Genomic DNA, 135,541 nt, shown 5'->3' on the forward strand with positions numbered 1-135,541 from the left:
TCAGCATACATACAATAGTAATTAGATAATGTGAAGTCAACAAAACAAGGCCAAAGACATATTTTCTGAATTATAACATTTATTTTTTTTGTTCCTTTTGCGAGCGAGTAACAGGCCTGCTTGTTGTCTCTTGAATTTTCCTTTTTCTTTTGCCACCAACTTTAGGCACAGCAGAGCCACTTTGAGTGGCCTCTGGCACTTCACGGGCAGGGCTTGTGGGCAGTGACTCACCTACAGGGCTTTTGGGCAGTGACTGTTCACCTACGGGGCTTGTGGCCAGTGATTCACCTACAGGGCTTTTGGCCAGTGATTCACCTACAGGGCTTTTGGGCAGTGATTCACCTACAGGGCTTTTGGGCAGTGATTCACCTACAGGGCTTTTGGGCAGTGATTCACCTACAGGGCTTTTGGGTAGTGACTGTTCACGGACAGGGCTTGTGCCCACTGACACATGTGAGCAAGTTGGTAGACACTGCACAAGTGATGGTTGGTCTGTTTCATGTGTGTCTTGTTTTGTTTTTGTCGCCTCCTTTGTAGGTGTCTGCTGCTGAATTTGTACAGATGGCAGCGGTAGGATGTCATCAGGAAACTGCACAGCAATGTCTGCTACTTGACCGGTAACATTTGGGCCTGGTGAATGAATATCAGATGAATGTGGTGAAAACTGACCTGCATGAACAGATCCTGCCTGTGAGGTGTTGAATCGTGGTACATTAGTCATTCTCCAGTAATTAGCTTGTGTTTGCTGAACAACTAATGCTTCGAATGAGGTGTTGATTTTTTGCAACTGTTTAGGCACTTCAATGAAGACTCTGTGGAGATGTGCCAATTGTGAAACTGTTTCTTCCTGCAGTGCAATCATCCTTTCCAGCACTGTCATCAGGTCAGAATGGCGACGATTTTCTGCTTCCACAATTTTTCCCTCAGAAGCTACAATTGCATCATATGTGGTATTTGCTGGACGTTTTGGCGGTAAAACAGTTTCAATTGGAACCTCTTCATGGTCACTTGCTTGTATTTGTGTGTCTATGGCGGCGGCGGCGGCATCATCATCATCATCATCATCATCATCATCATCATCATCAAAATCCTCTTCATCATGTTCTACAAATAAATGTACAAATTATTAAATGTCATGTTAATCTCTGCTGTGTTACTATGTAATTGTACTGTGTCATAAGTAACAACTAACATGTTTCCATACGTTTTATAACCTCACATTAAAAACTACCTTGACTTAAGAATAATGTTTGGACTCAGTATGAAATATGAGTGAATGAAAACTTGCTGTAAACTCACAACTCCTACATGATAGTTAACATCACTAACACAATACAAGTTGCCTTACACTTCATTTTCACTGACACTAAGTAATCCTATTTAAAGAAGATGTGCAAAACAAATAATGAACATGACAACATAACATATAGAAGAGCACATATTATATGGCCACCAACTGATACACTCACCTTCTAGGTGTGTTGAGCTGGCTGACCCAGGTGAAGACACTTGTTCAGTCTCAGGTGACACATGTCCTTCAGGGGCAACTATATATAACAATAACATAAGTTTTACATTTACATGTGTAAATATTGAACAAACAGTTATTGTATGTTCTGTATTTATGAGTATCTAACAGCATCATTTCCTTAACCCAAAATGTGTGTGTGAAAGTGAACATAAATAGTTGTAATAACAATGTACATGCCTGTGTACTTAGAAGTTTTGAGTTCCCTAACATACAACATACTATGGTTCTGCAGTAATGCGTGAGGAAAAATACATTAAATTTGTACATAAAAATCATATGTTGTGTAGTGATATCAGTATCATAATGTACATAACTATCATGAGATGACCATTCACAATGGTTATCATGAAGGTGGTCATATTGCAAAAAGTGTTGTTTTTGGTAGAGGATATGTGTGGTATATTAATATAAGATGTGGCACACCTGAATGTGGCTGTGACTAAACAAGACAACACATGCAGTGTGTGATAAGGTGTCGTTGATAGTAGTTCAACTATAGATATGAGTGAACTAATGTGTGACGTACGGTTTGATAAGTAATGAGTTGTTGGGGCATTTAGTAGCTAAAGTGAAGCTTTCCAATGAGTGTGATTAACTTCAGTTGTGCTAGTGAGGTTGTAAGAACGGTTTTCCCTTCCCCAAAAAGCCTAATCAGCCACACCTTTCAATTACTTGAAACAGGTGAAAATGGTGTGAACTAAGTTGCCCCTAAAATGAGGCTGTAATTAGTGTGTGTGCTGAACCCCACCCCCTCTGTTGAAGTGTATGCTGTGATGAGATATTAATTGCAGCTGCTTTAACACAATGGTAGATGAGCTAAATAGTCGTGTGCAGTTTTTAAGTTATGAAAACAATGACATAAAATATGATACGTGTGCCTCATTATGCTGTCTGTATATGACTTAAATCAAAAATGGACCTTTTCATTAACAACTATAGATGTGTTAGTGCAAGTGATGTTTGTAGGCCGTTGCATGCAATATATTTGATGCATGCTTAAAATAGGCAGTAATGTCATGTTTGTCGGAGTAAAATAAATAAAATACACAATAATATTCTACATATTTCTGTTCTGTACCTGTAGCTAGTAATAATTTCTGATTAACATGTGTTACACATGTGTACTACCCTGTTGTTCCCCATCTTCGCCCACCATCAATTGCTTCCACTGCAGCAATGCATTTTGGGAATTCACATGTAAATGAGCACGCAATGGCACGTGCTATATTAGTTACTGCTTTTAGTAGGACTACAACATATATGTCTATTTTGAGATATATATGTATACAGAATCAGACATATACATATATAGATGCAGGTATGCTTATATTGTGAAGACAGTATAAAAAGCAGTGTAACTATGCAAAATAACTGTAAGCAACGACACGCCTAGTACAGTAATATTTCTCACCTGGTGGAAATTGTGAGGGGTAAATTCCTATATCACGGTCACCAGGTAAGCCTTCCACGACGACGGGAAGTAATTTTGCCCGAAGCAGCTCCTCCAATGGACTTAATATGAGACGTTGTGGTGTGGGCCCACCTCCAGTGCCAGTAGCATGCACGCGTTGGTGTTGTATTTTCTTTTTCAATTTGGACCTAATATCATCAAATCTCTTGTGACAATTCCGCTTGTCCCTCACATGATTCCCACACGCATTGACACCAATGACTATTGTGTCCCACATTTCTTTTCTGCTTGCTGAACTTGTCCGCCCTTGAAAAACATATCAAATATATGAGGTAAATGAATAATAATATAAGCACCAGTTTCCTACACTGCTAGCTGTTCCAAGAGATAGCAAACATGCTGTTTTATGTGTAATATGTGAAGCACATGAGCATTCACTACTAAACCTATACATGTAAGCAAGGTTGCATTCATATTGTATGCAGTTATGGCAAATTGACTCCTGTGTTTAGTTGTCCTTGTAAGGCATGCTAAAAAGCTGTGTTTCCAGACTAATTAACATAGAAAGATATTGTGAAGCCATATTTGCATATGAACAAAACTCAGATGACCTAGGATCACATGTATTTGAATAATAAATGTAAATGTACACTTACCTAGTAAATGTCCATATATACTGTCATAGTGCTCCAGAATGCCAGTGACAAGAGCTGTATTTTCCTGGTCATTGAAGCGAGGATTACGTGGCTTCTCCACACGTTTCTTCCGAGCAGGTTTAGGGTCAGAGCTTGGCTGGTGCTGACTGGACTCTCCGTCTTCCAATGGAAGAGCCTCCAAAAGCTGCCCACCAGCAAGCACGCCACCACCATCCACCCCATCAGCAACTGCGCCACCAGCAGCACTCCCAGCACCAGCACTCCCACTCCTAGCACCAGCACTCACACTCCTAGCACCAGCACTCACACTCCTAGCACCAGCACTCACACTCCTAGCACCAGAACTCCCAGCACCAGCACTCCCACTCCCAGCAACAGCACTCCCACTCCCAGCACCAGCACTCCCACTCCCAGCAACAGCACTCCCACTCCCAGCAACACCACTCTCACTCTCAGCAACATCACTCCCCTGAACAGTACGTTCACTCCGACGCGTACTCGCACGAGTAGCACTCCCACTCCCACCAGCATCACTCTTCCCACGCTTTGCGGGCATACTTCCAGCACTCACAAAAAACAGACAAGAAATGTACAGGCAATCACACGAAACACTTCCACATATAAAACAAGACAAAGATGTAAACAAAACAACAATGGACAAAGCTCACCCAATACACAACAAGTCTCTCAGTCAATATGCAAATGTTCAAACAGCCAGCTCTGTGCGTCTCTCTCTCTCTCACTCCCAACAACACAGAGAATGAATAGCAGTACACGTTGCCTTTAAATATGGCGCGCAATCCAAAACATGCTTGTTTCGCCTGATTCAGCAAGATTTGTGATTGGGCAACCTAACAGCACCCCGCCACGCACGCCGATACACCTGTGTGTGATCGGCTAATCATCGTGAGAGTGGGCGGATTTGTTTTCGGGTTGATTTTGAATGTATTCGGCACTTACTGCATACGGAGAGGAAAAAACGCCAATAACATGACTAATCGGTAAGATTGCCGATTTCACATAATCGACGCTTACTGCATGAGGCCCTAGGTCTGTTTCTTTTCTTACTTTATTTTGGAGAAAGCAGGGAAAAACAGTATCTTGTGTAGAGGTGTAGGTCTAAATATCTCTGTGTGTGCTTAGTAGTAAAGGGAGGTGAAAAGATAATCTTGCAGTACCATTACAGGGGTTACAGCAAGGTACTCACGAGTCCAGAGGAATGGTGGAAAGGAAATGGCAATGTATGCTGGGTAGTAAGATAGTCTGGGGACAGACCATCTGTGGGCCCAGCAGAGGGGGAGAGAGCAGACTAGCCCATTTGAGAGAAAGGTTGGGGCTGCTATGGCAACTCACAGGAGTGTCTGGGGGAGCTACAACATGTAGCAATAATGTTGCATCTCTAATACAGCAAGCTGCTGGGAGAGGGGAAATGGCACTGTATTTATCACACAAGCACTGTGTTTCTGTGCAGAACCAACACATACAGCTGGCACTAATAAGCTGGCAAGCAGGGCTGCAAGGAAAGGGGGGGGGGGAACAGAAGTGCAGACAGGGGTATTCCTGTTCCATGACATGATCCTTTATATCAGGGGTGGCCAACTCCAGTCCTCAAGGGCCACCAACATGACAGCTATTAGGGATATCCCTGGTTCTGCACAGGTGGCTCAATCAGTGGCTCCGTCATTCTGACGGAGCCACTGATTGAGCCACCTCTGCTAAAGCAGGGATATCTTTAAAACCTGACCTGTTGGTGACCCATGAGGGCCTGAGATGGCCACCCCTGCATTATAAACTGCAATTTTCACAAAAATCAGCCCAAATGTGCAAACATTTTGAGCACTCTTTGTGAATCACGTGACCTCGGCTTACCCCTGTGTAAAAAACAGCCTCTCGTTCTACATCTGTAGTTACCCTAGATATACACTACGCACACAAATTGCTTCTCAGTGTACTATAAGTGCTTGTGTGGTTGTCACAAAGAAATCACGAGAAAAGATTACATGCACACATTAGCATTTTTGTGTTTAATTTAAGACTATTTCAGTTTGCTGAGTAGAGAAATCAAGGTAACATCAAAGGAAATGTGTTGGCATGGCTTCAGATACTATCCCTTATGTTTTGCAATGCTGTTTGCATACATCTGCACACTTTTCATCTCACAATGTTGAGTCATTAGAAGAATGATTACTGTAGGAGACTTTTAGCTATAGTTTAACTGGACAGAGAGGCTATGAAACACAGTAAAACCACCCCACAGTTCACCTCCAAGCCAAGAACGCCCAGAAAATCTGTTTTCAATTTCTCTTAAAATCTGAATAGTTTGCCAAAGTTTTAAAGTATGTAGCAAATTCTGTAGGGTATTTGGATGAAGACTGAAGCAACAGGCAGCTTTGTTCTCTTTAGCAGTTCTCACTGACTCAGGAAACAACTTCCAAGGAATAACTTTTATATTTTGCATTCTACAAAATGAAGGTCAGTATGCCCTTTCAAAACTGGCTCAAATATATGCTTCTTGAGCTGAAAAACTGTGTTTCGTAATGTTTTTTAAATGTATTTTTGTATTGTGACTGCTGTTCAAGAATAACTAATGTAAGAATCTAACTCATCACCACTTTTAACCTTTGCATAGTTATGTAGAACAGTATATAAATTATCTACAATTATATGAAACTCATTTAGTGAAAATGTCTCTATTACTAGAAATAACACTTATTTCCTCTATTTTTGGCAGACTCCACTAAAAATATTGCTTGGAGCTGCTGCAGTCCTAATTATAACTGTACTAGTGACTACTATAGTATTCATGTCATCAGGTAAGCTGAAATATCATAGAACTCAGTCATTTGTTATTCAAATGTCGTGACTTTAAAAAGTAACATTACAGTAGGGTCCCGCTTCTCGGCGATCCGCCAATACGGCGGTACTGTGAAGGGGGGGCGCCGACTCTGCGCATACGCAGAAGGGGGGCCGCCGAGTCCGCACATGCACAGAAGGGGGCACTCTGGGACAGCGTAGGAGGTAGGAAAGACAGGAAATCGCCGGTGGAAATAGCAAATGCTATGTTCCACTTTTCGTCGATTTCCGCTTTCCGACGGCGGCCTTGAACGGAACCCGCCGTATGAGTGGGGCCCTACTGTGCTATGTCTTAGAATGGGCTTTTTGGTTTATTGAGATATTGATTTAACAATATTCTTTTGTCGATCAGGCTTTTGGGTATTGGTAAAGCAGATGCCTGTTCAACACTTTAATTGGGCTCACCCAATGTATGATATCATTGGAATTAGTATGAGATGCTAGTGGTAAAAATAGATAGTCCCTCCCATATTGGGTGGGTGTCCTACTGCCATTAACTGCAAATTCAAATATTCAAGGTTAAGTTTAAACAAAAAATTATTAGTTGTCAATATATTTTGTTTTAAAGTACTTTTCTACCAAACTTTTTAAAGATTTCAGATCTGAGGTTCTTTAAATATGAATGATTTATTTCACTTAAAAGCTGCAGACCAAGCAATATTGTACACGTGTGCTTTTTTTATTTTTTAAACAAATTAGTTCTGTACTATCAGAGAATACTTGTAGCATTTAAAAACAAACAAAAAAACAACATCTATGTATGAATTTTTTTATGTATTATAATGTAACAAGCATTTTTTGTTTCTATAGCAACCATTTAAAAACTCACATCCCCTTCCTCTTCTAAAACAGGCTTTGGCACACCCCTTTTGAGCCTTGCCCTCTCTCTAGCAGTGCACCAATTGTGTCTAGGTACTGCTTGGGCACATGTTCGTCCCCACAGAACTTTACATCTTTTGTCCTCTTCTGCTGCACGCATAGCCATTTAGTGAACCCCCGAGTCGAATCTTAGCTGATCGATCAAAGAAGAATGGATCGATCGTCAACATAGTAAATTACTTATCATTGTGAGGATTATATTGATGCACAAGCTATATTAAAGGGGAGAGAAAAAAACGGCAGTTTGGACTGCTGCTTTAATGGTTACAAAAAAAGTAAAAACAATACTAACTCCTGGAGCTCTGGTTTTGTCAGCTCGTAAGAATGTTGGATTCCACCCAGTGCACATTGAAGATAACGTTGAAAATCAGGGGGGTAAAAAAAAAAACTTTCTATGAGATTCTGATGTAAGTGGGAAAAAAGCATTAGCTTAGGTTTGTGTGGGAAAGTTTAGTCATGTAAAAAAATATTTCTATACTGACACATACTTAACCCCAACATATAATTGTCAACGCTTGTTTTAATCTGTGAAGAAATCATTCAGTTTTAGGAAATGTTATTGCAATCATTCTTAAAGCTGTTTGTAATACACATTTTTTAGATTTTGTGTCACCTTTCCTATAAAGAGTCATTAGCAGAGATGTACACATGTCTTCAAATGTGCTGTGCAAATATCCATTAAATGTAGTGTTTTCAAGAAATGCTTGCAAAGGGTCCTACAAATCCGTGAACGGATTGTATCCAGTGGCGTTTTTTTGCTGAATCCTCGCGGATTAAAACCGTCCAAATCCGACCGCGGATTTTACGCTGCGAAATGGATTTTGGGGGTAAAATGCGAGAAAATCCGGGAAAAGGATTTGGGAGGATTCGTCCATCTCTAATGCTGAGTTCATTATTACCTCAAGTATATACATAGCAAGGAGATAGATTACAAGCATCCCGTTTTCCACTGTATTGAACCACACAAGCATTCAATATGCATGGATGAGAAATGTAAAATGCTTTTATCTGCCTTCCTGGAGCAGCTTTAGATGATGCAACAGGCTTCTTCTCCAGAGTGGTTATTAGTTACTCTACAATACACACGTCAGGTCTACTGTTGACACTGGTCATTGTTTGCAGTAATGCAGAAGGAAGCTGTCAGGTAGATTAAGTGTGAATGACCAACTTGTAAATACATATCCATTTGAGAGCAAATATTTACTTTGGTGACATACAGAACATGTTCCTAAAAGTTCAGAAAACTGTTGCAGATTGTTTTTCCTGATCTGTTAAAGGAAATAATAAATCCTAATGTAAACGAGATAAAGTAAATGTTGGTACACAATATGTTTTCTTTATTCTTCTGTGTACACAATTGTACATGTTCTATGTGCAGTGGGTTCCCTTGCAGTTGATGCTTACAGAGCCCCTGTCACAGATTACAGATGGCCAGGGTGTATGTTTGATGCTGTCACAACCATATATATTTTTAATAGACCCTAATATTTAAGACAGTAAGAAGATTGGTCTTTTCGCCACCTTTGCTGATGGACAGTAAATGAAATAGAGCAATATGGAACACTCAATTCCTTGCCACTAATAGGAACATTGAATGCAAGCCAGATATAAAATTATTTTTTTGTGTTACTCCAATATAGGATCTGATAATGAATCCCTGCTACTGCACCTTTGTTTGTACAAATGTTCAACAGTGAAGTATTCAGATATTTACAGTGATGCGCTTGCGGAAGAGGTTGAGTAAGTGTGGGCAATGTGTTTTTGTTGTTTTTTTAGTTTGCAACAAAGTTGTACTTTTGGTAAGTTGAGATGTGCAACTCTCCCACAAACTTGCTTTAGTATTGTGTGGGCTGTATTCTCTTAATATTTGTGAATTTCTCAACATTTTTGGGAAAGTTTACAGCACTCGGGAAAGCGCAAAAGTACAGTATAGGGAATTTTGTTAATTTCGCTAGATTTTAGCAAAAGTAACAGTTTTAAAGGGACATTTGACCTTAATATAGGTTTGTGTGACCTGCACATTGACTTTCAATGCTTGGTGATTTTTGTTGCTGTTGCAAAGTTTTCCTTGCAAACTTCAACAAAAAATTTGCACATCTCCATTAGTTAGAAATACTTTGGGGTCTATTCTATAAGGCTCGATAAGCCACTTATCGAGGCCTTTTCGGCCAAAATGCCTACTGCTATTTAGTAAGCCTCGATAAGTGGGTGATAAAGGCATGAATCGCCATTTTTTTCTGCCGTCTAAAACACATCGCCGGGTGAGCTGTGATAAGCCACTTATCAGCAGGTTCTGAAACTTGTGCAATTCTAGTAGCCTCGATTAGTTTATCGAGGCTAATCGCTGCTCTAGAATGGCAAGTTTCTCCCATGATCCTCATGCCAGAAAAAGTTGGCGTGAGGCTGGGGAGAAGCTGCTGAAAAGAGGGCGACAGAGGACTTCGAAAAAAAAAGCCTTTTTTCCTGCATCAGATTAATGCCGGGAGTCTCCAGAGCGGATATCCATTAATATCAGCACCGGAGCCCCCTGGCATGAATCCCATGCAATAAAAATGCATTTACAGGCAACTTCCTTACCTTAGCGACTAACTACTAAGGCAATGAAGGGGTTAACTACCAGTGCCATGTTTATTGTGGGTAGCGGGGTTGGGTGAGTGTGGTATTTGGCCGTTGGTGGGTGTTTAGGCCATGCAGGATGGGGGAGGGGAATACAACAAAATGTGGGTAACTGTTGCATCAGAATATATGAGTCCCAATACTGAATAATAATTCTTCTGTTGGGAACACTCCAATATGATGGTGAGCAATAATAACATACCCTAATAGGGCAAGGGACTAGTACCTAGTGCTAACCAGCACAATGAACAGTACAGAAATTGTCCCAACCATAATAACATAATTATAGTATGTAAGAGAAAACTCGCTTTTGGTTCCAATTCCGTCAGAGGAGCAGTCCCATCAGGTATTCTGAGAAGCGTGCAATCCACCAAGCAGGACAAGTAGAAAATGGGTGAAGAAAGGCAGTGCATTGCCTACAAATGGTGGAGGAGGCTATTGGTAGCAAAAAAATCCTTTTATTAAATGAAGGGATCAAACATCACCCCTGGATCATCTAGAAAACGCTCACCTACGCGTTTCGGGCCGTGCGCCCTTTATCAAGGTGTAGGTAAAGGGGCACGGCCCGAAACGCGTAGGTGAGCGTTTTCTGGGTGGTCCAGGGGTGATGTTTGATCCCTTCATTTAATAAAAGGATTTTTTTGCTACCAATAGCCTCCCCCACCATTTGTAGGCAGTGCACTGCCTTTGTTCACCTATTTTCCACATGCAGGTGGAGTTAACCCCTTCATTACCTTTGCGATTCATTTTTATAAAGGCTTATAGAATAGGTCCTTTTATGTTTCAATTATATGTATTGAAAATTATTCCATATGTACCAGTTTTCTAATGGCTATAACTTGTTAAGTTCACCTCAGAACTTTTTTGATATGAGACCACACAAGCCTCCCCAAAGAAAGCGCCCTAAAGAGGGTCTCCCCACCATGCTTTCCCCTCACTGCTTCTGTCTACAAAGGGTGGGCAGGATAATTTCATCAATACAACTTGAAAAAAATGGAGATAGTCATCTTCCCCCCTCACCCCTCCACCGCCCTCGCATTTTTGTTGGGAGGGTCTTTTTGCTTCCAGCTGCTATCCCTTCACTACAGGACTATGAGATCATTTGAGCCTTCCCAAAGGCTGACATTCAGTAAGTTATAGAAATGCTCTGTTACAATTCCCATGATCATTTATTATCTCTAACTGTCCCTGAAATGTCTGTACTTATGAATGTATAACTTCTGTTCATTTAATGTACCCCCCCCCTGTACCTTATGTTTCCACTCACCCTTCCTTATAGAATGTAAGCTCCATTGGGCAGGGCCCTCCTTCCCTACAGATAACAATGTAAGTTTACATTTTGTTATTTTATTGTTTTCGTCCTCCAGCCCGATTGTACAGTGCTATAAAATATATTGGCACGCTCTAATAATAATAATAATAATAATTCTGGCTTTGCCTGTCTGTCTCATGTGACACAAAATAATTGTATTTAATTGTAGCTGTTCTCCAACTGACTGTAAAGTATTGCGATGCCCCCTTCAGTAGAGGACGGTATTTACTTTTTTTTAAATGATGATGATGATGATGATGATGATGATGATGATGATGATGATGATAATAATTTTACCTAATTATTCTGTTGCAATTAATTTGAAATGTTGGTAGATGTATGGGTTTTCCCTACAGATTATTATTTATTCTTATTTGATGCCAACCATGTATGCAACACAATAAAGCAGATTATATATATTATCAAATATTTATTAGTGTGCTAATACATACAATACTGTTGTAGAACTATTCTCCCCCCCCCCCACCCCACCCAATGGGAGATACACAGATTCTGCTACTGTACCTTGTGTGTGGTGCAAGTACCTGTTGGTCCAAGAGAGCTGAGTCTGATCTGCGATGGTGGGTGATCAGGACAGGCTTAGGGTCTTTTCTCTGAGCTCTGCTCAGGGTGCTTAGCGCCTCCATCAGTAGTGGGCTGCAGGGTGTTCGGAGTTCAGCCTCCGCTTTTGCACTCTTTCTCTCTCTGGTCAAGGACTGATACTCAGACAGAGGTATATTATGATCTTCCTCACACCGGTGCAGGGTCTCAGAGGCTCCAGGCCTGGGTGATGCTTACCCCAGCTCTTATAGGGCATATTGGTGTTATGATCAGATGTTCCTTCAACCCCAGGGGTTGGAAGTGGGCACGCTCATCCTGCGATGGGAGAGACTCATAGCCCTACTGCTCTGTTCCACATCCGGAGCAGGACTGAGACTAAATTTGGCACTCCCCTAATTAGGAAGAACAAGGGACGGGCTCCTGGTCTATACCTATCACTGATAGGCTTACACGGCCATGAGTTACCACCTTACTTCTGTCCATCATGGAGGAGCAAGGGTGGGGGTCACAAGCCCTTAGAATTAACCCCTTACAGCCTGCAGCTAGCATGACGTACATAACAGGGTGGGGAAAGATAGGCAGAAAAGACATACCCTGTTACACTGTATCTATTTATTTCTTGGGATATAATTACACTGATATCATGATAAACAAATGCTATAGAAATTACATACAGATAACCACAAAACAATCAGCCATTTGGATACTGGCATGAAAAAGAGCATATAGATGTAGCTAATTATCAGTAACATAGAGGTGCATTCATTATTTGAACCTTAACAAAAGAATATAGGAGATTTTGGATGGAATCACTAAAGTGTAAGGTCTGGGTTCACTAAATGTTGATATTGAGACAGTAAAAAGTTGCATAAAGAAAATGGGTTTAAAGTGATCTTTTTCTAATATGGCCGGTGATATTCATCTCATTTGTTTACACCCAAAGAGTAGTAACTAAGCGGTTAATAAAGCTAGCAATACGAATAAGCGTTAACACATAGAAATATGTGTTACTTAGCACTAGAGATGCAATTACAGTATGTGGGGGCGGGGGAGAAATATTGCACTTTTCTACCATTGGAGTATGTAAAAGGATTTCTTATATAAACCCATGGCAGAAAAATATTTAACAGACCAAGAGTCCCAAACCCATTGACCAAGAGCCCCAAGCATTCCTTTATACAAGACATGGATAAATACATGTGAACACACCTGAGATACTTAGGAAATAACCTACAGTAATTTGAATATGCAAAGTATTTTCTAAATATTCAAATTAACCTATTTCCCACGTGTTATATAAAGGAGGTTTTGGGGGATGTATATACAGTAAGTAAATGGGGAGAAAGAAGTCCTAAATAGTTGACTACCTATTGACTTACTGTATACAGGCATACCCCGCTTTAAGTACACTCACTTTAAGTACACTCGCGAGTAAGTACACATCGCCCAATAGGCAAATGGCAGCTCACGCATGCGCCTGTCAGCACGTCCTGAACAGCAATACCGGCTCCCTATCTGTACCGAAGCTGTGCGCAAGCGGGGAGACTATACAAATGCGTTATTTACATCAGTCATGCACGTATATAACGATTGCAGTACAGTACATGCATCCATAAGTGGGAAAAAGGTAGTGCTTCACTTTAAGTACATTTTCGCTTTACATACATGCTCCGGTCCCATTGCGTACGTTAATGCGGGGTATGCCTGTATACATACCAAAACACTGATCTATACAACACATGGAGAGATATTGTACTTGTGATACTTGGGTACAGTTTGTTCACAGTTTGCTTTCTTAACAAATAGTTGATTGATATTATTAATAGAATGTGAAAATGCCATCCAAAGCAATTGGACAAGAAGAAGAGAATAAAGCTTTCTTATAATATCTATCTCTTTTCTGTAGAGAGAAACAAAGATGTTCGTAGAGCATATTCATTTGAGGATGCTTTCAGTCAAAACTTTTACTACAGGCAATATTATCCTCTGTGGATTTCAGGTAATAAAGATTATTTACTAGTTTTTGAGGGACAAGGATACTGTATGTATGAAAAACAGACATATTTTTAATGAAGAGCATTGGATCAAAAATGCAAAATGATCTGTAATGATTGGAGCAAAACAGGAATAATTTGAGCATTGGTTAATAATGGGAAAAACATTTAGCTTATTTATTGTAAAAATATCTTAGAATAACTGTCATGTTCAATTTAACAAACAAATTATTTTTGAATTAGATGCACACACCCCAATGAATGTATGTTCAGCACTAACTATAAACTTTACAGCCAGTTTTCTAAATAAATACATAGATTTTAGGGCAGATTCCACTTTGCAAATGCATCTGGCTAGAAATCAGTGTGAATATTTCCATCTGTTCTTTATCTGATAGATAAATATTGAACTGCGCCCATACTATAAAGTGTTTAAATGCTAATGTGAGCCTTCTGGGATGTTAAGCACATTGCCTCCTGTCCTTCTGGAACAGTCTGCTTCATATCTCGATATACTGTAACGTGTATAAACTTCTCAAGAAGTAAAAACAGATGATGAGAATTTCTGTAAAAGAATGTTGTAGCTACATTTAAAACTTACTGACAGAATGTTTAAGTTATATTGAGATGGCTAAAATTACAGCATTCAAAAATATTTCCAATATTTGGAGAATGAAAGCAGAGAAATGTGTTTGATACTTGAATTAGTCATGATGATGTGGCTACAGACTTATATGCTTTGGCCAAACAGATTAACTAAATGACACATACTGTAAGTATTTAACTATATACTTGGTCATTTGGATGTTGCACTGGGACTTTTTTTTTGGTATACTGTACAGTACATTTGGTATCACCCAATAGCACTCCTTTTGAAATATATATAGTAAAAGAAGTCCGCAGCAATCTCCAGGAATCAGGTAGATAGAGATGAAGAAGCGCTCAAATGCTAGGTATAATAACCAATAATAGCCAAAGCCAAAGCCCAAGGATAATCCAGAAACAATAATCAGCAATAATACATTTATTTAATACATAAGGCAAACAAATGTATCCAGAGCAAGGTTTCGGACCGCACTCGCTCCTTTCTCAAGCTCGAGCTCTGGATACATTGGTTTGCCTTATGTATATAATACTGTACATCTACAGTATTATTGCTGATTCCTGGAGAGTGCTGCAGACTTCTTTTAACTTATGACAAAGGTGAAAAGGAAGTGCGCAACTATTAAACAATATCACACACGTGAAGTGATAATACAGTGATAATAAAGGTATAATACGTGACCTATTAATCAGATTGGAGCGTCTGCAGCTGTGGTACCGGGGATGGCTCAGAGCACCCCCTAGAACGTCAGACAAATACACAAAAAACACAGCGCACAACGCTCATAGTGCATTAAAAGTATATTAAGACAGTAAATCAATAAGGTAATTATTGTGCGTACATCAATAAAATTCAAATAAGCATTTTGGGGTAAGTTACCCATCCACCAACACTGTGATCCGGATCAGATGTCATCAGCAGGGACCATGCACTAACACTGTGGACCGGATCAGTTGTCATCTACTGGGACTGGAGCTGGTACGTGAATCCCAGGTTCCGAATGGGTAAGTAGGGAGTCCTTTAACTTTGCCCGGTAAAAGTGAGCAGTGTCCAGCCACTTGCGGCTCACGGGGGAACGGCCGTGTCCCGCTGATCTTCGCGACGGCTGGTTTCTCTCCTTCTGTCCACCGCTCCAGCACTTCCGGGTAGTGATGTCACTACAGCTCACGTCACGTCACAGTCCTTCTCCGGTGGCCGGATCAGTATAAATAACGGGGCAGAGAGTCAAATAGCACACTTCCAATGCGTTTCGAAACCGTAAAGGTTTCTTCATCAGGGAATTAAGAATGGTGCAATAACTAACATTAAAATACCCCACGCTAGCAGCCCATTGGTCCGTCGCACGGACGTCCTATCCAATGGGATAGCGGCAAGGGGGAGTGAATCCTTACAGAAAAAAACTTATCAACAACAACTTTATTATTCATAGACAACACACAATTATAAAGAAAACGATTCTAAAACAAAAGAAAAGAGTATTAATGCATCATAATATTTCAAACAGTTACAATCTAAAAATAAGTGCACACTAGCAATCAGAAACAAATGGAGTATGGACATTGAATGGAAATTAGAAGCTTTTAAAGAAGAAGTATGAGCTAAAAAATGAACCCTGGCAAAGGGACATAATTTAACGGAGCCATCATATAAAATCCCATAGTTTGTTAAAAATTATTTTCCATATCAAAAATATATATAAATATAATTTATAATATTATTTCATATATATACTTAAAAAATAAATAAACTAAATGGATATTTAAAAAAAAAAATATATATATATATATATACTATAAAAGATCAGAGGAATGAAATAAAAAAAGCTGTGTGTGCTGTGCACGCACATAGTAAGTGAAACTTCTTTGACTTTTGTCACAGAAATTGTATTTGTATTGGTGATGTTTTAATTAAAAATCAAAATACAATTTCAGTGACAAAACGCAAATAAATTTGACTTATAATGCGCGTGCTCGGCACACATCCCCTGTATTAGCTATTTGCACTAAGTGTGAATTCCTTGTGTGTATGTGTCTCAGTGTGTGTGTGTGTGTGTGTGTGTGTGTGTGTGTGTGTCAGTGTGTGTATGTGTGTCAGTCAGTGTGTGTGTGTGTGTGTGTCAGTCAGTGTGTGTGTGTGTGTGTGTCAGTCAGTGTGTGTATGTGTATCTGTGTCTGTCAGTGTATGTATGTGTATCTGTGTCAGTCAGTGTGTGTTTGTGTGTGTGTGTGTGTGTATGTGTGTCAGTCAGTGTGTGTGTGTATGTGTGTCAGTCAGTGTGTGTGTGTATGTGTGTCAGTCAGTGTGTCACACAGTGTGTGTGTATGTGTGTGTATGTGTGTCAGTCAGTGCGTGTGTGTGTGTGTCAGTCAGTGCGTGTGTGTGTGTGTGTGTCAGTCAGGGTGGGTCAGTGTGTGTGTCAGTCAGGGTGGGTCAGTGTGTGTGTATGTGAGTCAGTGTGTGTTTGTGTGTGGGGGGTGTGGGGGTGTGTGTGTGGGGTGTGTGTGGGGTGTGTTTGTGGGGGGGTGTGGGTGGGTCAGTCTGTGTGGGGGGGTGTGGGTGGGTCAGTCAGTGTGTGTGGGGGTGGGTCAGTCAGTGTGTGGGGGTGTGTGGGTGGGTCAGTCAGTGTGCGGGGGGGTGTGGGTGGGTCAGTCAGTATGCGGGGGGGTGTGGGTGGGTCAGTCAGTGTGCGGGGGGTGTGGGTGGGTCAGTCAGTGTGCGGGGGGGTGTGGGTGGGTCAGTCAGTGTGCGGGGGTGTGTGGGTGGGTCAGTCAGTGTGCGGGGGGGGTGTGGGGGGGTCAGTCAGTGTGCGGGGGGGGTGTGGGTGGGTCAGTCAGTGTGCAGGGGGGGGGTCAGTCAGTGTGCGGGGGGGGGGTCAGTCAGTGTGCGGGGGGGTGGGTCAGTCAGTGTGCGGGGGGGTGTGGGTGGGTCAGTCAGTGTGCGGGGAGGTGTGGGTGGGTCAGTCAGTATGCGGGGAGGTGTGGGTGGGTCAGTCAGTGTGCGGGGGGGTGTGGGGGGGTCAGTCAGTGTGTGGGGGTGTGTGGGTGGGTCAGTCAGTGTGTGTGTGGGGGTGGGTCAGTCAGTGTGCGGGGGTGTGTGGGTGGGTCAGTCAGTGTGCGGGGGTGTGTGGGTGGGTCAGTCAGTGTGCGGGTGGGTCAGTCAGTGTGTGGGTGGGTCAGTCAGTGTGTATGTGTCCAGCTGCAGCCAGGGGCGGGGTGTAACATTGCGCACCACCTCTCCCCCCCCTTATGCAAATTCTGAGCGCGCGCACACACACAGACACACACTGAGACACACAGACACACACACACAGAGAGAGACACACACACCCCGCACACAATCTGCACACACACCCCGCACGCAATCTGCGCACACACCTCCCGCGGGGTACATGCGCCCGGCACGGGCATGAGTGACTGAGGCCCTGTGCCGCGCGGGTTGCGCCCGGGTTTGCGCCGTGTGCCACCGCTTCCTGCGGGCGCAAGGGGCCCGCGAACGCCCGCGGAAGTGGAAGGCTGAATGGCGCCGTGAGGAGCGTGTGGGTGTGACGATGCCGCTGCCAGCCACTTCTGCGCATGTGTGGCGTCCGTCAGCGGCGCCATCACAACTGCGCATGCGCAGCATGGCAGCGGTCGTGGAACAGTTAAGCTGTTAGGAGCGGCGGCGCACCGCATATGTCAGTAGCCGGGTATGTGGGGGGGTGTGTGTGGGGGTGTGGGTGTGGGGGGGTGCGGCGGCGATTAGGAGTGGCGCCGGTGGCTGTCGCTGCCGCCGCCGCATGTGACAGGGGACAGGGGACGTGTGAGCGGAGCGGCGTCCATTAGGTGACGTCACTTCCGTTTCACATTTCGCCCCCCATCTATCCAGTTTTGCTCTATCAGGACTAGGTGCCACGAAAGAAGTTTCACTTCAAAAATGACCAATATAGATAATACAATTACTCAATAGAGGGACCAGATATCAATATCCTCATTTAAACCCCCTGGATGTAGTGTGTTCAATTTATGTATCCAGAAGGTTTCTTGTTTTGACAGTTCTTTAACCCTATCCCCTCCCCTTCTATTTCTCTGTATATGCTTAATACCTTTAAACAGAATAGAGGAGGGGTCCCTATTGTGGTGTAGTGCATAATGCTTAGATAAGCTATGTTGCATATAACCTATTTTTATATTTCGCAAATGTTCTTGAATCCTTACTTTTAATGGATGCTTCATGCGTCCCACATATTGCAAGGAGCACGGGCATTCTATTACATAAACTATATGGTCTGAATTGCATAGAATAAAATCTGTAATCTCGTGTTCTTCTCCAGTGGAATTACATGTAAATGATTTCCTGACAGGATGCATGTGTTTACACACCAAGCACTTTCCACATTTAAAGTTTCCTACAGGTTTTGTGTTCAGCCACCGTTTTTCCCCAGTCAAAATTTCTTTTATTTTAATGTCACTGGGTGATAGTACATTTTTTAGGTTTTTGGCTTTCCTGTATATAAATTTAGGGTGCTTTGAAATGTGGGCACCTAATATCGGGTCATTAGAGAGAATAGCCCAGTGTTTTTTCACAATCTGTTCTATTTGCACTGTCATTGAATTAAAACTGGTGATAAATGCCACATTACATTTATCCTCATCTACCCTTCTCTGTTCTCTTTCTTTTTCCTTCGGAATTAGCATTGTACTTCTATCCAGTTTCCTTACTTTATCCAAATCATTAATTAGTTTATCCAAAGGGTTGCCCCTTTCTAGAAACCTGGATGTCAATTTTTTAGCCTGTTCTTTGAAATCTTTATCCAAACTGCAGTTTTTCCTTAGTCTGTAAAACTGGCCACTAGGTATGTTTCTAATCCACGTTTTCTTGTGGTTACTCGTGGCCAGTAGCAGATTGTTAGAGTCCACATCTTTAAAATGTGTTTTTGTTGTAAGTTTCCCTTCCTCTGAAACCATCAGGCTCAGGTCTAGGAAGCTTACTTCCCTTACACTATCCTCAAATGTAAACGTCAAGTTCTTATTATTATTGTTTATATAGTGTAGGAAGTAACCCACAGAACACTGGTACCCATCCCATACACATAGGATATCGTCTATAAAACGACGCCAAATGATAATATTATTCTTAAAGGGATTGTTATTATTAAAAATGAATTCATTTTCCCATCCTCCCATGTACAGATTTGCGAAACTGGGGGCAAATCTCGTGCCCATCGCAGTTCCGCAAACCTGTAGAAAAAACTCATCCAAAAACATAATGTAATTGTGCTTTAGTATAAATTTAATAGAGTCCAATATAATTTTTTTATTTAAGGGATGTAATTCCAGATCGCCTGATAAAAAAAAATCAATGGCTGCCACACCTTCCATATGAGGTATATTCGTATAGAGGGCCTGTACATCACAGGTTACCCACCTATACGACTCCTTCCATTCCAGTCCTTCTAATAGGTTTAACACTGAAGTAGAATCCCTAAGATGGGAGGGGAGTTTTACCACATAGGGCTGGAGAAAAAATTCAACATATTGGGAAAGGTTTGCGGTTAGGCTCTGGATTCCCGAAACAATTGGTCTACCGGGTGGATTTTTTAATGCTTTATGTATTTTGGGTAGATGGTAGAATATGGGCATCTTTGGCCAGTCTGAATAAAGAAAATCGTACTCATTTTTAGAAATAACACAGGTCATAAGGGCTTCATTAAAGAGGCTTTTGAGTTCAATCAAGAACCCTTTAGTGGTATCTTTCTTTAATCTCATATATGATGAAGTGTCGTTCAAGAGTCTAAGTGCCTCTCCTTCATAATCTTTTCGATCCTGCAACACGACACCTCCCCCTTTATCTGCCTGTCTGATAATCAAATTTTTATTTTCTTTCAAAAAATTTAATGCTAATGTTTCACTTTTACTGAGGTTATGTTTTATATCACCAGTTTTACTACCACTAGTTAGAGAATTAAATTCGTTGTTAACCATATTGAAAAAGGTCTCTAAATGGTGACCTTTTGAATGCGCAGGATAAAACCTAGACTTTCCTCTAAATTGGGTATGTCTGCATGTTAAATCATTATCCATATTCTCAATTGGAGTGGATGTGGTTGTGGGAGAAATCTTTATTGTCTCCCCCTCCTCCTCCTTACCTTCTAGGTCAGTTTTAATAAAGTGTCTTTTCAAAGTAAGGTTGCGTATAAACTTATGTAGGTCTGTGTACAATTGAAATGAACTTGGACCACAAGTGCGGGAAAAAGTAAGGCCTCTATTTAAAACCTTTTTCTGGTCATTTGTCAACTTATATCTACTTGACTTGCTGGTGATCCCTGTCCCTCTGCCTGCACCCCACCACCTGTTCAGTATTTTTTCATTTGATTTTTGCTGATTGTGCTTTTAGTGTGCACCTGGCACCTGTTACCTATAGATATTGGTAAATTTTTCTATCACCTACTCTGTGCTGGCGTTAGCCCTATGCTGCCTATGTACAATATATAAAGACAAATATATTATAGGCAAAATAATCTAAACCAACATGCAATAGGTGAGGAAATATGAAGCCCCTTAGTAGTTCAAGTGGTCAGCTAGTCATGAGTTTCCATGACTAGGTGACCACTAAGAAGGGGTTAATATTAAACTACACTACTTACTCCCCTTGGCTCAATGGCTAGTAAAGCATTGCATTGCAATGCTTTAATAACTGATAGGGCAAACACTAGGTTAACCCCTAACCACCCTCCCTGGGACAGCTATAGTACCCTCATCACCCAACCCCCACAAACCTTACCCCCCCCTCTAGACTAATGGACAATAGCCCTATTAGCCAAATGGCTTTTTGTTATAAAGAGAAAAAAAAACATATATAAAAAAAATTGCAAATAATTAAAATATACATTACATAATAAAAATACATTTAAAACAATGAGACTAAGAGCAGCAAGTAAATGCTAACATAAGGCAATAGTAACAACATGAGTTTGATCCAGAGGGGCGTTATTCCTTAGAATACGATGATGCCAAATGGAGCACTATTACACGGAAAGGTCCATTGAAGTAACTTGGAGTTTCTGTTTTCTTGTACACATTCGATGCCGGAGTTTAGCAGGGATTATCACAGGTACTCAGTAGGCTTGCTGGATTTGGTTGAATGTAGGGGTAATCTATTGAAGATCATTTGGGCTCTATTATAATAAAATACCTGAGTCCCTATCCAATAATCTGTCTTCCAACTAGAAATGTGCAAAGTTTACAATCTAATTTTGATGCCTGAGGCAGATGAAGTGACTTGCCCAAGGTCAAAAGGAGCTGACTGCCGGATTTGAAGTAGTCTCTAAATGCTTCAAAGCCAGTATTCAGAGCCAGTGCCTTTACTCACCAAGTATAAGAGATCTGTCTGTGTACCAAGATGGCTGCCGGACAAGGTCATATCATTCCCCACCTAAGATAGCTGCTGACAGGAAGTCCGCCTCTCACTGGTCCTCTATTGCCAGTGACTGCTCCTGGCCTTTAAATAGCAGGTAGTTGCTCCCTGTCTTTGCTCATGCAAAGTACCCAGTACCTTGTTCCTGCCTTTGTGCCTGTGTTTGGATTCCTGCTTGGACCTTACTACCCTTGCCTGCTGCGTGCTTCGACCCCAGAACTGGACTTGACTACCCCTGCATCCCAGGCCTCAGATCCCAGACCAAGGTCGGTATATCACTCCCTACCTCTGCCCTGCGGGTACATATCCTGGCTGCAGTCAGCAACGTTACACCAAGCAACTCATTCAGCCTGCTTTTGAGGAGGATGGAGCATAGATATCTAGCTACTGTTCTATGTGAACTGAACTCTAATTCATAATAAAGCCTCGCTTGCTGGACTGCACATACCAAATATATTGCAGTTTTACCAGCTGTGTTTTGCTATGCACCAATAAAACTGATATGATGTACAGTCTTTATACCTGGAGGTGAAAGGCACCTGTACATTTTTTTTTCTTTACTAAAAATATGAATATTTATATATTTAGTATATTGTATAACCTAAATGTGCCCCCAATGTTTCTTTTGACACAGAGAATGAATATTTACACAAATCCACAGAAAGCAATGTTATCCTTTATAATGTTGAAACTCAGGAAACATCTACCATTTTGAGAAATGCTTCTTTTGTAAGTATACTGAGAAAAATGTTACAAATATATCAAATAGATACTCATCATGATGAAAGTTTACAAATGTTTTAAATCGCTCTACAGAATCACTTATATTTTAACTTTTTTTTTGTGTCCCATTACAGGACAATGTGAATGCTACAAATTTTCAACTTTCACCGGATCGAAAATTTATATACCTCGAGAGCAATTACAAAAAAGTAATTTTGTGCAATATATTGCAACCTCCATTAATGATGCATTTATATCAGAATATCAAAATTTGTGTTTAAAACATATGTATAGATATATAACATAGTCTCTTGGGCCCTCCTTGAAAGTAAGAAAAAGTATTTGGTAGTAACAACAGGTGTAAACGTCTTAACTTGTTACATAGTAGATGAAGTTGAAAAAAGACATATGTCCATCAAGTTCAACCTATGCTAAATTTAGATAATAGATACTTATCCTATATTTAAACTTACAGTATTTTGATACTAGTTATTCATGAAGTGAATGTGTGCAGTAATTAAGGGAATAGCAATAAAAGTTTAGTTGTAAATTAAGGTTTACATTAGTTGAGTAATACCCCAGCGGCTTTTGTTTATCCAGAAAATACTTAAATGCAAACATATTATAGTTCATTTATGATTTTCCTTTTGCCACTGTTATGTTAGCAAGTATTTCTTGCTATGCAGCAATGATTTTTGGGAGGATACAAAAAAAAAACAGTGCCATGTTTGCTACGATGTGCTACTCCAAAAGACGCATTCCATGTTGGAAGATGTGCAAAACTTTCCAGAAATGCATTTGCAAACTTTTTCCCCAGGTTCTTCACCAAAATCGATTCCTGGTGAAGATTTTTGCTGAATTTTTAAGGGGTAAACGTTTTTCACAAATGACACATTTGCACCATGACTTAGCTGTTTCAACAATGAATCGTAGCTTACAGATGTAGCAGCCATTATTTTAACAAATCACCCAGTGTACACCTCGGAATATCCATGTCATGGCGCGGGATTGCTTCCAACCATACCGTCTTAAGACGCAAGTGCATAAAATGGCATTTTAGTGCTGTGGCTTTTAAACACCTGAAATTGACACAGTAGCACATTAGCACAGTACACATTACACATTACACATTACAATTCATTCATTTTCATTGCGCACAATCCATGAAATTCAAACAAAGCAACCACGATAAACACGTGTGCCTGGGGCGATTGGCTGCATTCATGCCGCGTGGTGTACAGCAGCGCACACAAAAATCGTGCCGTGATTTCGTAAAATAATGGCCGCTGCATCTGTAGTATCACTTCAGGTTACAGAGCTGATATAAAAAGCGTCCTTAGAGCAAGGCGACTGCTTGGGCCCCGCTCCTTGGGGGCCCGCGCTCCCTCCTCCCCCTCCTGCCAGGATCCAACCTCCACATGACCAGAGTGGGGAGCTGGAGGAGGGAATGTGGGCCTCCTCCCCCACCCTTCTCCAGCTCACCCCTCTGGTCGGAAAGGATCCCAGCACCGCCCTGACAGAGAGAAGTAGGTGTGGGGGGAGGGGGTGGTGTGTGTGTGTGCTCTGTGAGAGGGTTCTTACCTGTTCTGGAATGGGCCGCCTCCTGTAACGTCGCGTTGCCATGGCGTTGCAAGGCGTCATTTTCTTGCCTTTCCTAAAAAGTTGTTTACTATAGTAAGGAAACATGTTTATTGCTGTGTGAACCACAATCATTCCACTGATCTTTTCAAAAACAGGTTTAATCTCTCATGTAAATTTAAATTGAAAAGTTATGCCACATCAATATAAACTTAGCCAAATGGCTAGCTTGTTTTAAGGTGGCAGTCCACGGGGCATTTAAAAAAAACAAATGTTTTAATATATGCCGTCTTTGATTACCTTTATTGAAAACTAATTACCATGACAAGCAAAGACCCTGCTTCCCAGGGTTCACTAAATGGGCTGCCTTATGGTTTCAATCAATCCTACAGTCATCTATTGTTACAGTTTGCAGCTCAAACTGCTGGGAATATTGGCAACAAATGATCACAAACAGGAAAGTGTTGCAAATATCTTGCACTGGTGGCTGCTGGCGACGTGTGCTAAAACCTGCTATAGAAATCAAAGAATGCTCAGTATTTTAAAAGTAATTAAAAATGGCATTAAGAGTTGAATAAAAATAATAATGTAGTAATTACAGTAGTAAGTATTAGCTAGAACTACAAAACTGATTTTATAAAAAAAAAAAAAAAAAACACATGTAGGATATTGTATCAATTTTTCCTTTAAGTATAGCGATATATTTTGTCATAACTACAGCATAATTAAAAAGCTAAGCCTAGATTTACCAAAGGGTGCAAACGCTTTAATGTGTGCAATTTCTGAAAGGCACAGTTAGCGTTATTACACTTTCCCATACCAGGCAGGCATGCAATGCATTGCAGAACAAAACACAAAACAGCGCACAACGCTCATGGTGAAGTCAGAATGAACAGTTTATATTTTAAAATAATTCAAGGGTCTGCGTACATCAGAAAAAGGTATAACAGGGAAGAACCTTGAATTATTTTTAAATATAAACTGTTCATTCTTACTTCACCATGAGCATTGTGCGCTGTTTTGTGTTTTGTTTTGTCTAGATTCAGGGTCTTGGACCACCCTATCGTAGCAGCAGACGCTCCTTATTGGTAACATTGTTACTTATACTCGGGTATTTAGTGGATATTTCACTTAACTTATTGTTCACATTGTTTATTCATTTTAGTTGCGCACTTCTACTGTTTTTTTCTGTTCCAATGCATTGCAGAGCCTCTTAGGTAGTGAAACAGTGAATACACTTGAAAGAATAATTAAGATAGTTGCCCAAATTAGCAACTATGGAGTAAATTAAACATTCCATGTAAACATGGAACATAAAAATAGAGGTAACCACAGCATGTTTACTTAACGTGTATATTCCAAAATAAAAATAATGTAAAAACAAATTTAAAAGAGATTTCATTTATTTGTGTAGGGTTATATTTACTAAATGGTGGCTAATCCATAGGACACTGTCTGGTGCCGGAAGACACCTAATGACCTATTCCCTTCAATTAATCTCATGGAGTATGATCGTTACTAGAAATGGTCCATTATCCTTAAAGCCACTAAACCACCAATATGAATCACTTTCAACACTAAAGAGACTTTTCTTCAAAATTGAAGACCTGTTGAATTTAGGTCTGGAGGTACCAGCAATGAAGTTAGAGGCAGTTCCATGCACTGAACAATTCCAATGGAAAGTTGCTAAATATGATAATTTATCAAATGCCAATTAATCTATGTTTTAAGTTTGCTCCCAAAGCTTTTCCAAGCATTTCATGAATATTTAACAACTATAGATAACCTAGTATTGCTAATGTATTAATGTGGTAGCCAACTGTGATCCAAATTAGATTCTTTATTAAAGCTTTACCACTGCAAAACTGGTGTAAAAATATGAAAAGATTCCATTAATTCAGTTTTTTGTTCCAGTTTTGGAGATTGTAATAATTTACTCACAATGATAGCATAAAGGTGATAACTATTATTTATTCTGCAAGTATACATTTTGTGCCATATATTAACTTTTTCTCTTGCTTATATTATCTTTACAGCAATGGAGATACTCTTACACGGCATCATACCACATTTATGATATAGAGAATGGGTCAGCATTGATATCTATATCTTTAAAACCTATTGCATTTTGTGTTTGTATTTAATTCCCAATAATACATATACCTACTCTTTTTTTGTAGTGATTTTGTAACAACAAGTGAACTTCCGTCCAACATTCAATACATATCATGGTCACCTGTTGGTCATAAGTTGGTGAGTAACTATTTTAAATAAGTGTCATAATTACATATTCAAATCTGTACTTTAATGTATACTGCATACAAAGCATGCTTCTGTTAGGTAAGATGGGCCATCTTAATATTTTACATATTTTTTTGTATCTGTATAGTCAATTTAGAAGATTAGAACACCTTAGATGTAACAATATTTGTGATTCAACTCATTTGGTGCAATTGAAAAAATACAAATACGATGGGGGTTATGCACTAAGCAGTGATAAGTGGGTTTTCTGGGTGCTATGCACAAAGCAATGATAAGTGCTTTTAAGTGAGATACATGCCTTTATAGCGTGATACTACCTGTTGTGAGATTCATAAAGCAGTGATAACAGTGCAGTTTCGTGCTATAATGGCTTTTTATCCCACTTAAAAGCACTTATCACTGCTTTGTGAATCTCACAGCAGGCAAGATAACGCTATAATGGCTTTTTATCTCACTTAAAAGCACTCATCACTGCTTAGTGCATAACACCCTATATATCTCAACCATTAGTAGAAGAAAGGGAAAGATCAGTTCTTAGCAATGTAAAATAATCACATTCTTTACAGAATTGCATATTAAACATTGATCTAAATTTACTTGATTAAATTAACCTTGAATTAAGTTATTTAGATAAATGATTGATCCATACATTTCATTTTAGGTATATGTTTTGGACAATAACATTTATTTAAAGTATACGCCTGATGGAAAAGCAATTGCATTAACAAGCAGTGGCAAAGAAAATCAAATTTACAATGGAATTCCTGATTGGGTCAATGAAGGTAGGTACGATAAACATAACGTATGTTACCAATCCAGAGCTGGAGGTGACCCACATACTGCATTACAGTACTTGAATGAAGATTGTGGCCCATGCTTACTAAGCAGTCTTTTGCCATAAGACATCATCTGGTGCTGGACACTCCTTACAGCCTATTGACATCAATTGGCTTTAAGGTGTATTCTAGCACCAGAGGCTGCTTAGTAAATATGGCCTCATGTTTATTCCACTTGAAAAGCATTATCATCAAGAAGAAACCACTGCTATAATGTTTCAGTAGGGACATTTTAGTGTATCTACTCTTTCACATGGCAATGAACATTCGTTTGATGTAGAGGTACTACAAATGTTACAAGAAAATCACCTGTCCCTAACCAGGCCCACTGGGGCAGGAGGAATGGCACTCCCCTGTCTCCTCTCATACTATAGGGCTGCCCAAGCAAGTCAGTGGGTAGCGTGGCACGCAGATCAGTCATTGAGGAGATGGGTAGCCTTGGAGACACATCTAGTATATCCTACCCCAATAGAAAATATTCTATGGTTACCCAACCGGAAAGGTCTCTTGGAACACCCGGTCTTGCCATCGATCACACACTCTCTCAAACTGTGGGATAGACTTAAATTCAAATATAAGCTTAGTAACCCGGACTCCCTAATGACTCCTTTTTTCGGAAATAGGGATTTTATCCCGGGACTGCCCAGACAATCTTTTGGGTTATGGCGGCAGGCAAACATATGTAGACTTTTTGATATTAGCCACGATCTCAAGGTGACGCACTTTGAGGAGCTGGTTAATAAAAAGGGGATCCCATCAGGAGAAATTTTTCGCTACCTTCAATTAAAAGCTTTTTTTGCCAAAGTTAAACCCACTAGCCCCGTCTCCCGGTTCGAGAGACTCTGCCTAGAAGCCGACTCACAAGAGAGGCTGGTATCAACACTACACGGCCAATTTGCCCTACCGGTTGAAGACCAAATTAAACTCAAATTTATAGAAAAATGGGAAGCTGATCTAGGCGAGGTGTTGGAGGAGGAGGAATGGGAAGATATTTTCGAAGGGGTAGCCAAGAGCTCAATCTGTTCAACCATCCGGGAAAATGCATATAAAGTAATGACACGTTGGTATAATACGCCAGAAAATATTGCTAAATATGTACCGGGTTACTCCCCTCTATGTCCTAAAGGCTGCGGCGAGTTAGCATCTTTTCTACATATGTGGTGGTCATGTCCTTGCGTACAAACCCTTTGGACGCAAGTGAGTTCCTGGATCAGTCAGATTTTGGACAGGGATATCCCCCTAGACCCATGGCTGTTTTTGTTAAACAAATCACTCCAGGGTCACACCAGGGCGGAGAATAAGCTAATAACCCACATTATCACTGTGGCAAGGTGTGCCCTGGCAGGTCTTTGGAAACAGGACAAACTCCCATCACTACCGCAAATTATAAATAAGGTTTGGTTTATATGTACAATGGAAAAGCTCACAAGCTCATTGAACGATACATATGATAAGTTTCAAAAGGTATGGCTACCCTGGATACTGTTTATAGGAAACCGAAATGTATCCCAAAACTCCTTGAGCCTATAGTATCACAAGTCCTTCTCTTTCTCAAATTCAGCTGATAACCCCGGCTGTTACCCCCAGCATGCGCTTCAAAGTTATATTGTATTTCAATTTAAGAATCATGCATTTCTCATTACCATGGTAGTTTATCTAGAGATGCTCTGTGATAAAGGTTGCCTCAGATATTTTTTATCTCTACAGTACTGCACCGACACACTTTATTCGAGCAAATACCCGGTATGTACCTGGCAGATACCTGGAATGCGCCGCTTCTCACCTCTGACAAGCCCCGTTGCATTTGCCTTCCCAGCCTGGGTTCATGCCTGGCTGATGGGCGGCTGATCTGTTAAATGATAATGATTAGGATTTAATAGGCTGCAATGCTTCGCGTGTCTACCAGATGGCATAAATTCATGAATTGTAATGCAGTATATATATATATATACTGTGCAGTATTGCAGCCAGCGGGAATAAAATGCTTCAATCCCTGCTTGGAAAATAACTCAATGCACTCGGGCAGAAAACAGTCACAAACCTCAATACACCCGGGTATACCCGAATTCGTGGGACTAGCCAAGCTCGAATAAAGTGTGTCGCCAGTGTATATGCAATGTAGTAAGTGTTGTTATATGGAAATGTACTATGTAACTGTTTCTGCACCAAGAGACTGTTCCCCTCCCTATCCCCCTTTTAATTTTGTACCCTTCCCCCCCCATGTCCCCCCGATAACCCTCCCTATATTCAAGTTGTATTTCTGTATAATTTTGCAAAATTTAATAAAAATTTCATGTTAAAAAAAAAAAAGAAAATCACCTGTCACAGGAAGCAGACATTAACACTGGAAACAGTAGAGTAGAGATACATTGTGCTTTTCCATATACAGTATAAAATGATAATGCACATTGATGTTGAAGCCTCCCAGGTCTCCTCTTCGAGTGTAATGTGCACACACTACTTGAGGAAGAAACCTATGAAGTTTAAATCGCTTTGTATAGCATAATTAAATCTATGAAGAATGGCGGTGTTGGTCTCTTAACCCCTTCAGTACCAGTGCCACTCCAGGCTACCTTGTGATGTACACTGTACGCCATTGCCCTTTTTAGGGGATGTACACTATTGGGCAGGCCATGAAGCATACAAAACTGAAGGGCCCTTCCAGGTTACCTCTGGTCACCTAGCTGATCACATGATTGCTCCGAAGAGTGGTCACATGACCTGCAAGTGCCAGTGGGTCAGTAGCCATGGGGGTGGCATGACCCTCTAGCATTGAAGGGGCTATTACGTAATCTACACTTAATCTACCTTACTCCAGGACCAATACGGATACTAGAACTTTGAGCTATTTCAAGAAAAGATTGTTAGACAAAGGTTTTTTTTTTTAACATGTTCACTTCAGGTTACAAATCTGATAAGTAAAGAAGGGTCCTTTGTGATCATGAAAAGTATAGCAAAAAAAATTCTTTTTTTCTATGTGTACATACAGTATAATTTCACTAGTTGTTGATTTTCTTTTTTAGAGCTAATGCTTGGTACAAAGTATGCTATGTGGTGGTCACCAAATGGGAAATTCATAGCATATGTGCAGTTTAATGATACAGAAGTACCAGTTATAGAATATCCATTTTATGGTGATGATCAATATCCAAGAACTGTTACCATCCCCTATCCAAAGGTATGTAATACAGTATATGTTTATTTGTGGCTTTGCATATATATATATGAATATATATAATATATATTAATAAGATGTACTGTAATAGCAATTACTTAAAAGTTGTGAAATTTTTTTAATTTCCAAGGGAAGGTCTAATCCTCTATTTTCCAGTATACTTGCTCATAATACTGGAGCAATTTGATGTTTGAATATAACATGAATTATGAACAACAGGCATTAAAAGATGTTGTGTCATTAGTACAGCTCAACCCCCTTATAACGCTGTGCTTGGGGTCCAAAGAATCACATCGCGTTATAAGCAGATTGCGTTAGAAATAATGTTCAATTGTATGCATTGTACAATATAGTATTTAAGATACCAATAATCGTGTTGTAAAGTATTCATAAATATAAAAATTGGGAGCCACTCTTGCATCGCGTTATAAGCGGATTCGCGTTGTAACAGATTGCGTTATAACGAGGTTGAGCTGTATATGGAATTTGAGGTAATATGTCCAGCAGGGCAATTTTCATACAATAACAACAGATGTTGAAGGACATTTGTGTCAGTCTATGCAATCTACAGCAATTTCATAATATTTCCAGCAGTTCTTTTTACTGTATTATTTTTTGGAGTTCTATTTTTCTGCACTATATAACAGAATATAAAGGAACATAGTGTGAAAAATACTGTAGGTTGCAAGAAATTAAACATTAATTTAACTTTTGTTCCATTTACTGAAAAGTAGATTATAGAGATGTTCCATAAACAATCAAATACTAGAATTTTACATTCTTAATCTTAACCAAATGCTTAGATATGAAGCAGCATAATTCAATATAACGACTCAGAGGATTTAAAGCTTAACCAATGCATTGCAGGTGCAGTACTTTTTGCACTGAAAAGGGTTATTAGAAGAAGCGGGCACATTTTTGGGCAAATTTGGATCCACTGCAGATCGGCCAGTTCTTTTGGTCTGCTGATTTCGGTGGATCAATCCAATCCACGGATTCAGCAATCTGTTGGAGGATTTTAGAATGCAATCCACGGATTCCTCAATCCATTGGAGGATTCTTAAAGATCCTCCCACGGATTGTTGAATCCGCTGCTTGGATTCTAAAAATCTGTCAACGGTTTGTATTCATTGGCGGTTTTTGATTGCTCCATACGGATTGAAGCCGGAACAATCCATCGACGGATTTTACACCGCGGAACGGATTTTTAATGGAAAGCTTGGAAAATTCCGGGAAACGGATTTTGACAGTTTCGCCCATCTCTAGTTATTAACATTGCTATTATGGTGTGATTACCCACTGAACAGTTCTGATAAAAAAAACATAACTGGTTAGAGATGTCGTTTGTTCCCAAACTGTGTTGACTTTTGAGGATTGAGCTCGCTCTAGCAAAATGCCCAGTAGATTTTTAATGGCGCTTTAATCCCTGATCACAATTAAAATTCCCGATAAAAGTGTCCTTGAAATGCAGTATATTGGAAGAGCTATTTGATCTTACACAACGTCTGAGAAACACTTTAATTTTTTACCATAGTAATACATCAATGGAAAGTCAAAACAAAAACCAGTACCATTATTTTAGCCACTGGTGCACGTCATTTCCTTTCTTTGAGACATTGATTGGAGCATGAATGTCATACTATATTGTACAGTTAAGTATTATATACAGGTGGCTTGCATTTGTGTTACAGCTCTTAAAGCAACAGTCTAAGCTGCAGTTTAAAAATAAAAATTCACTGTAATATAGGTGCATTCATAAACTCCATACAAGGATAAATAATTAGCTAAGTTACTGATCCATCTGTTATCCTGTGATCGATCGGAGCAGATTCGGCTCTGGGGTTCACTAAATAGCTGCCAGTGCAGCATAAAAAAACTAAAGATGCAAAGTTCTGTGGGGAAGACCATGTGACCAGAATGGCACAAGATACAATTGGTGCACTGCTACAGAGAGGGCAGGGCTCATAAAGGGGTGTGCCAGAAGCTGTTTCAGAAGAGGCAGGAGATGTGACTTTGTAAATGGTTGCTATAGAAACAAAAAATGTGTGTTACATTATAATACATTCGAAATGTAATTCAGAGTAGTTTAAAAAATGCTACAAGTATTTTCTCATAGTATGGAACTGATTTATTTAAAAAAAGCACACATGTAGGATATTGCTTGGTCTGCAGCCTTAAAATAAACAAACTAAAAAGAAACCTCAATTACATTTGAAAGAAAATACATTAAAGATAACAAATAGATAGGATACGTGAAGGCTTGATTAGGATAAAGGGATTGAAACGTATTGTGACGTCATTTAGTAATAGAGTCCCTAGTGCAAAATAAAATGAACCATTTATGAAAGATTCTAGGCTGCAGTGTTTAGGAAATAGTAGTGCACATGGCCGCCGATCGAGGGGAGAGCCGTGACAGGTTTGCCGGGCCTAGGGGCTGCGGTTCCTCTCGCCGCCGGCCCCTGCTCTACCCAGCTCCAGACCTCTCCCTCACTCTGTCCCATGCTGAGCTTCTGCCGCTGGCACGTGACGTGCCTCTCTGACGTCGGCTCACAACGGAAGTAAACTTGGCCTAGCTTCCAGTGTGCGCCGGCATGAGAGGGCGGCCCGGCACGCACCAGCATCATAAACTTGCGTGGGTTTGAGTGAGGGAGTCCAACAGGTGGGTGAGAGCCGGGGGCCAAGGGGTGACAGGCTCTTGGCAGCCGGGCCCAGCCAGTGGTTGGGCCCAACTTGCAGCACCGGTGGGCTGGGCCCACCACAGCCGCCGAGTCTGGCCTGACACCATCCCCAAGGTAAGTTGGAATTTTATACATATTGGGGGGTGGGGGAGGAGGTGGTGTTTTTTTATATGTATTGGCAGGGGCGTATTTGTAATATATATTGGGGGGTGGGGGGTGTATTTTTACATGGGGTGGGTGTTTTTGTACATGTTTTGGGGTGGTGAGTGTATTTTTAATATGTATTGATGAGGGTGGGTGGTGTATTTTTAATATGTTTTGGGGTGGTGATATGTATTTGTTTTGTTGTTGTTGTTGTTATTGTTGTGTGTTTTTGGGGTGTGGGATGGTTGTATGTATTTTGTGGTGTTGTGTTCTTTTGGTTTGTATTTTGTGGGTGGGGATTGTGTGAGGGGAGGGGGAATTGAGTGAGAGTGGGGTAACTGATGGAAGGTGGGGGCGAGTGAGAGGAGAGAGGTGGTGAGGGAGGAAGTGAGTGAGGAAAACAGAGTAAGAGTGAGATGCAAGGGAGAGAAATGCATGCGTGCGAGGCGGGAGGGGGTGAGTGAGGAAGAGGGAGTGAGACGGAGGGGAGAGAAGTACATGGGAAGAGGGGGGGGAAGAGTGCGGGCTTATGAGGATTGAAATTGTGTGTGTGGGGGGGGGGGAAGCTCGCAATGTCAGGGTATCAATGTGCACCCGATGTTAAATGGGAGTCAACCCATATGCCCAAGTATTTAAAACTAGTAACAGGAGTTAGGGTGGTGTTAGCATTGGTTATGATCTGGAGCTCAGTCATTGGAACCTTTAAAAATTTAGCTTTGTCCCAAATACCATTGTTACAGTCTTGTAATGCATCTGATCTCAGCCATGCTGTTAGAAAGGGTTTGGGTTCCGCAGAATTTCACATAGCGCTCCTTAACCCCCTAAAAAGTTGGAAACCATTGTGATAGGGGATAACCATGAATAATAACGTAATTAGAACTTGGCTTAAAACACAGGGAATAAAGCAACTGCCCCCTGCCCTCCTCAAATATTGCCCCTGTGTAAGACTCCGTTGTGGCATATTTTTTCTAAGCCAACCCCTTCGGTTTGAACTAAAAAAAATTCTATTTTTGCTGGCAATATTGTTACTAACATTATTTATATTTAATATATTTCTTTGAAAGGCTGGAGCAAAAAATCCAACAGTCAAACTGTTTATCGTGAAGGTTGATGACCCAGCAGTTATAAATACAGCAGAAGTGCCTGTTCCTAGCCTGATATCTTCAAGGTACCACCATAATAATGACACACATACTGTATGTTGCAGTATGTTTCTCTCACTGCTCCTCTCCTTATGAATATAGGTGTAAAATGTTATTCTTTATGTTCCCAGCGAATACTATTTTAGTTGGGCAATATGGATACTGGATGAGCGTGTCTGTGTGCAGTGGGTGACAAGAACACAGAATATATCAGTCATATCAATATGTGATTTTAAGAAAAGTTCAAATACATGGATTTGCCCAAAGGTACATATTAATGGAATTTACTATTTGTTTCACATTTCAAAGATAACGATGTGCAAAGCTTTTGCTTGAGTTTTTGAACCATGTAAACGTGGACCTTTTTGTTTTCATGAAAATAATCACAAATCAGTCAGGGCTGAGTCACAGCACAGTCAAAGTTTGTTTAGCATTTCTAATTTTGTTTAACGATGCTAACTGTTTCCCCAACAAAAGCCCAATTTCTGGGTATGGATAGGAGTTGGCATCGTTAAACAAAATCAAAAGGCTTAGCAAGTTACAGTACTTGCAAATTGTGACTGAGCTGCAAAACAGCAACTTGATGGTGGAAATGTGTGATTTCCGAATTCTGCAAACTAGTACGCTAGGAAACAAAAAAGCGTGAAAAAGTTAGCGAATGCATTTTGTAAAGTTTCGCAAGTTTCTAGTCAAAGAATCTGCAGCAACAATGTACTCTGAAGTGAGAATAACAACTCAATTTTTTGGAAGTTGTTCTATTTTGTTTCCTCGTCCCTAAAACAAACTTAAATAGGGCTGCATCTGTAAGTAAGCATTGATTGTAAAATGCATATTGGGTTAATTAATTGCTTAATATTAGAATGAAAGGTTAATTACCTTCCAAGAATTGCTTGACCTATAGTAAGAGGATTTATGCTACTGATTGGTGAAAAACAGAACTGAAATGATTTTTTAAGGGTAAAACTGACATAATGTGACCCCATACAGTTTGCACTTACTGTACCAAACCACTGCAGTTTTAGATTATCAATTAATGTTCAGAATAGTAAATACCGGTAATATGCACATACACTCGTGAAAGTGAATAATGCACATTAAAGCTTTACATTTTCTGTGTTTTTTTTTTGTTTTATTAATTTTGAAACACATAATATTTTAAATGTTTTATTGTTTTAGAATGTTCTTACAATCTTGTTTTTTTTTATATCAGAATCAACAGCATTTAGAAGCAAGTCAAACAGGATGGATTGGTGTTGTAAGTATCTTATGTTTTCATTCATTTTTTAAATCCATTTTTACATTGACATATATATTTACAAAGAACTTGTGATCAACTTACCTGTGTGTTGTCCCTTGATGTCGTGCTTCAACCGGTATTGTATGGTATATATATATATTTAAGAATGATCAAATCCTATTGCATTCTTGCATAGTAATTAATATGTTATACTGTAAGCATCTTAATTTTATATTAAAATGTTATAATATATACCATTTTAGTCTTTCGCATTATGAGTCAAATAACTGTGACTAAAATGTTTGGCTCATTGCTGAATATTTTTATCCTTTTCTTCAACTTTCTGGAGTTTTATTCGTACTTCTATGAATCAGTTAAAATTCATTGCAGAATAATTTCATATGTTGTGTGCAAATAATGCATTATTACACTAATTAACGCAATGTGCGAATCAAAAGCTAATGACTTCTTGTAACAGCAGTACAAACATAAAGTTAATTATAGTTGCATTAGGACTTGATGGATCGTTCTATTCTGCAATGTCTTGATAGTTGATTCCTTTTACATTTAACGATGCAAATGCAAACACATCCACTTTCCCACTAAATGAGCATCTGCGTCTTATTTGTTCACTTTGCTTCTTTTAAAAAAATATATCATCTCGATTGAAACACAAATGAATGGGAACATTTTAATTCTTATCATTGTGATTTAAATAAAGAGTGATACTGTGTCAAGACAAGCCACCTCCTAAATACAAATATATGAAATGTATTTTAGAACAAAATGTATACAGTAATATGGTAGCCAAGCAGGCTCAGACTGGATCCCTGGGCTCCTGGGGAAAACCCTTGGATGGCTCCAATATCAAGGGGGCCATCAAGATACAGACTGGTCAAATCTCCTGGAATGACCAGGATACTCCAGAAATCTTGGGGATACCCAGGATAGAAAACTGGAAAAAATCTCCTAAGGTAGTCTGTTCGTGTCCAAGTTAAGGAAGTCAGTTTAAGTATGTGTCCAAGGCCGCTGACAGCTTTCCCTGGGACCAGGGCTACAGTTTCCACCAGGGGCCCACCCTATGTCGGCGGCTTTGCGCCCACACCTCTTTCTCTTACACACATTCTCGCTCTCACTCCTCTCCTCCATTCCCCCCCTTCTTCCATGAATTTCTCTCCCCACCTCTGTCTATGACTCTTTCCCCTCTCACTCCCCGTCTTACACTCTCTCTCTCCCCCCTCCCCTCTTCCCTTCTTAAACCCCCTCTCACACTCACACTCTCTCCACCTTTGCTATCACTCAATGCCCTACCTTCTCTCACTCAATCCCACTCCCTCCCACTCCCTCAATACCCCCTCACACTCAGCCCCCTACTCAGCCCCCCACCCCACTGGCCACACACAATACCCCCATGAACATCCCCCCGCACACACACACAAACACACCATACCCCCACAAAGCTCCCCACCACCTACACATCCCATAAAAAACCTACACAATACCTCCCTACAAATACAATACCCCCTACACACGCACAATACCCCCACAAAACCCCACTACACACACTATACTTACGAGTGGATGCGAAAGTTGGGCCCGCCTTCTGGTCAGGCTTAACTTCCGTCACGGGCTGGAGTTGGAAAGTGGCAGGCCCTGCCAGGGGGAGGGTCCCCCTGCAGCTGGTGCCCAGCATGAACTAGAGGACCAGCAGCCAGACGCAGAAGTTGACCTCTGGCTGGGCCCAACTTCCAGCTCCAGCTGGGCAACCCGCAGCTGCCGGATTCGGGACAGTTATCTCAGCTCTCCCCCCATTCACCAGCTCTGTATGTGTCCATCTGAGTCAGTTTGCTCTGCATCCATCCATGTTTAACTGTAGAAAAATGCAATACGCAAGTGGGCCCTCTCCCCCCCCTTGTTAAGCTTTCTCCGCTCCCCCGCTGATTCACTTGAGGCCCTTGGTTATATTTGTGTCCTAAGCCCAATACATGAAGCATCAGTTTAGGCCACTTCAGCATATACAGACTTTATACATATAACGTTTTTGTCAATTATGGCCCTATAATGAGCCCGTACATTGTGTTTCCCCTTGTAAGCCTTTAATACCCCATTTTAACACATCTGAAGTGGACTTACCTTTTTGCAGCCTGTAGGCCCGGGGGTGGCCCTCCTCCACAACATAGCGGCGTCATGATGTCACGGTGGCATGTGACTGCGTTGTCATGGCAATGCATCGTCATGTTACATTTGATGTAGTTTCACCATGACAACGCAACGCTACAGGTGGTAAGTAGGTAAGACTCGCAAATTTCCTCCCCCAAAAATTCCCCTCCCTCCCCCCAAAAAATTGCCGCATTAGGCTATAGCTTAGTTAGCCTTGTGCAAAATCCGCCTCTGCTAACACTAGCCGAGTAATATTTGCAGGTTAAAAATTAGTATTATACCATATTCAACCACATTTTGAGCAGCAAATTTGCTTTAACTCCTTTATAGATCTTTATGATGTTTACTAAAGTTCTCAAGGGCTGACAGTCGAGGAGCCCTTGTGACGGGACAGGTTATGGAGTTTGCTATTTTGTAGGGGGAGAGCTGCAGTACTCTGGTGCTGATGGTCTTTTCAGCATGTAAGATTTCATTGTTTTGATTTATCATTTGAATGAATTATATTTTGCAGTTCTTCCCTTCGCTGCCAGTATTTACTTCCGACAACTTATCATATTACAAAATTTTTAGCGACCGGAATGGATATAAACATATACATTATGTCAATGATTCTGCGGTATGTACTGTAGCATGATTGTAAACATTTACATTTTTGGGGAGGATTTTGTTCTTTTCATGTATTATTTTGTAGTATTACATTTAATCTACCAATGTTGCTTGCAGGGAATTAAATGACATTGAGTTAAATATATGATGTTACTTGTATTACCTTTTTAGCTATGACAGTAAAGCTATGAAAACAAAGTATAACAATAAGGAGATATATTGATATATTTACACAGCAGAAAGATATCGAAATTTGCATTAACAAATAACAACACCCATTAACGTATAATTCTATATTTCAAAAAACGCGCTGATATTACCATGCACATAGTTGCATGTGAAAAATAACAGGTACTGTAGATTAATTGTTGTTACTTTTTGATACTTTTTATACCATCACCCTTTCCTTTTGTGCATAGCCCTGCTTAATGTACAGTATATTCACCTAGCACCAGTATTGCTAACCTGTCACTTCATTGGATTTCAATGCAATCCAGGGTTTCTAAGCCTCACCTCATTGTTGGCTGTTTTTTAATGACATACATTTCTATGGAGAATGGAGACTTGGAAATCCTGGTCTGTGTTGGATTTTTAAGATGAAATTTTTTTTTTAATGGAAAACCTGTATGACTTGTGTTGATAACATACAGTAAGTTTCACCCTCTTCTTCATTAGGAAAATGCTATACCAGTTACAAGCGGACACTGGGAAGCAATTTATATAATATTAGTTACTGATGAAGCAATGTAAGTATGTCATGATTAATTTGATTAAATAACAAATAGGCAATTCTTGAATATTTAATCTTCATGTAGATATGTTATATAGTTACATAGTAGATGAGGTTGAAAAAAGACATTTGTCCATCGAAGTTCAACCTACTGTACAGTATTTTAAATTTAGATGACAGATAGTTATTCTATATTTGCATTGACTGTATATTGATCCAGAGGAAGGCAAACAAAAAGCCTCAGTGATACATTATCCAATGATGTCTCATAAGTGGAAAAATTGATTCCTTCCTAACTCCAGTAATGGCAGTCTGATTACTCCCTGGGTCAACATTCTTCACATGTTTACTTATTTGGTATATCCCTGTATACCTTTCCAAAAAGATGGCCAACATTTTTTGGGAAGATATCTATTGTATCTGCCATCACAGTCTCCATGGGTAATGACAAAAATAAGAATAGTTCACAGCTCCAATGTAGTGAAAAGTGCAAAAAAACGTAGTTTATTAAACGATTCTAAAGACATCAGGAGACATTGTAGCAAGCAGCAGCAACGTTTTGGCTCACCATGATCCTTTTTCAAGCCACAATGGCAATTGTTACAAGTCGCTCTAATATATCGAAACAAAAGAAAATCACAAATAACATGAAAATGGACAAGGGCAAACAACCCTAATAAACAAACATCACACTCTATGATCAAATAGAACAACATGCTAACATTCAACATGGATTCAGTGACAGATTCCCCATTAGGCCCAGACCTATGTTGGCAAAATTTTGGGGCGGCAAAAATTTCCTCCCAGATATACTTTTGCTGTGGTCTCGGGCCTATCAGTCCTGGTGGGAAGTCACTCAGCTGTTGCGGCCGCCTCCTTACCTTGCACCCTACTTCTCCTTCTGAACCACAGCGTCAAATGACACCGCAGATGTCACCAACGTGACATCACACAGTGCCTCGTTGCCATGGCAATGCAAAGTAGCAGCGTCAAATGATGTCATGATGTCTCGTTACCATGGCAACGGGACACAGTGCAACGTCACATTGGGGACGTCCCGGCATCATTTGACACTGCAGTTCAGAAGGTGGAGGTACCAAGGAGGAGGTGGCGGCAGCAAGGAGGCAGCCGCAACAGCTAAGTGCCTAGAGACGACGGATTTTCAAATCTGTCGCCCGCCGCTGAACATAATCTAAGCGTCAAAGACGATAAACATAAATAAAGTGCAGAATAAGCCGCTTAAATTAAATAAGAACAAATCACAGATATTGTCTCGGTATTGCAAGACAACAAGGCTGCACGGATATGGAAGATGCCACCAGAAAAAAGGCGGTGTCACCGCTACCTAGCAAATGTGCATCCAATCATCTCAAAGTACATACATATCCCAAATACATATCATTGTAACATTTCAGGCAGTAAAGGAAGCCAGAACCTTATTATAGGACCGATGGCATACAGTATAGCAGAAAGGTGTTCTAGCTAAACGTAACATATAAAGCATATAGCAATGGCCCTTGACCTACCCCACAGAGAGTTAATCAATATGCAGGTAGCGATAGAACCTGAACACCCATTGTAAAAAGATCAAGACCCCAATGAAATGACTAAAGGCCTTCAGTGGTGGGTACCTATGGTGACCTCCAATCTCCTAATAGAAGAAACTAAGAGGACCTGATACCCTCATAGGATCATAATCTCAGTGGCATATGTAACAGTCATATACTTATCTGGTTTGCAATAACAGGTCAACTCAGGGTAGCTCGTGGAAGCAATCCTTGTCTTACCCAGTAAGTCCAAAGGGGAGAACATAAGAGACCAATATTACAAAAAAGTAAGCTAAATATTTGTTAACCTGCTTCTCAATATAACAGACTAACATAGTGTATTGTAAGAAAGTCAGAGCATTAGGTCTGTGTTTCCCATACAATCCATCACCCAGGTGGGGTATGGAGCTATGGTCTCTGCCTAACAGAGTATGACACAGGGCAGTGTGAATTAAGGACAAAGGTCAAGGAGGTTTGGAATTATGAACTGGCCAATGAGAACAGCACCTACCTCCTACTGTTCCCTGTGCCAGCTCACTATCACTTGATGAGATAGGCACCTCTCTGTCTGGAAGTACAATGGCCCTGCTTATTGGACCAACGGCTCCCAGATAGAAGAACTGCCAATCCACACCCTTCATTGTCCACAACATCAACCTAGGACCAGATGAACCCGGATCCTTGGACGTAAAGGCTGGGTAAGTGTTATACCAGCTTAGCAGGTCCAGGGTCCAAAGACTACAAAGTTTATTCATGAACTCAAACATTTCAACAATAATAAGAGTAAAACCATTTAATACATGCAATGTACACAATTGGCCAGATTAGCCACGATAGAATGAATATAGAGGGCTACCCTGTATTAGTTAATTATATCATCGCAATGAATTCCACATTGCAACTGCCCTTACTGTTAAGAAACCTTCCCTTTGTTGCTGGTGAAATCTCCTTTTCTCCAACTTTGAGGGATACCCTGTGTCGTTTGTACTGTCCTTGGAATGAATAGTTAATTTAAAAGCTCATTGCATTGACCCCGAATATATTTGTTTACAGTTATCATATCCCCTCTTAGAGGCATCCTTACTAATATAAACACATATAAACAAATATATTTTAGTTAGCCTTTCCTCATAAGTCAGATTTTCCATTACCTTTATATGTAATGTATTGGCTGTGAAAAAGAGATATATTTATACATATATGTTTATTATTTTACAGATATTACACAAGTAACGAATTTGAAGGATTTCCAGGAAGAAGGAATATTTATCGGTATCTATTATTTGTTTTTATTGGGGCACAAATCATGAAATAATCATCAAAAAATAGCTAAATTTAGTTCTGTGACATAGAAATTATTTTCTTAAGAGCAAAAAAATAAGTGTGTGTGTGGGGGGGTCTCATGAGCTGAACCGCATTGGTTTCAGCCTCGGGGACCCCCTACTTCCCGAGTGTGACGTTGGTTTTACTGCAAAGCCAGTTATTATATATTATATTATATATATTGTTTAGATATTCTCTTCTCTCATTCTAGAATTAGTCTCAGAGGAAGCCTTCGTGAAAAGCAATGCATTACCTGTAATCTAAGAAAGGAAAGGTGCCAGTATTACTCTGCAAAGTTCAGTCATAAAGCAAAGTATTATTCACTTTACTGCTATGGTAGGTACAGTATATATGCAGTTACATATTATCTAGACCAGTGGTTCCCAATACAACAGTCCAGGTCTCACTTACTTATTACTTATTTATTCTAGAATTTTTTGTGTTCTACCTTTAACTTTCTTCATTTTATCCTATTCCTTTTTTATTCTTACTCCATGCTTTCTAGGGGCGATCCACAGAGCCCTGTTAAGTGGCGTAACGTGACATTAACCTAAGTTAAGATCATGTAATGCCGTAACGTGTATCTAGAAACGACAAGAACGTTACGTTGTCATGTTTTGGGGGAGAGAGTGGGGAGGGGAGAGAGAGGGGGGGAGAGAGAGAGAGGTGTGGGAGAGAGGGTCTTGAATACCTCCCTGAACACGTGGGGACTGGGAAGATACCTCTGAACACAACTGAGATATCTCCCTCTCTTTCTCTTCTCAAAAGCCCTCTCAGGGTCTGGATGGGAGTAACATACTAAACTGCACGTTATTGGAAGCGAATGCAAACGTAACGTAGAGGTTATGCAAATAAGATATACGATGCCCATTGTTTTTCTATATAAATTAACTTTGTGGGTAGGCTTCAGTGAAAATAATGTTAATTATCAAATTCTATAACGTGACGTTATGAGCCCTGGGTTGACGGAGTTTTGTGGATCAGATCCCAAGTGAACTCTTCAAAATGGGCACATTATGATTTATAAAATACTATAGTGTATCTATAATGTGATGGGAGGGGGTAACCAGGCCATACAATAAAGGTTAAGCCCTCTTGTTGCCCCTGAAACCGTGGGGTCCCTGGCAGCTCAATAGCACAATAAGCCAGGGACCAGGGATTATACATGTGAAAAATAAAGTGACCCGTGCTTTTTTTCTGTTTTCATGTTCCCTTGCCCCTAGAACTGTGAAACTTCATATGTGTAAGTTTTAGGCAGGGTATTTGGGTAGAAATACAATTATTTTGTTTGCAGGAGTTCGATGGCCGAAGTCACCGGTAGTCCTTTAATTCTCCCCAGCGAGCAGGCATGATTTGCAGGTACGTGGGGTGAATTACACCGGGGCAACCCAGTGTCCCCCAGACTCCATTAGTTTTGAGCCCAAATATTTCAAATCCATTTCCCTTATAAGTATAAGGTTCCCCAAGGTGCATACTTTATTAAAGTGTACTTTATAATGTTTTATACATTTGTTATAAGGCTCTATACAGTCAGCCAGGGCATCAGCATAGACGCTGGCATGTCTGTATAGAGTCCGTACTTCAAAAAGGAGAGGATGTCCAGAGGTGAAAAGACCATTTGGTGGGCGAGGAAAGGCGAATTGCCAAGTCCGGAGAACAAAGGGCACCCTGTGGGGACACCTTCTGTATCTGCCAGACTTGGTGGAGCCTGCCCAGCAGGTGGCAATGAGTTAGTTGGGGGCGATACAGCTCGAAGGTGCTTTTTCCATTCGCTAAATCATATTTCCCACACACCAGGCTTTCCGTCAGCCAAAGGACAAGCCCCTATTCCTATTGGCTGGCAGGGAGGAATTCCTCATACCTCCATGCTAAGGAAAGCTTAGCATAGTGTATGTAAGGAGATGGCCGAGTCAGAGAACCAGACGATCCAGTGACTTGAGTCGATGAAGCTAGGGCAGGCTTTCAAAGTTGCTCTGTTCGAAATAGCAGAGCAACCGGCTTCGTTTTGAAGCTAAGAAAGTCTGCCTTGCCGTTTTTTGCGGCCAAGTTCTACAAATCTAACGTAGCGATCGCGGTCAGGATTTCTTGATGAAAGTTCCAGGATAATCAGGACGAGGTCCCGGTCAGGATTTTCTACCGAATCTCGGTCCAAGACGTCCGGGACAAGGTCCCGATCAGTGTAAGCCCTTGCAAGCGGGTGCCCAGCACCTAGCAAAGGCTAGATCTCAATCCCAGACCCCCGATTAAGTGTGTATATTTCTGGCTTTTTTTATTTTTGTTGTGTTTCCGAGGTTTTATCCAAATAAACCCCATTGTATTTCACTGCCTTGTTTTGCCTATTGAGTGATCCCAGTATACATTTCTAAACGTCCTGGTCTCCCGTCACATATAACATTACCAAGATTCACTGCAAGTTTGGAATTGCTGCTGTATTCCTTCCTGGGTTATGTGTGATCCTCATACTAGTGTAGCTCATAAAGATAGCAGCATGTGTTGTATAATTCAATATATTTGCTGTTGAACAATTTTGAATTGGGCATTAATTTCTGAACTTCAAAAACCTAAGATATCTTATCTTATAAAATAGATGTTAAATATGTACAATGATTGGGTATTTCACTATATTTCAACTCTGGCATTTGCTGTTACATTGGATGTTATATTCACAATGCAAGGACATAGCCGCTGTAACAATGTGCTCAAGAGTACTGACATTTTGTGACCGTGAGATGCAATGGGACAAAGGAATAAACCTACAGTTATACAAGACAAAACTGTTACATCAACTAAATGTTATTGTATACTGTACTAGTATTTACAAATACTGTTTTTAATCTTCTAGGACCAGGTCTTCCTATTTTCACACTTCATGACGGAAGTGATAATAAAGGTAGTTATATCCATTTTTTTTTTATTCTGACACTTACTCCCATATTTAGTTGTGGTGATATCCCATGACACGTCTTGCCACCAGAAGACACCCAACAGCCCAGTTACAATAGCTGAATGGCCCTTAAGGTGTCTTACCGGGGCTGAAGGTGTCACATGGAACAGACCCACTTAGTAATATGAGCCTGAATTATATCTATATCTATATCATGGATGTAATCAAATTGAACACTTCTAAAGAAAGTGTTCACTATGTAACATTTATATTTCCTGTGATTATCAATATTTGTTTATGTATTATGAACGCTCTCTCACATATAAATATTCCTGTTGTTTATGAATGCAATGCTTTATTTAGAGCTACGAATATTGGAAGGCAACTACAACCTGGAAGCTAATCTGCAAACAATTCAGATGCCGTCAGAAAAAATTGGAAACATCGTGCAAGATGGAATAAGTATGATATATCATCATATTCACACCCAGTGTGAAACTATCATTTGCATTTCTCCCATAAGCATCACTGTTAGCCAGAACAGTTACAGCAAAAGTGCACGAGTATTTATTTTCTATTTTATTGCCATTTCCTGGGAAATGTCTTTTTCATCTTGTGTATTTCACATTTCATTTTCCTGGTTAATATTGTGTTGTTGTGTAAGCTACAGTGTATATACAACATTTATTTGCAGGTTTTGAATTAATAGCACAATGGCCGCAGTTGAGAAAAAGAATTGCTTTAGTCATTGGTGGGGTTAAAAATATACAACATAATAATTCAAGTAAATACTTCTGATGTGTGGTATATTTGTATTACGCATGTTACTGTATGTGCTGAATGTTCTTTGTATTTCCTTTTAAAGAAAGCATTTATGTCTTTTGTCTTTTAGCTTTCTGGTATAAGATGACTTTACCTCCATATTTTGATGAATCCAAGAAGTATCCTCTCCTTCTTTATGTGTATGTAGTTTTCATGAGCACTAATTAATATCAGTTAAAATTTAAAGTTGAAAATTACATTAAAAAAAACAACCCTTTCCCTGTCTGCTGTGCATACGGTAATAGTGTCCAGGACACCTTATCTTAGAGATGTGCAAACATTTTGCTCACTTAGTCCAAGTTGACGAATATTACCTAAAATATGTTCGCTTCTATACAAAAAGTGGAACATTTGAATAACTCCCTATTACTTTCTTACGCTTTCACTTTCAAAATGTGATCGAACTTGTGAAAAAGCAAGTGGCGGGGCTGCTACTTTGCCTCATTTAAAAGGGGGAAATAGCACAATTGTAACTATTTGCGTCATTTCGGTAGAACGTTTGATCCCAAAAGTTCTATCAAATTTTGCACTGATTTTTCTAACTTGTAAAACGTTTGGTTGAAATTCCAGCGCAGAGAATCGCAGCGATTTGCACATCTCTGCTTATTTCACCAATATAAATCTCATTGATTACATTCATATTTTTTGGGAGCAGGAAAATGAAGTTCAATATTAATTCAAATATTCAGAATTTATGACTAATTATGTTAAATCATTCAAATGTACTACAGTGTCCAGGACACCTTATCTTAGAGATGTGCAAACATTTTGCTCACTTAGTCCAAGTTGACGAATATTACCTAAAATATGTTCGCTTCTATACAAAAAGTGGAACATTTGAATAACTCCCTATTACTTTCTTACGCTTTCACTTTCAAAATGTGATCGAACTTGTGAAAAAGCAAGTGGCGGGGCTGCTACTTTGCCTCATTTAAAAGGGGGAAATAGCACAATTGTAACTATTTGCGTCATTTCGGTAGAACGTTTGATCCCAAAAGTTCTATCAAATTTTGCACTGATTTTTCTAACTTGTAAAACGTTTGGTTGACATTCCAGCGCAGAGAATCGCAGCGATTTGCACATCTCTGCTTATTTCACCAATATAAATCTCATTGATTACATTCATATTTTTTGGGAGCAGGAAAATGAAGTTCAATATTAATTCAAATATTCAGAATTTATGACTAATTATGTTAAATCATTCAAATGTACTACAGTACTGTAGTGCTGACGAGTATTCTAAAACATATCTGGGGCAATCCCCAACAAGACCCAGGTACATGCTGGGTACATGCTGGGTACATGCTGGGTACATGCTGGGTACATGCTGCAACATTTCAGTGATATTTCTGCAGACAGACTAATAGCCCATAGGATTAACAGCGGGGGTCCCTGGCAGTCCCATTCAAACTGAATGGGACTGCCAGGGACCCCTGCTGTGTTAATCCGATGGGCCATTAGTCTCTGCAGAAATTTCACTGAAATGTTTGCAGCATGTACCCAGCATGTACCTGGGTCTTGTTGGTGCTAGCCCCAGATTTTCTAAGGCAAGTTTTAGAATACTCGTAGGCGCACCTGTATCTCCCCCTGTCTAATTAAAGATGCAAACTTTGAAAAAAACCAGATGGGCTTGTATCATTCATTAAAAAAGGAAAGGAAATGTAAAAAAAAACTATCACGTGAATAGGCTGTAAGGTGTCTTCTATGTTAGAAGTGGTTTTATGAAATGGCAGTTAATAAATGTGGGTCATTGTCTCTACTGGGCAAGTACAGTATTCAGTATTTGATATATCGGGAGTTGGAGGGTCACTAGAACTTAGGCCAACTTAGGCCAATGTGATTCAGCTCCAGGGAACCTCACAATGCAGGCAATGAATAAATACATTAAAACATATTTATTTTTGTAAATGAGCAACACAGATTACTTTTAAAATATAGAAGAAAAAGTAAAGTGAAATATTGGTTGCTGTACATGACTAAAAGCATAAGGATATGGAAATGCAGTAAACAGGTGAATAAAGATCTGACTGCACATGCTCAGAATCTATAAGACAGAAATAATAAAATAAAATCATTTCAACTTAGCATAAACACTCAACTGAAACACTGCTAAACAAACAGTAAATTAGATGGGTGCATTTTTTTCCAGGTATGGTGGCCCATCGAGTCAGGAAGTACAACACACATTTTCAATTGGCTGGAAGACATACCTGGCAAGTTCTGAAGAAATTATTGTTGCCTCATTGGATGGTAGAGGAACAGCTTACCAGGGAGACAAGTTTATGCATGCAATATATAAGAGGCTTGGAACCTTAGAAGTTGAAGATCAAATATTTGCAGTTAAGTAAGTGCTGATTATTTTAGTAATGCTTCCTTTCATATGTTGAGGCTGGTCATAACAATATAATAATATGTATGTTTGATTCGAGTTGTTATATTTCCTCAGTGTTAAACTATTCCCTGTCTCTTGATAGTGTGCCACTTCCCCATTAATGTACTTTTCTAATCCTGTGCTCTGTTTTTAAAATCAGGACATTAGTCGGATATATGCACCCTGTGTTTGAGCCAGATTGACGGATACTAATATGAGTAGAGGACTGTTTTTATGTAGGTCACATATATTCTGTTGATTTGTAATTATGGACGTCCCTAAACATGCTACCTTGCACATTGTAATATTTAACACGAATATTAAAGACTTTAGGAAATGTGACATACAGCAAATAAAAATACCACTTCTGAGCACATTAACATGTCTCAGACAGGTCTGCAACCCTGCTTTTCACCATTATCTCTCAGGCTGCGCTTATAGTACTGGCTATAACGATGGCGACGGCGTGCAGCCGCAAAGCAACTCAATGTAGTCCATAGCGACCACCCATAGTCGGGGCGACGGCGACGTGTGACGTCACAGAAATCGCTGCAGTCCAAAAAAATTGAGATCAACAGCAGCGCAGAGTGACATCAGCGGCACTTGAGCGGTTCAGCCAATGAGGGCGAACCGCTCACGGCCATGCCCCCTGTTGCCCTCCCTTGGTCTCCTGCACGGAATAGCGACGGCTGACGTCAGCGGTCGCGTCTATGTCGCATAGCCAGTACTATAAGCGCAGCCTTAGCATACATTGCTTGCACTGCAGCCAGGGATTCTGGGAAATTACATGCAAATGAGCACACAGTCTCACCTTTTACTTCATGTCCATTTTAACATAGACCCCTATAATTTTATGCCTGCCGCATTATACAGCTTTTTAGCACAGCCTGGGTTAAAGAAGATCATCGCCAGTAAAATAAACTCACAGACAGCTGTTTTGACCTTTTGGGTTACATCAGTGTGAAGTTGGTTATATTGCCTTTGCAATGTGACTTTGGAATAGGTTTCAACTACAAGTTATTTAAGTTATGGCAGGTAACGAAGTGTCAAAAAACCTCCACCGTACAGTGTACAGCAAATAAAAATATAACTTATGAGCAGAGGCTAGCTAAATTAAATTTGTTTACATTAGAAAAGAGGCGTCGAAGAGAGGATATGATAACTATATACAAATATATTCGTATTGTATTGTATGTCTTTATTTGTATAGCGCCATTAATGTACATAGCGCTTCACAGTAGTAATACACGTGGTAATCATATAAAAGAACTATTCATCCCAAGGGCAATACAAAGGAAACAGGGTCATCCCTTAAGGTTGGAGGAAAGGAGAATTTATCAACAACAAAGGAAATGGTTATTTACAGTAAGGGCAGTTAACATGTGGAATTCATTACCCATGGAAACTGTGATGGCAGATACATTAGGTATGTTCAAAAAAGGTGCCCCTGTGGATCTCTGTAACCTTATCTGGTACCCCAAAATTAGACTCAAAGCAATAAGTAAACCGCTCACCTCAATGGTCAACTCACTCGCAATCTGAGAGGCTATAAAATGTAGATGCTCACTGACTTCTAGGCACTCCCTGATGACTCCTCTTTATGGCAACCCGGATTTTGCTCCTGGTCTAGATAGTAAAAATGTCAAGGTTTGGAATCAACATGGGGTGGGAAGATTGAAAAATCTGGAGGGTAGAATCACCATTAAAACATTTAATCAGATCCAGTCAGATAAAGACATTCCTAACACAATTTTTTTTAGGTACCTCCAGATCAGGGCATTTTACACCAAATACACGATACGTCCACCTTTGACGAATTTTGAAACACTCTGTGTGTTGGGTAATGACACATGGGGACTAACATCTAGAATGTGTGGAGAAGTAATCGGTTCAGGAAGGGGCTACTCCCAGAAGTTAAGGTTTATATCTCCGTGGGAGGCAGATTTAAACGCAACGCTAGAGGAGGAAGAGTGAAGTGAGATTTTTAAGGCAGCAACCAAGAGTTCCATATGCAAAACATTAAAGGAGAAAGCATATAAGATACTAATGAGGTGGTACCTCACCCCGGTAAAATTATCTAAATTTGTCCCGGGTTACTCTCCCTTGTGTCCTAAGTAATGTGGAGAGCCAGCGGACCTGTTACACATGATGTGGTCCTGCCCTCGAATAGCCCCACTGTGGGAGCAAATTCGCAATTGGCTAGAGAGGATTTTGGGCCTCAGGATTCAACTGAACCCCTGGCTCTTTCTATTAAACAAACCTGAACAGGAATGAGTCAGAGCGGAGAACAAATTAGTTGCACATTTTGCAACAGCCACGAGGTGCGAGATGGCAGCAGTGTGGAAACAAAATACAATTCCATCTATCGACAAGATTCAGAATAAAATTTGGTTTGTTTGCCAGATGGAAAAGTTAACAAGTTTGGTTAACGACACTGGCACAAATTTCCAAAAGGTTTGGCTGCCATGGCTGGCCCAGACAGACATCCAGGGGGTGAACAATGCCACCGTGTGGTTATAATAGATTTAGGTGCATTCTCGTCTAATCAATGCTAGAGGACATAGTATCGGAAAGTTCCTTTTAGGAAACACGTAGGAAAGAATAGGGACCACAGGGACATGCCGGCGGGTTCTCTGGACAGTGGCTGGGAGAAACCAAAGCTCATCCGTGGTCGAGGAAAGGAGAAAATTACAGTTCACCACCCCTCCCCTCCTTCCCGGTTCAATGTAATGTGTGTTTTCTGTGTCATGAGGCACGGGTCAGACAATTGTGTAAGGGAGCACATGTGAAACAAATGTATAACTGTCTATAATGCCTTGTTGAAACAAAAAAGAAAAAACCCAATAAAAATTTGTAGTTAAAATAAAAAAAGTTGGACATCTTTTTAGAAAGGAAAGGTATACAGAGATATACCAAATAAGTAAACATGGGAGGACATTATTTGGAGTCAGGAAAGAATTTATTTTCCCCCTGATAAGATATCATTGGAGGATTTTTCACTGTGGTATTTTGTTTGCCTTCCTCTGGATCACTATTCTGTCGGTACAAATATACTGTAGGATAAGGTATCTGTCTTCTAAATGTAGCATACTGTAGGTTGAACTTTATGGATGTATGTCTTTCTACAACCTCATCTACTATGTAACTATGTAACTTGTGAGTACATTACCATGTTTCAGACAGGATATACTGTATGATAAACTTTCCAATGTTAATTAAGTGGTGTAGCTCTTGTTCAAAGGTTTTCTCCAAAGCCTTCATAACTGAACATTGAATACATGAAGCATACTGTGAAGACTCATTGGCTCTTAATCAATATGTTGTGAATGGACAGGAGAAGACTTTAGTTCTATTTAGTTGAATTCCCACACTGGGAAGTGGGTTCACAACATATTAAGCAGTGTCCATTGTTTTCATTGTAGCATTTCCTGTGACAATATTTCACATTTAAGGGTGGATAGTGATATCTATCTAAATTAAAACATTTTCTGGAAGGGAAGCTTCTTCTTTCATCAATTTCCTTTTCCTGATGAAGGCAGATGTTTCCCATGAAAGGTTCATTAAAATTTCCTGGGCATTTTGTTCTCTCGTAATGACAGGGAAAATAACACCAGATATTGTAATCAGTTATACAGACTGTTTTTGATCTGTTAGTTTTAAAGAAAAACATTGCTATCTCCGTTTTCCACATCTCCGGCTTCCACCTTCCACTTTCCACCTTGTTCCACAACAAAGATCTCTATTTAAACATGTTCCATGTATTATGACTTTGGTGAGTTCTACTTAATGTTTGCCTTCTGACCTGGGATAGCACATAGTCCATGTATGAATGCAGCAGTGTCACCTAAGAACTTTAGGTTAACATAATGAGTAAATGTTGGATTAAGTCAGAGCACCTCTCCACATCTTAGACACATATTTTAAACCCTGATCTGAATAAGTCTCTGAGAGACAGATCTCTGTACCTGTCTGGGACACTCAATACTGTAGTTCCAAGTTTCTGCTACTATTCAGTGCAATTATCAGTGATAAAGCAATGTATATAGTATACTAGACTTCTACCATATACAGAGAGGATTTATCACAGTAGAATTTATAATAAATAAAGTACAATATAAAATGCCTACTTTAACGAAACTTTTAGTGCTGTAATCACAACCCCAATTTAATACTGTATGCTGCGAATGGAGTTTAAGGGTCACATTCTATATGGTCCGAAGCAGCTGTTCAGGCCATTTTCATCTGGAAATCCTCATTGAAGGCAATATGAGTGTGAGTGTAGTGCTCAACAATCAGACCCGGTTCCGTCTGTAGAGAATATATAAATGTGTATCCAGATGAAGATGGAGTGTCCACAGTATAATAATATAATTGAGCTGGAGGGGATAAGTGTCTAGAGGATGTCCACGTGACACCCACATCAATTGACACTTCAATAAACACCCAACCAGAATGTAGATATATGTGTAATAATGTCCGTTGTGTACAGGATATATCATAAGGCACTGCGGCTCTTTACCTGTACACTCCAAGGGACACTCCCATCGTCCGTGGCGTGCAGTCCATCCAGGTGTAGATTCAGAATTGTAGTAGATGTAGATAGAGCGCAGCCAGGGGAATCCTGCTTCTGGTATCCAGAGAAGGGAAAAAATAGCCAGGCAGCTCCAAACGAAATTAGTGATCAATTTATTGCATGCTAGAAATACAATAAAAACGGACTACATGAACGCACCTACGCGTTTCATGCAACAACACTTTATCAACGCGTAGGTGCGTGGGTGCGTTCATGTAGTCCGTTTTTATTGTATTTCTAGCATGCAATAAATTGATCACTAATTTAGTTTGGAGTTGCCTGGCTATTTTTTCCCTTCTCTGGATACCAGAAGCCGGATTTCCCTGGCTGTGCTCTATCTACATCTACTACAATTTTGAAGGCAATATGGAATTTTGTACAAAATGGCTTGAATAGCTTCCTTAGATAATATACTATGGAACAAGACCCTAAAACGTTATACGAAATGTTTAAATATGAATGGAATATAAATCTTCCTGAACAAGGGGAACATGCCTTCCTAATATGTATGTATGTATGTATGTATGTATGTATGTATGTATGTATGTCTTTATATATAGAGCGCCATTAGTGTACATAGTGCTTCACATTAGTAATACACGTGACAATCATAAAAATATATAAAATATAATTTTTATATAATATATAAAAAGGGGGCGTGTAGATATATTTGCCCATGCTGAGCTTACAGGGGCTGTGTGTGTTTATACACTATGGCTTAGCCTCGCTTGGTAAATGTGACCCACAGGTAAACCTGCCCACAGATTTTTAATAAACCTACCTTGTAATTAACCGAAGATTATAATGTTTTCAGCGTGGAATGGCAGCCCAAAGAACTCAGCTTCTTACGCAAATTACCTGACTTTTCTACTTTAATAAATAATATTAATCAACTTTATAAAGTTATATAATATTGTACATAAACTGTTTGTTTCTAATATATATATATATATATATATATATATATATATATATATATATATATATATTGAAAAAAGGCAAAATGAGGTGCGCAAAACTTATGATCAACAATAGTAAAAATGGTATCAAATGAGTGCTGCTGTAATGGATGTACACAACTCCAATAATATACAAAAAGACAAAATGCAAAAGGCGCAAATCAGAGACAACAGGTGGTTAAATGTCTAACACCTGTGGGATAAATACGTAGAATATCCTTATAAGAATCCAGGACGAGATATGATAATGTAGCTGAAATAAACAGGCATGTAAGGATAAAATCCTTTCTGTGACTGCAGCAGAGAGGCTGGTAATATCAGGAACTCCTCTCAGGTTACACACTGTGTTCACAATCACTGAAGTACCCTTGGTTGAAAGTGAACTACACAGTCCCAATAGCCTTGAATAAGGCTTTGCAGCACAGGCAGGAGAATAAAATGTCCTTACTTCATACATATATACATACATACATACATACATGAAGGTGGTCATACTCACAGGTAATCATAGAACACCGAAAGAGTGATGGTTGCATGAATACAAATTTATGCAACTGTTCGGAACAATTAGTGGTGACCTAAACCGAGATCAAAGTTTTATGCGTCACTACTAACATGAGAGAACTCTCTTCGCATGAATGCTAAAGGCCATGTCTATACATACTGTGCTATATGTATGTACACACAGCTGTCTCTTACACATGCAAATACTCTATGTAACTTCAGCCCTATATACCAATAAGAACCACATAGTATCCACACACACTTTTAGTAATGCAACACCCTCTCACATTTCCACTCCTACCCACACCATTGATATACACGCCCACTCCACACACCTTTTGTAAAGCACTGTATACACTGTGGGCTCTTTATTTATTTATATTTACATACATACACACACACACACACACACACACACACACACACACACACACACACACACACACACACACACACACACACACACACACACACACACACACTCTTACATCCCTCACATTCAGAGATTATTTAACACCTCAAGTCATAAATCGCACACTATACAGGGGGGAGGGATGGGTTCTAGTCACAATCCAAGATGCACTGTTTATGAGTAAACCCCTTGCTTGCTTTATTCAATACAATTTCGCCTGAAGAAGAGATCAGTGTATCTCGAAAGCTCTCACAAATAACAGCATTTCGTTGGCCACAGAACGGTATCGTCTATTCATTTTTGATGATATCTCTCTCTCTCTCTGTGTGTGTGTGTGTGTCTCTCTCTCTGTCTCTCTGTCTCTCTGTCTCTCTCTCTCTCTCTCTCTGTCTCTCTCTCTCTGTCTCATATATATATATATGTCTGTGTGTGTGCATCCACAGCAGCACAAAGGGGGAAGAGGATGCTGGGATATACTGTATATATATAAAATGAAGTCCGATAGTGCCGAACTGGAAGTTGCTACTGTACTGTATGTGCCCAATTTTATTTGATTTTTTTACACTTTTTCTTACTTTCAGCCGTCATCTCCCTCTAATAGAAACTAACAGTTTAGACACAACATTACACAACCCCATAATAAAGTTGATTATACGAGGTGTGAGTTGAGGGAGGTGCATACTGTACCAGCTTCAGTTCTAATTTACTGCAGTTTCCAGTGCCAGCAGCTCACAGCATGGAACATTGTAAGAATCTACGACATAATCCACTTGCCTTTATAGATACTAGAAATAAAGAACCATGATTTAGTTTCGTATGCCCTCTTATGTATAGCTCATTGTGTGTAAGGAGCCTTTTCTACATGTTATCAATCACTATTACAGCTGGTGTGCTATCCATCAGCAGTTTCACAGTAATAAGTGAGCAAATCCATGCCTTTTCTTTAACTTTTTCTTTGCTTTGACAACAAAAAGTTACCTCAACAAACTGGCAGCTAGTGAAATAGAATTCTTTCCTGTTTAAGTGGAATTAGGCCAAATTTCTTGAGTGCACAGTAAAATAGGCACCTGGAAGTGTTGTCGATGCTCAGTTGGTTTTCTGCTTTAGGAGCTCCTAATATGTAAAAGGCCTCTCCTAGAGTAACATTGGTTAGGTAGGAGGTTTGTACTGTATGGTGGAACACACAAGGAAATATATAATTTATTCTCAAAATTTCAATAACCGTGAAATTCCAGTGATCCCGAATGGGCTTTTTCTATAGTCTTATTTTTTTAACCTTTTAAAAACATCTATAAATGTCTTCCGGACCATTATTGACCTGTGGCCCCTATAATATGGAACCTACTGAGTAAAAATAGACACCTCTCAATTTAAGATAACCTAATGTCTGTTGGATATAAAAAAAAATGGCTTGAACAGACTATTTTCCACCTGAGCCATGGGTCACTATATATTTTTTTTGTTGACCACTTTATTTTACTGTTCTTTTATTTTCACATTATACATTCATTTATTTTACTAGGTACAATCAACAATGTTGTAATTTTTTTTTACATTTGCAGATGTAATGATGTTACCGCTGCTGTTAACAGTGGCACTTTATTTTACAGTAGTGCTATTGCAAACAATGACTTTATTAAACGCGTTATTGCACGTTGACAGGGTTAATAATGTATGCAACATCTGTACAGATGTAGCGGCTGTTATTTTAAGGCATCACGGCGCAGTTTTCGTGTGCGCTGCTGTACTCCACGTGGCATGGATGCGGCCAATCGATCCAAGCACACGTGTTTATCACGGTTGCTTTGTTTGAATTTTATGGATTGTGTGCAATTATATGCAATGAAATGAATGAATTGTAATGTGTACAGTACTGTGCTACTGTGTCAATTTCAGGTGTTTATAAGCCAGAACACTAAAATGCCATTTTATGCACTCGCCTGCAGTATCGTCTTAAGGCGGTATGGTTGGAAGTAATCCCGCTCCATCACATGGGTATTCCGAGGTATAAATCGCGTGATTTCGTAAAATTATGGCCGCTGCATCTGTAGCTCTTTAATATATATGGGGCCTACACCAAAGGCATACAGAATTGCTAAAGCCTGTACATTGGTTAAACAGCTAACTACAGGGGATATTTATTAGTCTTACAGCAACAAAACGTTACACCGGTGCTTTAGTGTTGAGACTGATCTATTACACCTTACACCAGGGGTGCTCAACTCCAGTCTTTAAGCCTACCCCCCCCCCCCTTCAACAGGTCAGGCTTTCACGCTATCTCAGTTTCAGCACAGATGGCTCAGTCAAAAACTGTGCCTCTGATTGAGGCACCTGTGCTGATGCAAGGGCTGATTGATCCACCTGTGCTGAAGCTGGGATACCCTGAAAACCTAACCTATTGGGGGGCTTGAAGACTAGAGTTGAGCACCCTACACAAATAATGTGCATCTCATCAATACTGATAATAAATCTTCTTTTGAATTTTAGAACATTTATTGGAATGGGTTTCATTGATGAACAGCGAATAGCAATATGGGGTTGGGTGAGTATTTTACTATTATTTATTGATTTGTGTACTACGTTTTCTGTCTCCAACTCCTTTGCTCCTGTGGAATGCTCAAACAGTACATTTTGTTAATTCAATATGAATGACAACCATAATGAAATGTTATTTGGACCTTAGTAATAAACATTAATAAATAAAAAAAATAAGGATTTTAATAGAAAGTTAGAATAGCTGTTCCAATTGGGACAAGCCATACATTGTCACACGCAGTATAGCAACTGCAGTTAAGCGAATGAGCCCCAATATTTCCCCCCAATATTAAACAAGAGCCAATGTACTGTATCGAAAGGTGGAGCATGCAGAATTGTAGGGGGCTACCATCTCTGAAGCAACGTGAATGGCAGTTTCTAGCTGATCTCAATTGCTTTGGAGTTTTGGCCTGCTCAAAGATAACTATGCAGAACCACATATGCATACAGTATGCTATATGTTTATGGTTACAAGATGGCAATTTTGCAGATCTTTTTTCAAGTTATAGTCATTTTTTTGTGCTGTGCTATTTGTGTACTTGTAAAGAATTGAGGGTCCTATTCTATTAGGAGCTATGAGTTCGCTGCTACTGTACATTGCAAGGTTTGGCATGTTCTCGCCGAACGGTTTGTCAGTTGAGTTATCACAGTATTCAGAAAGAATCTGAACCCATCTCAAACCATGTGGCAGGAAAATGCCCAAACCGTACGGCGAAGCAGAAAAACTAATCTCAGCCTCTCTCAACTTTCTCCCCGTGCGATCGGGCCCAGCTGCATAGAGAGCTGCACAGAGAGAGCCGCCTCTGCACAACTCTCACAGGCGATCGCACTGTTTTAATAAAATATTTAATAGTAGTGTGCGGGAGCATTGGGTTTCCGGAGAAGAACCACATTGATTTCAGTAACAGGGACCCCTTGCTTCCCGAGATACAGGCCCCGTCATGGTTTGTCGGTATCTCCTATGCATTTAAATGTCCCGGTCACGTGACGCTTGATATTTAAACATTGCATGTGTATAACGGCACCCCATAACAGGTATTAACCGCTAAGGTAATGAAGGGGTTTTCTCCTCCCACAACCCCCCCACAAGGCCTAAACACCCAACATGGGCAAAATACCACCTTCACCCACCCCCGCTACCCACAATAAAATGGGCACTGGTAGTTAATCCCTTCATTGCCTTAGCGGATAGTTAATCCCTTCATTGCCTTAGCAGATTGATGCCGGGGGTCTCCGGTGCTGGTATTAATGTGTATCAAGCTCCGGAGACACCCGGCATCGATCCGATGTCCTGGTCACTTGACACAGTGCATTTAAATGCATAGGAGATACTGGCACCCCATAACGGGGCCTGTATCTCGGGAAACAGGGGGTCTCCAGACCTCAAATCAACGCGGTTCTGCTCCGGAGACCCCCTACTCATGTACACTAGTATTACATTTTTTATTAAAACCCTGGGATCGCTGTCACGCTATTTGTTTTTTGTGTTTGTAGTGTTTTGCATTAAATTTTTTTGCGGTGTGCTTGATTTTTGCATTGTACATCCCACCCTAAGTACAATGGGTTGAAAAGTAGACAGCACTGCTATTAATAGAGCTAGTGGATGCCACATAGATCAGAGTGATTATGGGAGCAAAGCGATAACTGGTGGTTTTAGAATGGGTCAATAGGGATCTACTGTATAAGAATACTTGTTGTGATGGAAGCTGTCCTTACTTGTTGTGATGGAAACTGCCTAACTGGTGGCAACATCTTCGATTAAATGTGTATTGTACTGAACTTAAGTGAGATTAATCAGAATACAGGATCTCTAATATGAGGAAAGATGCTCTTTAAAAGGAATCGTCACTCTTAGATCAAAATCGAGATCACCTCTTGCCATACTGCTTAGCAGGCTACTCGTTGATTCAAATTCTCCATCTCTGTGATATTTGGGAATCTGTATTAATGCTTGTACTTGTTGTGAGAAACTCTGATGTTCACTTCAAAATATTAATTATAAGACAACAATTTTCCACAGCCATTTTCTGTCAGTGAGGTCAACAATGCATTGATTTTCCCCACATTGCCTTGTGTGGGCAAACTCAATGATTCACTAATTCACCTTAACTATTTCACTAATTAACATTAATACACATACAACTATTGAGGTGGTGTGGCATGGGCGTATTATTGTTGTAGAATACATATAATTTAACATTTAAAAGAATAAAATGATGACAAACACTTATAAAGACTTCATTGAATCTTAACTTTCCCTCCCCCTAATCCCCACTTCACCCCAGGTTCCCCATTCTGGCACCAGGCATAAAACAGGCATGCCGGACTCAAAATGGTGGCAGGGTGATGGCTCAGCCCGGCACCCAAGAAAAGAGCTGCAGCATAATTTGGAAATTACTTTGCTGCTTTCTATTGGTGACCCTATAGCCGTTTGTTTTCCAGAGACCATATTTGTAGTTTTTCTGTGTGTTGAAACCGGCACAAATAAACTACAAATACGTGGGTAACCGGGAGTCCCCACATATAAGGGGGCCATGAATCAGCTTTGGGAAACCCCTGGTTCATGTAAGGGTAAAAAGTATATGTTCATTTGTGGGGAACTGCTACTTTAATATCATAAGAGATATGCACAATTTATGACCAAAATCTTCATAAACCTATTATTGCCTTGAACAAAGTAAACCAAGTAAAACATTGTACATCTCTGTCTCATCTTGGCATACATTCTAAGGCCTTGTACTCAGCGGCATTTGTTGTGATAGTATAATTTGAACTGCAATTCACATACACCTATACAATATGCAGTTCTAGCCATCCCACTGTATCAGTACCAGTCCAGCTCACAAATGATATGCAAAATGCAGTAGACTATTGGCGATTACAGTAGGCAACCAAATTGGATAAGAAAACACCAATACCATTGTCTACAGTATATCTTAAGTTATTTGAAAGCCCAGCAAAAGTTTTTCTTCACATAAACTCTCATTGGGAAATGGCCAAGCAAACGTAGCAAAAATCCATGGGTAGTATTTGCAGGTTTATTTGTGATATCACATATTCCGGCTCCTTCTGAGTCTCCAAATCAGCTTATTGTCGTGGAGCAAGATGCTCTAAATGTCTCAAGAGAAATAAAGCAATTCTATCAGCTGCAGTTGCTTAATCTTAGTTCTCTCTCATAGTTCCCATAGTTCAAAACATTCTATTGTGTTAGACAGTTTACAGCTTTGGATTCTGAAGCACTGAACCCCAAGTATCAACTTCTTCAGTTACAGTGTCCTACTTTGAGCATGGTAATCGCCTATACAATATACTGTACATGTAAGCTATATTACTTAATGCTAGTGATACAATTGTGCCCCATCTCCAATATATAAAAAATATATATATCAAAATTTATATGTGATATTTTCTCCCGTGGCTGCTTTTGGTTTTATATAATAGAAACTTTAGGCTTGTTTGTTAATCATGAAGGTAGAAAAAACAGGATATTCAGCGCTCGTGCTGTATGATGGTGTGGATGATCCCTTTGCAGCATGTACATAAAGCGTCTCCCCAGAAACTCTCACATCTAGGTGAACCCCCCTTAAAAAGGGGGGAGGGCACCCTGAAATACAAGATAATAAAAAATGCACAAATGCGCACCAGGGATTAGTGGAAGGTAATTTATTAAAAATACACACAAACTCTGAGGGGATCCAACCCCACCTAAGAACAGCTGTGCAGCTGGACGGCTAAGTACTACCCAGGAGAACACCTGATGGTGACTAAACCCTAAGCTGCACAGTATACAAATACAGTAAAATTTATATAAAAACACATGAAAGAAAAAAACAAACATGAAAACAACCTATCAACAGATTTGTATAGAAACCGCCATAAGGTTGGGCACTGGCAAGGGGAATCCGGGGGATCCGGATCCTGTGCAGCCACCGCGAGTCTGCTGACTGTCTCAGTGTGAGTGTCCGTTTCCCCTTGCCAGTGCCCAACCTTATGGCGGTTTCTATACAAATCTGTTGATAGGTTGTTTTCATGTTTGTTTTTTTCTTTCATGTGTTTTTATATAAATTTTACTGTATTTGTATACTGTGCAGCTTAGGGTTTAGTCACCATCAGGTGTTCTCATGGGTAGTACTTAGCCGTCCAGCTGCACAGCTGTTCTGAGGTGGGGTTGGATCCCCTCAGAGTTTGTGTGTATTTTTAATAAATTACCTTCCACTAATCCCTGGTGCGCATTTGTGCATTTTTTATTATCTTGTTTGTTAATCATGTTGTGAAAATTATAATAAATCAAATCCATGTGTCACTGGAATGTTTCATACATGTATATGAATACTGTGCTTTAGTTTTTGATTGTGGATGTAGCAGCTTTGTTAATCCAGCTGTATGTTTTACAATATACATACGTACATTTACAAGCAGGTCATACTGTTTTTATTTTGATATTAGTTTGCTATTAATTGAAAATAGTAATAGTGATATGACTTTTGTAGTGGACATTTCAAGAAAAAGCCTTCATTTTATAATACATAGTTACAGCATGGTAAAACAAATCTACTTCTTTTCTCAATTTAGTTATAAGACCATCAAGGACATTGTTTATTAATAAGTAATAAATCCTCTAACACACTTTTTTCCCTTTGAAATGATGTCCTATTGCAGATGGAAACAAGTGTTCTCATACAGTATATTTGGCTAACGCTGCTATTATTTCTCTAGTCTTATGGTGGATATGTAACATCAATGGCCCTTGGACGTGGTACAGGACTATTTAAATGTGGGATGGCAGTGGCTCCTGTTTCAAACTGGGAGTATTATGGTATGGAAACTTTGCAAAAACGTACACAAGGAAATGTAAATAATGTAGCTTTAGCATGTTTCTAAAACATTAACACGTGTCTCTTTTAATTGGTGTTTGACAGTTCAAGGGGTTTACACTAGTACAACTGTACAGGTGTTTCCACAGTGTTCTGCACAGACCAAGCAAAGAGCAAGTGTGGCATAAATGGTGGTCTAGGAAGTCAAACCTCCAAACATTCTGTATGGGACAGACCATGTTTAAGGGTCTAAATGAAAGTCTATGTTTTACTGTCGGCATTTTTAGAAATGCCAATACTGTTGGCTAAAAATTATAGCAATAGGGAATTGATTAGTGGGCTACTGCACTACATGGCAGGAATTAATGATTGTTTTTTATTTATGTACCAATTTATGTACCACAAACATAAATTAATGAAATGTACTGTACTTAAACTTTGAGTGCACAACATAATGATGATTATAAAGTCTAACAAAATGTCTCTAACTTTCCTTTCTGAGTTGTAAGCAAATACAAATAAGCCCTAAACCTAAAGTGATGTTAATGACGAAATAATAACAACCTTTGCTACTTGAATCACTTGCAGTAATTGTCTTTTCAAACTCTGATATGTCAATTGTGTTGATGTATTAAAGGAGATGTTCCCTCTACATGCTTTTTTAACATGTATAGGAAGCAGGGTGTCTCCCAAACTGAATGGTGTTAATATCAGCTCCTGGGACCCTCTGGTTTAAATCTCCCTCATGATGAGGACCAATAGGAAGCCACAGCTTCTTATTGGCACACGTGACGCAGTGGATTGAAACCATGAATTACTGACGGCTCATTCCCTTGTAAGTACAGTATCGCGGGAACAGAAGGTCCTTGGAAATTAAATTAATGAGGTTCAGTCTCGAAGACCCCCTACTTCCAATACATGTATAAAAAAAGGGCGGCCCCTAATAATCTTCTGCTTTAAACTTAATTACAAAATACAAAACAGAGTCACTTTACAGATCAGCTAAACAATCTTTGTTGATGCCAAATATAATTTATAAGCATATATATTTTTTTATTACAGCATCCATCTATACGGAACGGTATATGGGTCTTCCAACTAAATCAGATAATCTAGAAAATTACAAGGTAAAAATAATGCAATGACTAAAAATATTTATACAAAGGATATCAGTGTAGATCATTTCAATTTGCATGTATATTTCCTACACTTGTACACATGTTAAAAGCATGCCAGCCATACTGTACATACCAACCTGTGCCTATGTTGGTTAGTTCAGACAGCAATCTAGACTTCTCAGAAGGGAAACAAAAGGATTAAAAATGTTTTTAAGGCTTCACAGACAGACTTGTGTAACAGCTAATGGCTTTACAAAACACAAGCCTTTTTATATTAGATATGCATCAGAAATCACGTCAAATGAATTGACTCTTCTTCCTTTTAGAATTCAACGGTGATGGCAACAGCAGAGAATTTCAGGAAAGTAGATTACCTGCTCATTCACGGAACGGCAGATGGTAAGTGTTATCAAAGACCGATCTGCAGTGTAAATACTGAGGCAGAATATGAGAATAACTATGTTTGAGGAGCATTGAGCATACTACTTTACTTCCGATCGGACACAGCACATAAAAGTGTTTGTACTATAGTGGTACTTAAACAGCAATGGCAATATCACTTTTATCAATAGGAAATTGGGGGTGATCATTTCCAGTTAATGCTCTATATCTAAACTATCAAATATTGAACACGTTTTAACAGATACTGCCAACAGATTTGTATTTCTCTTTCTTTACAGATAATGTACATTTTCAGCAAGCAGCTCAGATTTCTAAGGCTTTGGTTGAGGCCCAAGTGGATTTTCAAGCAATGGTAGAGTCTAATGTATATCTTTATCTGTAGGTCTGAATAGAGATGTGCACATTTGTTCAGTAAAGTTTGGCAGTTAGGCGATCTTTGCAGGTTTTTTTCAAAAATAATTTATTCAAAATGGCAAGTTTTTTTTTGCTCAGCATGAAGACGATGTGCTGGGTCATGTGGCCCATTATATATTGCCGTTTTCTGCTATTTTCTGGAAAATGTCACACACAAAAAATGAAGGACAAACATGTTGCAAAGCAAACTTAAAGACATTTACATATCTGAAACATTATGCATGCTCTATTTTATATATATTTACTGGTATACTCAAACTCTTATATAAGATGTGTTTTACAGTATGTTTGTGGAGTCTGGTGGGGTAAACAAATATTGCTTTATATTACCCATGGTCTATTACACTGCAAATTGCTGCAGGTATATAATTCAATCTAAAATAAAAAATAAATCGATATACACTAGCGCAACAATTTTGCACATGCAAAATTAGTTTATTTTTTACATTTCTAATGAGACAGTTATAGAACATCTAACTCTGCTGTTTTTGTTGTTGAAAATGGAGTGCAAAAAACATACTTTCTGCATATTTCCAACAAAACCTGCTAAATAAGTGGTGTATTATAAGATACACATTAAAATGCAATGAAATCAAGTTCTGGCTTGAAGTAACATCTGGCTTGCATACCTTAGTCAAATGTAAGATACACCATTAACAGATGTATTTTATTTGAAGGAAAAGCAGCAGTTGTATACTGTAGGTTAGGTTTTTCAGGAGCTTGATAGCCCTATCGAAAGCTAAAATGCTATAATGGTTTTACACGATAATGTACGAAAAGATTTTAAATGCCCAACACAGGTGCTATATATTTTTTCTCCAAACAAGTTGACTGGTACTGTAGTAACTTTCTTTTTTTCGACACAATGATTTTATCTGAAGATCAACCTTTTCCTTTGGGTTCCGATAGATTGCGTGCCAGTGAGAATATTTAAGCTTTTTACAGCTACTCCCTAAAGCAGATATACATTATTCTAGCAAACTTGTACCATATGTCCAATGCATAACAGGAGAAGCTTTCCATGAAATCTATCTACCACTTCCTGTTCTGGATAGAATTAGTCCTGTCCGTACACTGCTGACTCATTTTATTCCATGCTAGACTATATTTAATATAAGTAATTTTGGGTTCAGCCAAGCTTATGTTACAATTTTCTACCTCCCTCTTGCTATGCACACAAATCAACCTCCCTTCTCTCCTAATCTGCAATATGTATCCCAATCTTAACTCAGATTACAGCATTGTATATGTAAAGTTTTTTCTTTAGTGTACCACTAATAGAACCCATTCCTCTAAAGTTTTTTCAATTACTGTACCAAGACACAATGCTTTCTTTGTTAACTTAACCTTGCAAACACGTTAGTAGCCATTAACGACAATGTATTGCCACTCAAGTAAATGAACATTGATGATCTCAAGTCAAAAGAACAACAAAAAAGAGAGTGTTACATTATCAAACCTGGGTCTACATGGTCAAGTTTAGGGGGGTACCAAGCCTATTAATTCGGTGGTGCTATAAAGCCCATATAGACATAAACATGAAATAACCAAAAAGAAGAAAAGCAAAGGGTTTTATCAGCACTCTTTTTTTGGAAACAGGAAGATACATAAGAGTGCTGACTATAACCCTTGCCTTCTTTTTTATTCTTTGTTTTTATGAACTAAAGTAGCTATGATATTTTAGTTAAGAGACTAATTACATGGCAAATCGAGAGGATATACTGTACCAACAGATAAAAGGGCAGATTCATTAAGCAGCAGTACTGGTTAGCGCACCAGATCTGGCATTAACACCTAATCAAGTCAATGGGATTTAACATCAGATCGAGTGGCGTAATCCTTACCGGCGTTTTGATTAATCTCACCAGTAGAATCATGCTGTTTTTTCCCCATGCACCAGGCTTACTTTATATTATTTGATATTTTGGCTTGAGCAGCGTCCCCTCTTCTTATTTTTCAATTCAATAGAGAATCACCCATTAAATTCCCTGTAATCACAACATTAATGCCCACTGCTACCAGATAAAGATGATGTTATTTGTTTGAAGTGCAACACACGATAAAAGCTAAAAGTCTGTGACATTTAAATCTTGTTTGGGGAAAAAAAATAAGTATTTAAAATGTCATTCTTTAATAGTTTTTGTGGATCTAACAAAGTGTATCACAATGCTAAATGATTCACCAAAAATCTGTTATTTTCTTTTACCGATAAAGTAGAAATACAAGTAAACGTTCGTTTAACCCTTTCACTTTTTGTACAGCAATGTGTTGGTGACCCTATTCGCAGCAGAAAGGTTCATTGAAACCAATCCTAATTCCTATAATATGTGGTCAGTAGCATTCTCAGGAAAAAGGGTCAAATTCAGTACACAGATGTGAACTGCGCCATTGACTGTTCCTATTAAGTTCCATTGTAATATTGTTTGCAAGCATCATCCCAGAATATTATTGAATAGGAGGAATTATGCTATATATGTTCATCTAACATGTTGTGATACCAGGTTGGTTGATGCAATATTGTAGGTTGAATCTGTAAATACCATTATAGTCTGTATGCAATATTTGAAGCGAAGTTAAAGTCCTCATCCTAAAGCAATAAATAGGATAGAGAACCATGAGATTGTGGTTGCCATGGGTAAAGTAAACAAACAATGCTTCTCGTTGACTGCTACTTGAACAGTATCTACAGAACTCATACTACAAGTGTCTAAATGATCTATTCAATATGTCCCACAGACTTTCCGGGCCATATTTACAAAGTGTTGCTATACCATTGCTATACCACAAGAAACCTCTCTGTGCTGAAAGACGCTTTAAGGCCCATACTGTACATTCAGTCAATGGGCCAATTTACAAACCAGTGATAAAATCAGTGTATTTGCGACCGACTATGGGGCCTATGCACTAAGCGCCGATAAGCCACTTATCGAGGCCTTTTCACCAAAAAAGACTACTGCTATTCAGTAAGCCCCGATAAGTCGCCAATAAAAGCTCTTTTCGACAATTTTTTTTCCCGAGAACAAAAAATCGCCAAACAAGCGGCGAGAAGCCACTTATCATCAGGTTTTCAAACTCGTGCAATTCTAGTAGCCCCAATTAGCTTATTGAGGCTAATTGCAGCTCTAGAATAGAGATTTCCTCTCAAAATCCTCCTGACAGGAAAAGTTGGCAGGAAGGTGGTGAGAAGCTGCTGAGAGGGGACTTTAAAAAAAATGCATTTTTCCTGCATCGGATACCCATTAATATCAGCACAGGAGGCCCACAGCATGAATCCCATGCAATAAAAATGCATTTACAGGCTAACCTCTAAGGCAATGAAGGGGTTAAGGAACAGCAGCTTTATTGGGGGAAGAGCAGGTGAGTGAAGCAGGTACTTGGCCCTTCACTCACCCCCTCTGCATTGATTTCAGCCTTGGGGACCCCCTGCTTCTCGAGTTACAGGCCCTGGTATGGGGTGCTGGTATCTCCTCCAGTATTTAAATCCCACGGTCATGTGACGTGGACGATTTTAAAATGGAGACGATACCGGCACCGATTGCCCCATACCGAGGCCTGTAACTCGATAAGCAGGGGGTCCCTGAGGCAGAAATCAAAGAGGTTCAGCTCAGGAGAGCCCCTGCTCATGCACCCTATTAATAACATTTATATTAAAGCAGCATCATTACCTTAGCAGATAGCCGCTAAGACAATGAAGGGGTTAAGGCACAGTAGCAGGTTTATTGGGGGCAATTGCCCCCAATAAATATTTCAATATGTACATCCCACCAATACACAACCCACCCACCCCTGTGCCCCCAACAACCCCTATACCGCCCTAACACACACAAAAGCAATTTTTATTTTTTATGCACAGGTGTCCAGGGGTCCTCGGCTGGTTGTATGGGTATGATGTACCACTATGCCAATCAATGGGTACAGGGTGGGTATAGTGGTCCCGGGGTGGGTTAACCCCTTAATTGTTATATCGGTTATTAACCGGCACGGTGATTAAGGTGTTAGGGGCCATTAGATTGTATTTTTTCATGCTGGTATTGGAGGACATGGACCTGGAGTATGCTACCGAGGATGCCCTTCATGATGGCAGGGGTAAGTAGAAAGGGTTATTTACTTTATACATGCTGGCTGGCTAATGTTTGTTTTTATAACGGGAAATGAGCTATAATCCATATCTGCAGTGTTCGAAAAACCTATACATTTGCACACCCCGGGCGAGTGGATTTAACATCGTGGCGAGCGCCTATTGGCCCAAGCAGCACACGTTTGGTACTAGGTGGCGAGTAGATTTTTTTATTCGGCGAGTAGATTTTTTGGTGATTTGTCGACCACTGCATATCTGCATAATAGTTATTTTGCCTATTACAGTATGGTATGTGTTGGGGTGGGGGAGGGGGTGTATTTATTTCAATGTATTGGGGGGAAAAATTTGACCACAGGATTGATATCGCAGGCCAGCAGGGACCACCTGAGGGCCACCAGTCACCCGCAGGGACCACCTGAGGGCCCCTTGACACCCGCATGGACCACCCAGACACCCACGGGGACAACCTGAGGGACCCCAGACACCCGTGGGGACCACCCAGAAACCCCCACCGACCTCTTCTATTAATTCTGTGCAGAAAAATAAAATATGCTTTAATGCATGTCTCCATCTCTTTTGCGCCAGCATTTAGCTTGTGAAAAAAATCTGTCGCGCTTTTATAGTACGATTCAGTTATCACTGCTTTGTGAATAGCGCTTATTGGCAAAAAACGTCGAGTTTGCCATTTTTTGGCCTATCATGCAACTTTTTTTCACTGACTATTTATTGGTGATAAAAAGCCATTAGAGCGCGATACTGCACTGTTATCACTGCTTTGTGAATCGCACAGCAGGAAGTATTACGCCATAAAGGCATTTATCTCACATTAAACCACTTATCACTGCTTTGTGAATCGGCCCCTATTTATGAAATATATTGCATTAACGTCACATTTTTTAAGTTCTTCCCTTTCACACGTGAGTCAAATATAACAACTGCCCTGTCTAGTTTGCTGAATTTGAGATACTGTACTTTAAGTGTCTTGTACAAACATGGTTAATGAGAAATCAGACACAAAATTTATATGTCCGACTATATCATGTGACTCAAGTAAATCCTTCTACAAGGGCTTCTATTGTTCCATATGTTGTATCCTCTCCTGTGTAGTACTTTGTACTGAAGGCAAGAGCTATTTATCCTTATACAGTACATTAAGATTGTGGAACACACATTCTAAATCACACATTCAAAGTAATTAATAGCCATTGGTTCATTGACACATAGCCCAATATGTCAGGAAATAATAAATAAATGTTCTATGGTATATTTCAGGTTCAGGATTCTCCAACCAAAAGCTTTCCTTTATTTGTATTTCAGTGGTATACAGACAAGGACCATGCCATTTCCGGATCTGGAAGAAAACATCTCTACGCCCATATGACCCACTTTCTTAAGCAATGTTTTTCTCTTTCATGAGAAACACAATTTAGATACCTGATTATGCCATTCCTTAATTATTTTTGTATGATTTCTTTTATATGATTGTTACAACAGTTTGATGAAAAATAAGTGGTTAGAAATAATATTTTCTTTATTGGTTAAATGTGCTTTCAAAATTCTTGTTCTCATGATCGTTTAAATCCATTCTTCAAGAGTTTCAATCTCACAAGTTCTCGTGGAATCTTGCATTTTTAAACATTGGCACATTAACTATCATAATTCAAATGTCCCAAATGATTTCTATGTGCTTCACTTATAACTTATTACTATGATATGAGAGCATCAGATTTCATGATCGGACTACAATTGGTAGGACATCCAGCAGTTCAAATTTCTAAATTTACACCTGAGGAAGAGAGAGAACTCTCGTAAGCTTGTCCTATAATATTAATTGTTTGTCCAAATTAAAAATGTATCACCTAATACTGAAGTACCCATTTACTCTTCACTAGATTTACAATCAAACATATCTACTCAGATTTTTTTGCGTTTTAAATTAAATTTTCCAATTCTACCAATCAGCATCATTTACAAAACTGACAATGTTATATACTATAGTGCCTCACAGCTTTTCATTCCAGCTAATGTACTGTATATGTCATAAAGGACCATATCTATTGAGCTTTGCTAAGCTTTAAGGCATCTTACAGCCTATTTATTTGAAAGGTCCATAAGATAAGTTACAGCTTAGCACTTTTATAGCACAGCAGTATATTTGTCTTCAAGTTGGAGGCATCTGAGAAAACATTGCTTTGACAATGGTGTTAACATTTTACAAGCTTGATGGGATGTTCCTATTGTATCCATGGGATAATAAATTAATCTATGGATATGTGCAGTATGATATTTTAATTGTACACTGCTTATTTGGGAGAATGCTGCCTATCCAACATACACAAAAATGGTTTGTTAAGAAGATAACGGCCCATCTATAAACCCAATCCGGCGACAATGCTCAGAAAACCCCATTGATGTAACTGGGGCTATCCATGTGATAAGCCCTAAGTTTGTACAAGAAGGGCAAATGTGTTAAATATGTACAACACACCTATGTATAAATATATGTGAAATATGACTCCAGGTTGTTCACAAAATAAAAAGGAGTACTGGGAAAAAAAATTCTGGCATTGTTTTATGTGACTACAAAAGTCAATTTAACATCAAATGAGAGATTAGAAAATCCAGTGTCCTACATTGTGCAAGCTACTGTCCATCTGAGGCAGACACATTGAGATTCATGGGCACACAGTAGGTGCTATGTACTGTATCAAGCCCTAAACTTGATGCTGGGAGATGCACCTGTCAGCATTAATGTATCAAGTTTTTGCTCTCCTTACAAATCGGAGAGTGGTTACAACAGCGTTTTCCATCATGGGATGCTGACACCTTTGAGGAGCCCAGAGAGATAGCTGGGACATAACAGTAATGTACATGATGGGAGATACAGGAAGTGGCAAAGACCAAGTAAAGCTGAGAGAGTGAATAAGAGTAATATATTTACTACAATAAGTGTAGTTCTTGTTATTTTATATGGAACTTTTTAGGGACGAACCTCTTAAACATTAGTCATCTTGCTTTGTGCGCCGAACACAGAATGAGTCCCATATGTAAAACAATTGCTTTTAGAGGGGTCCAATTTAAAATGGTTGGGAACAGAGAGAAATAAGAGGGGTTCGTAAAGCGCTATTGTATGCACATACTGTGTACTGGAATGGATCACATTTTGTGTCAAGTTTAATCTGATTATTTATTGCGTTTCTTACATTTGACACAGTTACACGGAAATGAAAACAATTCACATATTTGAATTCGGGTGTTATTCATTAAACTGTGCGATAGGGGAACTACTGCTTGGAAACTCCCACTGACTTCAGCACTATTACAGTAAATGAATAACCATCTTAGAACACTTTGTTTTTGCACTTTGACTTTATGAGCAACATCCCTAATTCATCATTTTGCCTAGATATAATGAAAGTAGTGCGTTATACATAGCCTACAATTAAATTGGTTTAAACTGTTTGATCTCAAATTGGTTGTCGTATTACTTTCAAGAGAGTATAATTGATTACATTCTAAGAAATTATTCCAAATTTAATTTAATGTTGAATTGAAAAGCCAGCTCTGGGGACCCCTGTTTCTGGAGATACTTTAAGCAGCAAGTACAGTCATTCCACTTCACCTTGTGTGGCGAAGCACTTGGCTACTATTTAGGGAACAATATTGCACCACAACTTGGGGTGATGCCACACTGCCAGAAAGCACTATAAGTATACAGTTCCGTTACAGTGTGTTTATTTGTATAGTGACCGCTCACTTGCACATTGCCACTGGTGTGAATAACACAATAAATAAAACTCCGTCGCTGTGTAGGTCCACCACCTGCAATGTGCGTCATCAAAAGCATTTCAGTTCAGTTAATTTGAAAGATGCCCACAATGTACATTTCTGCTTCAGTCAGTGCTCATGTTAAGCAGACCAACAATTCCTGAGGTTACTTGTTAGAGACATCACCATGACCTGATGACAAATGCACATTATAACCATGTACAGTAGAGTCAGCAATGATTTTTGGATTGTGCTGTGAAACTTGTGGGCTGGAGTACTGAAAAACTATAGCGTAACAGTAATTTGTCATCAAGATCTGAAGAAATTAGATCTGTATATATAAAATAATGCTTCTATCTATATTAAACATATTTAACATGTATTTAACTCTATATTAAAAATATAAGCTAATAAGAGTTTGTTACCCTCTATTAAAAAGGAGCATATTCAACTTTATGGTGAATCTAATACAATATTAATACTTGTATTGGATTTTATGGAAAAGCCATAATAATGCCGGCAGTTGTTTTAATAGATAAGCAAACATTTCAAGAAATTAGCGCAATATAGAAACAGCTAACGTCACTGTTAATCAACTAACTTAAGTATGCCTAAAACAAAACGATGCAGAGAAAAATTAAAACATATGACGTTGTAATACCAACATTAGCAGTGCACATGGAATAATTCAAAAAATTACAGTGGCAGTAATGAAAAGAGGGATTATGCTCTTTATCATAATCGTGAAATTAAGAATAAGAAAGTGATGTTGATTTTAGAGAACAGAATATTTTTAGCTGGCTGAACTTAATGACAATTTAATGTTATATCTAATAATACTGCATAGTTATTAATTTTACTCAAACTATGAAGACTATTTCACTTTTCTATTGGCTGATTTGTTTAAAGGAGGTAGAAGAGGTTAATTAAACAAATCTCTTTCATGAAAAGGTGTTTCATACTTTATTTGCTACATTGGTTTAAAGATGAACTTCTTGTTTAACATCATAAACAACATACGGTATACAGGCATACCCCGGTTTAAGGACACTCACTTTAAGTACACTCGCGAGTAAGGACATATCGCCCAATAGGCAAACAGCAGCTCACGCATGCGCCTGTTAGCACGTCCTGAACAGCAATACCGGCTCCCTACCTGTACCGAAGCTGTGCGCAAGCGTGGAGACTATAGAGCCTGTTACAAATGCGTTGTTTACATCAGTTATGCACGTATATGACGATTGCAGTACAGTACATGCATCGATAAGTTGGAAAAAGGTAGTGCTTCACTTTAAGTACATTTTCGCTTTACATACATGCTCTGAACCCATGCATACGGTAATGCGGGGTATGCCTGTACAGTAGGTGTGCACTCAACCACTTATTTTGGTTTTGGGTTTGGTCTTAAAAAACAAATTCTGCTTTGGTCATGGATTTTGTTTTGCCAAAACTTGTCAAAAAGTTTTGGGTTTGGTTTTGTATTATGAGGTAAAAATATAAATTTGTTTTGATGAAATAAATTATATCACGTACTTAGAGCTGTCTGTGGCTTCCTTTAAAGGTATTTATGCAATGTATCAAATATAATGATAATAATAACAAAATAATAATCATGTGGTTTATGTCTGTTTCAAGTCCAGCAACGAGCAGGTTGTGGTAAAATAAAGACAGGTCAGATGGGCTTCCTCATTCTCTATGCCTAAGTACATATGTATTATAAAACATATATAACATTGTATTATATAAGCAAACAGACAAGGATCTTAGCTGTAAAGCAATTGGAATTGATTGACTGCCTGATATAGTTTAGTAATGTATATGCTGAGAGAGTAGTACTGGGGACAAGTCAAATGATGTCATACCTGATCACCTACTGTACAGGCATACCCCGGTTTAAGGACACTCACTTTAAGTACACACACTAGTAAGGACATATTGCCCAATAGGCAAACGGCAGCGCACACATGCGTCTGTCAGCACATCCTGCACAGCAATACCAGCTCCCTACCTGTACCGAAGCTGTGCGCAAGTGGGGAGACTATAGAGCCTATTACAAATGCGTTATTTACATCAGTTATGCACGTATATGACGATTGCAGTACAGTACATGCATCGATAAGTGGAAAAAAGGTAGTGCTTCACTTTAAGTACATTTTCGCTTTACATACCCTTGTCTAGGGTGACCACGTGTGATGCTATTACCTGAGTGGCACTGGGAGCCTGGGGTGTACGTAAGAAATATACTAACAGTGCCTCCACCTGGGAAGGATCCACACACAGTGGGATAGCCCCTCCCAAGACAATACAGTCAGTAATTGCACACAAGTGTATATGTAACAGTATTTACTGAACAGTAACTTATAACAACAACTATGCAACATAAGACAACACCACATCATAGTATAATGAGTACCCCACCCAGTACCACCAGTGAGTATCCCAAATGTACTTTGGGTGCTAGGCACCAATACCCTGTCGTCCCTTTCCCAGTGTCCAGCTTACCCAAAAGTATAAGGAGTAGTGCTCTCCCGTGAACTGTTGGTGCACTTGTCGAGGTACCTGCCGAGAACTCCAATACTCGGTGCGGCCGACTTAGAAATGAGGATCCGTCTGATCCAGCGACGTGGCCCTCAGCGATGGTGTCCGTTTCTGCATTGGTGGACTCCGGTAGGAGGGTCTCACATTTAACAGTCTTTGTTAACACTGCGGTGGTCTGGTCCCAGACCACAGACTGTGATCACCACACATCGTCTTCCTTGTGTCCCTGACACTACAGTAAAATGGGTAAGCATCCCTGTCTAAGGGGCGTTCCCTGCACCAGTCACCCGCTTCACGTGATTGGGACCTAAGGGGAGTTTCTAGCCTAGTCTGAGTGCCAATGACCCTCAGACCCTCCCTTCCCCTTGTCTGCCCTGGCTCCAACTAACAGTCCCCTTAACTGTCAGAATCCCAACTGTCAGAATCTCTCAGCCCTATTGGGTGCCTGGCAACATGTGGATTGCAGCCTCTGAGGCTGTTGGAACTTGCAGTTCATTTGCTGCTATACCCCTAGGGAATGGTAAGGGGACCCAGGCTATATATGATATACAGTCTATATTAATATACAGTGTAATATAACACACCAACAATAAGGCTGTGTTGTAAAGTAATAACTATTAACTTGTAACTTGTAAAAGCCAATGAAGGATTTAGAGGAGGACACAGAGGTCTTTGAAAAAATAATTTATTGGACAAAAATCCGTCATTTTGGTTGCAGCAAATAACCTTTATCAAGTTGAGGGCAAACGTCGGATTTTTAGCTAATAAATGATTTTTTGCAAAGATTGCTGTGTCCTGCTCTATATTCTTTATTGTATATTACCTCTTTGGGCCGCTCAGGAGGATCTTGGACGTGAGCAGGAGCATCAGCAATACTTTATTTTCAATTTCCATGGAGTAGGTGTGCTGGGAAACCACTATTTATCCATTTTAACGTGACCTGGAACTAATGACTAGCGATGGGCGAGCCATTCCAAATCCGTTTCCTGGAATTTCCAGAGTTTGCCAATCAAAATCTGTTCCACGGTTTAAAATCCACAGGCGGATTGATACAGTTTCAATCCGCGTTGATTAATCCAAAACTGCCATTCGATATAATCTGCTGGACTGGATTGTTAAAATCCGTCACTGAATTCTGGAATTTGCGGATAGATTTTTGGTGTTAAAAAAAAAAAAAAATCTGCAAAAGGCAAATTGACATTTTTAAGACTGATCCACAGAAATCCGTGGACCAAAGGAACCGGACAATTCGAGGTGGACCCAAAAATGAAGAAATTTTTTTTTTGCCCTGTCAGACAAGTTAACTATATTCAATCTTTTAATTTCTGACTGAAAGAAAGAGTAGGAGACAGTTCGGATGGTGACTCATCTCTCTATGCCTAGAGTAGTAGATTTTATACAGTAAAAAATATATATATATATATAAAATAAACAAACAGAGTAACTCTAAACAATTATCTCAATGATATAAACCATATAGTATGTTGCTACAGACATAAATTGATAATGGGAGGTGTTAACCCTTTATAACTATTTCTATTAATCTGCAGCCAAAAAGGTCCACGGCTCCACATATACCGATAAAATGAATGCCACAAGATTGACCTAGGTGCACAAATGGGGAAAGAGAAAGAAAAAGAACATAGGGTAGTATGTCCAAATAATTTGACTATTAATTGGTAAGATATGCACTCATCGTTAGAAAGACAAATACATGCCATTAACCTATATAAGGATCAGGAACTCAGCTTCAATCCTATCAGGATCTCTTAGAGATGTTGGCATCTAAGGTCAGGTCTCTGCACACTCCAGGCAGTTTGGTACCAGGATCCCCACAGTATTTCTCAGACACACAGCCTCCGTCCCAGAGATTGACCATGTATAAGGGACAGGATAGGGAAACAATATAGTGTAAAAGCGTTTAATATAAAATGTTATATAAGAAACCTTGACAGGTATTGCACTCACATTCTATTAGTAATTTAAAAGGCAGTTTAAAATTAAATTTAAAAGTAATTTAAAATATTAACAAAACATGCCCTACTAAAAACTGTGCAGGTGTATGTCAGTGTCTGTTTCTGAGGCCACCCAATTTCATGTGATGGTGCTGACACACCATTGGAGCTCTTAACAAAGTATTAATGTACTGTAGCAGGCCTGTACTTTGTAAATGCTTCAGTACCACTTTATATGACCACCATTGAGGGTCCCCTCTGACAGTGTGCGTTCCCCCATGCTACTCTCACTCAGGTGATCCGCTGGGCTTTCTCACAAGGTTAGCTGCATCAGCTAACATTGGCAGAATGTAGACTGGCCCCGGGACACTCACAGTCAGTCCTGAGATCTCTCAGGCTAGCACTGGTCTCCCCTGCGTTCTCTCCTAGGGACTCTTCCAGGTCTCCTCACTTAGTCCCTCCTCTCCAGAGTCCAGTCTCATTGGCTGAGGCCCTGCCCATCACCAGTCACATCCTCCTGCAGCCGAAGTTGCTCCCTGATGCAGCACAGCACGCTGGTAGTTGTAGTTTCCTATTGCAAGCAGGGGCAGTGTATGTGAAAAACGACACTAGATGGCGTTCTAATATACTCTCAATATGTGCTCAGTGAAAAACTAAATAATATCTATTTAGTAACTAATATAACACAAAAATAAGTGCACAAAATAATACAGTGCAGTGTATGGTGACTATTATCACACAATGAAATGGGTGCACATAATAATAAAGTACAATCTATAATAGAGTGAACAAAAGGAAGAAAAGATCACTCAAACCCTCAGATTGGACTGTTTCAAGGTCCAAAGGAACGATATGTAGAAAAACACCAGGGGAGCGATAATACCTTAAAAACAAAAAACACTACATAGTGCAAATATTGTATGTACAATATACGTGAAAAATATAGGAGCTCCCAAATGTACACTCACAATAGAGTAGATAAATAAGAGCAGAAATTCCAGCCGTGGAAAGGGATGATTCCAGACCAGTGTGGTAGGAGGACATCAAACCTCAAAAAGAGAAAAATACCATAGTGTACAGTAGATAGTAACAAAATATGTTTATGCCAAAGGAAAAAATGGAGGCTTACAGTGTGGATGAAATAACACTGCAAGGTATACACAGTGCAGGAGGGATAATCTGCAGAGTCGCGACCTCAGGACTGCTCCTCACCGACACCTCTGTGGATCTCTTCCGCATCCGCAAACACGCTATGGCTGATACGTCACTTCCGGTCTTCCACTCCACCGAAACTGACGTCTACGGGTATTCCAGAGCTGCCTCTCTCTCTCGTCTGATCTGTGAGCCACGCTCTATGCGTTTCGCTGTTCTGAGTGACGGCTTCGTCAGGAGTGGCTATGTCCTATGTAATGAGTCTATTTATACCCACTAACTAATCAATCAACTTTCCTACCATAGGTTAATTGACAGCATATTCCTAAACCATGAGAGTCGCTAGAATACGCATATATGAAATAATAATGTATAACAAACACAATATTTTAATACAATAAAATTCAAATCTAATGAATTATACAATGAGAATAATAATAAAAAAATAATAAAAAGATCCTTCTTTTAATTAAAAAAGGTCCTAATTATAAATTAAAAAAGGTATCAAATTATTTTAATGAATACACATTTCCTCTGCTAAATACCTCACTAAAATAGGGGAGCTAATATATAAACTAAGCAGACGTCGATAGATGAATCTCAAAAAAACAGGGATAGAAAAACAATATTAGTATTGTGAACAGATATATACACAATAGCTAAAAATCTACACATATAAAAATCTAAATGAATTAAACATATAAAATATATATAAAAGACTATTCAGATAAAAGAAATCAATGTGGCAATTTACAAAAAAGCACCCAACTCAAAATCAACATTAAGGCCCAAAGGGACCAATGTTTTAAGTGAAAAAATCCAAAAACGTTCTCTTTTGTTAAGTGCCACAGTCCTATCCCCACCCCTCCAATGGGGTAGAACATGCTCTAGAACTGTGAATATAAGACCTGGTGTGTCTCCCTGATGTTTTGTGATAAAGTGACTCGAAAGGAGTCGGGTAGTAACCCCTGTTCTCACATTTCCAATGTGTTCTAAAATACGGGTTTTAACAGGCCTAGTGGTTTTTCCTACATATGGTAGTCCATATGGGCATTGAATCATATATATTACATGATCTGTTTTGCACGTAATCATTTGTTTAATTGGAAATACCTCTTTGGTGATATATTATGAAAACCCGAATTTATCCGGGGATCTAAACTTACACGCCTTACATGTTGTGCAACCAAAAAAAACCTTAATTTGTGTTATCCATCTGTTTTCTTCTTTTTTTTATTTTTGGTAATGCACTAGGTGCCAACTTATTTTTGAGTGCACTAGCTTTTTTAAAGATCACTACTGGTTGTTCAGGGACAATGTCTCCTAGAATGGGGTAATTTCTGACAATGTGCCAATGTTTACGTATAATTTTAACAATCTTATCTGAATGTCTATTAAAATTTGTTAAGAAAGAGAAGTCGAATTTCTTATCTGGTTTTCCCTTAATCTTATCATCAAGGAGATCTTTCCTTTCTAGGCCCATAGCTTTATTGGCTGCATCCTAAATTAATTTATTACTGTATTTTTTCTCTTTAAATCTATTTTGGAGGAAATTAGACTGTTCATTAAAAATATCTGTGTTTGAACAATTTCTCCTAATCCTCCTTAGTTGGCCATAAGGCACATTTTTAAGCCAATTGGGATGATGACAACTAGATGGCATTATGTAGTTATTAATGTCTACATCTTTGAAGAAAGTCTTGGTGTTAATTAACCTATTCTCAATTTGAATGGTCAAATCCAGGAAGTTAACACTATCGTGGCTATATTCACAAGTAAACTTTAGGTTCAATTCATTATCATTAAGATAACGAATAAACCTCACCAAGCATCTCCTCATCTATGAACCTCCGCCATAGGCCCAAGCTCGCACCAAGCTCCGCAATGGACCAAATGTAGTCCTCTTCCCATGATCCCATGAAAAGGTTTGCGCTTGGAGTTGTAGTTTCCTATTGCAAGCAGGGGCAGTGTATGTGTCAAGTGCATACATCTTACCAGGAGTTACATCCTCTCCCTACTAATTAAATTGATGTCCAAATCAATCTTGTCAGGAACATCTTTATCATAACATTCTAACCTAACTAATGCCTCCTCTCTAGGTACATAATAGCATAGGCATTATGTAACTCGTATACATAGTTTGCACATACAGCAGCACTAGTATAAAGGAGCGGCACTGAGAACTGCAGATCCGAGGAGAACGCTGCGTATCTCAGAAAACAAGTATACTTCCCTGTCACCTTGTCACTATTAAGGTACATTATCAAAAGCTGTGGCACATGTGAGTGAAAAATATTTCCCTACACATTAATTGTATAAAACTGGCTCCACTATATATCTTTTTTCTGTTTTTATTCCACTCCCCTATTTACATTATATTATGGAGTATACATTTAGATTTGAGTTTGTCTCTGTGACTCTGTGTACTCATTTGCATGCTATTTACCAGAATCCCTTGCTGCAGTGGAAGCACTGTATGCTAGGAGATAATGATGAAAAGCACGGTTGCAGACCTGTCTGAGATGTGAATGTGTTCATAAGTGATTAAATTCCCCAAACTACACGCATTTGTACACAGCACCGAAAGGTTTTTGTTCCTGCTTTTCCTAATCCTTCCTGTTTCCCCTGCACATCTCCTTCTGCATATGTTGATTGTTTTCCTACTTAAGCTGTTTTCTGTTCCCCTGGATATCTTTCCTGCTGCAATATTCCACCCAATCGCTATCTCGTCTCAGCCATAGTTGCTAGAGATCCGAATTCGCCGTGAATCATGGGAGAAAGGGAGACAGGGAGAGAGAGATCACTTGAGATATGACTCGTATTAGCATGCTTCTCAGGTATCTCAGGTGTTCCCATTTTTGGCATGTATCTCTTTACGTTATTTGAAGGTGTATTTGAGGGGATATATTGTATATAGTGCACTTGGGACTCTCTTCTTCCTCTCTCTCCATACATTCACAAAAACTGTGCAGGCAAATATTTGCTGGAGAAGCAAATAACAAACATTCTAATTAGTAATAGTCACCTATATTAGAAGGTTTGTATAGACTTTAAGTAAAGTTAGTACAAACTGTTTTGCGCAGTGTTATGGATACTGTAAGGGCCATTTGAAATACATATTTGCATGTTTTTGTAGTTAACAATTCATCTATATTTTAGCTTGTATGGGTGTAAAGTTGGTATACTCAGAAGCCACTCATATGGAAAACCTATATGTACAATGCAACAGTCCAGAGGGGCGGGAGAATTTGTTGGGGAGGTGCGGGGAGTTACAGAGGTCCCGCACTTTTCCACACGGCATTTAAATTAAATGGACGCGAGGCCTCTGTAACTTACTTACGTGCTCTCTGCGGGTCTTTGGCGACGCGTCGCCATGGCAACGAGCATCAAATGACACGGTAGGGTCTCGTAACGTGACGTCACATGACCCGCAACGTCTTTTGATGCCTAGTCACTGGGAAAGCGGGGGTCACGAACACTGCGGCTCCCGGGCAGTGGGGCGCAGCTCAAGAAGTTTGTGCACCCCTGCAACAGTCCATATAAGAAGATGGATTACAGGTATTTCGTTATTTATTCTTCTGCTTTTATTTCTAGTAGCCATAATATACAGCTTAAAACAGATTTCACTGATTTTCATAAATTGTGTTAATTTGTATTATTATTTTTCAAAGCATTTTAAGACCAATTTTATATCTCCCTTCCCCCTTTCTACTAAATTGCACTAGAAGACAAGAGTTTAAAAGGATCTTTCCTAAAACTACATTATCACATGTGTAATACACCATGCATTTATCTTTAATGTGCCAGTTTACCAAGTGGCGACAATTTTCATATGATTTATTTGCATTATAAAAAGCTGCACATAACTAGTGTGTTTACTAAATTATTAAAGTCAAACACTTAATTTTCCAGCTCTATTAATGTTAAGATTAAAGACCTGTAGGAAGTACTGAGAAAGTCCTGTGCTAATTACTGTACTGTACTTAATGCAGAGTTTATTGAATTCTTTATCTGACATTGCAATATACCTGGACTGTTGTTTAAAGAAAGTATTTGTACAGTATGTGTACAATTGCTTCGAAATGATTTTCCAGCCGTCTCTAATGTTTAAATTAAATAAAAAGCGGTCATATGTGAAACATTTAAAACAGAGCCAATCACATGATCAGCAGTGTCAGAATTAATGCACGTAATGCATTCTCACAGTGCTCAATGAAGCTGAAAAGACTATAAAAAGCTATGTGGATAAGCAGAACGTCTCATCATCAGGATAGAAAGAAACCCAAAGTTGCTGAAGGGACAGTGCCAACATTTTATTCATCTTTAGAAGTGCACTTCACGTGGTCTCAAGGTGAGTAGTTTCCACTGGACTTCAACAAAACTGACCATACAGAAAATAAACATTTTGCTTAAACTTACTTTTTATTTTATTGTTTTAGGAAAGGTTTTTTTTTTTTATCCCCATATAGTGTATTTCATATTTAGGCTGCAGGTCACTTATTCCCCCCCCCCCTATATTTTGAGGTTATATTGGTTGCGTACATAACTGTATTTGGGCTGTGTACTGTACATATTTGATATTTGTTTCCATTTAAATAGGCAGTTTATGTTGAAAATGTTCAATGTTGCACTCCTTTGATGTAAGAACATGCTATTTAGCATTGCCTGGAATTAGCTACTTTCTGTTTAAAATAAATATCATTTAAAGATACCCTTTATTAAAGCTCTGAGACGCAAACCACTGTCCCGTCTGCCATATACTGTATTTGTATTCTGTAAACCGCCACAACATTCTAAATCACATTTTTTATTTAATACAGAGTTTACCCACCAATAATAACTTAACTTTAATCACTCAGCTTTTCAGGATTGGTGCTATATACGTAATTGTCCCTACTATAGCATATCAACTGCAGTAAGGAGTAATTAACAAAGTCTGCAAAATTCGCTCAAAAAGTGCTACAAGAACCTAATTTACCAAAAGAAAAGACCAACTGAGAACATCTGAAGTCCAGTGTTGTTTTTTTGCACTTGTATTACCTCCGTCTTTGTAGTGGAGAAACTTTGAAAGAATAGCGTAGGGTCAAAGACATTTGATTTAAATGAATCTCTTCTTGTGCCTGTGGGGAAGCCATGTTATCACCCTGTGCCTCAGAAAGCCCAAATTAGATCGTAAGCTCTGGGAGTCAGAAACTCACAATGCCAGTAAAATTCTATGTAGAGCAAAAGCATATATTTTCAGCATATATTTTAAGTAAGGAAATAGTTATAAATGAATAATTATGAATAAATGACCCACATGTGTACATTTTTATTGAATTATCCTCTAACTGTAAAACTAAAATGTAATGTTACTTACTGATACTGTTACTACTTTTTTTGGAGCAATGAGACTATTTGTAATGTTTTTTAACCACATCCCTTATTTCCATGTGCTGTATAGCCCTGCTTTTGAGGGCTATAGTTGCAGATGTATTAATAAAAAACATCTATTTTCTTTCAGCAGGAATCAAGCTGATGCAAAATTATAGTTATTCTAGCTTTGTTTGGTATACACTTTAATGACTGTTATATATATATAAAATTTGTAAATTTGTACTTTTTTAATTATTTGATGAGAAATGGTCTGAATGGGTTACACTGATTAGCTCACACACAGTTACATTGCTTCATACTTCTTTCTTTTATTATAACATTTGTTCATCTAAATAAGTTGAAATATAAAATTCCTCTTTTCTCATGCATAGCATAAACAATTAAAAAAAGTTATGAGTTGTGTGTTACCATGCAAGATCTTTGAGCATGTTTCCATGAGCATTAATCATACTTTTGGTTATATGTGTCATTTCACCTTGTAGTACTTAGGGGATCTTTCCTAATATTAGAAAAATGAGGTTTTATTGTCAATTTCTAGGATTATTTTACATTCTTGGAAGAACTATATTTTTTACTCAACTTTATAATTTATTTATTTATTTATAAAATGTTTTTACCAGGAAGTAATACATTGAGAGTTACCTCTCGTTTTCAAGTATGTCCTGGACATAGTTAAGATGACAAATAATACATAATTAAAAATACAGTTACATAAATGAACAGGGTATACATTATATACAATACATTGCATGCACAGTTAGAGAAGATGTATATTAATGCAGGGTGGGTAATTCCAGTCCTCAAGCGCCACCAACAGTCAGGTTTTCAGGATACCTGTTTCAGCACAGGTCAAAGACTGAGCCACCTATGCTGAAGTAAGGATATTCTGAAAACCTGACCTGTTGGTGGCTCTTGAGGACTGGAGTTGCCCACCCTATGTAAAATGCAGCATTCTATTGAAAAGTAACGGGATATATTATTTATTAATAATATAACCCAGCTGGTGCTTTACACCTAGAGAAAACTGAAGGGAAGCTTGTATATGTTCCTTCATCTCTATGTTTTCCATGTTGCTCATTGACAAATAATCCTTTTCAGATATCATGAACATGATTTACAGCACGTTGTGGTCATGATAAAAAAATATACTGTATTTTGCTAGAAATAACATGTTTAGCTCCTCATCTATTATAGAATAAACATGAAGAGCATTTATTGTATGGTCGGAATTCTTTTTATGCTACTACAAGGCAGCTGGCAAAATCCTCTTCAAGAAACAGAAGACAAGACCAGGTATGTTTAATGCACACATAAATAGGGAAACATACCGCTTTCTACAGGTAGAATATTTAAAAATATGTCAAAGTAGATTTTTGTCGTACAATAAAATAATAGACAGTTGAAAAAATGAATTAGGTGATAAGAAGACAATTTTCTGATGGATACAGTAGGCCTTTAATGAAAGGGTTTTAAGTTCCTGATGCAGTATGGGTCTCTGGGATCCACTGTATCAATGCAAACAATAGGTTCACACTTCAGCATCCCGAATTCTGTTTCAAACTTGAGAAAATAAATCACTATATTCTTATAAATAAATGTAAAATTTTCTTTAAATGTGATGGACATGTAGAAAATCCCTGTTGGAAATGTGTATTTGTAATTGTGCTTCTACCACCAAGAAAGTAACAGATGAAACTGGGAATACTAAAGTTGAAAATTGAAATCCCCAAATGGGCGCATTTCTAACAACCTGATCCCTCTGAATTTAAAGATGTGTGTTCTTCACACACTGTAGGTATACAGGTAAATGAGTGTTGAGATTTGTTAATCATGATAAAAAAAATGTGGTCATTTGGAGATTGCTGTTTAGCAACTGCATTGCAATCTTGGATCAAAGTTTGGGGGAATATTCCATCAGCTCCCTAATTGTTACTCATATCACAAATTAAAATATTATGGACACAGATCAGTCAATGCTGCACGGGATGAAGTGCTGGGTGGATCAGAACAGCTCAATGAAGTCAAACGTCATTCGCAAGGCACATTTACTAGTGATTACAGCAAGTACCTAGACTCCAGGCGTGCTCAAGACTTTGTCCAATGGTTAATGAACACTAAAAGAAGCGGGTAAGAATCCTAGAGTGAAAAACTGAATTTACCTTTGTTTCAGATAATGCAACCAGCTGTACTGTAGGTCTCACCAGCTACATGCACTTGATTTAATCTTATTTGTTTTTAGAATCCCTCTTAAAAGATACATTTTACTTAATCATTTTACCCCCAATTCCCATTAGCAACTTATAATTTCCTCTTATTTGTTTCAATCAGAGTTAATATGAAGATAAATTAAACCACACATATCGTCGATTTTACAGTATAACTATTAAAGTCTTTTTTATTTTCTATTTGAGTGTGACCTTTTAGCATTAATTCCTATGTTTTGGCTCATATCCAGCTATTCACTGGTTGACATTATACTTCACCTGTCACCTATCTTGAGTGCAATTATAGGGGGCTGTTTATAGTCTTCTGATTATATGTGTGGTTTAATTTACGGTTTTTCTCCCTTGCACCAGGTAGACTATGTTTCTATGTGTGTGTGTCTGGTGTAGCGACGTGCCCTGTGTGTAATTAATATGAAGATAGCAATAATTACAGGAGTATTGTATTAACTACGATGTATTATGATATATGTTATTGTGTTATCCAGGGTTACAAAAGCAATTGCAAATATTAAGATTCAGGCTGTTAAGCGTGAGGCTTTGTCTAAAGTATAAAAATATATATATTTTTTTAAATCCTAATTTAGCAAAACCTTAGTGATTTTTTTCTCTACAAATTTCATAACTTCTTTGAAATTTTAAATCTCACCATTTTTACTAAGGTATTTTTGGGGTGAAACTTGCCATTGTTTTGTATGAAAACTATTTACAAACATGGTAAATTTCTGTGTTTGCTAAAGTTTTCAGAATGTTTGCACATCTCTGATTGGAAATCCTATATATGTTACAATATACAGTAGGCCAATATCGAACATTATTATATCCCCACCTTCCTAGTGTATTATTATAATGAAAGGATTGTGTATGCACCTGGGTGGCCAGTGTGTGCTCTGATATAATTCTAAAATATGATTCCGTAGTGCTTGACTGTTACAGTATATACATACAAGTTTATAATTAAATATAGTACAAATGGGCTATTCTGTATGCACAAAGACATCCTGCTATATTTCCACATAATTGGCACATGCTAATAACTTCAACAGTCCCTACTTAGAACACATACACACAGATGCAAACATTAGTCAGTTGAAATACCTTCTCCAATCAAGTGTTTCCTGTATAAATATGCATTACTGTTGTAGTCTCCGTGGAGCTACAAATAAATCACTTAATCATGTAACTCTTGTTGATTCTCTATTCTATTGAATGCTTCACTCAGTATTCTATATAATGAAAGCTTTGTAAAGTATTATCAACGCTATACTGTATTTTGTTTAACCATCACCATTAGCACTAAAGATGTGAAAATAACATTAGATGGCTTAGTGAATGTAACTTTGTTGTAGCTTAGCACTATGGCTGTTAATTTAACCACTGCTTTTCTTGGTACAGTGGAGTCTCCAGGCGTAACGCTGATTTTGAGAGACATGCAGAAGGCACTTACACTAGTGATATGACCAAGTACTTGGAAGCTCAAGCAGCCAAAGAATTTGTCGACTGGTTGGTGAAAGGACGTCCAAAACAAGAGTAAGAATCTACTATTATACTTATTAATTTTGTTTTTAGCAGCTTTTACTGTGGTTTGATTGAAACAAATGCATTCAAATGGGTTAATTATTCATATAATCCACTATTAACGTTTTTTCCATTTTGGCACATACAGTACTGTAGGCTTCTTCTTCAGTATGCACATCTTTCCTGTGTTGGGGAAGATGTATGCTCTATTCAAAGTAATACCAGTGGGACTAAGACACAGCATATTGAATAGCAATGTGGATGCATGGTGTTTGCTCCTTCACATTTTATAGACTTATGGGTGAATTTGGAGCTCAGTTGTAAAATATGGTTGTCTGCTTTGGACCCTTTTTTGTAGTTGTGCATAGCAATATGTTACAGTAAATGAAAAAATAAAACATTTCCATTAATCTTCATTGTGCCGATTGGTTCATTGGTTGACTATTGCATGGAAGCATTGACTGACTTCAGTGGGAGTTTCCATGTGAAAGTGCCACAATTCGCATCCTCACAGTCTGCACTCTACTCAATAACCCCTATGTTCGCTCACTTGAGAAGAAGATTACAAGTACTTTCTTCTCTTCCAGTGGTTTCTCCATAAAATTCCATTATATGGATTGATTTATTCTACCTGTTATTTTTTTATTGTCATGTGACCTTTCTACTTACATTACTAAAACATACAGGACACCTGCAAGCTCATATTGAACCCCCAAAATACCCACAACATATATATAAGTGTAACCATGCTGTAAAATGGCTGCAGTCATCTCTCCTGCTGAAAATAAGGCCTGGTAAGTTATGGGCATGCCAGCAGTAATTATGGAGGTTTGCCCTCACACCCTGGTGAGGTGCCCTATGTATGGATGGGAGTGGTCACATGCTCTGAATCCATAATTAGTGATGTCAGAGTTGTGTCAGCCCCCAGAGGATACATAAGGCACAGCACTGATCAAAAGTTAGTGGTTGCTAAGCTGTTGAAGGATTAGGTAATAGTTCTTCCCAGTTCTGGAAGGAGTTAAGAGTGATTCTGTTCTAAGCTGCTGATTATGAGACTGTGACCAGGGACCTGGCACAGGGTAGATATCCCTGCGGGGATAGGGAATCCCTACATTAGGAGGACTATACCTTTCAAAGGGAAGTACGGTGAACAATGGAGGGCTAAATACACCCATTGTGGAGGGCAGCTGGCCCACCGTATTCAATAAAGATGTTCCTGATTAAAGACACTCTCGTGTGTAAGTGTGAAATCATTGCACAGAGAGGAGCACCACAGAGGAGTTCCTCACCAGGACCATCCACAAGCTCACGCTGGGATCCTGATGAGGTGGAGGCGCTGCACTGGATCTAGGTAGGACTCAAGCACACTACCTCAGCTGCCTGTCTGGGTTGGCAATCCCCACACAACATCATGCGGGAGACTCAGGAGTCCTGTTGCCAACAGGTGCACCACCAGACACTACACTGTAATGGGGACTGGTTAGACCACAGGGGCCAATATGAGATTGGGTGGGTCAGACCAGGTCAGAAAAACCGTTACATTTGGAGGCGCTGCTGAGATGACTTGTCAACAGGACAGGCTTTTGCTAGGCACACTAGGAAACAGGGAGAGTGCCTGCTGCCACTTTGTGCTGTGTTGGGACGGAACCTACGGGTAGTCAGGGGGCTGATGGAGTTTGTCAATTCGCTGGAACGACCTAGGGGCCTGAAAGGAGTTGGGGGTTTGGAGCCGGGCTATAGCTGTCCTAGTCACCTTGAGGCAGTGCTAGTTGGTAGGATGCCTAAAGGGATAGCCTGTTAACGTGGTCAGGAATCCTGGAGAGGGTCTGCGCTAGGCTAACCAAGATAGGTAGACGCCCCAGTACTGCATGGAAGCCCCAGAGTACTCTAGCCCATTCCAAACCACTTACCGAAGGGAGCACCGACTGGGAGGAAGGAGATACAGCAGACACTGAGAGAGTGAGCCTAGCCTGAGGTAGTGCATACACGAGTCCAGCCTACATTAGGTACACATGGTGGTGCATCAGGGAAATCTTTATTGTGCCGGTGTGGTAGCTGCCCCGCAGAGAGGAGCTCCATGTGCAATAATTACGGAAACAATACATCTATGGCAACCGCAAGAGTGGAGGATCCGCGCGGTGCGGATGGTCCAAATAGGTGACCGGAGGCTGATGGGGAGAGCACACCTGGCGTGCGCCCCGCTAAAGAGCAAGCTGTTACTGATATGTCCGTCACGAGCCTGCTATGGAGTGGAGTGAGAGCAGTGGCCGCCCCGTTTTGGTCCTGCCTAGGACACCGAGGCGCTACCTTGGAGGACTGTGTTGAGGACATTGCTATAACAGGAGGAGAACACAGTGAGAGTGACTGTCAGTCGGCAAACAAACAGATGAACGCTACCTCATTCATTGACCAGACTGACAGTGCGACCCAAAATGGCGGCTCCCGCTTCCCTGGGAGACCGCGTGGGCCGATTGCAGAGAATTCTGCAAATGCAAAATTTGCAAGGAGTTGGCCAGGAGCGGCGCCAACAGGAGAGCCCCGCCCTGATGGGGGGTATGGCGCGAAAGCTGCGGCCGCGCCTTCATGGACAGTGACTCACTCAGCCCCAGTGCTGAGCCAACCGATTACCCTGTGGGACCCTCCCCTAATCTCAACCAGGGGGAGTGGTTTCCAACTATGCCCCGTGGGTATGAATCCAGCGGAGCAAAGCGCTGGTGAGGCGACAGCGCTGCTACTAAAAGTGTTGTGTGCGGAAAGGAAGGGTATTTTGCATGCAAGGCAGCTGCAAGAAATCGGCTGGGATTGGCGCCAAAGGAAGAACCCCACCCAGTGGGGAATAAGGGCGCGAAAGCTGTGGCCGCGCCATCTAGGACTGAAAGAGGTGCGGCCTCAATTAAAGGACAACCTATCCCATTGTGGGACCCGCCCATAATCGCTACTACTGGGGGCGGTTCCAATTGTGTCAGATAAGGGCGGAGCTGAACAAAGGAGTTGCTGACAATCCAACCTCTGTTGGTCACTCACGCGGAACCAGCTTCCAGAACAGACCATTGTTGAAAGTGTCTCCCACCAGGACAATGGCCTGCTCCCCAGACGTGAATACGATGGTGTCCACTCAGCCCTATGCAGTACCAGGGGGGGTACTGGTGATACGAGTAGCGGGCACTGAGACAGTGGTAGGCCTCTGCCTGCAATGCAGACTGCCCGGCGGTACCATGGGTACAGCGGCGCGCTGTCCACAGTGTGGCACGCAGTACCTGTGGCCTATGCCCACATTTGTGCCAATCCAGGCAAATGACCCAACGGGGGATACGGCTAGGCTGTCCGCCGAGTCCCCCGGTGCACTGTGGACCCAGGGTGCAGATCCAGGAGAATGGGGATCAGAGCCGATTAATACGGCTGGGTCCGAAGAGAATGGAGCAATCGGTCAGGCGACTGACCGGGAGAAGAGAAGGCGGTCGCCACGATCGGCAACCCCAAGTACCCTTAAAGTGGATTCCTCAGACGAGGGACCCAAAGAACTATCCAGTACCCTGGACTGGCCGGTGGCAGTGTCCTGTGGAGGGAACAGGGCGGCAGAACCACTTACCGGTAGTGACGGCCGGAGGAGCGGAGTGTCCCCCGTGGATAGAAAAGTTGAAAGGCGGAGCCCATCCGTCCCCCGGGTCGGCGGGACCAGCGGTGACGGGCGATCCACGCCCACCCTGTGGACTGGTAAGAATAGTCCTTGTTCTTGCCAGGCTCCGGTGCTGACACTAGAGGAGGAGGTGCCGTGCCAGGCCAGGACGGCGCACGTGGCAGTAGGTGTACTTCCGGATGTCATCGTGGAGGAAGAGATCCCGCATGGGGGTCCATCCCAAGATGGCAGCACCTCCGCGTCCGGTGATGACGTAGTTTCCGGCGGAGGCAGCGGAGCAACCGGAAAGAGATCGCCAATGCTTCGGCGATCGGGCAGTGGTTCCCGATCGACTAGGAAGACCAAGAGCAAGCGACGGACCGAGAAGGGTGAGGCTCAGCCGGCGGTCCCACTGCTCAGTGGTACGGGACAGTCCGATAATGGAGAGCGAGTTGGAACCCCGCGGCTGCCAACCGCCTACCCCTATACCCAACCCCACGCCCTAGCTAATGACCCTGCCCCAATCACCTTTTCCCGGGGATCACATCCAGTTTGGGGATATCGGAGGGGTCCTTGGGAGTTGGTGAGGAACAGACTGGGGAGGGACTGAGCAGTTATGACTCCGAGGGTGGTTCGAGGAGGGCAGCTGGGAAAAGCGTCGGAGTCCAGGTGGGTGCCTGAAGTGGCTGATGTGCCGTTGAAGGAGACGCCGAAGCATGAAAGGTGGTCCAGACCCCATTCAGCGGGGACCTCCGGAATATGCTCTTGGGGGGGTACCGAAGAGGGAGACTCTCTAGAGTCTGGGCCCGAGAGGCCTAGGGAGACCCGTTGGTGGGCTCCCTTATTTGAGGGATATGTGGGGTGGATGGACCGCACGCGGTTTCTGTTAGAAAAGGATGATGTGGTGGACTACTGGTGGGCTAAAGGGGAGTTCACGCCCGCCGAGAGAAGGAAAGAATTACAATTCAGGTGGTTCCTAATAGGCCGGAACGAGATTGAACCAATGGGTCCTGAGATGTTATCAGACCCTGTGGACCCAGATGAGCCCTTGTCCTGAGTATTACCAGGGAGAGCGGGGAACGCCAATTTGACTAGGTGTAGCCGGGCTGAAAGGGCCATTACAGCCAAATACAAGTACTCCCATGGCTTGGAGTATCCATACGTCCCAGAAACCCTCATGCAGGAGATTGAGGATAAAAGGGACAAATGGTTAAGGGAGACCATAGAGGAATACATGGTCAATAAGGGGGGTGCCATTACTGGCAGTAAGGCGGAGGAACGAATTGAACACCTAATAAGGGTGTGGAGCATAGGGCGGAGTGTTTACAAACACAAGGTGGTGTACCGGCTTGAGAAGGGTTTGCCGCGTAGTTACAGCGTGACTGTCCTGGACATGGGGGGTCAGGAGGTTAAGAAACCCGATCCCCGGCACTATTATTAGGAGGTACTAGATAGCATTGCGTGAGTTCGTGGCTGCTGGACAGGGCGTGCTTGGCGCGATGTGGTTTGTTTTTCATGAATCTGTATGTTCTAATGATTATGTGTGTGTGATCATTTTACAGTGCTTCCTGGAGAAAGGTACTTCACATTTAGGTCCCAGCCGGGGGCGGTGGGATTCACCAGGGGGAGAATGTAACCATGCTGTAAAATGGCTGCAGTCATCTCTACTGCTGACAATAAGGCCTGGTAAGTTATGGGCATGCCAGCAGTAATTATGGAGGTTTGCCCTCACACCCTGGTGAGGTGCCCTATGTATGGATGGGAGTGGTCACATGCTCTGAATCCATAATTAGTGATGTCAGAGTTGTGTCAGCCCCCAGAGGATACATAAGGCACAGCACTGATCAAAAGTTAGTGGTTGCTAAGCTGTTGAAGGATTAGGTAATAGTTCTTCCCAGTTCTGGAAGGAGTTAAGAGTGATTCTGTTCTAAGCTGCTGATTATGAGACTGTGACCAGGGACCTGGCACAGGGTAGATATCCCTGCGGGGATAGGGAATCCCTACATTAGGAGGACTATACCTTTCAAAGGGAAGTACGGTGAACAATGGAGGGCTAAATACACCCATTGTGGAGGGCAGCTGGCCCACCGTATTCAATAAAGATGTTCCTGATTAAAGACACTCTCGTGTGTAAGTGTGAAATCATTGCACAGAGAGGAGCACCACAGAGGAGTTCCTCACCAGGACCATCCACAAGCTCACGCTGGGATCCTGATGAGGTGGAGGCGCTGCACTGGATCTAGGTAGGACTCAAGCACACTACCTCAGCTGCCTGTCTGGGTTGGCAATCCCCACACAACATCATGCGGAAGACTCAGGAGTCCTGTTGCCAACAGGTGCACCACCAGACACTACACTGTAATGGGGACTGGTTAGACCACAGGGGCCAATATGAGATTGGGTGGGTCAGGCCAGGTCAGAAAAACCGTTACATAAGCATATAGGTGTCACAGAGGAGTGCTACTGAGCATGGCGATATATCTTTAAAACCAGAGACAGAACATGAAACACAGACAGAGCTCAGTGCACAACCAGTGAAATCTATACACGGTACAGTGCCTAAATATATATGTATAGATATCTATTAAATACAATGGTCTTTTAGTTTAACCTTTTGGCCGAAGTGTTGTAAGCCCCTGAGCCACTATACTGTTTGAACAACTGTTGCCATCTTATCATCTGTTGCATTAATCGTGGCCCATATCAAATACGCGTAAGTTCTGTCGGGTTTTTGGAAAACGGGCTGCACTTGAACACTCATGGCGGCGGGTCTCTGGAGAATAACAGAAACTGGTCTTTGTCTTTCTTTAATCTGAAAAGCCTAAATTGATACATTATTGAAACCTCTTCCTTCAGTCTCAAGGCCAATTTACAATAGCACACTGTGGTATCTTTTTTAAACGAAACACCTGCAAGTCGACCCATTACTGAAGCGCATGCGCATTACAATTCATGAATATCTGCCATCTGGCGGACACGCGAAGAATTGCAACCTATTAAATCCGAACCATTCTCAATAAACGCATCAACCGCACGTCAACCTCGCATGACCCGTGGCTGAGAACGCAAAATGAATGCGGCATGCTCCCGGTGAAGTGCGTCGCATTCGAGAAAAAAGCCAGGAAAAAAAGCGGCAATGTTTTAGAATAAAATAAGCCGCAGCAGTACACCTAAAAACATATTTTCTTGGGTGTTTTCTAATAAATAGTTTTCCCAGCAGGATATGTGCATTAACTCAGCCTATCATAATTTTTAGCAGGCAATCCTATAATGGTATGAATTCTGTTCATCTTTTGGAGCTAACATTTCCCAACAGCAAAACTGGTGCAAAGGAAATACTCCCAGTGTTATTTTTTTCACTAGCTTTGCAGCGGAGAGATATTTGGTAAACAGCCAAGAATAATGTATTTAACTCTATGAAACTCATTCTATATGTGCAAAAGTGACCAATCAGATAGTTTTTAATCTAAACCGTCTGCTTCTGCACATATAGAATCAGTCCCTATGGTGATTATTTACTAGTCTCCTGGATGCAAAATCAGTGCAAATGACAAGAACCAGATTTATCAAAGGAAGACCTCCTCTTTTTTTAATGGAATTCTTTTTCTAATAAACATGGCGCTGTTTACTTGCACTGTTTCCCCCTCAGTTTTGCAACTGGAAGACTGTTGTACTGTACATAGACCCCAAAGTGTGTGCTTCCTTTTCAGCTCCAGTCTCTTTACAATTCAGTTTCTTTATTAATATCAAAACAGTTGTGATGTTGGTTGCAGCATTCAATATAGTTTGATTTCATGGTCTCCAGTAAATCAAAATACAGACAGGATCTATCGCGTAAAGTTCCACTGTGACTCTGAGTTAATTTAACGAGTAAGATATGCTCCTGTGACAAACCGTATGTCATATGTCCTTTTCCCGTTGCATATGGCGAACACCAATCCCATGCATTAGGCATAGTCCATAATAAGTGCAGGTTGTGGCCCACAGATTTGCATCAAGCTGGTTGGTCCCTTGTTTACGATTTGGAGAGTGAATATGTGGAGCTATTGAAGGAGCGACATGCTTTCATATTATAATGATCCGTATCAACTTTTCCGTGTGTGCTCATCACTTTTATCAGAAGACAAACGTCAGCATAATCAGATATGCGCCAAACGTAACAAACTTGATTAACAACAATTTTAACATTTGACACGGCTGCAAAAACAAACAAACAATGTATTGTGCATCTAGTTGAACAAAATCAGTTTAGCAATTGTTCTACACCAGGGGTAGCCAACTCCTGTCCTCAAGAGCCACTAACAGGTCAGGTTTTTAGGATATTCCTGCTTCAGCACAGGTGGCTCAATCAATGGCTCAGTCGACTGAAGTACTGATTGAGCCACCTGTGCGGAAGCAGGAATATCCTGAAAACCTGACCTGTTGGTGTCTCTTGATGACTGGAGTTGATTACCGCTCTTCTACACGGTACATACTTCTCATTGTTGTTGATCCTATTTCAATAATATATCTACAATTATATGTGCAGGTAAAATTATAAAGAGGATGTTACATGGTTGAATGTTTTAAACTACAATGCAACTAATTTGGTCGCTGCTAAAATGGACTGTGCTAATACAATTTATTTTATTTGGATGCTTTTAGCTTTGACAAACAAAAGCAACTTCCTGTTTTCATGATCACACAAATTGTAAATCTACCAACAATAGCATTATAAAAATTGGCTGAATCTAATATTGCAATGACCTTTTACAAGAATTCTGGATTATTCAAACAACTGAACACAAACTACAACACCAAAGTTCGTTTAACCTGAGACAATTTGTGGTATTTTCTTTTGAACTGTGTATAAACTACTTGATGGGACTAGATGGAAACGTTTGAATATAGGGCCTCATGCAGAGAGCAGCGGTGTAAATAATTGGCGAGGGGAATAAAATGTACCTGAAATGCCGAGTTTATTTCTCCATATGCAGGAAGGTGAGAAATCTGCTATTTTTTTCATGAATGCGTGTGTCCAGTTGAAAATGGAGAGATGCGCGCTGCTAAAATGTCTTAGAAAAAATTCGCCGTTTTTTTTTTTCTCCCCTATGGCCGCCGAGCTCCAGCTTCTTGCCAACTTTAGTTGGCGGAGCTAATTGTTGAATTTCGCGGCATGTTGTTGGCGCGAACAGCCGCTAGATGGCGATCGTCCCTTTCTGAATAGGGACCTTTTAAAAACTGGCGAGATTTAGGTTCTCGACAGCCGCGCGGCGAGATTTAAAAAAAAAAAAATGGCGCTTTTTTCTACACTCGCCATTACCTGCCTTTCTAAAGGCAGATTTCGCCAAAAAATGCCGCTTTTCCTGTTAGCGCTGCTCTCTGCATGAGGCCCATAGTCTTTATATAGGAGTAGTGGAAGATGCACTCACTGTTTGTAGATGTCTGATGCTCCGGTGCTGAACGGAGGTATGGGGTGATCCTTTCACTCATAATAATCAATGCAATAGAGAGAAAGATACCCCAGTGCACTCACTCTTGAGTTAAGTAGACATTTGATATCAGTATATTTATTTATAATATTATTTATTATTGAAATATTATTTAAAGTTTGAATATAGCATTGGTTCCTAACCTTTAATCAATGACCACCCCCTGCTAGAAAATATTTGTTCTGCAAACCCCTAAATAATAAATATTATTGCCTACTCATCGGACATTTGCTAACAAAACTGTGTGATTGATCCCAGGCAGCGTCCTGAGCTTGTGGGGGGAGAACACGCTTAAAAAGATCCCAAACTGCACCTCTGTGTGTGCAGACAGAATGGGTGGCATAGCTTTCAATGACTGCCAGAGATTCCATAGTCATGCCCTACAATGCCTGTAGATACAAAGCATTGTGGGAAGCGACTTCAGAAGCTCCTGCTGTAATTGACAGCTATACCCTCAATGTTAAGGTGCAGTTTGGAGCCTTACTACTGTATGTGCTCAGTCCCCATCACAGGCTCAGGAAACCACTATACTGCCTGATATCCGTCTTTACAGATTTTATTTTGCTGAACCCCCTGTTGGGAATCACTGGGATATTGAAAAAGATGGGGACAAATGTTATCTAATTTAAACGGTTTTGTAATTGAAATGCTCTTTCTTTGAACAGGAGTGTTTCAAGGCGCAATGCTGTTTTTGAGAGACACGCAGAAGGCACTTACACCAGTGACATGAGCAATTACTTGGAAGCCCAGGCAGTCAAGGAATTTATTGATTGGTTAATTAAAGGAAGACCAAAAAGGAAGTAAGGGTGCTTTTTTTTCATTATTAATCTTTTTATAATAATTATTGTTTATGTTTGATGCCATTTTTATTGGTCTAAGAAAAATTAATCTACAGTGTTCACTATTTCATGATGTGTCCAAGTGGTGAAAGCGTGGTTGAGATATATTGGCCCATATTTAAAAAGCAGCCATCAACCATATCCCTTCTGCCAGTAGAAGGTGTTTCATGGCAATAGACTACTTTCTGAGAACAGGAGAATCATGGTGATCACTGATAGAGGTAGACACATTTTTTTTTCGCGGATTCAGATCGACCAATTCCTTTGGTCTGTGGATTTCTGCGGATCAGTGTCAAAAATGGTGATTCGTCTTTTGCAATTCATTCACGGATTCCGCAATCCCTTGACAGGTTTTAAGAATCCAATCCATAGATTGCTTAATACGTGGATTGGATTATTAAAATCCGTCAGTGGAGGGTGGAATCCACGTGTAGATTGTTAAAATCCGCCAACGGAATGTAACCCTCTCGCTGCACAAATCTCGTCCGAAATTAATGTTTTTTAATTTACATTTTATTACTAGTTTAGATAAGCATGGGGTCTCTGGAGCAGAATCGCGTTGATTTGAGGTTTGGGGACCCCCTGCTTCCCGAGATACAGGCCCCGTTACGGGGTGTCGGTATCTCCTATGTATTTTATTCCCCCGGTCACATGACGCGGGACATTTTAATGCATTGGAGACACTGGCATCCCATAACGGGGCCTAAATCTAGGGAAGCAGGGGTCCCCGAGGCAGAAATCAATGCGGTTCAGCTCAGGAGACCCCATACTCCCGTACACTAATAATAAAAATAATATTAAAGCAGCTTCATTACCTTAGCGGATAGCCGCCTGAGGCAATAAAAGGGGTAAAGGCACAATAGTAGCTTTATTGAGGGCAGAGGGGGTGATTGAAGCGAGTACTTGTCCCTTCATTCACCCCCTCTGCCCCCAATAAACATTACATTTCCGGGGGTCCTCACGTGTCCCCGCTGGCCTGCAGTACCAATCCTGTTGTAAAAAAAATAATATGACATACATTTCAATAAATACTCCACCCCCCCACTAAACAGATACAGTACAGTAATGGGCAAAATAACTATTATCCAGATATGGATAATAGCTCATTTGCCCATTATTAAATCAAAAATTAGCCAGCCAGCATAAATAAAGTAACTAAACCGTTCTACTTACCCCTGCCATCATGAAGGGCGTCCTCGTCAATACAATCTAATGGCCCCTAACCACTTAATCACTGTAGTGGTTAATAACCGCGAAGGTAATTAAGGGTTAACCCCTGTCCCCTGCTAGCCACCCTGGAGGCCTAACCACCCACTTCGAACCCACTGTACCCACCCTGTACCCATTGATTGGCATAGTGGTACATCATACCCATATCATTATAACGGGTGCTCACCACAAACAGGATGGGACCACGAGGCTGAAGGGGGGGTGGTGGTATACACCAAACTACAACGGCAAAACTGTGTCCGGAGTGCAGAGTGGTAGTCATCAGGGTAGGATAGGTCAGGATGGTCGTGATACTTGCCGTTGTCTAGGATAGGAGAAGTCGGATGGTCGTTGTGCTATGCCGAGGTCCAGGAGTAGAGAAGGTGGGAGTCCAAATGCAAGCCGAAGTCAAGGGTCAGGGAAGGCAGAAGTCCAGGTACAATCCGAGGTCAGGGTACTACGAGAAAGGCAACAGGCAGTATGCACTTGCAAGGAAAGGCAGCAGGGTGCTTGAGGCAAGCACTACATCCCAATAACAAAGATTATGCTCAGCCAACCTGCAGCAGGGATGGCTGACTGATAACCAATGGCAGGACTGCACAAAGCTGTAGGCAATGAAATATCAAACATAGTCTGTCCACTGGTAAGCAGGGGCGGAGTGTACCGCAGGTGTGGAGTAATTGTTGATAGCATTAACCTTACGCGTGTCCCTGATAACGTAACGCTGGCGCGTGGTCACCTGAGTGCGAGAAACGTTCTCCGTAGTGTCAAGAGTTGTGTTGCGGGGGCGGAGCCTATGCCCTATCCTGGTAGGGGTAGCGCGGCGCCTGTGCGCAACCTCAGTGTGTGGCACGTCACCCGTCTCGTCACAGGACGCATCAAGGATGGATCACAGGGGCAGGACCGAAGCCCAATCCTTACAATAATATGGGCATGATAAGCCAATTTTGCACTCAATGGTAACCCTAATCAAAAAGCATGAAGGCCAAAATTCAACAATAATCAAACACAAGCACCTAAACAACACAATTCAATAAATAAAAACACTAGCCAACCAATTAAATAAATACAAGCAGTAACCAACCAAACAATTAATTAATTTCAACCAGTAGACAACAAATCAATTTAAATGATGATGTCACATCCTTTGAACTAAGGTAACCTTTCACATGGTACAGCAACCAAAGGGATTGTCTTCAATCCCAATTGTTCTAATACCATGTGATATGGACATGTGGTTTGAAGAATGTGACGAACCGCCCTTGGAGATGACATCACATTCTTAAAAAAAAGAGGCGGGCACATGATACAGCGTCCAATCACATTGGAGCTGTACCATAAGACCCCAAAAATGTGACGTCATAGGCCATATTAAGGCCTTAATGACTCATTTGAGCTCAAGAAACCGACGATTCAACATCGTGTTGTGGATTTACCATTGGGATTTTGGAATAACAGATGAAGAAAGAAGATGAAGAAAAGAAAGAAATAATTGCAGATCAAGAAAGAAGAAGGTGTCAGAAGATCAAGGAAAGAAGAATTGTGTTACCTGGTCTGGATCTTCAAGGTGGATGATGTCGCGGTACGAGAGCTTCCTGATAACCCTAGATTCGGAGGGCCAACGTTTCTAAAGGTAAATTAAATATTGAATGTATGTAAATGTGTTTTTTTTCAGGTTTTTGGATTGTACAGTATATTGTTTATTTTATGTTTTTCATTGCCCATTGACTGATAATGTATTAATCTATACCGCTTCAGGGCATAGATGAATACAGTATTAGCCAAGGCATTTTTTGGCAAATGCTTGCTTTATATTGAGTGTTATTTTTCTATTTCTGTTTATTCTGTGGATGTCATTGTTTGTCATTTTGCTGACTTGTTTTGTAATTTTCTTTCCTTTAATTAACGTTTTTAATTAATGATTTCTTGTGTTGGCTCCTATTTTTAAGTGATGTGTTGGATAGTGGTTTTATTAATTAATTGATTTGTTGGCTACTGGTTTAAATTAATTAATAGGTTTTTTGGTTAGGGCTTGTATTTACTTCATTTGTTGGCTAGTTTTTTATTGATTGAATTGTGGTGTTAATGTGCTTGTGTATATGTTCGATTATTGTTTCATTTTGGTCATCATGCTTTTTTATTAGGGTGACCATTGAGTGCTATAGTTGCTTATCATGCCCATATTATATGGTTATGATGTACCACTATGCCAATCAATGGGTACAGGGTTGGCATAGTGGGTCCGGGGTGGGTGTTAAGGCCTCCCAGGTGACTAGCGGGGGACGATGGTTAACCCCTTAATTACTATAGCGGTTATTAACCGCCAAAGGTGATAAAGATGTTAGGGGTCGTTAGATTGTATTATTTATTGTATTCTTTCTGGCAACGGAGGACATGGCCCTGCAGTATGCTGACGAGGATGCCCTTCATTATGGCAAGGGTAAGTAGAACGTTTTTTATATACTTTATTTATGCTGACTGGCTAATGTTTGTTTTAATAATGGGCAAATGAGCTATTATCCATATCTGGATAATAGTTATTTTGCCCATTACTGTGTTTGGTGTGGAGTGGGAGGTGTATTTATTGAAATGTATGTCACATTTATTTTTTTAAAACATGATTGGTACCGCAGGCCAGCGGGGACCACCCGAGGACTGCTGGACACCCACGGGGACCACCCGAGGAACCCCGGATACCCATGGGGACCAACTGGGGACCCCTGTGGGGCCCACGACACCTGTGGGAACCACCCGTAGAACCAGCCGAGGGTCCCCAGACACCCGTGGGAACCACCCGAGGGCCCTCAGACACCCATGGGAACCACCCGAGGGCCACCAGACACCTGTGAGGATGACCCGGTGACCCTCAGACACCCTCAGGGACCACCCGGGAACCCCAGACACACACGGGGACCACCTGGAGGTCCACGGACACCAGCGGGGACCAGACGAGGACCCGAGACACCCTCTTGGAGAACCTGGGGACCCGTTGTGTATTGGTGATTATAACATATTGTAATGTTTATTGGGGGCAGAGGGGGTGAGGGAAGGGCTAGGTACCCCTTTCACTCACCCCTCTGCCCCCAATAAAGCTGCTGTTGTCATTTAACCCCTTCATTGCCTTCGCGGTTAGCCGCTAAGGTAATGAAGTTGCCTGTAAATGCATTTTTCTTGCATGGGATTGATGCCCAGGGTCTCGTGTGCTAATATTAATGGGTATCAGCTCCGGAGAATCCCGGAATCAATCCAATGCAGGAAAAATTTATTTTTTTTCTATGTCCCGTCTTGCCGCTTATCAGCTGCTTCTCACCACCCTTTTGCCAACTTTTCCTGGCGAGACCATTTTGAGAGGAAATCCCAATTCTAGAGCCACGATTAGCCTCGATAAGTTAATCGGGTCTACTAGAATACCACGAGTCTGAAAAGCTGACGATAAGTGGTGATAAGTGGCTTTTCGCCGTGTGTTTGGCGATTTTCTTTTCAGCAAAGTAATTTGCCGATAAGATTTCTTATCGCCGACTTATCGGTGTTTACTGAATAGCAGTAGGCTTTTTTGGTGATAAGATGGTAATAAGTGACTTATCGGTGCCTAGTGCATAGGCCACTAAATAATATTAAAATCACAAACGTACAGTACATCAAGTACAACTATGCCAGTTATTTGTATCACTTCCGGCTCCCTAAGAAACTTGAAACATGATCACAAAAATGATATATTTTTATCAAAGTCTATGTATGTTTGTGGTGAACTCACTGTAGGATGCACTGAATCAGAATATTGGCCTCTTGCCCATTATTTCAACCTACAATATTGTTCCAATTTTTTATATAATTTATATAATTTAAACATCTTTGCTCACTTTTCCCTATATATAAAACTCCTGAAATCCCCACTGCCTTTGCTAATTTAAATGACAATTCTGAGCTTCACCACCTGAAGTCCTTTGTATACTTTTTTCCTTTTTGATCGTTGCAGAGAAATATGAAAAAGAGATTTTTAATTACCTGCATTAGTTGGGGGTTTATTAATGAATACCACCCCCCCCCCCCTGCAAAAAAAATCTTCATCCAATTACAAAATGCCTTGTTTTCTATAAAAATGTGAAACTATCTGGAATTATACGACCGTAGTCCCATGTGGCTAATAAAATCACCATTAATATTACACATATTTAACTGGGTCCTCTTCGGTCAGCAATTAGAATTGTGTACAGTACCTTCTCAATGTTTTTACATATAAGTCTTGCAATTCTGCAAATGCAGTGGGTGTTGTAAAAGCAGCCACCTCCTTCTCTCATTATCTCTGCAGAATTGTCTGTCAACAGATATTTTACAGTCAAGTGCCCTTATTTGACTTTTTATGCATTTTAAAATAAGTATTGACATTAACTATATTTTAAGTTTTTTTATACCCAGTCTGTACCCAGTCATAATACTAGTGAGAGACTGCACTTCTGTTTTAAAGTTTTTTATAAAGTGATTGCTTTTCTTCGGATGATGATAATGAATATGGAGGGCACCTTGGTGCTCTCTGAAATATATGTTGACACTTTGGACGCTCGTGTGACGCTGTTGCAACATATTTCCTTTAAAAGTTTCAACGAAGTGACCAAGGCAGCTGAAGAAATGAACAGAAGACACGCTGATGGCAGTTTTACCAATGATATCAACAAAGTCCTAGATACTATGGCTGCTAAAGAGTTCTTAGATTGGTTAATTAATGCCAAGGTTACTGAGAGGTAAAGTGTTGTAATAGAAATGCTCTGAATTTAAATTATTTCAGAACATTTTCTTAAAACCAATAATTCAAGATGAATTTCATTTTGATTGGAAATGGAGAATCTTTCAGTTGTACTAACCCTAATCCTAATGAATGTATCCTTCAATAAATTGAAATCATTGTGATCTGACTTTGACTACATGTGAATCTAATTGTTGTGAATATTGACAACCTATAGCAGATGTCCATACCTGTTATAGAAAGTTAGAAATTACTACAAAATTCAAGAATATTGTCGTCTCCTTCATGTTTCCAAACGACTGTGACATCTAAGTGCTGGTAATGAAATTCTTGAAAAAAAAATAGGAAATTAGTCAAACTGGCTTCTGGAAATACTTTGTAGCATTGTAATATACTGTACAGCTGCATTCTGCAGCACAGCACAAGCAATGTTTCAGTCATTTGAGTATAACTCCAATGGATACTTACTGAACAATGCAAACCACTGTTATTAAAAAAAAATTCTGATCCTAAAAGAATGCAAATTAAAATGATGGTTAAGAATGGTGTTTAATAAGTTCATACAAAATTTAAAAAAAAATGTGTAAAAAAATGAAAAATAGGATGGACTTGTGCTTAACTGTAATTCTTGCATTTTATAATGTGTGTGCTGCACGTTTATTCAGCTGCTTCAAGTTACCTTTGATTTGTATTTGATTGGCAAAGCAGTTAAAACTGCAGTTCAGTTTTTTTTTTTTTTAATTAATTTTTTTACTTCAATAGTTTCATGTGTGCAATCTCTAATTACTAAAGAACTGTTTAGCTGCAGCTCAATTCATTCTCCATGTATTGATCGGCGAAATTTGGTGACATCATTAGTGAAGGGATCTGTTTTTCTTCTGCTTCTTTCTTTCAGTGGAAGCGCATGAATATTCATGAGCATTCCTGCACTGACATGTGCTAGAGGGGTGGGGGCAGGGCTGACAAAGGGGTGTGCCAGGGCTTGTGACAGGACATGAAGGGGCAGTGCCTTAGCAAATGGTTGTTAAAATAGAATACAAGAAAATTGGTCTTTCAAAGTTGTTTTTTTTAAAACAGAAAATGCAAAAGTATTTTTTCTTACTACAGAACTGATTTATTAAAAAAAACACACATGCAGGATATTGACTGAACTGCAGCTTTAAATAAACAATCCTCTGACCCCCCAAATATATGCTTATATATCAAGATTTGGACAATTACATTGAATTTTGCATTGAGACAAATGAATTAAAATAGAATATAAAATCAAAACTGCTTCCTATCTTAGACTAGCCATATCATAATTGTGTATCTGAGTTTTATCTCTTTCTTTATTATAGGTCCCTGTTGGAGGAATAACAAACTAGTACAGAATATGTCTTCTACAAGGAATCCCCCGGCTCTCACTTGGAAATGTTGAATTTGTGTTCTGTAAATTCCAGCAGGTGTATCATAAAGCCAATACAGAATAGCTTTGCATGCACAGTCAATTACATTTACAATAGAGTTTACTTGCCAGAGGATTACACAAACAATTGACTATTTTCAAATGCACATCTAACATGACTGGTTTAACTCTTTCAGTAATGGCAGGCCTCGCAACACATTGCAAAACAATGCATTCTGGGTCCTTGCAGCACTGAAAGGACTTCAATCCAAAAGTGCCATTTTCTCGCCCAATTATTTTGAGCAAAATATAAAAAAAAGGGTATAAGTACGATAAAGAATAACTTGTTTAAATTTAAGAGAAAATAACTTATTTTTCTAAGGTTGAATTGTACATAGAAGTTATGCCAATCAATATTGTTTTAAAGGTGTCAGAAAAACATAACGGTCGGATCACCCTGTTTGAAACATTTAGTATAAAAATGCTAAGCTTTCAGAGTATTAACTAGTAACCTTAAATAAAGTTTTTCAAGCTTCATTATCATTGTTGCCTGTTGACTAATTTAAAATCCATCTGCACTGAATGTTTGATGCTAACTGCACCCTAAACGCCTTGCTGTGTCTGAAATACATTGTGTCTGCTAAGTGAACTGGCTACATACAGTATTTAAACTGCAGACAACTTCTGAGATTCTTAGAAGAATGGATTTTTTTTGCAGGCCAAGCGACTAGGGTTAACTTCAAGGTATCACCACATTTCTTACATGCGACCAATGCAATCTTAACAAAACCAGCTATGGGTAATTGACAAGGTTTGAATAGTGTTGTGATTCATGAAATTAAAGTGAATCAATGATATCCAATGTAAAAAAACATTTTTTAATCAATTTAAATATTTAGCCTGGCATCGTGCCACTGTAAAAACACTAATACTATTGAAAACAAACTGTTTCATATGTCTTGTTTAATAGCACTGCTTAGTAAATACATGTCTTAATCTTTTCACCAAATGTATCCACTCACCGAAAGGAAAGAATTGTTAGTTTTCCTGACTTTATTTACAGAAACATTTATTTATACATGAAAAGAGAATAGGGAATCACAGGCCATTTACTTAAAAAAAAAAATTATACAATAGTTTGATAGCAATGGAGGAAAAGTCACATAACATTTAGTAGCTATAGTATGTCATCTATGAAGTAGGAGATTGCTGGACCAACCAGCACAAAGGGGTAATCCAAAGTGTCAATACAGTTCAGTTCTGGTTACATATCTCGCCTTAATTATTCATTTCTTTTAATCTTTACATTTATCTTAATTATCATTTGAATTTCAGTTGAAATACCCGAGGAAGAACATGACAGTGGCAGATTAAGAGCAGATTTTAAAAGTTTGGGAATACTTTGGGAGATATTCAATCAAAGTTCACATTTTAAAAACAATCATATAAAATGTCTGACAAGACGGTCAAATAATTTCAACAAAGTATAAATGTAATTTCAAAGTAGAGCACGGGATACTATAAGATTGATGACATACAAACGACATTACAGTATTCAAAGGCAAACTGCAACTTTATCAAATGTATGTACTGTATATCTTTATTTATAAATATAGTCCTAATTGTAACACATTTATATACACACTCAAAGTTACAGTGCCCATTCATTTCATAAAGACGTACGTTAAAAAATATTTACAAAACCGTTTTATTACCTATTTTAAGGAAGATCTCAAGAAAGTATCAGACCCACCAGGATTAGAACCCAAAATAACTGCTTTTCTAGACCACAGCACTAGCCACGTGAGCTAAACCAGCTGTTGGTTATTATCAAGATCAAGATCACGATCCCAATCACAACTTACTTTTGAGCTGATTACTGATCACTGCTCACTCATGTAGCTATTCTAGCTATTAGCTTATTTCACAGGTATCTCAGAAGAATCACAAAGAACATTAAACTGTCAACCAGGAAGTGAAAGTTGTTTGCTTTTAAAGGAAGCCGAGGGAGGGAGCTAATACTGGTATATGCACTCATTTTGGTGCTACATCATGTATATGCACAAAGGTGATTGCAGTATAACAGAACAGGGATATAAATATTCACTGTGCCATCTGCCAGAGAGCCAGACACATAATGTACTGAATCCAAATACTTTATTGTAATATAAATACAACTCTACAAACTGCAGGAAGTGAGTCCACTGGCTTCCTACAGCGCACAAAGTATTTATGGGTTGACTAACTCTCAGCCACCTTATGAGGAATAGAATATGGTGTCAGACCCAACAGGATCAGAAGTCAAACCCACACAACCTCTGTTATTCAGGACAACAGCTCTAACAGCTCTAAACCAGCTGATGGCCAGCACCACTACCCATGTATAATTAGTTTTGAGTTCTACTTCTCATTGAGTGCTCCAACTTTTACAAAGCACGTTACCCTCTTCAGGGCTAGAGAAGCATTTCTAAAAAGCAGTCTTCTGCCATGACACACCTTCTGGCGCGGGAAGATACCTTACAGTTCATTTATTTGAATAGGCGGTAATGTATTCCAGCATCGAAGGTGCCCTATGGCAGAACACTGCTTAGTAAATATGACCCACTGTCTTTATCTTTTATAATATTAGAAATACCATTAACTCTAGTCATCAGCTCACTTTCTTATATTACTTTCTCTCTGCATCTTCTTTATTTGCTGTGCTTCCCCTTGTTTTTACTTGTGTGTGTGTTCTTTCAAAGTTACAACCAACTAAATAGTTCTCCCTATAGTAGTAGTAGACAGTGGTGCTCTACTACTGAGCTGTGGCCCCAAAAAGCAGTAGTTGTGGGTTCAGGTCCTGTTGCGTCTGACACTATTGCAGTTATTAGGTTGATGCCTATCTCTATTTAGTTGGTATGGAAATACATTTAGGAAGTGTGGAATGTAACTCATTTAAATATATTTTGCCTATGCATTAGCATATCTCCCAGCCAGGTACCTTAGGTGTGCTCCTTTTTCATCACAGGCATATATCGCTGATTTTTTTTGGAGAGATGTCTGAGGTTATATATATATATATATATACAACTGGAGACACTACTAAATTAAAAGCGTTTCACCCCTCCTTTCCGAGTGCAGATTTTTAAGAATACGGCAATGGATTTCGGATTTCTCTCTGTCTTTGAAAAAACATATCCGAAATGGCTGATTTGCCTTTTTGAGACTAATACATGAAAATCCACTGACCAAAGGAATCAGCGATCCAAACCTGTAAAATAAAATTGCCCATCTCTACATGGCATGAATTTAATCAACAGCTAATAGAAATAATACTTCCCATGAGAATGCACATGCCAAAGAGGCTTGTGAAGTTTTGGAAAAATGTGCATGCATTATGATACAGATGTTGTCTCCAGTATGCGTCCTCAAAAGTAGAAGTCCAGAGACTGTATCTGTCGCGTTACGTAGGGGGAGGGGGAGGTTCCCTGCTTCCAAATGGGATCCCCCACAGTGTTACTCCTCTGGTGCTGCGACCATTGTGGTCGTATGACCGCGAGAGGCAGCGCCACCAAAGACAGTTTAGTTAGTTACATTTGTATCTATGGACAACTCTCTAGTTAGACTATAAGGCTGGGGCCATGGTGCCTGTCACAGGAGACCAAGTTTATTAACACTTTACCATCTGGATCCTTTGATTGAATGAAGCATGAAATAAAATAAATTGTATTTATTCACATAAAGAACACACAAAGCTTGAATTACAAAATTATCACAAATAAACCCAGGAATGAAATAAAAGGTTTCTGGAACAAAAGTTCATGCAATCCGGTCTCCAGGTATCAATTCCCAGAAGCGGGGTTGTTACGCAAACAGGAAACAAGATGCAGTCCTTTGGCTAGGGGCACAACTGGCCAAGCCTATATATTCATCAAATGAAATAATTTTGTTCTGCCCTTGCGAGACACAAATCCGTGGTGATGATGAAAACGTCTCTTGGTCCCGCACATTATCCTTTCTGATGTAAAAGTAGAGAACACCTTCCCGACAGCATGCATGGGCGGATAATACCCTCACAAGCCTATCTGGGCAATGGGCAACCAATCTTTGGTGTAGGAGCCAAATTCTGCCCTATCACAAGGTTGCCAATAGTTCCTGTAGCCGGGCAAAGGGCGGCACGGCAAGCTAAGGGTAATGCACTAATTTCTCACTTAACCTGCTTAGCATACCTGACCAAACCCCCTTGCCCCGGTGACAGAAAGTCTACCTGCCTTGAGATACCCCACCATATGCTAGGCAAATGACTTGAATTCATTTACCGGAACTTCACCATTATATCGGGTTAAAATCTTTGAAGCTCCGGACTTCTATAGACATTCGAGCGGCCTCTCCCCACTGTCTCTTAGAAGCCCGGACATTCATTTTATTTATGACTTCCCCTGGACTGGCTAAACACAAATTATCTGGGTGAATCTTTAATGTATCCACTGTCCGTTTGAATGCCCTGTAACTCCCCCAGCTCACATAGTTTTAAATGTATCTACACCAGGGCAATGTCCGTTTATGTATTTATACACACGGCATGATTCCCTTCTAACCCTTTTCATACAAAAAATTAGAAAGCTAGGATATTCCTAACTAAAGTTATACCTTTAATTGTGTAAGGCTTTGATGTGGAGGTGTTAAGACATTAGATTTCCCTGTCTGCGGTTGGAACTCAATGTAGCAATCCAACCACAGACGTACTTATCCAATTGCACTGAATTGCCACAAACCACAGCATACATTGTTGCAATTCGGATACACTTAACCACAGAGTCAAGTGGATACTTGACTTGTGGTTAGTTAAGGCTTTTTCCCTGCTTGTCTTGTGGTGAGTCAGTGATACAATGTTGTATCCTCCACTGCTGACCGCAAACCACAGGAGCACTTCTCCAATTAACCCCTTCAACACAGGCTAGCAGGCCCTTATTCACCCTGGGAACATTTTACACAGTTTAACCTATATTTATTGGACTACAGTCAGTTCTGGGCTGCAGAACTGACACTCTAAAAATACCTTTTATGACTCAGGGGAATCCTGTCACATAATCTAAACTTGGGTGCCCCTTATACTTGACGGGATACACACAGACTGTTCTAACATAATTACAGTTATTACACAATATTAATCTCACCCCCTTATTCCTGGGGAAGGGACACAGGCATTTCAAATATATGGACAGTATTATTATCCTGGTTGGGTTGCAGAGCTGACACTCTACAATTCCCAACCTGTTCAGGGGCACCCAGCCGGGCCACATGCCTTTATTAATGGCCTGGGGACCCCTTCACCATCACAGTGCCTTCTCCCATACAGAGGCACGCAGAGGCTGAGGGAAAGCGGATGCTTTCCCTGGCCATGCTAGACGGGCCATGGGGGGTGTTCCTGGGGGTGTTTCTAATGACATCACGGAGCTGGTTCGCCCTCATTGGGCGAACCTCTCACGTGACCTGTCTGTCGCGCCCCAACCCGCTTCCGTGCGCACGCACCCACATGCCGCATAGACGAAAACACTGCCTTAAGGCAGTCTGTTCGCTCAGCGTGCGGACGTGTCTGCATGGTCTGCGGCACCATGTCCGAGGCCTTAAAAAGTTTCACAGATGCTTCCTCTGAACCATATGGCTACAAGAACTTGGCACTTTTTCTTATGCAACAAATGGCAGCTTATTTTTTATTATGTACATGAAGATCACTCTGAGATGCTATATCATAAAAAGAAAGCATTGTAAATTGTTTTAAAAAGCATAAATAGGCTTGTAAAAATGCAGTAATAGAAGTTAAATTTTCACTCAATATAAAGGACTATTTGGGGGAACACCTTGGTAATGGGGCTGGGTATTAATCGGAAGTGGATCTATGCCTTTTCTAACACTTTTTTTAATTGAAGAGATTTAAGTGGTGGAAGAAGCACACAGAAGCCTTTCTGTAAGTTAACTTACTCTGTATTTAAAGCATCAGAGCATGTATAAGCATAATGTGAGATTTCAGGACCGGCAAGTCCTTTCCTCAGACCATACACCTTACTGCATAAGTGAAAATAACAAGATTATATAACCCTAAGGGTTACAAAATAACCTTATACCATCTCCTCTGTTCACAGCCGGGCAGCTACTGCAGCCTCATTATTTCCTGGTTGACATCTGATGTCATCGCCCTTCGCAAGGTCATGTGCCGCTGATGACGTCATGGCGCAATGACGCAATGACAGCACGTCGCTAGGCAACCTGGAGAAAACAAAAACAAATACAGAAACACACACGGACAGCAACGCATACTTGCTGCAGTGTGGAAAAGTCCAATTGAATAAGTTAAACTTAAGTAACGTAACAGTATATTCAAGCAGCATATATGCACTATGGGCTCGATGCAGTAAGCACTGAAAAAGCACTCTCGGCAGGGGTTCAATATCGTCATGATTTTGGCGTGTTGCTCTCGCAGTATGCATGAAGGGCCGAATCCCTGGCGAATCACTGCGAAAGTAACACGCCGAGTAGCCGGTGGCGAGACAGTCTGTCTGCCGATAAACTGGTGATACGCCGTCCCCTGACGAGATGTGTCTGCAGCAGAGAGAGATCCGCCACTTTCTCTGTGCAAACATCGGTAAAATAAAAAATATTTGCAATCAATTTTTATTCATAGTGTACATGTGCAGGGGGTCTCCGGAGCTGAACCGCATTGGTTTTAGGTCCGGGGACCCTCTGCTTCCCGAGATACAGGCCCCTTTATGAGATGCTGGTATCCCTCTGCATTTAAATGTCCCAATTATGTGACCGCGGAATGTAAACAAAGCAGAGGTATACCGGCACCCCATAAAGGGGTCTGTATCTCGGGTGGCAGGGGGTCCCCGGACCTAAAACCAAAGCGATTCAGCTCCGGAGACGCTCTACACTATGAGTAAAACATACATATCAATAAAGAATAATTCCTTACCTTTGCGGCTATCTGCTATGGTAATGAAGCAGCATTAATGTATTTTTAATAATAGTGTACTGTGAGCAGAGGGTCCCCTGAGCGGAACCGCATTGATTTCTGGCTCAGGGACCCGCTGGTTCCCGAGTTACTGAGCCCGGTATGGGGCATCGGGTGCCAGTGTCGCCGCCATCCTTATAGCATCCCATACGCGACATGCCCGTTGGCGTTTTTTTTCCAAGTGAGGTTTCTATTCAGAATGTAAACAAAGCCTTGCTTGATCTGCATTAGCCCAGTTATCACCAAAGAGCTTGCGATGTCCACATCACGGTGTCCCTTGTTGTGTGATCTGGTCCTAAAAAAGACTGGTGATCTTGATCACTAATCTCCAGACCTTTGCTGTTACCATCTGAAGATTCCACATCAGATGTTAAAAATCCCGATGTAGGATCTGAGGCGTTTGTGCAGATTCTAGTGAACTTCTTTCTGCGTCTATTTTGACGGTTATGTGTCCATCTACAGACTTTATTTTGTTTAAAATCTTGTGAATCCCTAAAGAATTTCTTTTTTTTAAATGAAATCAATTCTGTGGTATACGCCTCCAGATCCTGCTCAATTTGCATAACACTTGCATTAGCTGTAGAATCAAGAGTGGTTTTTAGAGCATCAATTTGATTAGTTAGTGACTGAATAGTGGTACTGTCATTGGCAATCAAAATCTGCATCAGCTCAGCTGAACACTGATTTATGGTCTCCTCCCATCTTATTTTAAGGGCAGAATCACAAAACTCAAATGAGGGGAAGACTTGAATCCTAAGCCCTCTGGGTATTAAATGTAATTCCAAATAACGTAATAAAGAGATTCTGTTCCACCAGGTTTTAGCTCACTCTTCTAAAATAAATTTGAGAGATTTAATGAGATCACCCGGTGGAGCAGAAGATGATATCTCTTCCTCTACGTCAATGATATTTGTTGCTGAGAATATGTCATCAGCATTGAGAATCCACCTCTGCTCACAACTAGAAAAATCCATAGAATAAACAGAGAAAATAATGATCAATTGTGCTAGGTTCAAAGAGACCCAGCAACTGGGTAAATAAATTGAAGAGCAACAAAAAATATGAACCTGCAACTAACTGAAGAGTAACACTGAATTGCTCTGTTATTTATGTTTATTGATTTATAATTATCTTGGGAGTATATCTCTATACTTCTCCTCCTTATTTCAATTAATATTATATCACTTTAACTTCCCCTATTATATTTGTCTATATAAATGAGTAAGATAGGTAAAGAGTTGGGGTGCTCAAACCCGCAGCAACTACATCCAATTACATAAATAATATAGCCCCTGGAGATACCAGTGGGAGTGGGTAGGCAAATGTAGACTTGTAAGTATCACAATGACAACAGTCAGACTTAACTATAACAGTCTAAACCAATAAGCCCCACTCACGTCATCTCCAGGGTTTCTCTGCCGGCGTGCAAGCCAAGAAGGATCCAGAATCCAGATATGTCCAGTAGAAAAAACGAATGGCGCACAGCCAGGGAGTCAGGTGTGGAATAAAAAAACTTTTTCTTTATTGCAGCATAGTAGGAGACAAATTCACCCCCTTGGGGGACACAGACAGGGACCTCCTACGCGTTTCGGACCAACGGGTCCTTTATCAAGGAGTATGGGATATGTACAGAGTGGGCACCTTATATACCTAATGCTTAATTAGCAAATATCAGGAATCTGTGCAAAATTGAATCGCGGGTCCACTGCGCATGCGCGTGACGTCATCCGGCGTGCCGATCCAACAGCCCTAAGGATTGTGGGTAGGGACCGCCCCTAATGTCGCCCGCGCATGCTCACAGTGGGCCGTGAAGGAAAAGAAGGATATTCCCTTACTCTCTGCCTTAACTCCCGCCCCCAGTGACGTCATCACGCTCTCCGATTGGCTGCAACGCACCGCTGCACCACCAATGAGTGTGTGAGGCAGACGAGGCTGCTCCAATCGCGCAGAGTGCCGCGTGCATACACGAAGGGGAGGGAGAAGAGATGCAGAGAGGAAAAAATGTACATAATAGCCAAAAAAAGCAGACTAAATATAAAGGGGTAAAACATACATTCTATTATTAATAAAGGTGCACATCCCAGATACAGATCCCACATATACATAGACATACCACAGTGAATACATAAATAGGATCTATGATCCACATCAGCAAAGTGCTGTCATAATTACACACATACACAAAACATATTAAAAACAATTGAAGGATTATCAACAAGACTTGATATGTTATATCTTGTTTCTCTGTGTCTCCAATGGTGAAGAAGAATCAATTGTACTGTTGCATGTTAAACAAATTCTATGACTGTTAAATAAGCCAGTACTTCTCAAAAGTAATAATCATAGCAATTGCCCTGACCAAGAAACTACCGTACTAATCGGTGGCAGATGCCACATAAGTCATGAATCACAAGGGCTCTAGCCATATGTCAGGGTCTAGTACCTACACAATAAAATGGAATGGTTGACAGAAAGTTGTGTTGAGAGCACAATGTTAAGGCAGAGAAGACAATTCATATCATTGCTTGCATGTATATTTAAAGAAGCATGTCATTACTACAGCAAAGTAGCAATGAGGTGCTTGTAAAACACAATACCATATTTAATAATCTCCATTTTTATTTATTAAGAAATTTAATTTTTTAAGAAAATGGCCCAGGTTCCACTCAACATTCAGACCGCAGGGTGCTCTAGTCTGAAGCATAAATATCCAATATGCCTCCCTGCGGTCCAAAAGGTTGAGTAAGTCTCCCCCTCTCTCTTTCAGAAAGATCTGTTCGATTCCTTGAACTTTTAGCCCATTTAGACTACCTGTGGTGCATTGAGTGAAATGTTTAGAGACCGGGTGTGATGTGTCTCTTTTTCTGATTAGTCTAATATGCTCAAGGATTCTGATCTTAAGTGGTCTGATTGTCCTCCCTATGTAGTTGATCCCACACCCGCAAGTTAAGAGGTAAATCACGTATTGTGTGTCACATTTAATAAATGATTTTATCGGGAATTCAATATTAGATCTTAAACCTCTTAAGTGCTGTGAAGGGGTCATAAACTGGCAGATCTTACAACCTGCACATCTGTATGAGCCCTTAGTTTTCTAGTGGGCAGAGTGGAGGACGCGACATAACTTGGTGATACATAACTTGCAATAGTTTTTGCCTTGCGATAGACAAAACGGGGGCCCTGCTTGACGCAGTCCTTAAGGCTGCCATCCATTTGTAGGATGCTCCAATGTTTACGTATAATATTCTGAACTTTGTTGCTACATCTATTATACTGGGTAATCATAAGTGGAACATCCCCCTTCGTGAACCCAGTGTCTTTTCTGTGGTTTTTACTAAATGTTACACTATCCTTGTGTGGATCACTCTTGGTATTTTTAAATAAATCCTCTCTATTCGTCAATGCAGTTTCTTTGGAAGTATTAGTTAAAGATTCCATGTTGTAGCCCCTCTGGTGGAAGCGATGGCATAATTCCTCAGACTGACGAGAAAAAGCCTCCTCCGTGGAGAAATTCCTCCTCAGTCTGAGGAACTGGCTCTTGGGGATACCCCTAATGACCGCAAGCGGGTGACAGCTGTCTGCTCGTAACAGCATGTTTCTTGCATTCGGTTTTCTGAATGTTTCCGTTTGGATTTGGCCTTTGATATCAATAAATAGTCGGAGGTCCAGATAGTCAATGTGCTGTGTGTTAAAGTTATAAGTGAAAACTAAATTAAGGTGATTAGAATTAATATATAGAAAGAAATTGTGCAAAGTGTCTAAATCCCCTTCCCAAACCATGATCAGGTCATCAATGAACCTTTTATAAAATGTGATGTGTTTACGAAAAGGATTTGTGCTTGAAAAAATAAACAGTGACTCCCACCACCCCATGAACAGATTTGCGTACACCGGTGCAAAGCTCGTGCCCATTGCTGTACCCCTTTGTTGTAAATAAAAAGTGCGGTCAAATAAGAAATAGTTGTGCGTTAGTAGAAATTTTATGGCATCTAAAATAAATGCTGTGTGGAATTGATTGCTATCTGGACCCCCGATGAAATGATCGACCGCTGCCACCCCCTGGTCATGTCTAATCACTGAATATAGGGACGTTACTTCCATGGTTACCCAAATAGATTGTGGGCTCCAAATTACATCTTTTAACTTAGTAATGAGATCCCCTGAATCCAGCAGGAAAGAGTGTAGATCCCTCACAAACGGTTGTACGTATTGATCAATGTATTTTGATAAACCATCTCCCAAAGATCCAATAGACGCAATGATTGGTCTCCCCGGAGGGTCGACCAATGTCTTATGGACCTTTGGGAGATGGTAAAACACTGGGATGGTCGGATTAGGGTTCCACAGGAATGCACTTTCGGCTTTATTTAACACTTGTGTGATAACCCCTATCTCTAACAATTCTTTATATGATTTCAGAAACCTAAATGTAGGGTCCTCTGGTAGTGCAGAGTAGGTAGAAGCATCCCCAAGTTACCTGTGGGCCTCCTTGAGGTAGCTAGCCCTACTCTGCACTACCACCGCTCCTCCCTTATCAGCATTCTTTATAACAATTTTAGCGTTCTTCTGTAAAGAAAAAAGTGCCTGTTTTTCCTCAGAATTTAAATTATGCTTGCCTGCATTTATAGAATAACCCTCTGACAGAATGCGCAAATCCCTAATGACCAAGTTCTCGAAAGTGGTCAAGAAAGGGCCCTTAGAGAACTGTGGGTCAAATAATGAACCTTTCTTAAGGTTTGACCTCCAAGTACTAAATTCTGGAATGGTGAGTTGCTCAGTTAAGACCTCGTTATCCTCTAATAATTCTTCAAGGTCCTGTATATCTTGAAGGTCACATGCCTCTCTGAAGGTTGGAATAGAGGTGGCCTGGTTACTTAATGTAGTGTCTAGATCCCTTGGGTGTGGTGTAGGTGGTACTCCAGATAAATCAACCTCCTCTACAATGTCCAATGACCTATTTTCTTGCTGACCTAGAAACTGTGCACGTTTGTGAATAAAAGATTTTAAAGTCAGTTTCCTCACAAATTTGTGGACATCTATAGCGGTGTTGAACAGGTCAAAGTCCATAGTTGGTACATACTTAAGCCCCTTCTGTAGGAGTGATAATTCTGCAGTTGTTAAATCTTTCCCAGATATGTTAATAACATCCATTTCTTGGTTATTACTCACTTCTTCCTTTTCGCCGGCCATCTGCCGCCCTCTTTTCTTCTTTCCTCTTCTGGTTCTTTTTGGTTTTTCTGGAAGAGAGGGAAGTTTTTTTGCTGTTGTTGTTGTCTGGAGGAAGATTGTTGCTCCGAACCACCATCATGATAACTTCTTGTGTGATCCGCTCCTGTTGATCTCGATCTGGAGGGCTCTGCTGGACCATCTGAGTATTCTCTGGATCTTTCTGTCTGGAAAAGGAGACTGAGTGCGAGAGGTTATCAACATCAGAGAAGTCAGAGTCTCCACTTGTTTGATCGTTACTCTTAGATTTAAGTATGGATTTGCGCGGAGTAGACCGCATCACTTTATCTCTCGGCTGATTCATCCTTTGGGAACCCTGATTCCCCCTCTCTCTGATAGGGTTAACGCGCTGCCAGCTATATACTTGTTTCTTTTCATAGTCCGCGCGGTCCCTATCGTATTTGACCTGTTTGTTTGCAGTGATATCTTCCTCTGCTTTCAACACTGTTTCTGACAGTATCCTGTCATAATTCTTAAAACCTTCTAAATCTTTAAACTTTTGTAGCTGTGATTGGAGATCCTTAATTTGTGTTTGCAGGTTTTTCCTTTCGTTCACTTTTTGCTCTATGATGAGTTCCATAAGTTTGAAACTTCACTGGTCTAATGCAAGAACCCATTGCTGTTCAAACTGGGGGGTGGTAAACCCAAATGTAGGAACCTTTTTAACCCGCAAACCCCTGGGGATCCTTTTGTTTGATATATAGTTCTCCAGGGAGATGATATCCCACCATGCTCTAATGTTCAAAATTAAGAGTCTCTCCAATCTTTGAAAATGTGTTTTAAGATCTGAAATATCCTTAGTGTCAGCATCTACCACCTGTTCAAAGACTTGTAGTGCCCTTTTTTTTCTAATGGAATCATCACAGCAGTTCAGGGCGTACATTACTGATTCCTCTTCTATTGTCTCAATATCTTCCATTTCAGTCATGATGCTTTAGTTAAGTTGTAACACCACTATAATTCAATAATCACAGGAGAGATATCCATGTGAGCATGCGCGGGCGACATTAGGGGCGGTCCCTACCCACAATCCTTAGGGCTGTTGGATCGGCGCGCCGGATGACGTCACGCGCATGCGCAGTGGACCCGCGATTCAATTTTGCACAGATTCCTGATATTTGCTAATTAAGCATTAGGTATATAAGGTGCCCACTCTGTACATATCCCATACTCCTTGATAAAGGACCCGTTGGTCCGAAACGCGTAGGAGGTCCCTGTCTGTGTTCCCCAAGGGGGTGAATTTGTCTCCTACTATGCTGCAATAAAGAAAAAGTTTTTTCATTCCACACCTGACTCCCTGGCTGTGCACCATTTGTTTTTTCTACTGTATATAAATGAGTAACACTAGTATTTTTGATTATTATATTTATTGACACTTAGATTAGTAGAACACATTTATTCATATCACATGGGGTACATATATAGGTTATGGGCATTCTTTAACACTGTGCCACTCAATGGGTAGCAGGGGTTGTGTCCCCGGGTAGGGTGGAGGGTGGGTTAACCCCTTAATTACTGTAGCGATAACTAACCGCTAAGTTGATGAAGGGGTTTTATTTATTTATTTATAAACTATTTTACCAGTAAGTAATACATTGAGAGTTACCTCTCGTTTTCAAGTATGTCCTGGGCACAGAGTTAAGACAAATAATACATAGTTACAAATACAGCTACATAAATGAACAGGGTATATATTATATATAAGACATTGCATGCACATTTAAAGAAAATATATATACTATGAGCGTACAGTATGAAACAGTTACAGACCAGATTAAAATGTGAGACAGTCTTAGATTTGAAAGAACTTAAACTGGAGCTGCATGTGAGAGTCTCTGGTAGGTTGTTCCAGTTTTGGGGTGCACGGTAAGAGAAGGAGGAACGGCCGGATACTTTGTTGAGCCTTCTAATCATGAACAGTCTTTTGGAGTCAGATCACAGATGATAAGTGTTGCATGTGGTAGGGGTGAGGAGCTTGTTCATATAGCTGGGTAGCTTGCCCATAAAGAATTTAAGGGCAAGACAGGAAAGGTGAACTTTGCGCCTAGACTCGAGTGATGACCAATCTAGTTCTTTGAGCATTTCACAGTGATGTGTGTTGTAGTTGCATTGGAGAACAAAATGACAAATTGAATTGTAGAGGGTGTCAAGTTTGCTAAGGTGAGTTTGAGGTGCCGAGCCATATACTATGTCTCCATAGTCAATAATTGGCATTAGCATACGCATTCTGACCAGGAGACTTAGGGAGGATTTGTTCCTGTAAAGTACCCCTAGTTTGGCATAGGTCTTAATTGTTAGGGTATCAATGTGAATCGCAAATATTAAGTGGGAGTCAAACCATATGCCCAGGTATTTAAAACTAGTCTCCACCAGTCTGTCAGATCAGACTTTGGATCTCCTGCTCTGCTCCGTAATTCAGCAGGCTTAGTGGATACAGCCCTACGCGTTTCGAGAGTCAATCTCTTCGTCAGGGCTCTGTATCCACAAGGCTGCTGCTCTAACTATTTATAGAAATTCTAACGTTTGTTTGACCAATAAGTACAGTTCCCTTATTCTCTCTTAGCTGTTAAATACAACTAGGGTGTTCTTGGTCTGAAAAACCACTAGGTGGCACAAGACTGGTGGAGACAGCATATCGGCCCCTAGCCCGGCCCCCTGGTGTAACATCGCGAGAATACGAGTGCGATGACGTCACGAGCCCACGTGATGCGGAAGCAGGAGTGGCGCAGCGCCAAACCCAGGAGGAGGATGTCTGGAGCAGAGGCTTTCCCCCTCAAGAAGACGGAAACTGAGGCTCTCCCAGCTGGCTGAAACTTTGAAGTGACCTTCTAGATGTGCCTGTAACCTACTTACGTTTGGTAAGTGTTTTTAACAGTTGTTTTATATCATTAAATATTACGTGTTGCACTATGGATCTTGCACCCTTTTTTTGTTCTTTCTTATCCTTTTAGTATCTTGGACCCGAGGGTTGGATCCAACAAGAAGGAGTTGCATTTCCTAATTTGTGAATGGACTGGACTTTGACCATATTGTATGGTATATTTATTATTTTATTTTTTCTATGTGTACAATCTAAGAATCTATATTGGAGTCAGTAAGTTTCACTGATACTAAGGGCTTGACCGCTAGCTAATCCTTCGTATTGTTTATAAATTTTATCATAATACCTGCATCAGCCACTGTATTGTATTACCCCATTTACAACTAGTGACAGGGATTAGGGTGGTGTTAGCGTTGGTCCTAATCTGGAGCTCAGTCACTGGAAGCTTTAAAAATTTAGTCTTGGTCACAAATACCATTGTTACAGTCTTGTCAGTGTTTAAAAACAGTTTGTTGTGGGAAATCCAGTTTTCGAGTCTCAAAACGTCAGACTGAAGTATGTATTGAAGGTCAGAGAGGCTATGGCTGTGTGCATATAGGATTGTGTCATCTGCATACATGTGTATTGAGGCTTCCTTACAAGCTGTGGGAAGATCATTGATGAACACTGAGAAGAGTAGGGGCCCCAGAACAGATCCTTGCGGGACACCACAGGTGATATCCAGGGGGTTGGTGTTAGAGCCTGAGATGGACACATGTTGGGATCTACCTGATAGGTAGGACTGAAACCAGTTTAAAGCATGCTTCCCTATTCCAGAGCTCTGGAGTTTGTTAAGCAGGATAACATGATCAACAGCATCAAAAGCCTTTGCAAAATCTAGGAATACTGCACCAGTGTGTTGTCCCCGTTCCATTCCACACTGGATTTCATTGCAAACTTTTAGCAGGGTAGTTACGGTGGAGTGTTTGGGGCGAAAGCCAGATTGGAATTGGCAAGGGAAATTTGTCTTGGTATAGTAATAGCAAAGCTGAGCCCCCGCCGTCTGCAGGAGTACAGAGCTCAGTGTTGTGTTGAAGCATCAGCTGAAGGAGGAGCAGACACAGAAACTAGGTTTTGGAGAAACTAATCTGCAGCTGTGGTTATACATTTACAAGCGGTTCGTGTTACAGTGGTTGGAGCCAAAGATCTGCAGAGGTCTGTCCCAGCGAAAGCAGGGCAGTGCCCCACCCGGGAGCAGACGCCGAATATCAGCACGTTACCGATACCAGAGTGGAATGTTCGGAGCAGATTGGCCATGATAAGAGGGGATACTCTCTAAATATCCACTGCCCGTTACCTTATTGCTTCCAGAAGCGTGTATTCCAGCTACAGCAGTAGTGTATTAATGGGACCTATTCATTCTCATTCTTAGCAATAATATTTGTGTTTTATATATTGTGTTTTATTAAATGTGTATTTTATAACTATCAGTCACCTGTCTGTTCTCAGCATTTGTTGTTTGTATTGTGATTTTGTGTATTTATGTTTATTTGTTTTGGTTAACATACAGTATTACGCTATGTTATTCTATTTATTTTCATTCCATGTTTGACCATCAACACGTGGAGTACTCCATTGGATCTGCCAGTACCATCGATTCTGAATGTATATATCCTTTATATATGTTTTGATATATGTGCCGAGCGCCAGGGATATACTGTAACACTCTTTCCACTCTATCTTTCTGACCTGGGGTCAGAGTTATATCATAGGCAGCCAGCCATTATTTTCTAGAAATTATCGCTACCTTATTTGTTTTTCTGTTTTTTTTGTATAGAAATTGCTTAATTGGGAGTGGACACATTTTTCCATGACTTTGGATAGAATTGGGAGAAGTGAGATTGGCTGTAGTTTGAGACAGTGTTTTTGTCCCCACTTTTGAAGATTGGCCCAACTCTGGCAGTTTTCCATATCTTATGGATATGTCTGCAGACAGGATAGAGTTGACTATGAAAGCAATTGGTTTGTCAATGGCTGGGGCACCAAGTCGTAGGAACCTAGATTTTAGTAAGTCAGGTCCACATTGGCTGCTTAGTTTTAATTTGAGGAGCGCTTGTGTAATCTCTTCTTCAGATACTGGGCCAAATTGAAAATTGTGGGCAGTGTTGGGAGGTGGTGGGGCTATGTGGGTACTCCCAGGATGAGATTCAGGTTTGTGGTTTGGGCTGCATTTCGCTAATAAGTTAGTGGCACACCCTACAAAGTAATCATTGAATGCCTTTGCAATGTCAGTGGGGTTTGTCAGAGTAATATCCCCCTTTGTGATATTACTTGGTTGTTGATGGTTAGAATGCTGGAATATATTGTTGATAACCTTCCAGAAGTTAGCTGGGTTTGATGTATTCTGGTGGAGATTGTCAGAGAAATATTGTGCTTTTGCGTACCTTGTTTGCCTTGTGCACATGTTCCGCAGGCATCTGTAGTGATTGAGATCCTTGGTAGTGCCAGTTACTTTGTAGCTTTTCCACAAGGTATCCCTGAACTGGTAGAGTGCTATAAGTTCAGTTGTATCCCAGGGAAGGTGGGCCCCCGTACTCTTATTCTGCGTAGTGGAGCATGGGTATCGCAGAGTTTTAAGAACTCGGATTGGAAATAGTCGAGTGTAGAATCAGGGTCGGGAATAAAGTTGATTCTGTGCCATGGGCAGTTGGTAAGGTCATCCAGAAACTGTTGTGGGTTAAAGTTTCTAAATGTTCTAGTGAGGAGAACTTTAGGGCTTGAATGGAGCGGTTTAATTTTCCTTACAAAGTACACTATTGCATGGTCACTGAAAATATCAGGAAGGATGCCAGAGGATTGGATTCTGCTGGGGTTTGGGGAGAGAATCCAGACTAGCAAGGAATGGTTATGCGATTTCAGGTTTGTCTGTGTGGGTTGGGAAATGAATTGCGACAGGTTAAGTGACTTGAGTTGTATCTGGATTTTGTGTTTTTTTAGGGTCAAGCCAATTGAAGTTGAAATCCCCAAGAACTAGCAGCTCACTCTTCTCATTCAAAGAGGAAATGGAGCCAAGAAACTGGGTGATATCAGTCAGGGATTGTAGAGCGGCTTTAGGGGGGCGGTAGATGCCAGGAAGCAAAATGGGCTTAGAAAAGGGGAGGCAGATTTTGCCAACTAAAATTTCAAAAGTGGGTGGCTTGGGGGACAATTTAACAGTGTAAATTGTAAGGTGTCTGCAATATAAAATAACACCCCTCCTCCTCTCTTTGACCTATCTCTCCTAGAAATGGAGTATCCCTGAATGGCGATATTTGCATCAGGGGTTTTAGGGGTTAGCCAAGTTTCTGTAAGAACGATGGCTTTGGGTTTATGCATAAGGCACCATGCTCTTAGTTCATCCAGTTTGGGCAGCAGGATCCGGATATTTATATGGACGACAGATAGCCCTTTTTGGAATTTAAAGGTGGAATTGTCAAGGGTATGGGACAGAGTTGAAATCGTAGGACCTGGGTTAGGTTCAATATCACCTGCTAAAGAGAGTAATAGTATGAGTAGAAATTTGGGTAGTTGTTTGCAAGTTGTAAATTTGTGATGTTTGCCATTTGAGTGAGAGGTGGTTGGTATGCTGGTTTTTAGAGTTCTCCACCAACATTCAGTAGATAGTGCAAGGCTTTTGAGTAGTCCAGGGTGAATGGTAATATTGGGTGTGGGCCAGGAGGGAGGAGTTTGTAGTGGATAGAGGGAGTAACATCTCCATGAGGACAGGAGAAAGAAAAAAGTTAAGATACATAGCAGATTCCTTATGCCAGAGGCAGGCAGTGCTGCATGGAGCTATTGTGAGCAAAGTGAGTGTGTGCAGGCTAAACAGCAGGTGTGTGCCTGTTCCTTGTCAAATGTTTTGCTGCATTGTAATGCTAGGGTCAATTCAGGGTTTCAGTGGACTGAGTGGATGTGAGAGGTAATTTTGTGCAGTCAGTTTTGGGAGAGGCTGAAGTAAAATAAGTTGTAAAGGGGTGGGGGGTTAAAATATGCAGGCTAACAAGCATGGGATCATAGTGTGGTCATATACGCTCACCGTTTGTTGCCTTGAGTAAGAGAGTTTGCAGAAAGATGAAGTCCCCAGTCACCTCTAGTCAAACTATAGTCTAACTATATATTGTCACTTAAAATGATCAATTTAAAAGCCTCACTCTTAAGATGCCAATGCTACCCTGCCAATGCACGGGGGATATTTGTTTTATACATCTAAAGCAGCCACATGACCCTCCCCCCGCCACCATAAATCAGCTTGTTCCAGTTGGTCAATTAGCAGCACACAGTTAAGAGGGGGAAAAAAAATCCACCTTTTGATATTCAAACATACAAAGAGAGATCAATAGTACAAGCCGGGTGGGTAATTCTTTTAAAACAGGACTTGCAGATCAGGGACATACTTGTGGAGAGAATGCAATTAGATCCATGTCATATCAGCTGAGGTTAAAGGTCTTGCATGAAGAAAAGTAGATATATAAACTATAGTCTAACTATATATTGTCACTTAAATGATCACTTTAAATGCATCACTCTTAAGATGCTAATGCTACCCTGCCAATGCAGAGTGGGGATATTTTATTATATTGGGGTTAGAGGCCATTATTTTGTATTTTTTTGACTGTGCTGTTGATGCCCTCGAGGACAAAGACGGTCATGAAGATGAGGACAGCCTTCATCCTTGCAAGGGTAAGTGCCAGTTTAATTTTAGTTATGCTGCTGATTTATGTTTTATTTTAAATATCCATATCTGGATAATAGTAAGTTTGCCCATTACTGTACTGTATGTATTTATTTATTTATTTATTTATAAAATATTTTACCAGGAAGTAATACATTGAGAGTTACCTCTCGTTTTCAAGTATGTCCTGGGCACAGAGTAAAACAAATAATACATGGTTACAAATACAGTTACATAAATGAACAAGGTATACATTTATATACAAGACATTGCATGCACAGTTAAAGAAAATATATATTATGAGCGTATGAAACAGTTACAGACCAGATTAAAGTGTGAGACAGCCTTAGATTTGAAAGAACTTAAGCTGGTGGTGGATATGAGAGTCTCTGGTAGGTTGTTCCAGTTTTGGGGTGCACGGAAGGAGAAGGAGGAACGTCCGGATACTTTGTTGAGTCTTGGGACCATGAATAGTCTTTTGGAGTCTGATCTCAGGTGATAGGTACTGCATGTGGTAGGGGTGAGGAGCTTGTTCAGGTAGCTGGGTAGCTTGCCCAGAAAGTATTTGAGGGTGAGACAGGAAAGGTGAACTTTGCGCCTAGACTCTAGTGATGACCAATCTAGTTCTTTGAGCATTTCGCAGTGATGTGTGTTGTAGTTGCATTGGAGAACAAAACGACAAATTGAATTGTAGAGGGTGTCAAGTTTGCTAAGGTGGGTTTGAGGAGCCGAGCCATATACTATGTCTCCATAGTCAATAATTGGCATTAGCATCTGCTGTGCAATACGCTTTCTGACCAGGAGACTTAGGGAGGATTTGTTCCTGTAAAGTACCCCTAGTTTGGCATAGGTCTTGGTTGTCAGGGTATCAATGTGCATCCCGAATGTTAAGTGGGAGTCAAACCATAAGCCCAGGTATTTAAAACTAGTGACAGGTGTTAGGGTGGTTTTAGCGTTGGTTCTAATCAGGAGCTCAGTCACTGGAAGCTTTACAAATTTAGTCTTGGTCCCAAATACCATTGTTACAGTCTTGTCAGTGTTTAAAAACAGTTTGTTTTGGGAAATCCAGTTTTCGAGTCTCAAAAAGTCAGACTGAAGTATGTGTTGAAGGTCAGAGAGGCTATGGCTGTGTGCATACAGGATTGTGTCATCTGCATACATGTGTATTGAGGCTTCCTTACAAGCTGTGGGAAGATCATTAATGAACACTGAGAAGAGTAGGGGCCCCAGAACAGAGCCTTGCGGGACACCACAGGTGATATCCAGGGGGTTGGAGTTAGAGCCTGAGATGGACACATGTTGGGATCTTCCTGATAGGTAGGACTGAAACCAGTTTAAAGCATGTTTCCCTATTCCAGAGCTCTGGAGTTTGTTAAGCAGGATAGCATGATCAACTGTGTCAAAAGCCTTTGCAAAATCTAGGAATACTGCACCAGTGAGTTGTCCCCGTTCCATTCCACACTGGATTTCATTGCAAACTTTTAGCAGGGTAGTTACGGTGGAGTGTTTTGGACGAAACCCAGACTGGAATTGGCTAGGGAAATTTGTCTTGGTGTAGAACTCGCTTAATTGGGAGTGGACACATTTTTCCATGACTTTGGATAGAATTGGGAGAAGTGAGATTGGCCTGTAGTTTGAGACAGTGTTTTTGTCCCCACTTTTGAAGATTGGGACAACTCTGGCAGTTTTCCAGGTCTTAGGGATATGGCCTGCAGACAGGATAGAGTTGACTATGGACGCAATTGGTTTGGCAATGGCTGGGGCACCAAGTCGTAGGAACCTAGATTGTAGTAAGTCGGGTCCACATTGGCTGCTTAGTTTTAGTTTGAGGAGCGCTTGTGTAATCTCCTCTTCAGATACTGGGCTAAATTGAAAATTGTGGGCAGTGTTGGGAGGGGGTGGGACTATAGGGGTACTCCCAGGATGAGATTCAGGTTTGGGGTTTGTGCTGCGTTTCGCTAATAAGTTAGTGGCACACCCCACAAAGTAATCATTGAATGCATTTGCAATGTCAGTGGGGTTTGTCAGAGTAATATCCCCCTTAGTGATATTACTTGGTTGTTGATGGTTAGGAGGCTGGAATATATTGTTGATAACCTTCCAGAAATTAGCTGGGTTTGATGTATTCTGGAGGAGATTGTCAGAGTAATATTGTGCTTTTGCATGCCTTGTTTGCCTTGTGCACACGTTCCGCAGGCATCTGTAGTGATTGAGATCCTTGGTAGTGCCAGTTACTTTGTAGCTTTTCCACAAGGCATCCCTGAACTGGTAGAGTGCTATAAGGTCAGGTGTAACCCATGGAAGGTGGGCCCCCCGTACCCTTATTTTGCGTAGTGGAGCATGGGTATCGCAGAGTTTTAAGAACTCGGATTGGAAATAGTCGAGCGCAGAATCAGGGTCGGGAATTAAATCGATTCTGTGCCATGGGCAGTTGGTAAGGTCATCCAGAAACTGTTGTGGGTTAAAGTTTTTAAATGTTCTAGTGAGGAGAACTTTGGGGCTTGAATGGGGCGGTTTAATTTTCCTTACACAGTACACTATTGCATGGTCACTGAAAATGTCAGGAAGGATGCCAGAGGATTGGATTCTGCTGGGGTTTGAGGAGAGAATCCAGTCTAGCAAGGAATGGTTATGCGACTTCAGGTTTATTCGTGTGGGTTGGGAAATGAGTTGCGATAGGTTAAGTGACTTGAGTTGTATCTGGATTTTGTGGTTTTTAGGGTCAAGCCAATTGAAGTTGAAATCCCCAAGAACTAGCAGCTCACTCTTCTCATTCAGAGAGGAAATGGAGGCAAGAAATTGGGTGATATCAGTCAAGGATTGTAGAAGAGCTTTAGGGGGGCGGTAGATGCCAGCAAGCAAGATGGGCTTAGAAAAGGGGAGGCAGATTTTGCCAACTAGAGTTTCAAAAGAGGGTGGACTTGGTGGGCAATGTAGCAGTGTAAATTGTAAGGTGTCTGCAATATAAAATAACACCCCTCCTCCTCTCTTTGACCTATCTCTCCTAAAAATGGAGTATCCCTGAATGGCGATATTTGCATCAGGGGTTTTAGAGGATAGCCATGTTTCTGTAAGAACGATGGCTTTGGGTTTATGCATAAGGCACCATGCCCTTAGTTCATCCAGTTTGGGCAGCAGGCTCCGGATATTTATATGGGCGACAGATAGCCCTTTTTGGAATTTAAAGGTGGAATTCTCAGGGGCATGGGACAGAGCTGAAATGGGAGGACCTGGGTTAGTTTCAATATCACCTGCTAGAGAGAGTAATAGTATGAGAAGAAATTTGGGTAGTTGTTTACAAGTTGTAAATTTGTGGTGTTTTCCATTAGAGTGAGCAGTGGTTGGTGTGCTGGTTTTTAGAGTTCTCCACCAACATTCAGTAGATAGTGCAAGGCTTTTGAGTAGTCCAGGGTGTATGGTGATGTTGGGTGCGGGCCAGGATGGAGGAGTTTGTAGTGGATAGAGGGAGTAACATCTCCATGAGGCCAGGAGAAAGAAAAAAGTTAGAAGACATAGCAGGTTCATGATGCCAGAGGTAGGCAGTGTTGCATGGAGCTGTTATGAGCAGAGTGAGTGTGTGCAGACTAAACAGCAGGGGTGAACCTGTACCTTGTCATGTGTTTTGCTGCATTGCAATGCTAGGGTCAAGTCAGGGTTTCAGTGTTTTGTGCAGTCAGTTTTGGGAGAGGCTGCAGTGAAAGAAGTTGTAAAGGGGTGGGGGGTTAAACTATGCAGGCTAACAAGCATGGGATCATAGTGTGATCTGAATAGCTTACCATTTGTTGTCTTGAGTTAAAGAGTTTGCAGAAAGAAGCAGTCCCCAGTCAAACTGTAGTCTAACTGTATCACTTAAAAACCTCACTTTAAATGCCTCACTGCCTAATGCAGTTCCTGCCCAATGCAGCTGAGCTGTTAGTATTATACACAAAAAAAGGTCACATGACCCTCCCCCTCCCCAATCAGTCACCTTGTTCCATTTGTTCAATTAACAGCACAGAGTTAAGAGGAAAAAAAAAAAAATACTTTTTACATTCAAACATACTAACTTATATATCAATTCAACAAGGCCAGATTCAGTCTTATACAGAGAGTTTCAACATCAGGAACATACTTATATATCAATTCAACAAGGCCAGATTCAGTCTTATACAGAGAGTTTCAACATCAGGAACATACTTATATATCAATTCAACAAGGCCAGATTCAGTCTTATACAGAGAGTTTCAACATCAGGAACATACCTGTGAAGAGAATGCAATTAGATCCATGTCATATCAGCTGAGGTTATTGGTTATGGGGGTGGTGTATTTATTTGAGTGTATAGCATTTTTTTTAATGTACAGGATTGATACAGCAGGCTGGCGGACACCCCTGGACACCTGCAGGAACCACCCGAGGACACCCATGGGGACCCCATCAAGGACCCACAGACACCCGTGTGAACCACAGGAGGCCCCCGGACACCTGTAGGTACCCCGTGAGGAATTCCAGACACCCACGTGGACCACATGGAGGCCCTCGGACATCTGCGGGAACAACATGGAGGCCCCCAGACACCCACGGGAACCACTTGAGGACCCCTAGACCACCCGTGTGGACCACCTGAAGGCCCCCAGACACCCGTGAACACAACCTGGAGGCCACGGACACCTATGGGTACCACCTGGAGACAGAGAGATGGATGTAGCTCTGGGCTCCCTTTGTGTTGTTTTTTGTAGTATACAGTGCCACACTTGAGAAAGGTCCTATTCCATGACCAAAATGTCGGAGTGGGTGATTTATCTTTTCTATTCAGATGCCCAATACACATTTTCATGATTACTGAACTGAGTGCAGTCTTTCTTTACCGGACAAGAGAATGGTAATGTTGTATATATATATATATTATATTATATATAAATATATATATATTATATATATATATATATATATATATATTTCACTGTCGTATTGGATGTAGCTCTGGGCTCCCTTTGTGTTTTGTTTTTTTAGTATACAGTGCCACATTCAGTAGCAATCCTTTTGACACTTATATACAGTGGTCGACAGTCGCCAGGAGCGACCCGAAATTGCCCGCTAGCGATTGTCCCAAGCAGTGCATGTGCTGCTGTTTAATTTTCCCTGCTCAATCTGAAAAAATAGCCGGGGGTGCGTCCATGTTGCAGCTGGGAAACTGCCCCGCCTCCGGCTCTCTGAACAGAGCTTTCCCTCTTCACACTCGCTCCCTCTCAAAGTGGGATGTTTGGTCGCTGCCAGCGTCAAACATGGCAGCCATAGCGTGCCTATGCTCAGGTGCTTGTCACGCGCATCCCTCTTGGGAGCTCTCCTTTGATTGGCTGGCGGCTTGCGGTGTCCTTTGGGGATGAGCAGCACTACAAGTGGTGTTGATAGTGCACACGTGGGGGGTTGTGTCACATTATGACGACGCGGGTGGAAGTGCTGCTGCCTATGCTGTGGAAGAGAAGGACAAGGGCTGAAAGCAGAGCCCCGGTCAGGTAATTACTGCGGGGCCTGGGACAGGGGGAGATCAAACCCACATTATCTGTGTGTGCGTGAGTGTGTGTGTGTGTGTGTTTGTATGGGTGTGTGTGTATGGGTGTGTTTGTATGGGTGTGTGTGTATGGGTGTGTGTGTGTGTGTGTGTGAGTGTGTGTGTGAGAGTGTGTGTGTGAGATAGAGTGCGTGTGAGAGACAGAGTGTGTATGAGAGAGAGTGCGTGTGAGAGACAGAGTGTGTATGAGAGAGAGTGTGTGTGTGATAGTGTGTGTGTGAGAGTGTGTGTGTGAGAGAGTGTGTGTGAGAGAGAGTGTGTGTGAGAGAATGTGTGTGAGAGAGTGTGTGTGAGAGAGTGTGTGTGTGAGAGAGAGTGTGTGAGAGAGAGTATGTGTGAGAGAGAGTGTGAGAGAGAGAGTATGTGAGAGAGAGTATGTGTGCGAGAGTGTGTGTGTGTGTGTGTGTGTGTGTGTGTGTGTGTGTGTGTGTGTGTGTGTGTGTGTGTGTGTGTGTGTGTGTGTGTGTGTGTGTGTGTGTGTGTGTGAGAGAGAGAGAGAGAGAGAGAGAGAGAGAGTGCGTGTGAGAGAGTGTGTGTATGAGTGAATACAGTGAATACAGACACCCACCCAGTCAGCCATCCACCCGGTCAGTCACCAATTCACCCAAATGTCAGTCAGTCAAAGTGTCAGTCATAGTCACCCACCCACCCTTCAGTCAGTCACACACCAAATTTTTAGTCATAGTTACACACCCAAGTGTCAGTCATGGTCACCCACCCCCTCTGTCACCCTCTCTCTATGTCACCCTCTTTTTCTCTGTGTCACCCTCTCTCTCTCTGTGTCACCCTCTCTCTCGGTCTCACTCTCTCTCACTCTCTCTCTCTCTGTCACCCTCTCTCTTTCTCTGTGTCACCCTCTCACTCTCCCTCTCTCTCTGTCACCCTCTCTCTCTGTCCCCCTCTCTCCCTCTCTCTCTCTCTCTCTCTCTCTCTCTCTCTCTCTCTCTGTCCCTCTCTCTCTCTCTGTCACTCTCTCTCTTTCATCCTCTCTCTATCACCCCCTCTCTCTCTGTCACCCCCAGTCTCTCTCTCTCTCTCTCTGTCATTCTCTCTCTCTGTCACCATCTCTCTCTGTCACCCCTCTCTCTCTCCCTCTCTCTCTCTCTCTCTCTCTCTCTCTCTCTCTCTCTCTCTCTCTCTCTCTCTCTCTCATTCTCTCTCTCTCTTTCTCTCTGTCACCCTCACTCTCTCTGTCACCCCCTTTCTCTCTCTGTCACCCCCTTTCTCTCTCTGTCACCCTCTCTCTCTCTCTCTCTCTCTCTCTCTCTCTCTCTCTCTCTCTCTCTCTCTCTCTCTCTCTCTCCCTCTCTCTCTCTCTCTTTCTCTCTCTCTCCAACTCTGTCACTCTCTCTGCCACCCTCTCTCTCTCTCTGTCACCCTCTCTCTGTCTTGTCATCCTCTCTTTCTGTCACCCTCTCTCTGTCACCCTTTCTGCCACCCTCTCTTTCTCTCTCTGTCACCCTCTCTCTGTCACTCCCTCTGTCACTCTCTCTCTCCACTCTCTCACACTCTCTCTCTCTCACTCTCACACACACTGGATATCTTATTTACCCTATATATCTTATACACCGAAATAACTTATAATGCTTTCTTCCAGATCTGACTCTCAAGCTTACATGGGAGACATCGAAATCCCCCTTAACCCAGAAGAGAGGTAGGGAACATCTCCCCTCCAATATATAACATTGCAAGAATGAGGGTACCTGGACATTGAGGGACTGCGGATCAGGTAAGATCCCAGACGGGACTGCTGCTTTAAATATTGTGAAGCGTGGACGTGCGAAGGACTAATTGTAGTATAAATGTAATACAATAGATAAACTTATTTAAAAAACAAATGTTGTTATTAGTTCTTACTAGGAATTTATTACATTTCTTTTTTTTTAAAAGCGGGGCTAGGGGTGGGGATGGGGGCGGGGCTAGGGGTACCAATTCCTGATCTCTTCCCATATTTGGGCTATTCGTGGGCAAGACCACAGCATATGTAACAAGTCGGCCGTTCCCCCGCACTGCTAGGGGCACAATGGGGAGGAACCCGGCACGAACTTAGATAATTTGAGTGGGGTGAGGTACCATCTCATAAGTACTTAATATGTGTTCTCCTTTAGTGTGGTGCATATAGAGCTTTTTGCCGTAGCTAAAAATATGGTGTTCCATTCTTCATCTCCATGGTCTCTCCTAGGTCTATCTCCCATTGGTTTCTAAATGCTGGGGTGTGTTGGTGTGAGTCTAAAGAATCGACTACCACTCCGTATATCGTTGATATAAGTTCCTTAGTGTCGGTTTCTGCCCGACAGATCTTTTCAAATTTCGTCAAAGGGGGGTACGGGGCAAATTTGTTATAAAATGCTCTTATCTGGAGGTATCTAAAGAATTCTGCATGGGGTATATTTTGTTCTCATCTGATATGATCAAATGTTTTAATTTTTAGATTATAACCCTCCAGGTCTTTGATCCTATTGTATCCTTTTGATCTCCAAATTGAACTATTGCTGCCTATTAGGCCGGGTGTGAACCTCGGATTATTCCATAGGGGGGACATCAGGGAGTTGCCTGATGTGAGAGAATTCTGAATTTTCAAAGCTTCCCAGACTGATAGCGAGTTGATCATTGAGGTGAGCGGCAAATCGATGTGTTTTCTTGTACTTTTGGGTAGCCAAATTAAACTGCTAAGGTCCAAAGGGGAACAAGCAGCACCTTCCAACTCCACCCACCTTTTCAATTTAGGGTCGGAGTGCCATTGTATAATATGACTTAATTGCGCCGCTTTATAATATGATAACAGGCAGGGTACCGCTAAGCCTCCCGCTATAACAGATCTTTTTATATTTGTTTTATTGACTCTCGGTTTTTTCCTCTTCCAGATAAAGTTAGATATTTCAGACTGAAGCGAGAGTATATCTTTCAGTTTGAGTGGCACTGGTAAAGTCTGGAAGAGGTATAGGATACGGGGAAGTAAATTCATTTTAATGCTATGTATCCTACCTATCCAAGAAATTTTCTTGGAGGCCCATCTGGAGAGGTCCTTTTTCAATGTTCGAATCAGGTTGGGATAATTTGCGGTATAGATATTTTTAGCACTTTTTGTGATGTGAATCCCTAAATAATTTATGGATTTCTTTTGCCAGTTAAATTGAAAGTTCAACTTTAACAATTTCTCTGTGTGGCTAGGGAGATTAATGTTTAGAGCTTCCGATTTGGATTGATTTATTTTAAATCCAGAGACTTTGGAGAATCTGTCTAGTAGGTCGAATAGGTTTGGTAGGGAGTTGAGGGGTTTTGAGATAATTAATAAGATATCATCCGCATACAGGGCCGCCTTGTGTGATTGCGAGTATTCGTTTAACCCTGAGATATCTGAGTTGTCTCGGATGTGCGCCGCCAAAGGTTCGATACATAGGGCAAACAGGAGAGGGGATAAAGGGCACCCCTGTCTCGTGCCACTCTGAATCTGAAATGGGAGTGAGGGGAAACCCTGATGTATAACCTTTGCTGTTGGGCCTGAGTATAGAGACATAATCGCTCCGCTCACCCGACCCCCGAATCCGAATGCTGCGAGTGTTTCTTTAAGATATGGCCAGTCAATCCTATCAAAAGCTTTTTCCGCATCCAGACTTAGGGCTCTATGCAGTAAGCAGCGAAAAAGTGCAATCGGCAAGGGTACCTTATCGGCATGATTCTGGCGAATTTCCCTCTCTGTATGCAAGAAGTGCCGAATCCATTCCAAATCAAGCCGAAAACATTTGTGCCCACTCTGCCGATGATTTGCCGATCACACACAGGTGTATCGGCGTGCATGGCGGGGTGCTGTTAGGTTCGCCAATTAAACTTCTTGCTGAATCTGCCGAAGCAAGCATGTTTTTGATTGAGCGGCCCATTTAAAGGCAGCGTGTATTGTTATTCATTCTCTGTGTTGTTAGGAGTGAGAGAGAGAGAGAGAGAGAGACACACAGAGATGGCCGATTTACAAATTTCATATTGACTCAGAGAGTTCTTGTGTATTGTGAGACGTTTGTCCTGTGTTGTTTTATTTACATCTTTGTCTTCTTTTCTATTTGTAAGTGTTCAGTGAGATTGGCTTTAAATTTGTTTTCTGTTCTTTGTGAGTGCTAGAGGTATGGCCGCAAGGCGTGGGAAGAGTGATGCTGGTGTGAGTGGTAGTGGTAGTCGTGAGAGTATGCGTCTGAGTGAACGTAGGGTTCAGAGTTGTGCTGTTGCTGCGAGTGCGAATGGTGTTGCTGGGAGTGCGACTAGTGTTGCTGGGAGTGCGAGTGGTGTGACTGGGAGTGCGAGTGGTGTTGCTGGCAGTGCGAGTGGTGTTGCTGGGAGTTCAAGTGGTGTAGCTGTGAGTGCGAGTGCTGCTGGTGGCTCTGTTGCTGGTGCTGCTGGGGTGTCTGGTAGTGGGGTGGTTGCTGGTGGCCCGCTTTTGGAGTCTCTTCCATTGGAAGAAGGAGAGTCCAGTCAGCAGCAGCCAAGCTCTGGGCCTGTACGTATTCGGAAGAAACGTCTGAGCGGCCACGTAATCTGGAGCACTATGACTGTCTGTATGGCCATTTACTAGGTAAGTCTATCTTTTCATTCATTCTTCAAAGACATGTTATCCTAGGTCATGTGAGGTGTCTTAATATCAAAATATTATTCGATAATATCTATCAATTCAACTTAATTGTTACACACATATTTTCCTCATGCTTTAGAACGACAATAACAATCAGTCGTACAATTTGCCCAAAGTTCATACAATATTCATGCAAGCTTCCTTACATTTGTATGTTTACACGTAAATGCTCATGTGGTACACATATTACACCAAAACCAGCATATTTGGTATTTCTTGGAACAGGTAGCAGTTTAGGAATCTGTTCGTTTTTATAATAATAATTAACGTCATATATGATGTATGTATTTCAAGGGCGGACAAGTTCAGCATCAAAAAAAGAAATGTGGAATCAAATAACATTGGCTGTGTCTGCGTGTGGAATCATGTCAGGGACCGGAAGAATTGTCGGAAGAGATTTGACGATATCAGGGCAACCTTAAAGAAAAAAATATAAGCACAACGGATGCATGTTTCTGGCACTGGAGGTGGGCCGCCAGCACAAGCTCTCATCTTAACACCATTGGAGGAGCAGATGCGGGCAAAATTTCTTCCCGTCATCGTGGAGGGTTTGGCCGGGGACAGGGATATCGGAATTTATTCTGCTCCATTTCCACCAGGTGACAAATGTTACTGTACTAGGCGTGTCGTAGGTTACAGTTCTTATCTATATTTCCGCTGCTACTTATACTTTCTTCACAATATAAGCATACCTACATATATATATGTATATATGTCTCTCTCTCTATATCTATCTATCTATCTATCTATCTATCTATCTATCTATCTATCTATATATATTTATAGCTAGTTGTCCTACAAAAAGTAACAATTAATATATATGGTGACAAAAGGTGGCACTGAGTGCTCATTTGCATGTCATTTCCCACAATCCCTTGCTGCAGTGGAAGCGCTGTATGCTGGCCGATGATGGGGAACGACAGGGTTGCAGACCTGTCTAAGACATGCAAATGAGCATACAGTAATATGTACTGTTGCTTTAAATATATACATATATACATAATTGAGTGATAATCTATGTAACACCTATAAATAGGACATTACTGCCTCATCAACTCTTGCATGGAAGATAGTGCATTCAAAGGCGAACATACATAAATTGCACTAACACATTTCGTTATGTTTAATTAAACGTCCTTTTTTGCTTCATGTCATATACAGAGAGCATAATTAGGAATATGTAGCATATGTTAATTAATTGTGTTCATATGTAGCTCACTTCAGATTGTTATTTTGCTCATGTACCAGTGTGTGAAACCAGCTGCAATTAATATGTAATCACATCATAGAGGAGAACAGGTGGGGTTGGGCACCCAGCCAGATCACAGGGTCATGTTACAGCAACTTTTTTGAGACGCCTTACAGCTGCTACAAACAAATAAAACCTCAGGGTGCTGTCACGTCTTGGGGGAGGGACTACAGTTCTTAGAAGCTGGCAAGCTAAACAGAAGTTCATCACATTCATTTGAAATGGTAATTCTTTGAAAACTTTCACCCACCAGGCCACTATGTATGAAAACGTATGTAACTCAAACGTTCACTCATATGTTCTTTGAACCTTATAGAAACGACACATTATCACACCAGTAGCATCTGTGAGCGACACACTGCATGTGTTGTTGAGTGTCCGCCACATTGAGTGCAACACCTGCTTCTATTAATTGTTCACACATATTCCATAAAAAATTAGTTTACATTTCCACAATTACGTACTGAATTATAAGCAGAGTCAACTTTGCTGTGATGGTAGTGATGTACATTATTATTTTTATATTACTACACAAGATATGCAGTGTATGTCCAATAGAACACTTATTTGTACAACGCATTCCTGCATCAACATTGTATGTTGTATGGTATTTACAAAAAAAGTGCAAAGTAGCCTCACATGTACATTGATGTTAAAATGGATAATGTACAGCTTGCCAGAATCATCTTTTCATTTCATTAAGTGATGCTGATATTTAGCCATAAATACTACAAATACACAAACTCTATGTTAATTATGTACACATG

At 40.6% G+C, this 135,541-nt stretch overlaps 3 protein-coding genes across 7 annotated transcripts in view; 2 read left to right on the forward strand and 1 right to left on the reverse strand.

Annotated features, from left to right (window-relative positions):
• The window catches only part of LOC142500003 (uncharacterized), a 15,305-nt gene extending 13,739 nt beyond the window's left edge, over positions 1-1,566 (reverse strand). Inside the window, exons 1-2 of the mRNA XM_075610059.1 lie at positions 1,470-1,566; positions 266-1,104 (exon numbers count right to left, since the gene is read on the reverse strand). Coding sequence (XP_075466174.1) covers positions 266-1,104; positions 1,470-1,566 — 936 coding nt within the window. The remainder of the gene's footprint in view (positions 1-265; positions 1,105-1,469) is intronic.
• A 4,268-nt stretch (positions 1,567-5,834) lies between these two features.
• LOC142499614 (prolyl endopeptidase FAP-like) lies at positions 5,835-70,810 on the forward strand. The gene is made up of 26 exons (XM_075609215.1): positions 5,835-6,070; positions 6,330-6,411; positions 13,726-13,818; positions 22,444-22,538; positions 22,667-22,741; positions 26,147-26,199; positions 26,291-26,363; positions 27,034-27,154; positions 30,232-30,386; positions 34,270-34,373; positions 34,479-34,614; positions 35,558-35,602; positions 38,256-38,360; positions 39,026-39,096; positions 41,846-41,899; positions 42,162-42,286; positions 44,793-44,840; positions 45,198-45,296; positions 45,727-45,796; positions 47,806-48,000; positions 56,963-57,017; positions 61,727-61,826; positions 62,887-62,951; positions 63,269-63,341; positions 63,623-63,696; positions 69,154-70,810. Exons 1-26 carry the CDS (start codon positions 6,065-6,067, stop codon positions 69,250-69,252), a joined length of 2,271 nt encoding a protein of 756 aa, XP_075465330.1. The 5' UTR covers positions 5,835-6,064; the 3' UTR covers positions 69,253-70,810.
• A 10,650-nt stretch (positions 70,811-81,460) lies between these two features.
• LOC142499616 (pro-glucagon-like) lies at positions 81,461-104,165 on the forward strand. 5 transcript variants are annotated; one of them, XM_075609216.1, is made up of 7 exons: positions 81,461-81,600; positions 83,820-83,918; positions 84,591-84,752; positions 86,243-86,377; positions 96,118-96,252; positions 102,096-102,239; positions 103,582-104,165. In XM_075609216.1, the coding sequence occupies exons 2-7, from the start codon at positions 83,827-83,829 to the stop codon at positions 103,598-103,600; spliced, it is 687 nt and encodes a 228-aa protein (XP_075465331.1). In that variant the 5' UTR covers positions 81,461-81,600; positions 83,820-83,826; the 3' UTR covers positions 103,601-104,165. The 5 variants fall into 5 exon arrangements, with proteins under 5 accessions (XP_075465331.1, XP_075465333.1, XP_075465334.1 ...); XM_075609218.1 differs by lacking the exon at positions 102,096-102,239; XM_075609219.1 differs by lacking the exon at positions 84,591-84,752.
• The last annotated feature ends 31,376 nt before the right edge of the window (positions 104,166-135,541 follow it).

The sequence above is a fragment of the Ascaphus truei genome, chromosome 7 (genome assembly GCF_040206685.1).
Source record: "Ascaphus truei isolate aAscTru1 chromosome 7, aAscTru1.hap1, whole genome shotgun sequence".
NCBI classification, from domain to species: Eukaryota; Metazoa; Chordata; class Amphibia; order Anura; family Ascaphidae; genus Ascaphus; species Ascaphus truei.

Bases quoted from the DNA above. Each gene is read 5' to 3' on its own strand.
- LOC142499616 (XM_075609216.1), top strand. From the start codon at position 83,827: ATGAAGAGCATTTATTGTATGGTCGGAATTCTTTTTATGCTACTACAA. The intron at 83,919-84,590 runs GTATGTTTAATG...TTATGGACACAG, and splicing joins GAAACAGAAGACAAGACCAG to ATCAGTCAATGCTGCACGGG. The intron at 84,753-86,242 runs GTAAGAATCCTA...TTCTTGGTACAG, and splicing joins ATGAACACTAAAAGAAGCGG to TGGAGTCTCCAGGCGTAACG.
- LOC142499614 (XM_075609215.1), top strand. The intron at 22,539-22,666 runs GTAAGTATACTG...GTCCCATTACAG, and splicing joins TTTTGAGAAATGCTTCTTTT to GACAATGTGAATGCTACAAA. The intron at 34,615-35,557 runs GTACATATTAAT...TTTTTATATCAG, and splicing joins ATACATGGATTTGCCCAAAG to AATCAACAGCATTTAGAAGC.